At 41.4% G+C, this 113,933-nt stretch overlaps 4 protein-coding genes and 1 long non-coding RNA gene across 6 annotated transcripts; 2 read left to right on the top strand and 3 right to left on the bottom strand.

The window, feature by feature from the left end:
• Positions 1 to 4,904: 4,904 nt before the first annotated feature.
• On the bottom strand, positions 4,905 to 17,081 carry CASP3 (caspase 3). Its single transcript, XM_084285740.1, has 7 exons — positions 17,048 to 17,081; positions 11,895 to 11,987; positions 10,383 to 10,507; positions 9,759 to 9,887; positions 7,706 to 7,881; positions 7,131 to 7,248; positions 4,905 to 6,219 (listed from the first exon to the last, which is right to left on the bottom strand). The coding sequence occupies exons 2-7, from the start codon at positions 11,966 to 11,968 to the stop codon at positions 5,993 to 5,995; spliced, it is 849 nt and encodes a 282-aa protein (XP_084141866.1). The 5' UTR covers positions 11,969 to 11,987; positions 17,048 to 17,081; the 3' UTR covers positions 4,905 to 5,992.
• An 87-nt stretch (positions 17,082 to 17,168) lies between these two features.
• PRIMPOL (primase and DNA directed polymerase) lies at positions 17,169 to 33,846 on the top strand (the record flags this gene model as incomplete). Its single annotated transcript, XM_084286049.1, has 13 exons — positions 17,169 to 17,189; positions 21,738 to 21,919; positions 22,915 to 23,006; positions 23,939 to 24,080; positions 25,498 to 25,645; positions 28,052 to 28,342; positions 30,003 to 30,165; positions 31,266 to 31,357; positions 31,665 to 31,751; positions 31,846 to 31,954; positions 32,327 to 32,409; positions 32,492 to 32,538; positions 33,541 to 33,846. Exons 2-13 carry the CDS (start codon positions 21,743 to 21,745, stop codon positions 33,844 to 33,846), a joined length of 1,737 nt encoding a protein of 578 aa, XP_084142175.1. The 5' UTR covers positions 17,169 to 17,189; positions 21,738 to 21,742.
• Positions 33,847 to 34,275: 429 nt separating this feature from the next.
• Positions 34,276 to 44,641, bottom strand: CENPU (centromere protein U). The gene is made up of 11 exons (XM_084286246.1): positions 44,497 to 44,641; positions 43,415 to 43,532; positions 42,305 to 42,410; positions 41,508 to 41,595; positions 40,351 to 40,426; positions 39,235 to 39,352; positions 38,754 to 38,832; positions 37,987 to 38,034; positions 36,497 to 36,558; positions 35,007 to 35,163; positions 34,276 to 34,490 (listed from the first exon to the last, which is right to left on the bottom strand). Exons 1-11 carry the CDS (start codon positions 44,545 to 44,547, stop codon positions 34,353 to 34,355), a joined length of 1,041 nt encoding a protein of 346 aa, XP_084142372.1. The 5' UTR covers positions 44,548 to 44,641; the 3' UTR covers positions 34,276 to 34,352.
• A 151-nt stretch (positions 44,642 to 44,792) lies between these two features.
• LOC311209460 lies at positions 44,793 to 48,914 on the top strand. Its single transcript, XR_014618415.1, has 2 exons — positions 44,793 to 45,191; positions 46,844 to 48,914. It is a non-coding gene; the product is annotated as an uncharacterized lncRNA (long non-coding RNA).
• A 2,192-nt stretch (positions 48,915 to 51,106) lies between these two features.
• ACSL1 (acyl-CoA synthetase long chain family member 1) lies at positions 51,107 to 88,787 on the bottom strand. 2 transcript variants are annotated; one of them, XM_084285546.1, is made up of 21 exons: positions 88,668 to 88,787; positions 79,812 to 80,039; positions 73,604 to 73,718; positions 73,148 to 73,212; positions 71,794 to 71,895; positions 68,008 to 68,107; positions 67,673 to 67,851; positions 65,160 to 65,192; positions 64,949 to 65,000; positions 64,091 to 64,164; positions 62,910 to 62,987; positions 61,177 to 61,311; positions 59,455 to 59,589; positions 58,435 to 58,530; positions 57,372 to 57,444; positions 56,621 to 56,709; positions 54,546 to 54,662; positions 53,817 to 53,960; positions 53,044 to 53,145; positions 52,897 to 52,968; positions 51,107 to 52,705 (listed from the first exon to the last, which is right to left on the bottom strand). In XM_084285546.1, the coding sequence occupies exons 2-21, from the start codon at positions 80,004 to 80,006 to the stop codon at positions 52,565 to 52,567; spliced, it is 2,097 nt and encodes a 698-aa protein (XP_084141672.1). In that variant the 5' UTR covers positions 80,007 to 80,039; positions 88,668 to 88,787; the 3' UTR covers positions 51,107 to 52,564. The 2 variants fall into 2 exon arrangements, with proteins under 2 accessions (XP_084141672.1, XP_084141673.1); XM_084285547.1 differs by lacking the exon at positions 88,668 to 88,787 and adding an exon at positions 80,226 to 80,245.
• Positions 88,788 to 113,933: the final 25,146 nt, after the last annotated feature.

Genomic DNA, 113,933 nt, shown 5'->3' with positions numbered 1-113,933 from the left:
TCAGTAGCACCAGGCAAGGAAGGTACAGGCCCGCTGAGAGCAGCCTAGTGCTGCTGGAGACTCGGTGAAGCTGCTGCCTTCCCTCACTGCTTCTCTGGTCTTCCGCACACCTCAGAAGACATTTTTCATTATAATAGGGTCACGTAATCTTATGCATACCCAATGGTGGGCAGGCAAAGGCTAGCCAATAATTAGGGTCCTCAGGTGAATGTATGTCTGCATTAAATGTCAGGCCTGAGGCGTGGAGGGGCCGCAGCTCACCTGGGGTTGTTGATTGCCTTCTGAGGTCTTTGTATTAATAAAGGGCACGGAGAGGGCTACACATGTGGGGCCACCAGCCTCACCTGCAGTCTGGCCAGCAGGGCCAGGAGAACCACCATGCTGGGCACAGGAACCAGCTGGGGAGGAGGAGGAGGCGGCACAGAAGGGTTCAGGGCCTTTGCAGTAGGCCTTTACCTCATTAAGGTTTACCTCGTTAAGGTCTGCTGCTAACGAGGCAAGGTTTACCTCCCTTCAGCCGGCCTTCTTGTAGGGTGCCATGCAGGAGAGGTGTGGGCTGTGTATTTGAGGAAGCTGCTTTCAGCTGAAGGGGACTAAAAGGGAACCCAAAGCGTTCTCATTTTGGTACCAGAAGTTGAAAGGGAAAGAGGAAACTCCGGTGTCTGTTAAGAAGGATCCTACAAAACCAAATTCCTCTGTAAGGCAGCTGCCAAAGTTTAGTTTTAACTATGTTTTTTTGCAGAAAAGTGTAAGCTGCACAGTGCTGGTGGTTCCCACTGCTCTCCTTAGATGGTGACAGGGTTATTTCTTAATGACCATGAAGGGCTGTGGCAGTACTCTTCATCCCCAGGCCCACCCTTGCATCAGAGACTCTCAGACCACTCAGCTAATATTGCTATTTTAGCTATACAAAGGAAAACCTGCTACCTGGTCCTTTTCAAGAGTAATTAGACAACTTTGAATGGTCTGTTTCTGCACACAATTTAAATCCAGGTGAACCAATTAATGTAATCTAGGTCGGTCTTCTATACCCCGCGCTACTGAGTTTCACCAGCTGAGCCCACACGAAGCTCAACATCTTCAGCGAGACGGAAACTTTGTGGCCTTGTGTGTGCAGCAAGCAGAGGCAGAGCACCATCGCTGGCCAAAACAAGTCCTCTGAGCTCTCGGGGCAGCAGCTGTGAGTTACTGAGGCCGATTCAGAGTCTTGCCTGCAAGCACTAAACAAAACAAAATACTTTTGGTAAATGAATACTGTGCATCTTTATTACTTCTGAGGCACTTTAATTATGAGACTGACTTAATGACATAACATTTTGGTCTCTAGCAAGGAAAAAAAAATGTTTTATTTGGTTGGAAATGTTAGGTGTTAATTTTAGTTTTATGGTCATCCAGGAAAGTCCCAACTACTGAATTAGATTTTGAAGGCTCACAGACATAAATATAATATTTGAGAGCTTACAAAGCAAGTTTTCCTCTCCATGTGTTTTCAGCAATTGCCTTTCATGATGCAGGCAAAACAAGTTATTGCACCATCCTTCTGTTTAAAGACCATCACCACAGGTATGGCAGGAGGTTTTTTTTGGTGGGATGCATTTTTAAATTATTAAATATTACAACACTCTCCATGCATCGGTGGTCTGGCAGCATCCGCAGTGGGAGATGCTTTGTATTTGGGAGTATCCTCTGAGTGGGTCTAGAGACAGCCCCTTTTGGCCTTAAAACGAGCTGATTCAGTTCTGCTTGAATATGTGATGAGAAAGGCAGGGGGAGGTTTTCTTGGCCATTGGTGATGTGATGTTCCCGTGTTCTTTGTGATGCGAGTCCCTGGCGGCAATAAACACCCAGGCCGACAAAAAGCAGCCACTGGGAGGTGTGAGAGGGTTGCGTCATGCAGGAGGGTTTCGGTTTTGTTTTCAAATTGTCCATTAATGTGAGTTTTGTGGGTTATTGCGCTATCTACAGTGACACCCCGTGGTGATGAAGCAGTAGTTTGGCTCTGAACCTTGGTGGCAAGAGAAAGAGTTGTTCTGCTATGACTGTCCTGCTGCAGACAGTCACCAACAGGAGCAAATATACCACTGAGAGGGAGTTTTTCCTTGGATTAAGTATAATTCCTTACAGGGTATAGGGAGAAAACTCTTCTGCTGTTATCCTCTACTACCCATACTGTTAATATTTCTAGAAGTGATTTTGTATGCCTACTGCCCGGCCTCAGCAGTAAATAAACAAATAATAAGCTGGCATTAACAAATATAAATTTGAATATAAAAAGCTATTTGCTATCAAAAACATTACAGTATATGTGTCCAGAAAAAGTGAGCTAGTGTATTTGGAGTTTTGAATGATTTGAATTCTGCTTTATCAAGATAACTTATTTTTAAGCTATCAAAAATAATACAAAGGAGTGGCTAATGGGAAGCTTTGCTGCATCCTTCAGCTACCTGAAAGGCGTCTACAGCATCAGTGGAACCAAGTCTTTTACAGGTGCCATAGCAAGAGGCAACAGCCACAGATTGCAGCTTGGGAGTGCTGGGATGGATGCTGTGAATGCCATGGGGGCTGTTTTGGTTTTACACACTGTCCCAATTTCACCTGTTTGACTAGATTGTGTTTTTTCCAGTTACCATGAGCTTAGTTTACAAGCTCTATCCAGACCTAAAATCCTCCTTGCCAGATGGTGTTCAAGGATGTTCTCACCTCCACCCTTCTCCACCTGGCTCTTTCTCTGCCCTTAAGCTACACTTGTGGCAACACCAGCTCTTGGCTAGAAGTAACCCCAAAGCCTTCCTGGCTCCGTGGAGCAATTTACTCACCTGGAGTGAAACACAGCTCTTGTACTGAGAGGAAAGGATCAATCGGAACATGTCTCTTGCCCTAAGCCCTACCTATACATCTTCCTAAATATCCTAAATTCATTGCAGCTTAGCTTTGACTTTGTTTTTCTCTGTTTTAGTGAACACTAGAAAAGTTGTAGAATCACTTTTCCTTTAGAGATCTCCTTTAATCCAAAATGGGATTACTGTCTGTAATGACAACTTCAGTAGGCTAAGTCTTGTGAGCCAGGATTATGTAATAGTTCTGATATACAACAGAATCTGAATTACACAAGGTTTCTCGTGAAGGATCCTGAGGCAGTTGCTGGTGGTTTTATTCTAATATTGTAGGGCTGCAAAGGACGGAGTTGGGATTTACCTGGGATTTCACCACAACATAGCAAAGACGAGACTAGAGCCCGTACATCCAGTTTCTGCTTGCAAAAGCTGAGTGCAATTCTGCAATATCCTCAGGACCTGGGGACAGCAGAGCTCCTCCAGTCAAAGCAGCTATTTTGGAGTAGTAGTTGTGGGGCTGAAATACCTCTGCAGTAAAAACAGTGCCCAGATTTCAACAGAATGTCTGACTGATCAAACTAACTGCCAGACTCCTTCTCTTTCTTCGCTTTCCCCTGTGATTGAAATGCTACTGCTTTAGCTGGGACAGAACATGTGATTGTATACAGCTCAGAAAAAACACGGTGCTCTAAGTACTAAGCTTTGTTACTGCTTAGTGAACTTGTTTCTGTTTAAATAAACACAGCTGACTTTGGATGCATAATGCAAGGCTTATGCATTTTGGGACACTTGATTTTTATTGCTGCTAATCATGGCTCAAGAAGTTAACGTGGCGGCTGAGGGTTTGACTTGTTTCTTTATAGCAGACTTGAGGGGAATTCATATTTCTTTTTACATAATAACTCCATATTACTTGTGCTACAGCATTCATATCACCTTTCAGGCTTCCCTACCCCTGCCTTTTTTGGGGGAAGGAGGGGCAGGTGTCAGATGAAACAAAAATGATTCAAGAGTGCAATCTTAGTTAATTATGCAAAAGATGGATGTGCTGCACATTCAATCTGCTATTAATCAGCTATTTTAGGACATGAACACAATACCTGCCAAGCAAATTTAAAGGGAGAACTATATCAAACTTCACAGATGTCAATACTTCATGAGGTAGAGAAAAAAGATAAATGAATACTTCAAGAGAAACACAAGTAATGGAAAAATGGGACTAAAGAGCATGAAGAAGGATCAAGATCAGAAAGATCAAGACCTTTTCAAATCCAAGGGAAGAGCATACTCAGTGACAGGACTTTTTCACAACAAAAATACCCTAAGAATTCAGGGAACATTCCTGTTCCCAGTCACTCTTGAGTAGAGTAACAGAACTATCAGCCACTTCAGGCATCTCACTGTGCAGCTGCTTGTTGCAATTCACAAACTATATGAAGAATCCTACACATGGGTTTTTGTGTTATTTTTTTTAAGTATGTTTGTACAGGTCCTACTTAGTTTTTCCATAGAAGCATGGGTAATAAATCTGCCTGAAACTTAAACTTCAATCAGCTAAGACAGACTATACCTCTCTCACAAAACATTTCTGAAAGAGACATAGATGAGGTTCCTCCTATTCAGCAAGCAGTCAGAGTGCTTATCTACAATGTTTAAAATTGCCTCCTCTATAACTTTTGAACCTGCATTCCCCATGTCTCAGTCACTACACTCACCACCTGGCTATAACATATACAATGCTTTAAAGAAACTTCCCTTCAACTTTACGTGTTAAAGCGGATGGGGAAGAAAAGAGAAAGCAGTGTTTTGAGAAAAACAGATGTAATTCAAAGTTAAAAATAATTTGTAAAAACTATCAGATCCTAAACAAATAATACATATAGAAAAACATTATACAATTGAGATAACAATATTTAATTTAAGTTAAAAAATCCAAATGCCTCTGGAAGCAACTAATTTGCTAACATTGTTTATGCTGCACAATTTCAAGTTTCAAGTTTTGTTTTGTAAGCATCCTATAGTCATTTACCATTGTCTTCCTTTATTCATCATAAGACTGCCACAAGCTGAAACATCACCAAAACATTTTTTTTTTTTTTTTTTTTACAATTTACTAAAAGCCTATTCCACAAAATTCAGTCAAAATCAAGAGATTTCAATTTACTATTTGTTAACATACTTCAGCTAAAGTCTTATAAAAGACATGAATAATTAACCCAATTGATAATAGACAAAGGAAATTTCTCCAGTACCATGTATCTTGGTTTTCATAAAGATTATATGTGGTATGTGCGCAGCAGAAAGCAGACCTACACTAATTTATGCCCCAAAAAAGGAAATCAGACTACTCAGAATGCAGACTTCCTTTTGCACTGAATCTTGTGGCCTCAAATATGACCAAATTGCATTAGGCATCGTTTCCTAGGGAGATAAAAAAAATTTTGGAAGACTGGTCCCGTAGTCACTCTGCTTCAAGTCCAGAAATACAAGATTTATTTTGAAACAGATACTGTGTTGATAAAATTACTTTACCTGATACTTCATACTACAAATCATTAGAAAATAATCAGGACAAAGTTGAATTTATTCTACATATGCTTTCTAATTGTATGTAAAAAATGAAATGACCAATTTCCACAGTTTGTTTCTTAAGTTATAAAATATGTTCAGGCTAGTTTATAACCTAGACTTCAAAAAACATGAGTTTTTAAAAACGAAATGTGTGATGACACTTATCATATTGCCATGATCAGCAAACATACCACATTCAGAATCTTCTTATTGGCAAAGATATGGAACCAAACTATATTTACAAGAACCGTTTCTTTTCTCTGCTCCTTTTTCAAATGAAATGTAGCACCAAGTAGGTCTCATTAAGTGATTTGACCTTTTTTTCCCTGTCTCTTCTTCCTGATTATTCCAGATTATCACATCACTATTTTCAAACTTGCCTGTGCTTCAACTACTCAGTTTTGCATTTCTAACATATCCATACTATGGTTTACTTCTAATATTGGACATATCTAATTTTAAGATAGTTCATTATTCCACACACAGTAGTGAACAGTAATTCAGATTTAAAAGTGGTATTCCATATTAAAACAGTGTATAAATTACAGATAAAAACGTGAACTGAAAAATTGCAAGGTGCAATTCTTCTAGCAACGGAAGTAAAATTCTTTGGTGAGCATAGAGACAATGCACGGAATCTGTTTCTTGGCATTAAAATCCGGCCGATTGGAGTAGGATTCGTATTCCGACACTCTGCGATTTACACGTGTTAAAATCTGCATGAGTTCAAGTTTCCTTGCATGTTCCTTCAGCACCCTACACAGAGACTGAATAAACCAGGAGCCTTCAGCTGCATTCCTCCAGGAGTAATAGCCTGTGGAAGACAGAGAGACCAAAATGATCAGATGTAGCAGCCTCTGACACAGGACAGGATAGCAATTAGCAGAACAACGTAAGGTATCCAATACTAGTTAAGGTTTTAAAATAAACAGATAAAAACCCAAACCACTAATCAACTATTAGATTTAACAGTCTCTTCAAATTTCAACCCAAAAGATTTTTCTAACCATCTCATTCTTTTCTAATCTAAGAAAATGTTAAGTAGGTGGAAAATCAAAACTACCTTCTGCTCCAACAGCCTTGGCCATTAACCATTTATTATTTTATCATGCTATACACATATATGAAGGAACAGACATAGGACAGACAGAGCCAAGATGCAAAATGGATTTCAGCAACACTATCTTCAGGTCTACATGCATGAATTGAAGACTGGAGCTTATTTCTGGTAACTCATGATGTAATGGGCATACTAAGGGCTCCGTCACCACTGCTATGCTTACGATGAAAGTAGAGCTGACAGACAGATAATATGCTGCTGTTTATCACCATTTCTGTATATACATCTTTAGATGTCCAACAGCTCTTTTCTTTCAGAATTAATAATACCATTTGTTTCCTGCTGTTAACTTATTTGCATAACTCAGACTAACTAAATTTACAGCAAATGAATGTTTGAGGGTTTGCCAATGAGGAAGATGTATAATCAGATTATTTTTTGCAGGAACTGAAAGTAACAACTACCTCAAAAAGAAATTAAATCAAGGAGAAGAAAAGATAGAAGGAAGAAAATTTGAATTTTCAAATTTATATTTTCAAACAAATGAAATAATCAGATACCAAATGGACAAAACTGTAAATTGCCATGCTCAGTACAATATATCAATATAAGCTGATATATAGATACAGTTTCAGAAATGAGGATTTTCTTTGCAAGTTTCTCACCTGGAGCAGTAGAATATGCATATAGGAAGTCTGCTTCTACAGGTATTTTCTGACACATCATTTCATCTGGTCCACTGTCTGCCTCAATACCAGAATCTAGTTCTGTCCCTCTACAAGCCTATTTGTTGGAAAGAAGAGTGGAAAATAAAATATAAATGAGAAAAAGGCAGTGATAACAATGATCAGAACAATGATTTATTTTTTTTTTCCAGCTTTGAAGAGTATTAGACTAACCAGATTCAGAAGAAAAGAATCAAGCATTTATTTAAATTAACTGCGCAGTTTGGTTAAAATAGATATTCATTCAAAAGTACATTCAGAAACTCACTAAAATATTCGCTAGCATTGAAAAAGATTTTGCATTACCTTAATTCATAAGAATTTCAGCTATAACAAATGCTGCCTATCTCAGAGGGCGGACTGCATCAATACCAAACCTGAAGAGAATCTTATTCTGCAAGTAATTCCATTTAAAGCAACTTTAGGAATAATTAACTTTTTTGTACTTGTAACTAATGGGAATTTGTTTTGAAGTGTTCTTATGATTCGAAGATCTTTGTTCAGTTTTACATCACCTGAATGAAGAAGAGTTTGGGTTTTCCTGCTAAACTTCTGCACTTGTCACCTCTGAAAAGACTAGTTAGTGCCTTCAGTTCAAGGGGGCCATCTGTACCATAGATGAGTCCTTCTTCACCATGGCTTAGCAACACACAAACAAAACTGCATCGCTTACTGTGATCTTCTTCAGAAACTTGGAAGAAAAGAGAAATATCATAACTTACTGCATTTACCCAAAAGCTTTGAACATTTGGTATTTCCTATATGACAGAACTCATTAAATTAAGAACAACTATTCCTACACGTAGAAACCTCAAACCAGTTTCACTTCTGAACAAAAGGAGCCAGCCCACTTTACTTCAGAAGTTTGAACATAGAAGTCCCTAAATTAAAGGTCTGCCCTACCCATTGTAAAACATGGACACAAAACTAAGCCATGAACACTGTGAGGAGACAACAGTGTCTTGAAGTCCAGATGGTACACCTCACTCATACAGTAATAGTATATGGGATCAGACTGATTGGGAAGTTCCGAGTTTTGGAAAAGGATAGGGAAGCCTTGTCTCTCTTTCCAGTCTGGGACACTAACGGCTTGGATTACATGGGAACTGAACATAGCATGAAAGTTATGCCTGCTGGGGGACCTACGTACTACAATTATATGCTCCTCTCTGCTCTTGCCCTCTAGTAGTAAAGTCTAGCAACATTATTCAGGCCTCTGAGTTCTGTACCTGAAGACCTTTAAGCTTGCTATAGAGCAATTATAGATTTATTTTTTCATCTTGTAGTATGTAAAGAACATGTAACAGATGTTCTATGATGTATTTTGTTGCCTGAATTTGATGACCAAGACAATTATTTTAAATATATGAAAAGATACAAAAAAAAAGGTTTAAATGAAGGGATCCAAAAGGATTTTTTTTAGTTGGAACCTCAAGTAAATAGAGTTTGTAGATGAAAAATATCCCCAAAACGGAAATGTTCTGTTCTAGAGCTTACCAAAATACTGAATTTCTACTTCGGAAAATATGAACTATTTTTTATTTTTCCTCACATGAAACGCACACTTAAGTATTTATATAATCTAAAGACAAGAACTGCATCTAGAAGAGTCAGAAAAGGCTAGTTTGGTGCAATCAGGCTGTATTATTTATTGTACGTTTGGAGGCCTTATACCACAGGTAAGACAGAAGCCTGGAATCAGAGAAGATGACTTTCCACTTCCAGCTACTGTCAACACACAGGCGTCAAATTAACCGTGCCTGGAAGCCTTCTTTGGCACTAAAGGGCCTATATCTGTGTTAGCAAACATGCTAATTTAAAAATGGGGATTGCTGCAGACTAATTGGCTGTTGGGAATAATCCCTGGAACACTTTCACTGCTGAACTGTGACCAGGAACAGCCCAGGAGAGTGCAAACAGGCACAAGCCGCGGTTGTGCCAGAGAACCTTCTGACAGTTAACTAGAGTAGACTGCATTCCAGGGCTATGGAGCACCATTTAATTTGGTGGCCTAGATATAGCCAGCTCCAAACAAAACAGGATTAACACAAACAATAGCATAAAGTTCTTGCCTGAGATAAAGATGTTTTGATTCACAACTCAAACAAAACATGAGTTACTTCTCTTTTAGAGTAATTCAGTCCACACACCATCAGTTTTGGCCCCTTGATCACAATATACCTCCTGGGTCACACCACTAAGCATATAGCACAGAACCCTTCTACCCAATTCTACCCAAAAAACAGGATTCTTTCCAACTCACAGAGGTTCAGTGATCCAAAGGTCGGAAAATAAATCAGCCTGCATTAAAGTTGCAGCATGTTTTTCCATCCCTCTTTAGAAGACAAGAAAGGAAGACGAGACTGAGACAGTCATGGCACAAAAGATGGAGAAACGACAAAGATGAAAAAACATAAAACAATGACGTACACATTATCTTTAGCAATAAATCATGGGGAGATGTGAAATATCATGTAAAAGAACGATAAGAGAAGATATTTGAAGGCTAGAGGTGTTTTTGAAAACAGCGGTGGATTTAACATGCATTCATATCATATGATAACTTACCATTTTTCAAAACTTTAATAATGTCCCTGCATGAAAGATCATTGCTAAGCTTGGTTTTATATCCCAGCTTCATGAAAACTTCTCTGACGCTTGCAGCATCTACATCTGTACCCGAACGAGATGACAGTCCTATACATAAAAGACACGTTATTTTGATATGATATAGATAAAATGCTCTAAGACAGACAAATTATTTTCTCTCTTATACCTGCATCAGTCTAGAATAATATTCCATTATTCCAGATCCACTCTAATAGAAAAAGTGTGTTGTCACACATGCACACCCCTCCCCTCTCTGTATCTGTTTCGTAATTTATCTATCACTTATTTTTATATCTTATATCTATAATAAGACTGAGAAAAAGATTTATATAACAGAAGTCATGACTAAAAGGCAAGACAGACTTCCACTGCCACCCGTTTTTTCTCTCCATTAAAGCCATACCCTAACATGTTCTCCCTGTGCATATTTAGATGAGTACACTGAAATGAATCACGCCCATTCAAACCATTTAATTTTAGAATGCAGTCAAAACTGGACTGCATATTTAATTCTGAAGAATAATACATGCCATCACTTTATCTGAAATATGGAAAAAATAAATAAAAAATTGAAGGTATTACCGGTATCTTTGTGGAAGTTCTTATTGTTTATTATAACACATTCTCCCATCTCTGGATAATCCATTCTGTAGCTGTAGTCTGGCAGAATTCCTGAGTCCATAGACTTGCTAGCAGGTAGATTCATTCTGTACACAAATCAGACAACCTTTAAGTGTTACTTTCTGTTCTCTCCTCACTAATTTCTAATATATATAAGTAAATAAATTATTATTTTAGCAAAAACAGCAGAACTGGTAAGACTTGCTTTTTGATAGAAGTTATGTCTGCGAAATCAGTGAATAGATCTGATGTAAGACAAATGAAGACTGTACGTGCCCAGAGATTGAAATAACCAATAAAACTGCTTTGTATAGCTATGCTCCCAGATAAATAATAATAAAAATGTTTCAAGCTCTGTAAAATCTACACACCCAAAAATAAACAAGAAAAGAGTCATCTGTATTTCTAGTAATCCTCTGTGCAACTTGTAACAAGCTTAAAATTCAAAGAATCAAGGAAGCATTGTAGCTACAATGATAATGCCTTTGCACAGGAGAACATATAACAGTGGAAACCAATGATCATACCAAGAAATCTTTTTAAACTATTGCTTTTAAGCAGCTAGGTACCTGGAGGCAAGATAAATTTAAGACTGTAAGTCTAGAACTGAATTCCAAGCAAGAGCCATATTACCACTGAATTTTCACAGGTAAATATTCAAAAGCTAGAAAATTATGAAGACTCTACATGTAGCTGTAATTTTATCTCAGTGTGCACTCTAGCTACCTCGTGTCTCTGGAGCTGTTTTCAATTTTACTCAGTCAACACATACTGAAGTCAGTATGGCTTTCCTCATTTAAACACATGGGTAAGGGGTTATAAGACTGGGGCCTGTTGTCATACTGTATTTTACAATTAAAGAGTTTGTAATGCTCTTAAATCAACTTTTCACTAAAACACTAAAAAGAATGACTTCACAAACAAATCAACTTCCCAGACAGGCTGTAATTTGATCATACTGCTACACCACTGTAATGACTGTCACCAGGAAGCACAGGACTTCTTTTCTTCCTTTCCACTGCTGTAAATTCCCCTCGCAATATTGCTTCTGCACACATAGATCTACAGCAGCTCAGTTTAAGCAACTGCACTGGCTGCTACGAGTTCAGGTGAGCACTAGAAGGAGTCCAAGAAAAGCTGTGAACATCCAAGCACAGGGTGAGACAGAGAATTCTCTTTTCAAGAACAGCTAACTGCTTGGTAATACTGCTAAGCCAAATCTAACCGCACCTTAAGTGTTTTGTTTTTTAGTTCCTTGTACATACATACGTCCTGTTTTGTCAGAAATGGTATATTTTCAGTGTCAGTACAACAATTTTCATATTTATTTATTTATTTTTTTAAAATGATTATAGTTTAAAAGTAAAGGTGTCAATTATGGTAATAGCATTTCTTCTGCAGTTCTCATCTTCAGTTGCAGCACAAGATTCCTCAACACACATAGTGACTTAAAACAAAAAGAACCTCACTTACCCTTTGGAACCAGGGAAAGATTTTGCATCTGCCAGGTCTTCCCCCAAGCGTAGTCCATCTTTTACGTCTGCCATTCTGGCTCTCAATTATCAACTTGAAAATATAAGAAAACAGAAACATTAACTCCAGATTGCCTAATTTTTGTTAGGTTTCTTTAAGGCTTTGCACAGAGTGATGTTTTTTTTTTTTTTTAGCATTATGGAGAAAACAGGAATGTTATGAAGGGAATATTCACACAGAATAACTTTATGCTATAGACAAAGAAATGGAAAGACATCTTAAAAACATGCGTAAGCATCCCTAAATGCATTAGTAGCATTTTAATACTATGAATATTATATCATATTTGGATCATTCCTTCTCAGTAAGATGGAGAAATTAAAAACCAAGCAATACAAGTTACTTGATGTGTATAAAACCACAACAAATTAGGTTTTGGGTCATAGTATTTTGAGAAATCAATCATTTCTCTGCAATCTGTTTGCACATAAAATATTACTGCATCCCATATTACTGCATCCCATCCTAATCGGTGTAAATGAAGGTAATTGCAACATAAATAACGTAAAAACCTAACAATATAACTGTAAATAGTTGGTGGAATGACTTCTGCACTGTGGACTGCTGTTGACTTTTGATCAGTATGTAGGGCAAAAAAGGATGAATGATACCAAGGCAGGAATCAATATAAAAGCACTACGCCTGCCTCCCAGTTACTCTGTGTATACTCACGAAACACATTACAGCACAGTCCCAGAATGGTTTGGGTTGGGAGGGACATTTGAGATCACCCAGCTCCACCCACTGCCATGGGCAGGGACACATCCCAGCAGCCCAGGCTGCCCAAAGCCCCATCCAGCCCAGCCTTGAAAACCTCCAGGGATGGGGCATCCACAGCTTCTCTGGGCAGCCTGTGCCAGGGCCTCACAACCCTCTGAGAGAAGAATTTCCTCCTGAAATCTAATCTAAATCTTCCCTCTTTTAGTTTAAAGCCATCACCATGTTATCTTTAACTCAGGATGCAGAAAGAGGAGGAAGCTTCATAAAGCTACACCACCAGATCAGACAGAATAATAAATGCTTAGAAGTGAAATAAATGCTCAGACACAAGACAAGGCACTCCAAGGTATGAATTTTAAAGAAATTTGCTGAGCAGGCAGATTTTCGGTAAATAGGGATGTACACGTAACCAGCCCCATATTTATGTACCATAAATATCCCTGGGCCCACATGTTTTCTGTAGAGCAATTACTCATCAGAAGCACTAACTTGGGTATGTACAACCTTCTCTTTCCTGGTTTCTTAGAGGCATTTACCTACATTTTTAGTGGCTTCAGAAGATCTTTGAGGTTATTCTGAATACTATTGCTCTGGAGCACTGATGTAACTAAGAAATTTTGTTCACCGAATTATTCCAGCCTTGAGAACCTTATCGTATAACAATAAAAAGGTCGTCTGACAACCAAGTTACAGAAGCATCACTTAAGCTGGTTATTTTAGAAATAAAGTTTCCGAAATACATTTTCAGTTTATATCTTCGAAATGTACTTTAAATACAACATCATTGGGTGGAAAGTAGGTCTGCGATGCTGATGTTGCCTGCCTAGCACCACGATCTGGGTTCACTCGGCCTAACTACTAAACTTGATCTCTTAGAAGTTCCCTCTGGAAACAGAGGGAGCACGCCCACAGGGAAATTCAACTACCTTTGCACCGTGGCACCACAGCGATCCAGCCCTAAGCCTGACCATTAGGCAAGGAGCACTAGTGTTGACAGGAAACGAGTCTTGAGCAACAACCTGTGCCTCCACAGTCAGATGTAGCTGAAGAGCAGAGCTTCTGATCCCCAGGCATGGGCAGGAAAGGCTTTCATTGACAAGGATGCTACAAGTCCCCCTGGCCCAGCAGAGACCAGATTCCACAAGTTTCTGTGCCTCTTTCACCCTGTCCCTACCACGGTCATCCTTGTCTTCAGTTCCCAGCTTTCTTCATCTCTCTGAGTCTTCTGAGCAACCCAGCCCCTCCACACTGGGAGAGACAGGGAAAAACTCGACTTGTTTGCTTGCGTGTTCTTTGCCTGCCAACAGTAACGAAGACACACACCACACAAAAAGGCACAATATCACACAGCAAGCCCATTATCTAAACCAGCCAGCAGGCATAGCGAGAGCCGTGCTGATAGCCTGGATGACACAGTGCTCACACAGTGCCCAGCTATTCATGCAGCTCTCTGGCATCACGAAGAGCTGTGTTTAAGTATCTGGATCACCGGTGTAAGCCAGCAAATACATGACTACCTGAGCTGTGGTCACACCCTGTCTATCACATAAACCAACATGGGCTTCCAGCAACTCCCTGGAGAAAGACTTGGCTAAAGACTAGGGAAAGCTAAAAACTCTCTGCCCTACAGAGAGTGCAGAAGCATTAGGGAGGGGAAGCAGGTTGTCAGGCTGCTTTGGGTTCACGTCAGATGGGCTCCAACCAAACTGTTGCATCCCAGTAGGGACTGGTTTTGGTACTCAGTGGGTATAACAGTGCTGAACAGCAGCAGGCTTGCTGTCTACTTTTATAACACGAATGTTAACTCACGTTGCAAACAGTAAGAAACAAAGATCTTCAACATTTAAGTGTCCTTAAATCAACACCTATCTCCTTGACTCTTTTGTAACCCTAATTTAAAATTGCTCTCCCTGATCCAGTGCCAAGGAAACAATGAAGCTTGCAGAAGTGGCTAGTAGAAACTACAATTATAGTGAATTACAGTAATTTGCTTCTGAAGCATGTAAGATGCATTTTGCAGCATGATACTATAGAAGTATTTCTAACTAAGAGCAATTGCTCATTATCTACAGCTTCAGCTGTTTAATGAAGCATGAAAGCCTACTGCATTCGGCTGCATCTTGAGAGGAGCTTGTCCGAGCATCTTTACAGAAGCCGGAGAGATAATGAAGAAAACCTGAATATAACACAGTAGGCATTTAAAATATGTATGTTTCATCTTCAGAATAGAGTCTGCAACTCACCTTTAACATCCACGGACTTCTGAGCACACCAAGCTGCCTGCACTTCTTCAAAGAACAAAAGGCATCTACCAAGAGGTACCTGATTTGTTGCTAGGCACAAAACGCCTGCTTTCTGCTCTCAAGCTCCAGTCAGGGTAACAGCAACGCTCTCTGGAGGATGATGCTGACTCTAACAGGCTACTAAGAATTGCCTCATCTCAGCTGAGGTAATGCAGTGATATCATTCTGTCAAGCAGAATTCACATTTCCCTGCAGAGAATGAGCTCATGGTATTTAGGAACGGGGAAAAAATCAGGACAGGGCTTTATGGATTTAATCGAAAATGGTTATTCTGTTCCTTGATATTCTTTCCTCTGAAAGCTTAGGTAGGAAAAGCTTTCACCTGTCAGGAAACTTAAAAATAGAAAGAATAATAATAATAAAAAAAAAAAAAACAAGTAGCAAAAACAAGCAATAGCTTTTCTTTAATCTAGTAGAGTATGTAATGCAAGTTTTAGGAAGCCTACTTTAATGGTCTATTTTTCAGTATTTGAAAAAAAATATAAAAATTAAACAAACAAACCCTATGAGACAGATATAGGATGTGAAGTTGATTCTACGATGATGTTTAGAGGCACTAAGCAGTTAAAGAAAACCACAGTGCTTGACAGAGGTCCAGCACTATGCTCAGCAAGCTATGAGGAATGAACCACAGTCTCCCTGTATAATAACAAAAGCAAAAACTGTATTTTGCCCTATACAAGTAGTTGTTCCAATGCTTTTATTTTGTTAGGAAGATGATAAAACAATGTGTTTACTGCAGTCTGGCCTGGACTGACTTACTCTACCTGGATCTAATGAAATTAAATTCACTTTATCATATATCACACCACTGCCATATGAGAACTATCAAGTCTCTCTTTAGAGCACTCTGTCTGAATTTTGAACCCTACGAGACAAGTTAACAATACAGTGATGAAAATACCAGAGCTTCTCAGACAAGAAAGGGAGCAAATAACTGAGCTGTCTCTAGTTACCGATACTGCCTTGAAATCTGCAAGCCAGAGTGGACAAGACAACACATGTTCACTTCACGTCAGCTGCCACAAAGCACCGCTCGTAACAGTGTTAAAATGCATACCCAAAACAGAAACCAGAATCATAAAACATGCCCTCCAAGGTTACAAGGGGGCACGGTTTTCCTCCTCACGTGACTGCAATATTCTGACTACGTGACTGACAGGGGCTGAAAGCAGATATTTTGTGCACACAGAGCGCTGTGATGCTAATGCAGATATGCGAAACCAGTTATACATTGTAGAATGTACAATTATTGATAATTAGATGGTTAATGACGGAAGGAAGACATAGTGGACTGTTCAAAAAGCTAAACAGATGTGAAATGCAGCGTTATATTTCCTGTGTGGTGTTACACCACCACCAGAAGCTGCTGCCCCCGATGGGAGCGTGCCAGCTTTGTGAGGGCCCTTCCCAGTTACTTCTCCTCTGGATGTGGCCGCTGGAAAGGGCTCGCCCTGGGCCAGCACTCTAATCTTCCAGAGCCAAGCCAAATTTAATTTATCAATCGTTAGGCTGCAAAATGAGTAAGACCTGAATGTATCTGGGGAGTTGACGGAAGCCTCCCTAATTCGCCCGTCCACACCTATCAATCCATCACCACGGCGAGAGATAACGCTGAGGAGCCTGAAGCCTGACAGGGCTGTTGGGGGTACAGGTGTTATATTCCAACCTGACACTACCGGCCAGCAGGGATAACCAGAGAACAGCAACCACGGCGTGCTTTGGGCTGGGAGGGACCTTAAAGCCCAGCCAGCCATGTGCAGGGAGACCTCCCGCCAGCCCAGGCTGCCCGCAGCCCCATCCAGCCTGGCCCTGAGCACCTCCAGGGATGGGGCACCCACAGCTTCTCCGAGGCCGGGCGCACCTTGTGCAGGGCTCCCCATTGCCCCGCCGACACCCTGCGGTCCCTGCCCTGCCGCGGCTCCCCGGGCCGTGCCGGCCCCCAGCGCCTCCCGCAGCGGGGCCGCCGCTGCCCCTCAGGGCGCCATGGCCGCCCCCAGCCCCAGCGCCCTGCCCGGAGCAGGCTCCCCGCCCGCCCAGCCCCTCCAGCCCCCCGGCCCCGCACCTCACCTCGGCCCCGCCGCTGCTGCTTTGTCCGGCCTCGGCCTCCTGCCCTCCTCCTTCCCTCCCTTCTTCCCTCCCTCAGCGCCTCGCTGGCTCCGCCCGGGGAAGGGCGGGCAGGAGGGCGGGCGGCGCGGTGCTGGCTGTGGCGGTGAGTGCTGAGGGGAGGACGGGGGCGGCCCTGAGGGGGTCCCCGCACGGGTGGGAGGTGGGCGGCCAGGCGCTGAGCAGTGCCTGGAGAGCTGGCCCCGGCTCCTGCTGGGTGTGAATTGCGATCGGGCTGCAATTGAAAGCAGTCTGGGCATCAAAAGGGGCCTCCCATGTCCCAGCAGGAACCTTGGAAATCCAGCCCCCAGCGTGGCCTCTTGATGGCCCCACAGAAGTCTCAAAAATAGGGGAGACCCTGGGTTATACATCAGCAGCGCAGAGGGTACCAGTAACTGAAACTCTTCCTCCAGGGTAGGGAGGATTTTGGACCGACCGCTTCCCATTGCCCCTTTGGTAGCTCGGCTGTAACATTAACCCATCAGTTGGGTCAGGTAGCTCATGGGGCCGTCTCCTGTTCTTGCTAAACCACAGCACCTATCTGCGAGGCTGACAACCCACTCTGCAAATACCCACAGGAAGATATGAACAGTGCTCACCAGTCCAGTGACTTCCCATTTATCCCGGTATTTGGTGGATTCCTCAGAGCATTGTACCACTTGCCCCAGGCTTTCAGAGGGTGAACGACAGACCCCAGTAAAATCACTAGGGTGCTCTTGGTCTCTGGCACTGATGCTGACAAGCTGGAAGGAGCAAAACTAATTTGGGAGTCCCAGCTGGGATACCAAAAGCATTACCTGTAGGTTCGTGCCTGGTGTGCCTAGCCAATAGCACACAGTCAGAATCCCCACAAAGGTGAATTGCAATTAAGTAATTAATTATAATTCTGCAGAATCAGGTGCTTTGCTTGGCTATCTTTCACAAAGCAAGCACCCCTCTGACTTGGATCACTGTTATTTATACACAGCTAACTTGTGAAACTATCTTTGGCTACTTTTCAGTGGAGGTTTTAGCTCGCCTAGCTTATCGCTGTTGAGTCTGTGCATTCATGAGGACCAGGGGGTGGGACACACCAAATCCCACATTTACATGCATTAACATTTCAATTAGTGTGGTTTTTAATAAATTAATGACCCTTAAGGAGCAAAAGCTTGCCACAGATCAGTGTGGAATCTTCCTTCAGCTGTTTTTCTCCTTACCTTTTAGCTTTCATCCCTTATCTCCCTTGCTTCTGCTAGCTCAAAGCCATGAGTCTCCTTGTTTTCTCTGAGGTTTCCTTGTTTTCCTCAGCTTAAGACTACGCTGTGGGTCACAATAGCTCTTGGAACCTGCAGACTAGTTTCAGCTTCATCATGAACTTTAAGGTCTATATTTTAGTTCCTTTTTTGTACATTGGCCTCTAGTAGCTGGAGTTGGGGTGTGTTTAAGATTAGAAACTGTGTTTCCTGGCCTCTCAAAATAAGCCCTATCCTACTTTTTGAGGTTTTATCACCAGGTCTAATATCCTGCATTTTGTGCAAAATTCCTAGCTTCTTATCTGTAGAAGGAACTATTTCTCATATTAGGAGTGTGAGATAAAAGTTTTATGTTCCTTGTTACAGTTGAGTGCAGATGCGTAGCATTCATTAGTATGCCACAGTTCAGCTCAGTGTAAAGATAATAAAGCTATTTTTCACTCATCTTAAGAAATTTAGCACTAGGGTGAAAGTTTTCTAATAGATTCACCTAAGGCTGTATGGATTTCTTGGTGTTGAGGGCTATGAATTTCTGCTGTACAGATACGTTGCTTGAGTCGTGCAGGCCAGGAAGCCAATGTAAATATGCTATTTTAAATAGTAGCTGATTTACATGTTTAAGTTTCATTTTGCAGCAGGTGTGGATAGTGTTTTGTCCACAAGCATTACAGTTTTTTGAGTATGTATTTTATTATTTTATTTTTTTTTACAGAAATGTAGGGTTGTATATGATGAAATTATACCTTTGTGTTTGTCTTTTGCCTGTAGCAAGAGAAAATCACCGTGTCTGAAATGGTGAGTTCATTTGTTTACAAAAAACAACAGGTCTAAGGTACAGAAATACAAGATGTGCTGTGTTCTCATCACTAAAAAAGTAGTCTTTCATCAAAGGGGGAAACGAACCAGCACCTTTATGAAGTCATCTCCCACAAGATGTATTTTCCCCAGTGTCTTCTTGCTATCATTCTGCTGAATTGAATGTTGGTGACAAAATTTCTTTCTGGCAAGTGAAATAAAAATAATTCCTTCTTTTGCTTCTGCTGGGCCACAAGTGACCAAAATAAAGTGGGAATTTCCTGATAAGCTCAGGAGTCGTATTAGTCGGTACGTGCAAATTGTACATGCTCTAGATAGATGTGTTATGTTAGGTACGGTTGATACAGGAAGTAAAGTTACTGTGGAAAAAACTGACGCGTTAGACTGCTGGGAAGCCACCAGCTGGTTGGACTGAAGTGACAGTGACAGATCTCAGTTTAAAGTAAGGGCCATCGATCCTCACCCAGGTTCATATCCCCTTCTAGAGTCTGTGTTTTTGCCAGATAATGTACTGCTCTAAATAGGAAGCTTAAAATGTGTTCAGAATTATGGGAATTCTCTTTCACTTCCCTAATTTTAATGGTGACCTGGTGGGAAAGTTCTGATCTAGGGAATGTCTGTTGTGCTTTTGCACCCAGTTAGCTTACGGCACGACTGCCAGCATCAAAAGGAAACTAAAGGTTCTGCTGGCACTTCTGAGAAATCCTGATTGCTGTCTAATTTCACTTTTCATATCCAAAGAAGAAACTAATAGCCTGAGAAGGAAAGGAGTGGAGGAAATTCATAGGTCAGCAGTCTGATAAGATCTGTAGAGATAATATTTGACCCCTACAAAAGGGAAAAAATAAAAAAGCCATTTAAGACTTGACAAAGGCACTAAACGATCAAAACACAGGCAGGCGTAAGTGTACCATGGATGGAAATGTAGGTGTCCAGGAAACTCCTCGGTGGAAAACTTGAAGCGGGATTCAGAGAATTTAAAATCTGGGTTTTGAAATCCACAAGGATATTTAAATATGTAAACTCGCCTTGTGGATCCATCTTGTTACGGCTGGAATACTGTCACGTATCATTGGTTTCATTCTTTTCTTCCATTGCAACGAGATTGCTGTTTTGAGAACGAGGGCTGATGAGCGGTTAAGCCAGGCAGAACAAAAACCGCACCTTTACTCTTTTTTTACTTCTCGCTCCTCTTGCTCTGCTTCACAGTTTCTTAGCAATGCTCTCGGCCATTTGCAGAAGTGTGGACGGGCAATGAAATTTCCCAGAAGATAGTTAATGACACATGAAAATAACGATAGTGTGTTATGCTAATCTGCTTTACTACCTCACTTCGTAGTATTTGGATTACTTTATATGCCTAGGAGTTTAAAGGTCGCGTGATAGGAAGTGCTGCTGCATCACGGGCTATTTCTTGAAAAGGGATAGGATTGCTACTGAAATTTGTGAGGAATTATATAGAAGGTGAGGTTTTAAAACGTGTGAACGTGTTACGGATCAGTAACAAAAGTGGGCAGCAGAGAACAGAGCGCTCATTTTGGATTTCAGATCTTTTGCTTTGAGAATAAAAAAGCTCAGCTAGAATCACTGAAATCTTTAACTCTGTCTGGAACCCATGATGCATTTCCCACACAAATCAATTATCTCATTCATTTCTCCAACAGTAAAGCAGTGTGGTGGTTTCACCCAGCTGGGCAGCTGAGCTCCACCACAACCGCTCTCTCACTCCCCCTCCTCAAAGGAAAAGGTGGGGAACATACAAAGGAAAAGGGCATCATTGCCTATCACTAGCAGACTAGAGCAGTGAGAAATTAAAAACACCTCAACCCCATCTATACTCTGCCACCTCTTCCTGAATGGCACAGGGGAACAGGGAATGGGGGCTGTGGTCAGTCCCTGAGGCTTTGTCTCTGCTGCTCCCTCACAGTCACTCTCTGCCCCTGCTCCCCTTGGGGTCCTTCCCAAACTGAGCCTGTGGGGGCTGCCCACAGGCAGCAGCTCTTCAAGCACTGCTCCCACACGGCTCCGTCCCACGGGGTCCGTCCATCCATCCATCCCCCAGGAGCAAACTGCTCCAGCACGGGTCCCCCACGGGTGGGTGGCAGCTCTCCCCAGACCCCTTGCTCCTGCGTGGGCTCCTCTCCACGGGCTGTAGCTCTGGCCCGGGGCCTGCTCCTGCGGGGGCTCTCCATGGGCCGCAGCCTCCTCCAGGCCACATCCACCTGCTCCACCGGGGGCTCCTCCACCCATGGGGGGGCTGCAGCGTGGAGATCTGCTCCATGTGGAACCCATGGGCTGCAGGGGGACAGCCTGCTCCACCAGGGGCCTCTCCACAGGCCGCAGGGGAACTGCTGCTGCCTGCCTTACTACATCTATTCTGTTGTGTTCATCTCTGATGCTATTAACATGAAAATAAATTACCTTCCAAAACTGCGTGAGAAGATTTGATGTTGAAAGGAGTATCATAGCAAGGTTGGGTGTTGTCTACTCTTAGTTAAATAAAGTATGCTCAACAAAAATGGAATTAAAAGGCAACAATGTGTATAGAATATATTAAAAGTGAACCCCCAAAATTGATATTGATCTATTTGTAATTGCTTTAGGACAAATGAAGAGAAAATGGGAAGAAAGGCTGAGGAAAGTTGAAGAACTAGCGTCTCACTATGAAAGAAACCCACTTCCTGCAGTTTATAGACCAAAGCTGTCCCCCTTTGAGCCATCCCCTGTTTGGAAAATATTTTGTCGGCAGGCCGAAGCTTTCAGCTATGTAAAAACCTGCAAAGAGGTAAATTATGCTAGGTGAATGTCTCTGTGCTTCAAGTGCATTCAAGGATGATCTTGATTTTAAAAGTTGGTTAACAGTAAAGTCTTTTTCAGATTGCAAAATCCCTTTTTTCCAATCATGAGACTTTTTTCTTGCCTTTGTAGATCATGCTATACTGGAGGTAGCTAGCTCTAAGTACTAGTTGTAACATAAGAATTGAGAGGTGGAGTTAACCTCTAACAGTAGAAGTGTTTTTTTTGGCAACATTGTAGTGATTATAATTATATTCCTTCTGAATATAAGGAAGGTGGCAGGAGAATGGGAAGGAAGTGAGTTGGGTAGGAAGAAAGAGGTGGAGAAAATGAAGAAGAGAATGACAGGAGGCAGAGACAAAAAGAGCAATGCAACTCTACTGGCATCAGAGTAGCAACATGCTGAGAAGTAATGATCCAAATAAATACATTATGTAAAATGTATCCTTTGTTTTCAGTTCCCTATATTTAATACTTTTCAAACTGCCGATTTTAAAGAAATATAATGCAACATATCTTTTCCTGAATGTACTTTTACTGGCTTCGTAATGGTGTTTTTAGTTTGTTTTGGTTTTGGATTTCTATTTTTGTTTTTAAATAACATAGAGCCTAAAGACTATCTGCTGTAAAGCCATATGTTGCCATCACACCCATTACAGTGTTTATTTTAGGACATTGTTCTTCCTCCTGTTAGAGGTACTTGCTAGTGTTCAGGAAAAAAAAAGACTACTGAGAAAACAGAATTTACATGAATGCACAGCAAAGAAAAGCTTCACATTTGTTACTCATGTAACAGATGCTACTTAGTTTAAAAAAGGATAAGTGATCTGCTACTTAGTTTCCTAATATTAACTAAACTTTGACCAAAGAAATGAATGGATATAGGAACTTCTGAAGAGTTTAATTAGTTTTCTGAATAGTAATTTAAAAAACAAACAAACAAACAAAAAAACAACCAAACTTTCAATGTTTTTCTTTACAAAGGACGTTCATATATTTGCCTTGGAAAAGAACACAAAAAATGGACAGAGGTTTTACCTCGTGACAACATACAAAGAGCTTTGGTTTTATTATGTGTAAGTATTTGAAAATGTATGCTATACCTTGCTGGGGGATAGGTCAGTCTTGCTCAGAGTAGCACAGCTGTAAAGGGCTGTGCTATGGCCAAGGTTTGATCTTGGCCATAGAGAAAATCTTAATAATGCCAATCCAATCTATTCTACAGTGGTTTTCAACTTTCTTTTGAGCTGCAGACTGCCATTATTTCCTGTGAATTAAGGACCCCATCTACTGAACTTAAATCTAATAGCAGTAGATCTGCTTTTACTGTCAGCTTTCCTCAGGGGATCATGTCAACAAATGATGCAAACATATTTCTGTGATTAGTCATATATCAACTTAAATAGGTATTAATATAAATGTCCAATTACCATTTTATGCCTTTGCATGGTGCAGTTTCAGGTATTGAAAATTTGCTGAATGTTTTTTCCAATTTTTTTTTACAATAAAATACCTGGTTTTGAAGTAAAACAAATGTAACAGTCAAAGTTTGTATGAACTGTAGACTTGATTTTTTTTTCTCGATTTGAAAAGAAGATTAAGCTTTCTTAATTTTTAATTTAGTTGAAAAAAAAAATAAAAATAATTCTATGTAATCTTATTTTTTGTGCTTAAGACTTAGGACTGATAACATTGGTTGGTGTTTTTTTTTTTTTCCATTTTTTTTCCTGTTGTTTACATCATTATTTAAATTCCCCAAACCATTTCTGTTGATATTGTAAGACTTTGGGGGTGGGGATAGAGGGAACACTTTCCAAACTTAAATTTTAGACCAAGCAAATATTAGTTATAATTTTTTCAAAGCACTATGGAGCTGTTACTGGTTTTAATGCGAGTGCCTGACTAAGAGATAAAACATTGTGTAGTACGTGTGAGTTGGTGTTTGCAGTTGATAGGTATGTATAATGCTTATCATGAGAGGTCATAATTTGTTTTTGTTTTTCCTTAGCCAAGGTTATAAAACAAGTCTTATGCATTGCTATGAGGTGATTCCTGAAAAAGATGCTTGCAAACTTTATTTTGATTTGGAGTTTTACAAAGCAGCAAATCCTGGTGCAGACGGCAAGAGTATGGTTGCAAAGTTAATCGAGGTAAAATGGCACAGTCATGTTGTAGACTAATTTGAATTTGTTGTTGGTTTAATATAAAACCAAAGTATTTACCGCCTTATCTTGATTATTGTAGTAAAATTAAAGAGGATTATAGAGTCAGTGGGCATTTTTAACGAAGTGGAAAGTACTGTTTTAATTAAAGCATAAGTTGCCTGCTTTATACAAAAGGAAATACTAGAGCATGATGGTTGTTGGAATGCTTGTATTCACTAGAGGTTTACTGTTATGGTGAGTTTGTTTGCAGATTGTTTTATGTGCTCTGCCACTTCAAAGCTGTCAAACTGAAGGAGTGTTTAGTTATTCTTCAGAATAGTATCAATAAAAGTTTTATTTGAATATTCTGCAAATCATTTCCTTTTCTAACAGATGCAATCATATATCAAGGCTTAGATCAATTCCTCCTAATGTTAAGACACCTTCAGATGGAATTTCATTACAGTTGATATAATTACGATGTAGAGAGCAGGAGGTGACTGTAGTAATCAATTTTGACACCTAAAGTTAAATATGTTTGCTAATAATAAATTTTATTAAGTAGTGCAAATTTCTATCCTATTGCAAATTCAGCTGGAAAACAAGACATTGCAACTGCAATATGTCAGAGATGGAAAATAACACAGGTTTTTAGAAGAATGTCTTCTGTTCCAACAAAATCTCTTTGTCAGTGGCCATTTATTTGTGAGACATCTGGTGTCTCTAACTAGAACAGAAAGAGTAAGATGAATAAGGTTACTTCTACATAAATAATGCTTAGCTGGTAAAGAATCTGGAGGGTTTTACTCTGTTATGGATCAGTTCTCAAATCTAGATACTCCTAGGGTTAGGTAGAGATCTTTGGATTTGCTGGTTGGGGAGGAAATGAGATGCTATAGTCATAAACTTCCAGACCCCCAGGTTCTGAATCCCAGTCCTAAACATGAGTAATGACGTTTAGCTTATAGCAGGTTTTTAGAGCTGGACTTCTGTTGTTTTCTGCTTGTTTACTGTTCATTGGGTCTTCTGATATAAAGTGTTGGTGTGCTAGTTCACTCTTCTATTTAGCCTCTACCTTAGATACTAGGTAAGCTTGCCTTAGAATTAATGGCACTGTGGGTGTGAACCGCTTTGTTGGGGGGGAGAAAGATAGGGATAGAGCCACTACATTAGACCTTGACCTGAAAAGCTGCTTACCCCATCACTGTTACTATATTCAGTGATTTGCTCAATTCAGAAGATACAATATATGTCAATTTTCTTTAAAAATTGGCATATTGTGAGTTAATTTGAATTACTTGTATCAAAATGAAAAAAAAAAAGATTTAAAAAATGTAGACTCTGCATTTGTTTTAGGTTTTATAGACACTACTGTTACAAGTGCTAAAGAAAACAGCCTAATGAATGTTTATATAATTTTCAGCTTGTCAGCCAAAAGTTGAAAGAACTTTATGATGTTAACTGTTCAGCCAAAGACGTCTTGAATTTAGATTCCAGTACTGATGAAAAATTTAGTCGACACTTAATATTCCTACCACACAAGACTGTATTTAAAGATAATATTCATGTTGGTAAGTGTGTTCTTTTCACTTATAAATTAGAAATAAAAGGTGAGGTTTTGACTTTTCACAGTGCCATCTTACATTTGAATATTTGTTTTAATTGAATTACATGTGAAAACAACCACGTATTCCCAGCAAAAATGACTATTTCTATGTAATTAAGCCTCACATTCCTCAACTCATCTTCTACTTCCTTTTTCTATAATTATTCTTTGCATTTCTACAACATAACTTTTTCATGTCTCTGTGGTTTATTTGCGAAACCGCTGGCAAGACTGGTTTTTGGCTGGACGATTTTTGTACAGTAATTGATTAATTTTCAGATTTGTGTAAATCTTAACAATTAAAGTTAAGATTATTGGCTCTAAATACAGCTGGTTTGTGCTCTGCACAGGGTCAGAAAGTCAGGACAAAGAAGGCTTCAAGCCACGAGTACTTGTAAACATGGTTCAGAGAAAGCTGAAAGCAGTTTTAGTTGTTGATGTAAGTTGGGATTTGATGGCATAGAGTAACTCCAGCACAAAAAATTACCAGTTCAGAATTGTCATCACTACGTTTGTAAAATAAGTATAATAATACCTCCATACTTCACAGGTGTTTTAAACATACTTTTGAAATACTGGAAGATGGGCTCTTTGCTTTTAGTTGTGTTCCAGGTTTCTTTCTAGCCCCGCAAAGCATTAAGGAAAATCTTACTCTTTCTTTTGGATTGTGTCTAGTCATTCTGTGTGGATAACACATGTACTGTTGAATCAAAGGGTGTGGGGTCAACATGTATGTGTTCTGAGAAATCATCTATGAAAGGTCTTGTCAACATGAGCAACTGGAGGAGTAAAACAAACTGTAAGGAGAGGCAGGATCTTGTAGGTCTGTGTGCATGTACATTTTTTTCCCCCCATAATATTTGTAATATACAGACAAAGTTCATGGCCTGAACATAAACCCAAGGCAAAATTCAGATCCTTCAACACAAAGACAATGGGATTTCTCAGACCTATTTTTTTAATGTTAAAAAACTATTTTTCATTCTTAGGAGCAGTGCAATCTGTGTCCCTATAACAGAAGTGTTTGTTACATGACACTGTAGCAACAGCTACGAACACAAAAGACTTGTATAGTATCATTCCAATTTGTATTTCAAAAGTATGGTCTTTAACTCCTGTGCCACTAGAAAACTCCCAGGTAATACATGGGTGATAAATAATTCGGTATGACAGCAATTTTAGCCTATGATCCCGATAGCTAAATTGTGTTAGTCAGTTCTTTCAGCAGAAGCTTGAACTATTTATTCTAGTCCATTAGCTAAGTGTTTTGTGTCTCCACTGTTAAGTGAATTTGACATGTTTACTATCAGACTAAAGAATGTCTTTAGATTGTGTATGCATGTTCTGCCTTTGCCTTTTTAACAAACGTTGAAGTCATGGTACAAATCCATTTTATAATTGTGATATGTCAGTTAAATTTGTGTATGATATCAGTAACAAATAATACAGTTGAGACTTTTATTGGGGTGTTTTAGTAACCTGTTTGACACACCTGGCTTTAAGCTTAGCTTTATTCTGTGTGCAAAATACTTTAGTATATATCTAAAAATGCAGACAATTTCATGAAGTAACTTCATAGAATGTTTATGAACTATATATTCTTTGATGTGACATGAAGATTTTTGTCTAATATTTAACTTACAAGCTAATGTATTTTTCAGAAACATTCAATGGTTTTTAAATTCATCATTGTGGTGTTGGTCATTCTGGAAGATCAACAATCACGTCTTCAATAATCTTGTTTCATAAGCATTTTGTCAGCAGTCATGCACAAAATGATGGCTTAAAATTGAGATCTTGTCTGTCAGAGTCTACATGTATAACTGCAATGGTGCAGGTGTCAGGATGGGTAGGAGAAATTGTCTGAAAGCCACAAAAGACTTTTGTTTCATTTTTGGACTTTTAACTGAGATTGAATTTGGTTCAGAAGTTTTGCTAGGGAAACTGCACTGACAGCCTATGCATTTCTGTTTCACTTTTTTACCTGTATTTCTAATGAAGTTATTACCAAACCAACTAATTTCTCAGTTCTCTCTGTTCCCAGTAGTGGAATTGCAGATGGGAAGATTGTGGCCATATGTCACAATTAATACACACAGAATTGTTTATTTTCTTCTGGTTGGAAAAAAAAAAAAAAAAAAAAAAAAAAGGTTTAAATTCTTGCCAAGCATGGGTTTCTTGTTTACTAGCCAGAAAAAGATTGTGTACTGGGCTGGTCTAAAAGGTTTTAAAAAAAAAAAAAATCCCAGAGGGGAAAGAAAACCCAAGCAACTACAACCAGTTCCATCTTGGCTGTTCTGAAAATGTTTGCACAGGAACTATTAAGTTCTTTCTTGACTCATAGAGTTATCTGTTTTGCTTTGTTTTTAAGGTAACTTTGTGAGAACCATTTTGCAGCCTGCCATAAGGCTGATGGAGAGTAATGCTGCTGCTGTGGTTCCAGAAGAAGGAGCAGAACGTGTTTTCCAGTGTTCTTCACCCACAGTTGAAGTAGATGGTTCTCTTACAAACCCCACAGCAGCTGAAGATGCTTCCAAAGGTTGGCCAGCCATTGCTCATCAAACAAAGGAAGTAGAAACATCAAACCATGGAGAAAATTCTGAATTTTCCTTTCTAATAGTAAATGATAAAGAAGGAGACAAGCAACTTTTTGTGGATCTAGGTAAATGCTTTTAAGCTTGTTTAGGATGCAGCAAAAGTTAAGAAATGATATGTTCTTTAATATTTGATTACAGATTGCATGTTGTGCCTACGTTCAGAATTTAATTCAAATACAACACATGCTGAAACAGCGGTCATAAATGCTGTACTTACAGGAGCCTTAGATTCTTTGCCCTTGGAACTTTATATTACTACATTTAATTTTATTCAGAATTTGGAAGAAATTCTTGCCACACAACTCTAATTTCATTCCTAAGGACTTGGTGCACCTATTTTGATTAAAAGAGGACAGCATATATTGCATTCTAATTATTTCAGTTGAATTAGAAGCTGCTTGATTACAGAACAAGTCTTAAAGGTGTGGTCTTTTGTACCAATTCACACATGAACTTGAGGCTTCTTCCACTGTTTGGAATGGCAGTTGTTGGGTTTTGATGATAGAATAATAGAAATTAGGGCTGGGCACTTCATGCCCTTGTTGTTCTTTGCCTATTCATGGAATTAAAATGTTAAAAATCTCACAACACCCTTGGTCAAACTAAAGTTTGAAAGTTCCACCCTCCTCCAACACTATCTGAATTCTCTGCCTTTTGCCCTTAGTGAAGTGAAAATATCTTAGCACACTTTCCTACAGCAGTGATTTATGTACCTGAAGACTGATTATCATGTTTTTCCTTAGATTTCTCTGTAGAACCTGCATTACTTCAAATTCTTCTCGTGGAGTACAGGATCATTTTGATTGCTGACCTCTTGAGTATGTCTGATTTGTGGTAATGTAGTCCCAAAGTTGGCCTTTTATCAGGCTTCTCCATCACTGATTCAGGATTACTTTCTGCATCTACTGTTCAAAATTCCATCAAGCATATTAGTGAATGGAAATTAAAGAAAAACAAACCATTGTTGTCAATTCACCTGTTAGGTATTTGATATTAGTCCCCCCAGATTAAACCATCACTATTTATGCTACCCACATTACCACAAAACTGGAAGTCTAACATCAAAATAGCTGGGGTACTGAGTTACTGAGTAACTGAGGGCGCAGGCACAGACAGCGATGTGACCGTGTTGACTCATTTTAGTTCCTTTATCTTCAAGAAAATTAAGAAATAAATAGAAATAAATAGAAATAAAGTCTAGAAATAAAGCACCCAGTGCTCCAATAAATTCTGGGACAGATTAGGCAATGTTTACTATACTTTTAGTTTGTTTGTTTTTGAGACTGGAATTAAATTTCCCTGATAGGCTTTCCTGCACACTTCAGACAAGCAGTGTCTGCTATGCAGAAAACAGGAAGTTTGATGGATGTGATGTCATTTCGGATTAAAATAACTTTGTAGTTTTTTCAGCTTAGTTGTATTTCACAAAGTTATTGTGAAAGCGCGATATTTTTTTTAATACTGAAGATAAACCTTTAGCAATGCTAACATCAGAGTGATGCTGACCTAGATGTATTGGGTGTTTTAAATCTGTACTATGAAAAATGTCCATGTTTGCACAGCCCTGGCATTTCTTCTGTGGGAGGTGAGCAGAAATCAGTAATAGTTTTTGTCCATTCCCGAGGCCTTTAGTTGGGTCTAAGAAAAATTGTTTAATTTACAAGCACTAAGTACCTTAAATCCTTACCAGTACAGTTATGTTGTGAAATATTTGTTTTTCTCTAGGAGTTTATACAAAGAACAGAAATTTACGGATGTATAAATCATCAAAAGCAGGAAAAAACGTGATTCTGACAATAGCAGAGGATAATAAGTTTGTCCCTACTTGCGAAGAGAATGTGTCCTTGGAAGAAGCATATTTTCTGTCTTCTTTGGTCTGCAATATTAGGTAATGATTTAGTTCCAGCAGAGTTTTAAATATTATTAAATATGTATTTCAGTGATTTTTCTCCCCCAGCAGTTAGGAATAACTGATACCAATAACCAGGTATTAACCTGGTAATGGTTACCAGGTATTCCTGGTAATAACCAGGAACATTGTTACAGTGTAACTTAGGAGTTTCCAGTAGAATTGTTTTGCTTTAGGAGAAAAAAAAAATGGGACTCAATTTTCTTCTTTAACCTACCTTTAAACATGCAAAGTCTGTTAAAAGTAAAAAGGATTTTTGTACGTTTACTTGTGCACCAGATTTCTCATATGTTACAGATACCTCCTCAGGTTAGTGATGGTCTCATAGAATAACCTCAGTTTTCTTATCTCTATACATTTTCCTTTGTACTGACCTGGGGCTTAAGATGTAATTACTGTAATTAGTCATCACTGCAGCAGAAAGGTTAAAATGGTACATCTCTCCATATAGTATTTTTCTTAAGACTTATTTTTTATGACTACAGTTTTTAGAAAATGTTCATTTTCCTGAACTGGTGCTAGTAACCTGATAGCATGCATAACGTAGTGTATTCATATGACAGGTATCAGCTGAGTCTGCCGTAAATGTGGGTGAGAAATTCTGCTGTGTTGAGTTTAGCCTTCTGTAATCAGCTGGCTTGCAGGTAGCAGTATGGAAAGAAAAAGCAGTTCAATGCAGATAGGGAGAAAAAAAAAAAGAAAAAAAAAAAGAGGTTGAAACCTTTCAAAGGGTATATATTGTTTAAATATTGCATCTACAGCAAATACTTTAAGAGTGTGGAGCAGGAGTCTTTAAATGGCTGGCTCCTGGGATTTTTGCCAGGAAAGTTTTGCTTGTTTGCAGGAGGAAATCCTGCCCTCTGCTGCATGGTCAGAGGAAACTGCGAGAAGGCGCTGCGGGGCTGTGAGGTAGCAGCATACTGACTGGATCACAGTGTGGATGAGGCGAGACGGGCTTCTCTGGAGGCTGCTACCCTCAGCTGCTTTGTTGTCGTAGCATGCTGCGTTAGATGTTGTTATGCCATACTGTGCTGTGCTGTAAGAATCACACATCTTCCTTTGCCTTCCCTCTTTTTCAGCTCTGAGGATGACACAAGAGTTCTGTCATCTAGCTTTTCAGAAGAGAGAAGAACGTCTGCTTTTTTAAACAGTAAAACCAGAAGCAGTAGAGGTACTACAAGCCTTTTCTGCTGGATGGGCCGGGGGAAGTGTGTTTAAATTAGATGTGCTGTGACTTACACACCCGATGGCTTGTATGAGGGCTTTTCTCCTGCTGCGCTTCTGCAGGAGGCAGCATAGGGATGTCCCGATGGGTGCTCTGCAGTGCTTCAATGCCACAGATGGTCCCCTCCTGGTCCCAGCTTTTATTTAAGGACCTGGTGTGAATCGTGTCTATGGCCTATATATCACATAACAGCATGTCAGAATTACATTAAAACTACAAAACCAGGATGAATGTGTGGCTTTTGTTTTAACAGAGTCCATGGAAGGTTATCAGGATTCACCATATCCAGAAATTGATTATTTTGTTCGTTCTTTGGTTAATAAAGATGGAGTACAAGGAGGTAAAAACCACGTTACTATTTACAAATAGTCTGCAGCAGTAGTTTTTAACCTTTTTTTTTTTTTTTTTTTTTTTTTTTTTTTTTCCTCACCCAGGGATACGGCAATGGAGTTATTTTTCTCTGGAGGAAATACTTGTGTATGATATTTCTGGTTACCGGTGGTGTGAAAATATTGGAAGAGCCCACAAAAGTAACAACATAATGTATGTTCTGTAACTTTTCAGTATTCACTCGCAGTTCAGTTTAGAACAACTTTGTTTATTTTCCTGCTCAATTGTAATTCTATAAAAACACTGAAAAATTCTTATAGATAGAATCATCACCTGTTATAATTACTGCTATCTTACTCTGGGTGTACAGTGCTTTTTTATTCTATTTTTTCTAAATTTATTGTGATACAAGATCTTGACTTTAGAGATAAGCCTGAAGCATACTGGAAAAATGAGACTATGTATGAAACAATATCCGTAGTTTGGGGACAAACAAAATCTCTTCGTTTAGCATCAGAGTTTCACATTGTACATATTTATTTTCTTCACATACTGTTACTAAAAACAAAAGTATTTCATTCATAGGATTCTGGTAGATCTAAAGAAGGAAGTGTGGTATCAGAAGTGCCACGATCCAGTCTGCAGGGAAAAAAACTTCAGATCACAAAGTATGTATCTTGTTTTCAAAGCAATTATACTTAATACTTTTTTGAATCTTAACTTTAATTAAACACCTTCTCTTTGATTTAGGCTTTCCATTACCACCTGGGATATGTCTGCCTTCTCTCTTCAAAGAGGTATGTGCTTTTGTCTTATCCACATCTTGTCATATCAACAAGTCATTGAAAATCCCTGCTACCTCAGGTAGTTTGTTAAGCTCCATACAGTAATTACACTAGCATAGAGTAGCTCCACACAGCAACTCTGCTGTTGTGGTATCTCCGTATATTCATTTGTAAGTTCTCCAGCAGCAGATCTAACCCAGAGAAAGCTAGATGACTAGAATAGCCTAACTTCACCTGGGACTAAAGATTTTCTTCTGTCTTACTCTGGGACCAGCAGTTCCCAGTGTAAAATCTGCAAGCCCACAATAGGCATAGCATGAAAAAACAGCCTAAGTAAACCTCTGCTGTGCACATTTGACTTCATACTGGGTCAGCTAAAATATAAGTGTTCCTAGAACACTTGTGTCAGTCAAAATTCTCTCAAAGTCAAGTTTAAGTCAGTGACCCTCAAATTTGAGGTTCACTTAAGTGCATTTCAGTGTCTAAAAGCAGTTAGGTTTACCCCTAGGGGCAGAATATTTGAACTGACCTGATGCTGACCTAGATTCTAAGCACTGTACCTAAGTTTTATACCCACTCAGTGGGTATTAAGAGTTGACACTGTTGCAACTGCACTTCTAAATTTCAGACTGTAGAGTGGCACATCAAGCTGTACTTAGGCAAAACATCAATAGCTATTACCTTTATTTCACAGCAAGTGTGATTTAAATGCATTTTCAAGCCATCACACTATCTTTAGATAGACACTAAAATAAGTTTTAACCTTGTATCATTTTAAAAATCTGTGTACACTAGACTATTTTTAGTTTGCTTGCAAAACAGTATGTTCATTTTTCTACTGAAACAGGCTTCCATGGGTAATGTGGCTATAAATTAACTTGCTGGGAAGTCTTGTTAGCCAGCTTTCTATAGTATTCATTATACGTGACAATTGCAAGAGTTCAGCACTAGTTTCACTTAGAAATATGGAAAACATTTTAGTGTGTAATAAATAATATGTTATGTTTCTAAAAGGAAGAAGATTATATGGTTATGGATGAATGTGGGAACACAGAAGAAAAAGTAAAACCCCATTCTAACCCTGCAGATTTGTCAAAAAGCTCGGTATCTCTTGAAGAAAGCATGTCTCAAGACTTCCAGGTAACAGACACAGAGTGGGACAATGCAAGCGATGATGCCTGTTTGGTAGAAGCTACTGAAGATGTGGAGCTAGCAGAAGCTGCAAATGACAGTCTGGATTACAGCATGGAAGACATTCCTGATGAAATTCTTTTGGAAACTTTAAGGACACAAGACATTTGCAACAAAGATGACAGCTAATCAGAAACTTGGCTGACAAACAGACTAGTAGCAACAAAGCTTGCTTTAATACAACATGTGTATCACATGCCTTCTGTGAAAGATACTGTGCTGTAGCTCAAAAGCGCTCTTTGAGAGCTGTTAAACAAAGAACTGACAACTAAAAGCATCCTTATAACCGGATAATCTTAGAGGCATGAAGAGAGGACACAAGGTTACACTGGGGCTGGAGAATACTGGCCTGAACGTTCTTCATGAAGGCTGCTTCAAGGAGTTTAGCACTTCTAAGACTTACTGCTGTGTGGTTTCTATTTTGTTAGCTGTTGGTCCAGCTTTTACTGATATGACAAATAATACATTTCTTCACTTCCAGAAATGGGAGGAAATTATTTATTTCAAATACAAATTTAATAAAAAGTGTTTATCACTAGGTCCATCCAAAGTTCCCGTGTTCTCTTTTTAAACAGTATGTTGTTTTCAAGATCATGTTACTTAAATAACCCAAGATTAAAAATGTTAAAAAGCACTTAATCTTTCTTTGATAACTTCCCTCTTTGTAGGTCCAGAGCATCCTCCAGTTTCCTATTAATATTCTGAAAGTGTCTTTCTGCTCCTAGAATTCTCCGTGATTCCACCAGCAGAGCAGGTAGGCTGGAAGTTCCATACTGTTGTTGTTAAGGAAATAACATTACAGATTAACATTTTTAATTCTTGGAGAAAAAAATAAATACAGATACACATATGACTTATTTATTATTCCTCTGCCTGAAATCGTGCAATGTGACTTGCAAAAGTGAAGAACAGCTAAGTTTAGATAATCTTTAATCGAAGCAATTGAAGTTCATTACTTGGTTCTCACTGTTAATCTTTCTTCAGTTTCTATTTAAAAAGAAAACAAAGCTAGACCTGAGGATAACACTTATGTTTATGTCCTTCAAATTCCTGGACACAGAATCAAGTATCAGAATTTCTCTGAAATAACCTGTTTCCAACATGAGTGAGACGCTGGACTGCAGTTACAGTAGTGATTCTCAAGCTGGTTCCACAAAAACAGGTAACAAAACTCTGCTATTTAATGTCGGCTAATCATTAATAGAAATACTTGTCAGTTCCAGAGAAAAAAAAGGGGGGGAGAGCTGATCCAGAACAGTTTAGAAACACATGCAAAAATGTGTACTCACCACCACTTTTTCTCTTGGGTTTTCTTCTCTGTAATTCAAGTAGTCCTGCTGTAGTTCCTTCAAATCAGTAAGGAATTGAACTGCTTGTGTCAAGGAAGACTTCCTCTCCTGTACCTCAGCGCATTCTCTCTGTAGTTCTACCAGTTGTGATTCGGCTCTGAAAAAGATCAATGCTTTGATGACTACATCAGAATATTTATTTCATGACTGATTGTGAATCTATTTCCTCTGAAGACGACTTAAGGAAAGGTAGGTCAGAAATAAGAAGTATAGGTTAGTAGAACATACTGTAAATAGAAAAAGTAGTATATTATTTAAACTAGACCACAGGTCCAAATCCACAAAAAAAATACAACAACAAAAAACACCTTTTTCCAAGTCTTACTGTCAAGTCTGACAATATAGCCAATCTTCCTTAAGCACTTAAACCCAAAAACCAGTGAAGTTCCATAACTATGCTGTGTGCTTCTGCAGACACCAGCCTGCAGGCTGAGGCATTCGGTGCTTATGCTGAAGCACACTCAGGATCCACAAACTAGATACTCCTCTGCCTAAGCAAGCTGAGGGGCTCCATCTATTAGATGGTGTTCAAAGCATGATTAGCACTCCAAAAACAGAACACAAAATGCCATTTTCATTTAAGCTCCAGAAAACAAACAAACACGCAAACAAAAACAAACTTTTACAGAATGATCAAATGATTAAAACACAAGAAACATGAAGGTAGCTTTCAGTCTGTGTGTGAGGGGGTTAAACCCAGGCTGAGGGATGCCTTTATTTCTTTCAGAGAAGTTTGTCCTCAGTACTGCAAAGATAAAAAGGCTCACGTGACCACAGAGAAAGGGCTTTTCATCTGCCTTTGTGGATCCATGTCTGTGCAGGTCCCTATAGACTTGGCATGCATGGTATATGCAGCTTCAGTATAAATTTTATCCTCCTATCTAATTGGGTTTGGGGAAGTGTAATGATTTTTCTACAGAAAATATTTTTTTTTAGCTTTCTCTGTTTTGTATCTAAATGGTACTTAAGATTAATGCCACCTTGTAGAAGGGGAACTGTGTGGCTCTGTGAGACAGTAGCAATCCATGTATTCGGAGGCATCCATGCTAAAATGCAATGTGATGAATAATTCTCTTACCCTCAAAAACAAACTCTGTACTGCCTCTGTAAGTTTTGCTTCATTACCTTTGCAATTCCAATTATAATGTTAGTGTTTTTCTTATAAACATACTGTCTGAAATAGTGCCCCGGTGACCACAATTACGTAAGAGAACTTTGAAGAAATACTCTAGGCAACTGAACCACGGAAAGGAGAGGTTATCCTGAGCTTTTGTAAGAAGAGAAAGCAATACAGAACAGAATTAGTTTCATCAAAATAACTCTGAAGTGAAAGTAACATTTTTTTCTTTGATTTTTATGAACTACTAGCCTCCTTCAGTTTTTCAGGCTATTATTGCACAAAAACATACCGTATATTATTAGAAACATACCCAATTAGCTCTTCTCTGACTTGCATCAGTCGCTGCCTTTTCTTTTTGATGTCTGCCACTACCTGTAACAAATAGCGAAGAAAGTCTTTGAACCTGTTTCAGTAACTTCACAGGCAAACAACTCAAATGTCATTGACTGTTTTTTTCTTTGAGGTTTCATGTTTCTAGTTCAAGGTGTGGAAGATACCAGACCTTAAATAGCATTACAGTGCTAAACTCTCATCCCCATCCAAAACGTCTCCTGAGGAACACTGGCTTTACAAGTGTAGAAAAGAAGTTGTGAGGATTTGAACTCAAACATGCTGAACTCCAGCAGGTTTCTTTGTTTAAGAATACAGACGAATACAAACATATGTTCAGTATGACTGCCATAACTATGGAATTAAGTATAACTATATCCTTTTTTCTTTTATGTCTCACAAAATATTTCAATTTAGTAACTATAAACCTAAGTTTAAACAAGCGTATAAGATACAAAAAAAGGAAGCTAAGTAGCTGTGAATGCCAGATGCACATTAAAATTTTCATTTTACAAAATAGCGTACTTTTTCATCTCAAATTAACAGGACTTTTAGGACTTCTCATCTTCAGCACATTAATTGCTGCCTGACAGAATAAGCTTTCCATTTACTTCAATTGTTAGAAGCTATTTAGTCATCAAAAAGGTTGCTGAAGAGGTGTGTGCACTGTATGTGGTTGCTAAGTAGGTTAAATTGTTTAATAATTAAAAACAAAGCAATATCAAGAAATAGACAACAAATTTCAATCTTCTGTGCTTGTTCCAATTGCTCTTTCATGCTTCTGATTACCAGGTTTGAAGGCAGAGAGCTTTACAGCCACTTCTCACAAGAGAGATCAAGTGTACCTAAAGTATGTCTCTGGAAGATAGGGCTTAACCTGCTCTTAAATCTCTCTGCTATGGGGCATCACCCTCTCTCCTGAGGAAACCACTCCAGTATTTTCTGCTCCCGCACTAGTTTCTCCTACAGTCTGTATTTCTCTTGCTGCATTTCAAGCCTAAATGAACAGAGGAAATGCCTCCTCTGAATAAAAACTTGCATGTCTTTAGGGAATGCATCTCCCTTAAGACTACTCTCCTTTAAAATAAACAATCTAATTCTGTTTTCACCAATCTTTGCTGTTCTCTTCTGGATTTTATATTCATCTGTGTTTCTTGAAGGTGAACTTCCAATATTTAATTGGTTCCCCAGGGGCCCCACCAGTGCTTGCTCAAAAAAAATAAGAGTAATTCTCATGCATAAATACTTACACATCCTAATGTGTTTTCATTCTTGTTACATCAGTAAATATATGCAGTGTGCAATCCATACGCTGGTGGTGCCCTATCCTCTGTTTGTGCAGTTGGTTCTGTAGAACAGTGCACTTCTTTTTGTGAATTATTTTATTTCTTTCAGTCGGCTTCCTGAAATTTCAACACCCACATCTGTATGCTGTACATTTCAGTGATAGCCTGTCTTTCAGATATTTACCTTAGCATTTTTTTTCTTCACGTTCTTTAATTCTTGGACTTCTGTTATCTGTGGAGGAAAAGAAGCATTACAAATTGATGATGGATATGGATTTCACCTCTATCCTCCTAAAAATATGGTTGCAAGAATTAATTTTAAAAAATTACTTGGTAATAACATAAAAAGCTATTTAATAAAACAACTGCTCAAAGGAATATTACAAGTGTATCAATTCTCTCCCCCCTCTTCATACCAGAGGAAGACTGCTACACAACGTTAGTCATCTTGCACCAGTTAGCCCACGTAATACTGCTGGTACCAATTAGTGTAATGCTACCCATCCCAATTTTTCCATAACTTTTATATAAATGTATAAATTTCCTCATTTTAAAACTTGTTTACGCTAATGAATCACTTAGAACTATAGTTTTAGTATTCATCCATTTTACTTCTCACAACAGAGTTTGAGTTTATTTTACAAGTTGTAATTAGCGAGAAGAATTCTGAGTCTTCCAAGTTAATAATTTTTGACAGTTAGGGTCACACTGTTAACTAAAAAGGATTGTTTTTCATAAGCTATGGTAGAGGCTTCAGTCAGGCTACTACACACCAGGGAGCTGAGACACTGTAAAAATCCGGTCCAGGAGCTCTTAAAACAATGTCTTCCATAATTGTTTGCTTCTTCAAGTTATGCAGCTCTCCAGTTTTACTACGTGATATACAATGTAATGCACAGCTCTAAAATCATTACCACAAATATTTATTTATTTATTTTACTGTATACTTACAAGATCAGTGATTTGGTCCTTGAAAGCAGAACAGAAGCCATTGACAGCTTTTCTGCAAATTCCTGATTCTATGCTTTGTCTGCAGAAGTCAGGGGATAAAACACAACCCACTTGGTTTAGTAAAGGGGAAATCACATCCAAAAGCATTTTTTTGAATACAAATAAAACCCAATGTTAAATAGCTATCAGCACAAGCAACTGTGGGCCTTTCATATTCTAGCAATAACCTAAATTCTACATTGGAAAACAGCTGAGAAGTGTTGCTCTTCTGTTAGGAAAAATATCAAATTCCTGGAGACCACTTCCTTAAGATCGCATATAAATAGTACTTGTATCACAGAAGCCTAACAATCATTAAAATTACATCAGAACGTTAACTAAGCTATACTGCATTACCAAGGGAAAGTCTATTAGCAAAAAAAAGTAGATAATTTGTTTATAAGACTTTGAGTATTCAGCCAAAGAAAAGTAGAATATTTACCTGTAATTTGCCGTTATCTTTTCAAATTCAGCCAGAACAACATCCAGTTCTGTAATATCTCTGGAAGATCTTTTCAGATCTTTGGGACACCAAACCTCTACAGAACATGGGCTATTAACTGAAACAACAGAATAAAGATAAGCATTACACAGTTCAGGTACATGCTCTGAAACAGAAGTTATTATGCCCACATTAAAATAAATTATCAAAGAGTTATGCATATTTTAATATGAATCTTGGAAAAGCAGAAGTATTAATTATTTCATGTTTTAGGCTGAGCAACTATATATATTTATCTGAGTACACTTTAAAATTTGAATGAGCATTCATACACATCTTATTTCTTATTCTTCATCAGTTCAAAGAAGTCCAGGAAAATATCATTACTCCAACTGATAAACTACCCAGTGATGTAGCTGTCTGAGCTGTAAAAACTACGCCTCAGTTTGGGCAACCTGCATTGCTCAGAGAATCATGAATTGTTATATCATATTTGTATTGCTACCATATATGCTTATAAAAGGTATATGCAAATATATTTATTTAAAACTTTGCAGCAATATTAACCACTAATTCCACAGAAACTTCATGCACTCCAAATGTAAATCTAGATTTACCTGAATGTAATGGGGTACAATTTGAAGGAAGCAAGATGACACCTGAGAAACAGTTTCTCCACATACCAAAAAAATGCCACAATCTTGAAGCTCCCTGTCTCAAGGGTCTTCACACTAACAGTTGTGTCTCTGCTGTAAATCAGGGTTACTCCAAGTTGTGCCCCACAATCTGGTGCTCCAGGCACCAAAACCAAGGGACACACTGGAGTATGGACCCAAGCTTCCCCCAGAGGAAGCCAGGCTGCCTGCAAAGGGTGACACACACCTATGCTCCAGTAATAGGCAAGTCCAGGGATGCAACCCAGCAGGATCAGAACTGTGTGGCACACCAGCCCCTCAATTTATCCGTTGCTAATGAGTGTTTAGACCAGCATTAAAATTACAACCTCCCAAAGCAGTATGCCACTACATATCAGAAGTTAGAGACTGCCAAGTTAAGGAAAAATATTAATTTTGAATGAGATACAACTACGCAAGTGTTTTGAAAGGTCTGCTTTACCAGAAGAGTCTGGTGTGCTCTCCTCTGAAGGTAGTTTCTTCTTTTTCAACTGGAGTTGAGCAGTACTCGGAGCTTTCTGTGATACACAAAGCAGATTAATTTTGAAATAGAACTTAGGTGCACTCATTTAAAATTCTGAGAGACAGCAATCAGGTAGAATTCAGGAAAGCATTTTTAGTGATGTTTCAGTCAAGAAATACTAGGTACCGTTTACTGAGGTCTGTGTCACCAGAGTCACAGCACACTGATTACACTGCGCAGGGACAGCAGCTGCTTGGCTGCACTAACCAAGCGACACATCAGACATTGGTCATTTTAAGGAGCCTAAGGTCCCTCAGTTCAGCATAGGCACCAGTATCAACAGTTCTCTGTCCAACGGCTCCTCCTTACCTTCCTTTTCACCTACATCTGTCCCAATTCCTTCTCTACTTACAACTACTGTCATGTCACAGGAAGTATTCAACAACAGTGCTGCTTATGTGCAGTTCACTGATAGAAGACTAACATTATGTCCTGAGATTTACAACACAAATTTCAACAATTCCAATGAACTTCAGTAGGTAAAAAGCTTTTAGACAAACTACTGCATTGCTTCTTCTGTCACAGGCCTACTTTCCCAAAGTAGTTAACTCTTACTCAGTAGACCCAGAAGCTAAGCTGGCCAAAATCATTTTACATTAATTACAGCCTAAGCAAGGAAAAACACTCATTCAATATCAATCGTTTTTGTCTAATTCCAATGTATCTTCAAAATTAATTTTATCAATGAAAAAATAAATTCTCTCATAAATATGTTCTTCTATACTGAACTATACTGATTTGTATACCAAGTAGTATGGCATTCTTTAAAAACACATATTCCAGATGTAAATATACTCATTTAAAAGAAAAAAACAACAACATATTGCCAAACGAGCAAATAAAATGGACTACAGGACCCCAGCCATTACATTCTCCATTGAAATGACCATGTAGGTTTAAGCATTTCACTTAACACTTGGCCATCTCACAGGAATGTTAAAAGGACTAATTATCTGGCATACAGTTAAGTACTAAAAAGCAAATGAAAGGTCTTCCTTCCCCACCATTATCCAATGCAAGCATGGCATCAAGTTAAAAATGATTTGACTGATATACTCATGCAATGCTCTCCATACCATATTCTCCTTAAGGGGCTCATCTGTAGAATCATCTGAGTTGGATTTGTCAACGTCACCCTCAGACAGTTTCAAGTGCATTTGTTTACTAGGGAAAAAAAAAAAATCCACATGTAAGCCAACTACATACTGAGAAAAATGATATTCTATATACAAACAACAAAATCTTAGGGTTTGGGTAACACGTACTGCTGTCCCTTTCAGCTTCCCCTACATAACTACATTAAAATTTCAAGTGGTATATAAAGGGAACAGAATCTTTATCCATCAACAGTGAACCTCGCAACAATTTAGAAACCCATTTCTAACAGATGACTGAGACAAACATGTTGTATCAGGGAGAAACTTTGAAATAGACACAAAATTAATATTTGGTGTATTTTAGCAGGAATAGAAAAATATTCCTTTGGGGGGTCAGAGGGCTGAGGGGAAAAAAAAACAAAAACATGAAGAAATACACAGTCTCATACAAGCACTATTATTGTCTTATTTTTCCCTTCTTAAAGACACCAGGATTTAGAGGACTAATTTACACCTCACAAAGCCATCCTTTCATTAAAAAAAAAAAAAAAAAAAAAAAAAAGAGCTATAGTAACTACTTAAATCAGTGCACTACTTATACAAGGCAGACTCTAGCTCATTCTCCCATTTTTTATGTTCCTGGATATTACTCACTCTTGGTTTCTCATCTGGGAGATTTTAGGTATCTTTTTAATAAGCAGTTAGTGAAACCTGACAAACAAAAGATTTAATCTAAAATAAACAAACAAACGCTGGCAATTATTTTTTCACCAGACCTTCTTCCTGTGTTTTTGGTTTGTGGATCTGAAACATGACTAAGTGACTCGCTTTCCGAACGTTCCTCTCCATAAGCATCCACAGCAGTACTGTGCAAAGGGTGATCTGTGAATAACGGAAAATAAGCTGTATGAAAACTGTTCCCATCTGTTGAGGCAAAGATCACGGGTATATCAGCATTGCCTGCCATTCAGCATTCAGTTAAAATTTTTGTGGCCTGCTCACTTATGCAAATGAAGTCTTGTTAAAAGTATTATACACATTTTTTCTAATCTTCGAATAGTCAAAGCATCAGAGTTTCTATACTCGCCTACCTGCTATTGGTAGGAATTAGAAAACAAGACATGAGGAGCAACTGAAGGAACTGGGGCTATTTAATCTGGAGAAAAGGAAGCTGAGGGGAGACCTCATCATCCTTTGCAAGTACCTGAAAGGAGGCTGCAGCGAGGAGGGCATCAAGTGCGACAAGTGACAGGATACGAGGCAATGGCCTCAGCTTGCACAGGGGAGGTTTAGATCAGATAGCAGGAAGAGTTTCTTCACAGAAAGGGAGGTTAGGCTTTGGAACAGGCTGCCCAGGGAGGCAGTAGAGTTGCTATCCCTGGAGGAATTTAAGAAACGTGGGGACGTGGAGCTTAGGGAAATGATTTAGTGGTGGACTTATGTTTGAAAACAGCAGAACAAGATCCCTGTGAACTTCTGAGCTTGCTGCCATGTATATTCTCTTTAACAATTTCACTTCATAATTTGTGTAATTTAACAAAGAATAACTTAAGAAACTGGACTTACCTTTTAAAATATAAGTTCTTACATGATTGCACCACTATATTGCATGAAATTCTACTATTCACACTATAAAACTTGAATAGCCAGTATTTTACCATCAAATTTTACTTGGCATATATTACTACATTATTCTATTTACTTCCTAAATGACAGAACATAACATCTCCCCCTAAAAACAAACAAACAAACAAAAACCCTCTCTGCCCTGTCTTCTGCCCACAGTTTCTGTTAGCAAAGAAACAGTACCTTTTCCTAGGGAAAAAATATTTCAGTGTTTACATGTGGTTAGTTCATTAAAATCATACGTTTAAATTCATACTAACCAAATGAATCGTCAAGCTCTTCAACCTGATTTGCTCCAGCCACCTTCAATATCCTTGAGACATCTGGTTCCTCGGGTGGAAGTAATTTCCAACGAGGACCGGAGCTGCTTTTGTCTTCCTGGAAGCATATGAAATTAATAGGTAGCTCATCCAAACTTCTTATCATATTGCAGATTGAATATGACAATGAATTTCAAGAACTTTTGACTAAAAGTACATTTAACCAGTAGTGACTTCTAAGCTATGATATAAAGCACTTGAAGCATGCACTTTTTTCCTCAAGATGTTTTATTTTCCCTAAGAGAAGTGATGGTATGAAACTAGCATACACAGCTATTTTATGCTATACCGTAGTTTGTATTTACAAAACCAAGTGTATATGACTTTCATTTTAACTTTCGATTTGGAAATGACTTTCATTTTCACTTTTCAAAGTGTAACTTATTATAAAAGATGGAACATGCAAGCCAAGCACCATACAGACACTTCCGGACAACGGAAAGACAGGAGAGAATGGCATTACTTTAGGAAATATTTTCAAGTGTGCTACTCACACTGTAAATATGGGAGTAAGCTTCCTCGCTAATTTGTGTACCTTGAGAAGGAATTAGAAGAAAACACTGACTTCACAAGCTTCTAAATTTACTGAGCAACACCTCACGGGTTTTATGCTACTGAACACATCAGCTATTTCCTCTTTAAGCTGTTTTTTGTTGTGTTTTTTTTTACGAAGTTGTTTTCAAATTTTTGCCTATTTGAAAGTCAGTGGTTCATTTTGCCTGACAATGTACTACTCCTAAAGAAAAAAACAACAAAAAAAAAACAAAACCAACCAACCAAACAAACAAAAAACAACAACAAACAAAACAAAACAAAACAAAACAAACACAAGACTTTACAGCTTGTACTAAGCCTGCACGACCCGTACTAATTTGTGGTCCCACAGCAAAGCTCCCAACACCTATGCAAGGAAAGTCCTGCGTTAACATACATATACCCGCCTCCGCAATCAGTGACGTAAAAGCACAGTAAAACAACGAATAATTTATTGTTTAATTTAAGTTTAAAACGGAGAAGATTACCTTGAATTCATCTCTGGAGCGATGTCTCTTCAGCTTTTTCTTGGAGGACATTTACTCTGAAGCGTGGTCTCCTAAATCTGCAACCGCAGCTAAGCCCGCCCGCCCCTCAGGCAGCCGCCCCCCGTCCCTCACGGCCTCCAACGGCCGCCGCCGCCTTCCCGCCGCGATTCAAAGGCGGGCCGGGCATGGCCTCCTGCGGAAGGGGGAGGGAGGAGGGGAAGGGATGGGATGGCGGCTGCAGCGCCCCGCTGGGGCTGTGGGGTGCTCGCCCTCCCACCCCTCTGTAGGACCCGGTGGATGCGCTTGTCAACCCGGAACCACTCGGCCATAAAGCGGGGCTCTGGCGGGGTGGATGCGCGCCGTTGGTGGGGCGGAGACTCCGCTGCCGCCCAGCGCTGCTCTGCCTGCCTGGCCGCTTGCTCCAGTGAGTTCTGTTCTGATCAATAGTGCTCTATCGGTGATTGGGGTTTGTCACAGGCACTTGTAACAGCGAGGCGCCGTGACTCGGACACAGGTCCGTTTGGGCTGGGATCCGAGCACGAGGCGGGTGCACCATCTCCGCGTGCTCCTGGGGTGGCTGCTCCCCAGTCCAAATCCCGTACATCTGAACCCTAAATTTGGGTAAGCAGACAGAAGAATCCCGCGGTACCCCCTAATTCTTGTGCACGAAGATCCGAACGAAGACTCGGGACTGAGTAAGTATTGGTAAGCGTTTATTGGTAAGGTTTATGGATAGGATCAGATACCGGGACCCACGTGTTTACCTTAAGGGAGACGAGCTCTAGGAAAAAACTGAGAGTCCCGAGGAGCTCCCTCTATCCCCTCCTCCTTATATCCCCCCCGCCACAGGACCAGATCCTATTCCTCCTCCCCCACCATAGCCCATAGGTTTCTTTTCAGAATTGTTGGACCCAGTGAGTAGAGGTTGGCCCACCTGCTTTCAGGCTACAGTAGCTACGGCCCTCTTAGTCGAGGAAGCTGGAAAAGTCACCCTGGGGGGAGAATTAGAGGTACATACACCTCATACCATCGGAGGGGCGTTACAACAGAAAGCAGAGGAGTGGATTACTGATGTTAGACTATTGAAGTATGAAGGTATATTGATACATTCCCCCAAATTAGAACTCGAAACGACTAGTTTACAGAATCCAGCTCAATTTTTACACGGGGAACCAAGTGAAGAATTGACACACGATTGTATCCGATTAATTGAATCCCAGACCAAAATAAGGGAAGACTTGGAGGAAGAGGAATTACTGAATGGGGAGAAATTATTTGTAGATGGATCTTCGAGGGTAATAAATGGGAAACGAAAATCAGGTTATGCCATAATAGATGGGAACACCTTGGAGGTAAAAGAGGTAGAGAAACTACAACAAATGGGGATTATTGAAAAAGAGGGGAAGTGGGCACGCCCTGATGGGAGGGAGGTTATTCCTGAAGGCATGGCGTGGAGAATAATGAATTCCACAGGCAGACCCACGGGGGAGTACAGGCACTTGTGGACCACTTTGGGACCAAGTATATGCATATTGGGATTTATGAAATTGCTGAAAAGATGGTGGGAGAATGCTTGACATGCCAAAGGGTTAATAAACAACAACTCAGAGAAAAGGTACCAGGAGGACGGGGGCTAGCAAAGAGACCATTTGAAAAGATACGGGTTGATTTCACAGAGCTTCCAAAGGTCGGGAAGTATAAATACCTTTTAGTTTTAGTGGATCATCTCACTCACTTTGGAGAAGCCTTCCTCGTGGCTCGAGCCACAGCACAGACGGTCGTAAAGATATTATTAGAAAACATTGTGCCAAGGTACGGGAATATAGCTGTAATAGACTCAGACAGAGGACCACACTTCACCTCCAAGACTATCAGAGAAGCCTTGGATCCCTTGGGGACGAGATGGGAATATCATACCCCGTGGCACCCACAAAGTTCAGGAAAGGTAGAAAGAATGAATGGGGAACTAAGAAACAATTGACCAAATTGATGATTGAAACTAAGATGAACTGGGTAAAATGTCTTCCAATCGCCTTATTAAATCTGAGGACACAACCCCGGACAGAAACAGGTATTTCCCCTTTTGAAATGTTGTACAGGATGCCTTACGACTTGGAAATACCAGCCGAGCACCCAAAGGTAGAAGAGAAGGTGCTGCAAGAGTACATCATTGAGTTAATGAAGCGAAGATGAGAACTAATAAAGAAGGGATTAGTAGTACAAAGACCACCCTTAGATATAGCAATACACAGGATCAAGCCAGGGGACAGAGTATTGATTAATACCTGAAAAGAGTCCTCCCTGATCCCTCATTGGGAGGGACCCTTTCTTGTGTTGCTTACCACAGACACTGCGGTTCGAACGGCAGAACAAGGTTGGACTCACGCTGGCAGGATAAAAAGGACCTGTTCGAGATCCTCACTGGGAGGCAACTGGGAGCCCTGACAACCTGAAAGTCACCTTTCAGAGGAAGACTGATGAGTGAAGCATGAGTGAAGCCACCACATATAACCCTTTTTGTTCTGTAAGGGAGGGCAGAGGGTTCATTGCTCCTATGGGTATCCCATCTCAGGGGTAAGTGTAAAAAGAGGGAGGTGTCACTGGGAAAGCCGTGAAGCAGGCCCTGCCCAGCGAAGGTTGAGATCCTCTGACCAGGCCACAGATAACAGCGGTTGAGATAAGGTGTGGAACTGGGGGGGAAAAGCATACAAATCAAGTGGGCTAAAAGAGGAAGGAGGTTCCCCTGAAGAATATGGCTGCTGCCGAGAAGACAACACACTCCGTTGCTCTAAGCAAAAGAGTAGACGGAGGAGGCAGAGGCGTAATGCTGTGGGGATCAAGGTTGGTGAGCCACCTCCAGAAGCAGTCCATGAGGCCCTGTGAAATACCACCTCCCCAACATCTCCCACATGCAGCAGGAAGCAACCAGGGTAAGAGACACAGTGCCCACCAAAACCCCTGGGATACCTGTAGTAAAAGCAGGGCCCCTCTGTTTCTCTCGAGTTTAACTTTGTTTGTATGGGTAATGGGACTCCTGATAATCCGGTTAGATGTAACAAAGGGAGAAGAGAGCCCTCACCGGCCTTACAAGTGGACCTTGGGTAGTTGGGATGACTCAAAGATACTCAAAACTAGTGTTACAGCAGGCTCACCTTCTTTCGATATAACCAATTGTGAATTACTCGGGACAATACTAGGATACGGAGGAAATACAGAACACCACCTGTGTAGTCCCCAGAGACAATACTCCTGGGGGGCTTCAAATGCAAAGGCTACCTATTGGTGTCCTAGCTCAAACCCGGGAAAAAGTTACTGTAACCGTACAGAGTACTATTTTTGCCCATACTGGGGCTGTGAAACCATAGCTACTCCAGGATGGTGGAGTCACCCTCCCGACAGGTACCTCAATGTTACTTGGATACCAGATGGTTGCCGTGAGCCCACTTACAGTTATGACGGTAGCGTAAATAATGCTGGAACTTGTAAATCTCTGAGGGTTACAGTATTACAACCTCAAGATCTAGGATGGTTGGTAGGGAGGATCTGGGGTGTAAGGTTCTGGGAACCTGGAGCCGATAGAGGAGGGCTAATTTTTATAAAAAAGGAGAGGGTAGAGAGCCCTCCTCAAGGGGTCGGTCCTAACAGGGTCATTAACGGGCCAAAGATAAAGGCACTACCCCCTTTGGGCCCAACAAACACACCAAGCCGGGCTGAAAATAACATATAAATAGTGCCATAACCCCACCTACAGGTATGGTTGAGGAGAACCCACTTTGGAAAGTAATGCAAGCTACTTATGATACCAAGTGAAAGGAGTCAACAGCAGTCAACACCTAGAGGATGACGAAGTTATTAATAGAGAAACTCCCATCCTCTCCCTAGCCCAGGAAACCATTGCCTGGTTTGATTAACAAAATGGTAAAAACAAGAAGGGGAGGGTTGTAATAAAGGCTTTATAAAGAATTTGTCTATCAAACTGGTGGGGTAACCAGATAAGCTGTTTTAACCTCTGTCACCTTGGATTACTGGCGTATCTGCAACATCCTGCCGAGCAAACAATTGTGGTGACTTCCTGCTGTAAGCTAACAACTGCAGTGACTGGAATGCCCAAAGGAAAGGACGACCCTTGGCACATCCTGCGCGTGCACCAGCCAGCAGGCCCTCAACCTGCAATGCAGAGGAAGACTATGACCTTCATCCCCGCGACCACCAGAGAGCCCGTGACAACCCCCTAGCAACTGGATGAACAATCGCAGAGAGAACCAGGATGTGCTGCACCAACCTGGAACCACTTGCAAGAAAAGGGGGCTCTGGCGGGGGTGAGTGTGTGCTGTTGGTGGAGCGGAGACTCCCCAGCCGCCCAGCACTGTTTTGCCTGCTTGACCAGTTGCTCAAATAAATTCTGTTCTGATAAATAATACTCTGAATTGGTTATTCGTCACAGACACTTGTAACATAGAGCAGCTTCATAAACTGTGACTGTATACATACGCTTATGGGGCCAGGCGTCGTTTGGCTCTAATTTCCTATCTAGAAAAGTGAGCAAATGGGATCATTTCTACAAAGCCTAAAATCTGAGGTGAAAAAATAGCCACAGTCTGCACAAAAATCAATTCCAAACATACAACGATATTGCTTGCTGCCAAGAAAGTAGGATTCAGGCTTAAAACTTGGAATTCCTAATCTCTGCCACACAATTACTGTGTAAGAACCGCAGAATATCCTGAGTTGGAAGGGACCCACAAGGATCATCAAGTCCAACTCCTGGCTCCACACAGGACCACCCAAAAATCAGACCCTGTGTCTGAGAGCATTGTCCAAGCACATCCTGAACTCCATCAGACTCAGTGCCATGCCCATGGCCCTGGGGAGCCTGTCCCAGTGCCTGACCACCCTCTGGGTGCAGAACCTTTCCCTAACCCCCAGCCTGACCCTCCCCTGTCCCAGCTCCATGCCATTCCCTCGGGTCCTGTCGCTGTCCCCAGAGAGCAGAGCTCAGCGCCTGCCCCTCCGCTCCCTGTGAGGGAGCTGCAGGCCGCCATGAGGCCTCCCCTCAGCCGGCTCTGCTTGGGGCTGGACAAACCCAGGGACCTCAGCCCCTCCTCATGTCTTGCTCTCTAGACCTGTCATCATCTTCGTGTCCTTCCTTTGGATACTCTTAATAGTTTTATGTCCTTATATTGTGGTGCACACAGTACTTGAGATGAGGCCACAGCAGCACAGAGCAGAGCAGGACAGTCCTTTCCCTTGACCAGCTAGCACTGCCGTGCCGGGGCACACTGCCTCTTATACAAACTATACAAACTGCTGTTGACCAAAACCCCCCAGATCCCTTTCTGCAGGGCTACTCTCCAGCCTTTCATCCCCCAATCTGCATGGGTATCTGGGATTGCTCTATTCCAGGCACAGAAGCTCACATTTGCTCATTAAACTTCATAACATTGGTGATTGCCCTGACCTCTTAATTAGAGAGGATCTCTCTGCAAGTCCTCTCCACACTCAAGATAGTCAACAGCTCCTCTTAGTGTTATTTGCAAACTCACTTAGTGCACATTGGAGTCCTGCATCCACATCATTTATGAAAACATTGACTAGAACTGTCCCCTAAGTGGAACCCTGCAGAACCACAATAGTGACTAGCCCCCAGCCCAATGTAATCACATTTAGCCTATGTTTAGATGGCATAACAGAGGTTTAGCTATCTGTCAACAAAACAAAACCCTTTTAGTTTTCAAAAGGTTGGGGATGGGTTCTTTTAATTCCTCAACTCCTCATCTGCAGGTTTGGGTATTCTTCCTTAGGGTATTCTGAAAACTTACTGCTGTCTGCCCCAACTCCCCCCCCCCCCCCATTCAAGAGGATAAGCTAAGGTGACTTCTTTGTATTATTGCTTGTTACCTGAGGTTTATGGACAGTCCTTCAAGCAAATTATAGACTCTAGTATTGTCTTGGCTGTTCTGATCAACAGCTTCTACAGAAAACTTTTTGATAGGATGTGTCAAGAACAGGCCTTAGATGCAGTTCAAGCATCTTTTAGCCTTTTTTTCCCATTGAGACATGCAGTAGAGTATCACATTCTACAATTCTCATCATGCTCTACAATTACCTTAAGGGAGGCTATAGCAAGGTGGTGGCTGGTCTAAGTAGGCACTAAGTAGGAGACAAGAAGTTGGAACAGGCTGCCTAGGAACATAATTGAGTCACTATCTAGAGTGAGTGATAGATCTTCATATCATATCAAGGCCAGAGGCACAGTGTGGGGGGAACAATTATACACAGAGGAACAGTAACCACCCAAAAGCAGTACTATCAGTAAAGCTACAGCTTATCATAACATAAGAGGGAAAGAACACCAAACTATACTGACAAAGATAGATTTATGCTATTACACAGTAGCATCCCTTTCTTGAAGATATTGGTCAAAAACCTACACATAAGTATCAGATCAAAGCAGTTACCTTCTAAACAAAGCATCAACAAGCAGCACTGATCCTGTGCTAGGTAACATGGTTGTAGCACTGGAGTTTTACAGCTTGTCAGAATTACCGTATTATGCTTCTACTTGCTAGTCAGTAGCATCATCCCTTGATTAAACAAATACTTCACTGAGTTGAAATGCAGAAATATTTATTTTGGTTTCCTTCATTGGTTTTGAAAATTGTTTTGGTTTTATAAAACATAGAAATAGCCAACACTAAGCAAACATTTGAATTCCAATGTAACAAACTACTGCTCTAACAGTTGACTTGGATTTGTGTACCTTAATTGCACACATGTATGAAATTATGCTACAGAGTAGTGCATTACAATCACACACAAATCTTAGTGCAAACCTTGTTGTGCTTGTATTTTACATATATCCATGTTTTCAAAAAACAGCAATGAATGCTAATGCAAAACCAGCTCTGTTAAGAATAGCAAGAGACTTATGCCATAAGGCTTATTTTTGCTGATTTCTGAAACAGAAGGTAAATAGTTTTGTAGTTTATCTGGGAATTACTTTCTCATCCCTGAACAAATACCTATACAGTGCCAACACAGTTCTGTTGGCATATCTGAATGCTTCCAATTACTGCAAAGCATCAGGCAAAAAACATTCTACCTGACCTATTTTGCTATTCAGTGAAGAATACTCAGTGGCTCATACACAAAGCACAGAAAACAGAGGTTATGGCAGAAGCTATTCTGCTTACAGGGGACCTGGCACTTTTTAAAGTGCATTTTAAATACACGTTCATTACAAGGAAACAAGTGGCTAGTACAGGTGCAATGTTTACCTGCCTGTCAGCATAGCCTACCCTCCTGAATGGTTTTTGTTTCTGGATCTCTAGTGTTCTTGCCAGAGTTAGTGTCTGTTCTCTTACAGGACTGGCACCGCTCTGGAATTACATTAATGTAGCAGAGGCTACAACTTGCCAAATTTACTGCATCTACACTGCTAGTGCAGAACCACCAAATCCAGACTTACTCTGAACCTGTATTAATCAGTCTCCTTTGGGTGGAGTTCTGACTTCTACCTTACAAAAGTAAGCCTCAGAACTGGCTGTAGACAGAAGGGAAGAAACTCAGATGCCTTGCCCAAATTAATATTAGGACCAATGCAAGATGTGATACCAGCTATACAACTGTAAGGTTTTTTTTTGCACAGGTTAGTGTAATCCTTCTGAGGATGCAAGATTCTTAAGAGGCATTTCAAACCTGCCAAATCCCTTTTTGAATTGACAACTGGAAAATATACTGCAGACAGCAAACATGCTGGCAATAAGAAAACCTTAGCTCCTTGTTCAAGGAGAGTCCATTTTTGGCTGATGAAGTCTTAAATAACTTATATATAGTTACCATTTATAGTTAAGGCTCTTTTTGGAAATTGTAGGTCACCATAAAAACAGTATGCAACACGACTTGACAGTAAGGCAGTGTTCCATTTCTTCAATGTTCCTATGGCAAGTACCCATTTTTGTACAAGTTAATGATTGCACAGTTTCCTTCCCTATATTTGCTGTAGTCAAATTACAGATATGAAGGCTAACAGTAGACAGACGTGTGACACTTTCCTCAATCCACTCAGTTACATTTTGGTATTAGCATAGAGTTCATCTATCTGTGACTGGAAATATTTTCGTAGTTCCGGTCTCTTCGCCTTCAGTGTTGGTGTCAGCAGGCCATTTTCAATAGAGAACATTTCAGTGTGCATGATAATGTCTTTAACCTGGAAGAGAAACAGATAATAGCTAAGCTACATTCCTTGGAATACACAAGGCTATTAACAAAAAATTGCCTAAACATAACAAAGCCCATCACTTAAGAAATGCAGATACAAATTACATCTGGACACCTAATTCTTTAAACATCTCAGTAATGATCATAGTATCCAGGAACTGGTTTTAATTTGTATCTTACCTGTTCAAATGACTTCAAACCAGATTCTTTACCAATCCTCACCATGTCTTCCAGAATGTGTTTTTTGACATCCTGTGGATACAAGAACACTTTTAGCTTGAAAGAGTTGATGCAGAACAGCTAACTGTTTAATTAGGTATCACTCACCTTGTTTTTGCAGAGCTCTTCATATGAGCCTTCAAGTCCTCTTTTCTTGGCCCATTTGCGCAAAGTCTCAGGATCAGGTACCACAACAGCTATTAAGAAGGCCTAAAATGAAATTTGAAGGGTTTTGTTTTTATTTTGAATCTAAGGCAACACTAGTTCCTACATGCTACCTACTAGTCAGTGTCTGCTTTTGGGTGGTAGTTCTGATTCTACTAGAAATTCAGCAGCTTTCTGCTGCTTTAAGACAGGAGTGCAGTTCATAAACCTGCTCATAAAAGAATCTCTTGAAATACTCTTCAGGTTTTTGTAAATGTAAATTGAAAATCTTGGCAGGTACACTGTTTCCATGCATGCTGTTAGCAGTTTATTTACCGTGCCTAATAATCAATTAAGTTAATCCAGCTCTACTATGTGGTCTGAAACCAGATCCAGAAGCATGTTATAACTGGTGGAACCTGAAGTGGATTCAAAACTACCATGTCTAATACTAAACAGACATTGGAACAGGTTGCCCAGAGAAACCATGGATACACCCCATCCCTGACAGTGCTAAACTCAGGTTGGATGGGGCTTTGAACAACCTGATCTAGTGAAAGATGTCCCCAACCCATGGCAGGGGGATTGGGCTAGCTGATCTTTCCTACTCAATTTTGATTCTACAAAATGTGTTAAGACTTCAGATGCAAAAGTTAAGGATGGGGAAAAATGAGGAAAGACTTCTCCACCTTTCATCTCTTCCTTGCATTGTTTTTAATTACCCAAAGAATGCCTACCTGCAAGCTCTCTCCATGGACAAACACTTGAGCAAGTGCTTCACTTCTCAGATACACATTTTCAATCTTCTCTGGTGCTATGTACTCTCCCTGGGCTAGTTTAAATATGTGTTTTTTCCGGTCAATGATCTTCAACGTACCATTCTGTTGACAGAAATAAAATTTCCCACTCAGAAGAGGCACTTCAAGTGATAATCAGTCTACACAGACTAAGTGTGTCACAGCAAGTCACATAATACACCAAAATTAAGTGTATGAACAACAGTTTGCATTTCTGCTTCAGAAGATACTCTGGACCCTCTGTTAAGCTTTACAACAGACCAGAAGCACTACTGCCTAAGTTCTGGTTTAATATGAATTTAAGTTTTGTGTATGATCCAAGACAGTTTGCTATAAGTTAAATTTTGGCAACACAGTAGAATACTGCTAGGGTACTGTTAAACTAGTGTTGAAAAAACATGCTCTGCACTCATCTAACCTGAATTTCTGCACCCATCTAACCTGAACTAAGGACAACCTCAGAATTTGTACCACCTTTTCTTTTTAACCTCAAGCATACAGATTTGTATATGTACATAATTCTTCCTTCTCCTAAAGGGACTCTTCTTTCACTTAATTCATTCTTAATACCAAGTTTTTGTGTTTTTTTTTTTTTTTTTTTTTTAAATAATTTCTAATAGCTATAGAAGTACGTTTCATTATATATATATATAAAATATGTTAACTTACTGGTAACCATTTCCCAATATCTCCTGTATGAAGCCAGCCATCTTTGTCTATAGCTTCTGCTGTTTTTTCTGGATCTTTCAAATAGCCATGGAATACATTTGGCCCTTTCACACACACCTGAAAAAGAGTTGCTTATTAGTGTGTATTAACTTGCCTTCATAGCAGCAATCACTATTTGCAAGTAATGCTTTCTCCAAAAGCTCTCAATAACCACCACTAAAAAGACAAAATTTACACATCGGTAGAAAAATCTCTATTCATTGAGGTCCTCTTTAAGACTTAAGATTTTCCACTAGTATGAAGTGTAATAAAAAGCAGTCACACATGTTTGTTCTTTCAGTTTAACTGCAGTACTCCTGCTTGTTATTTGAATAATCTGAATTTATCAGAGTAAGCTTATCTTTATCTGAGGAAATTCATGTCTGGATCTGGCAATCACCTCTCAGCTTGAGAATGTTAGTTTTAGGTTTGGTAAAACTGAAACATCACAAAAAATAGTTACAGGTCTGACCCTACAATCCACTACAACAATTAGTACAATGTCTGTCAATAAAACAGTACATAATAGAGCAACTAGTCAGGAACATGGGGTAGAACTCAAAGTGTCCAGAGGTGATCCAAGACTTAAGTATTTTCTTCTCAATAGTCAAAGCTATAGAAGCGTTGTTTCTTGTGGGAGATGAAAGAGCTCTTATTATTGTCCTGCTGATCCTTAAATAAAATACCTCCTTAGAAAAGAGAGGTCTAGAAGAATAGGGTAGAGAATCTAGTTCTAAGTTACAGTCAAATCAGTAATAAATGCTAATAGGGACTGAATTACCTAGAATAGGGACTAATCACCTAGACAAATACAGTTGACCTGGCTAGATAACCACAGGGAAGTTTTAATTAATTTATTAATTATTTTCAATTAAGTGGGCAAGGAACTGGCTAAAGAATTTTTAGAGACTGACAGTAACTTCCTGTAGTCTGAGAATTGCTAATACGGTTCAGAGGCCAATTCCTAGAAAAAAATAATTCCAAGCATTTAGTGTTTACCTTAAGATGAAATGTAGACATACAGGTGAACTCCTGTACAATGAACAGATGTCATCAATATAAGAGGTCAAAATATTAGCAGGGATTCTGATAGCCTTGAAAGGACAGTGCCAAACTCATGACCAAACCAAGGCCATGTTTTAAAACCTCAGTCATTTCTGCTACAAAAGAGCTCATCTGGAAGGATGTATAGAGAACTCTGCATGTCCTAGTTAAGTCAAAGGCTGACTGATCAAACTTCTCATGACTCCTGTAATTACTGGATAACAGTAGGTGACAACTCTTCCCAGTTTAGACAAGCCATTTATCTATATCCTGCTAACTGGCACTAAGACCTCATCTGCATATAAACATAATTCTACTTGCAAGTTTATCTTTTTTGAACATGGATAACTGGCAAGAGTGAAAAAGAAAGGCTGACAGAGCTGAGACTAACAGAAGCTTATTCTCAGAAAGGAAGACTGGGAGTGCTGAATCCAGCTGAAGATAAGAGCTAAAGAACAGGCAGACAAGGAGGAAGATGACCTCTTTTAGGCAAAGCAAGTTTACAGCTATAGGCATCAGTACTGTGAAACAAGTTACACCATTTGACAAATCCAGAAGAATTTGACTGAGTAAGTTAAAACTGAGACTAAGATGATACCTGATAATTTTAAGGTACTACTATATTTAAGTCCAAACTCACTCCTAATTCAGCAAAATTTTCACAGCAAGTGCAAGAGAAGCATAACAAGATTAAGACTCATTAACCATTTTTCATTAAGACAATATGTACTCAGTTCCCTTAGCAACTAAATTTTAAAACCATATTTAAAGACAAGACGATTTTGAAGGAAACTAGAGATAAGGTCACATGCACAACATGGAAGAATCTTAACGCTGCTCTTTCCTTAAGCATTTCTGGTAAGCATAGCCCAGTGATTTGTCACTAGCAAATAACCACAATTATGTATTGCTTGCAGTCACAAGCCAGTTACTTGCTTAAGCTACACTCCCCCGCCTTATCCAAGTAAGCTTGACATTTTGAAGTTACTCACCTCACCCTCTCCTTTAGCAGCCAAATAATTCATTTCTTGTACATCAACAAGCTTTATGATATTGCATGACATTGGTGCTCCAACATGACCTATTAAACAGAAAAGCTTCAGTAGCCTGAATGGGTTTAATCAGGTTTTTAAAGTAATAAGTTATCTAAATACTAGAGTAATGGAAGAGATGAACATCAGTTTCTGGCAACTTAGCACATTAATACCATTACACTGATAGCTTTTAGTTTGTAGGGACTGAAGCATTCAGTTCAGATATCCCTTGAACTTTAAAAACTGAACCATCTATTCAGGCTTGCTTTCTTTTTAGTATAATCAGGATCTTTGCTCTGTGGATGTACTAGAGTAGCAAAAGTCTTACTGTAACTGCAAGTATCAGAATTACAGTTACAGAGCTAGAGATGAAATGGCTGACAAATGCAGATTGTTCCAAATACACCAGAAATGCCACTTAAACTTCTAGCACTGTTTATACACAGATTTCTATTCTGTAAGGCTATACATTTTAGTATAACTTCTCTCCTACATCTACTTGAACTAGAAGGGCAAAGCCTGTTAACAACTTCACTCACTGAACATTCCTACCTATTTAGGAACTTCAAGATCCTTTCAAAGCTTTCTTACTTGACTTGAAAAATAAAGTCTAGTTCTTTAAAGCAGGTGTTAACAGGCTAAGTAACATGACTGTGGCTTCTATAGCAACCTGAAGTTTAACAGACAAGCAGACCATTAAACACTGTACCTGCTGTCCAGTCACCAGGCATTGACAGTGAGCATCCAGCTGTGCATTCAGTCTGTCCATAACCTTCATAGAACTAGGAAATAAAACCAAGAGCTTAAGATTCTTGTTTTTTCAAAGTTTCTTCATTAAGAATAAGATTTTGCTTTTTTTCTAATCCAGTTTAAATTTGAATTTAGCATAACCCTCAGCATCTTTAAGAATTAAAAAGAGCTTTACTGCAATAAAGACTTAAGTAATGATATTCCATCATCAGTTAATATTTACTCAAGATTTCATAGTTTCACATGCTGTGTGACACCTATCTAGGTCACAATGTTACCCATATTCTTAAGTCAGAAAGCAGTACAGTGCAACAGGAAGAAACAGATGTACTAGAAGTGACTTCATGCATGATACTGAAGGACAGGTTTGTCCAAGACGACCAGGAATTGACGCCCTGTATCTCATCCCAGCACTGTGGGTATTGTATGTAAGACAGAACTGCCTCTTCTGTTTAGAGCTCACTGCTATACTAGCATACCACTGAAGGTATTCAAGTCACAGAAACCTCATAAGTTTTAGCGTTTCAATGTTTTCCATCCTTGAAATCTATTTTATATTTGTTCCATCAGAATCTGTTATTCAGATTTTACCTCAAGTGGCATATACTTTGCTCAAAAACGTCTTTTGCCTTTGAAGTTTGTCTGATTCTACCTAGAATTATCTTCAAACCAATACTACATAACTTTGAGACACTCTATAGTACAGTTATGAATGTTTCTGTAGACAAGGCAAGTCCAGAAACTTAATCCAAAAACATTAATCATTGAATACAGCTGCCAGTGAGAAAGTTTTTCCCTTAGGAAGGCTTAGATGGTTATTGAAATTACCATAGAGACTTTGGATGAATACAGAAGGTTTGGAGGTCTGAGAGAAACTCTGGAAAGGAATATGTACTTGTACAGCTCCAAAAAGAATGCTAACAAGTTATCCATATAATCAGACCACTACAAGTGTTCTTCTATCAAAGTTTAAATCAGGTACTAAAATGTTTATGGTTTTGGATCAAGAGCAACGAACTCACCTGACAGCCAAGAGCTGTCCTCAGGAAGGTCAGTACACTTGCAGATATAGGTGCTGCTCCTGTGATCATCAGCCTTACTCTTCCTCCCAAACTTGCCTACAACAGACACAAGGTAATGTGGACACCAAAAGCATTTTAGAAAGATTTCTAGAGTCTTTATCTTTTCTGCCCTCAGTCACTATCTGACTACATGCACAACCTACAAATGTTAAAAGCTGAAGTTCAGTCTCCTATGCAAGCTGTCCGTCATGGAATGTTTTAGCATTTTAATCTCTTTAATGGCTGGAAGAAACAGTATCTCAAATACACAGCATCTACAAAGACTATACTTTTGTGCCACTGAAATATAGACTCAGCCAGAAGTCTAAAGAACTTAAGTTGAGGGTTTTTACTTTTAACCTGCCTTCTGTTGGTTTCTCATATAACCTGAATACTATAAAAGCAGCCACATGAGGGTGTTGTGCAACCAGGATACAGGCCATTGCAAGCCACCCAACATAATACCAGGCAAGTTTGCTAGTTATGGACAGTGAGGAAACTGTAAGGGCTACATGTAGCAACTGGGCAACATTCTGCATTCCTCCTTCAGAAGGCGGGTGTTTGCTTCTTTTAAAGTCTGCTACTTTTTGCTACTTTTAAAGTTCTTTTAAAGAAACAGACTTCTAGAGCAACTTCCCAAATGCAGTTAACTGATACCACCAGAACAGGAAGAATTGGAAAGTAGTAGGAAAAAGGTTTTGAATTTTACTCTGAGTAACCAGATGATCTTTAATAAGTGATAAACAGCATACCAGATTATAACCACCCATATCAAATTCAGTAATTGCAAACTGATGCCTATAAGCCACAAAAAAACATGTAGTGTTTTCAAATACTGGAAATGTAAAGCATCACATCATACTGCTGTTCTGTAATTAAGTAAGCACATCTGGAACTTTCCCAAAAATAATCATGAAAAAATAAGTGATGCAATAAAAGAGGTCCAATATCCATAATACAAAGACTCAATTTCAAGCATACCTGTATTTTGCGGAAGATGACTTTATCCCAGAAACTGTTGTTTCTGACTATACCGCTTCTAAGTTCTGCTTCTTTCCTCTTGGAAGCAAAATCCAGCATCCACCTCTTTAATGATGTATCTGCCTGCCCAAAAATCTATTAAGGAAAATGATTTACAATTAGTAGTCTCAGACTGTCATTCACTTTTTTTTTTTTTACAGTAGTACACAAAGATTCTTACAGTGAAAAACAAGCAAGTCAGACACCTACTGGTAAGCATCATATTTCTGGTAAGAAGTATTTCTGGATTTGGCCACTCTACCTCTTGTATACACCAAAAACTAGTGCTTAATCCTTTCTTCCCATCCAACTGGGGACAACTTTATGTTTAGTTTCTTCATTTAAGTATGAATGAAAATTGACATTTTGCTTGCTTTTTCTATTCCAGTTTGGTTAAAATACGAGTTGAGCATAATCTTCAGTATAGTCTAGAGTACATATCACCATAACATGTTAAAGTAATACAAATCAATAAAAGCATAAATAGCATTTTAGAAAACACTGATATTTGACATTTCTGAAGGGGTCTGCAATCTCTTACATATATAAGCTTGCTTTTTAGATTACTTTTTAAGGCTTCCTTCTGGTCATTCCCAGGAAGCCACAGAGCAGACTTAACAGAACCACAGATAGTATATTCCCTTGGAGAGACAAAGACCCAGCAGCAATTCAGCATTATGGGGCTTGTCACCTATTTCCCACTTGGAACTTCACATGCCAGATTACTACAAGGCTGAGAGGTTGAAACTGCCACAGAAATGAGATTTTCATGGCACTAGGAACACGTAGTAAGAGATCATGAAAGGAGAATGGAGTTCTAAGCTTCAGCCCTGTTTCTGTAATTCCAACACATACAGACCTTCATTCTTCTCTGGTATTTTAAGTTTTAAGCACTACAGGCAGTTGGCCTCAGTATTTCCTCCCCTCCAGATGAAGTTGCTGTGACCAAACAGAATGTTGCATCACTTGCTGCTGCTCAAGTCTCATGAGAGGAGTACTGTCCCAACTGAGGCAACATAGACAGGTCTGCCATTTCTTCAGCAGCCAGACTGCATCCTGTATCCTCCAACTCCTCTGGCTATATTCTCATAGGGGTCAGCTATTTGTATTAAAAACAATGATTTAATATCTTCTGTAGAAAGGCCAAGAAACTACTTCTGAATACCCATCTCAGATGACCCTGAGAAGGTTAGTAGCAAGCACAGGAGAGAATAGGGTTACTGACACACCCTCTCTCCAGCACTTCGGACTGGCTGGTTTATAGTTCTTCCTGCTAGAACATGCTGGCTGCTGTGTAGGAAACTTGTACTTGACCATGCAAACATAGGCAGACACCTGACCTTGATTTGCAAATCCCCTTCCATGAGTCAGATGCTAAAAATGTGCCCTGTGGACACTAAGCCTCATGTTCATGGTGCAGACCGGACTTGAACTTATTATTTTGCTTTAAGTTAAACGCTGGAGAGAACCAAGTCTAGTCAGACTGTTCTGTGCAAGTATTGGCTGCCTGAAAACACTTTAATACAGCCAGTACTTCTCCCTGTACATTCATCACTTTTAGAGAGATGCAACAATTTGTGAGCACTGTCTTAACATCAGAGCACAACAGTTACTTTTGCCCTAATCAGACTTCAGGAAGTCTTTCAAAGCTCATCACAGGTTTAGTCTCAACTTTAGACTTACCTTGTCAAACATTCTGTTCAGCAGTCGTGGTACTACAGGGAATACAGTTGGCTGTAGTGTTTTTAGGTCATCCATAAGTAGTCTGATATCCCCTTGAAAGAATCCTATCCGAGCTCCATGGCACAGAATCACACACTGTTAGAAAAGAGCAAAGTGTCTGAAGACAGCATGTATAAAGCATAGCAGGACATGTTTGTTGTATGTGGGGCAAAGACCAACAGAAATAAATACTGTACAGAAGTCCCTAACCAAAGAAGCAGTTGGTCAAATAAGGTACAGCTCAGAGGTAGCTAAATATTGAAGTCCCCTATTTTAAACGTCTAACAAGCTTAAATACTAGAACTTTGTTCCCTGCTACAGACTAGCAAATTCTGCATTTGAAGTCAACATATACCACGTACTGATCCAGCAGGGATCTCTGCTGTGTGCTAATTGTGTACTATTCTCTTGTACTCTGGTTTTCCTTACTGTTTACCAACAAGATTGAACAAACAAGGATTAACAAACAAGGATTTTTTTTGTCAGGTGTTCAGAATACTCTCTGGAAGATTCTAGCATAGCCACTGCTTATTTCTGTACCACTTCAGACCTACACCATGGAAGGCAGACAATCCCGCAGTGTTCTGTGTTCTCTATTAGTCTAGAAGCTCTCTACCCACCACACCTATACAGCCTATTTATTCTTTTTAATAGCAGCCCTACTTTTCTGTGTTTCTCCATACCTACTAGTTTTTATTTCTTCCCCCTTCCCCTGCACACCTCTTCCTTCAAGCCTAAGGACACTCAAATCTTGGGGTGCATCTACTCTCTTCATAATATACAATTACACACATACATAAGCATATATATTTACACATACTACATAGACATATAGACTTAACCCCTTCAGTAGAAAGCTCAGGGCTCCAAACTGAAACCGTGGGACTGCTTCCAGCCCTATGCATCTTTTCACACTTGCATGGAGGCTGTTATTCCCTTGTATATTGAATCTGGCTGTACCCCAATTCAAATTGGTTTTCTATCTCACCTACAGGAGCTGAGTTAAACTTCAAGTACAAGACTGCCATGCCTTTACTATACATGCAACTAGAATGATGCTATTTCCTCAGACATCTTATGCATCACCTACTAAGGGCCTTTCAGCCCATAATTAAGACTACTGGTTATTAAGACAGCCCAGAGCTCCCTCATTCTCAAAAAATGAGGCTCTAGATTCTACCCTACAGAAAAAAGCCATCCAAGATAGTGTAATTTAGTGACAAATTCTGAAGTTAAAAGCCATTTTCATTTCCTGGAAGAGAACAGCATTCAAACAAAATCCACCTCCCCCCCATTTCTTGAAAGCAATGGTAAATATAAACAACTTAAAAATAGTTTTGTGTAAGTGAGCAGGTGGCCACATTACACAATAAGTCTTTATTACAGCTTTTACAGACTAAAGCAGGGCATGCATTTTTAGTACTGCACTGATTAGATGGAATTTCTAGGCAGTAAGTATACCAAAGGATTGTGTCCTGTTCAACTAGACCAGTTTCTTATTAATCCTAGCCCTAAGGCTGATGTTTCAGCATGAAAGTTAGTTGTCTAGTACTCACTATTGTGGGATGTTTTCTTGAACCTTACCTCAAGCTTTTATACATGTGTAAAAGGCAAAAACAAATACTGTTTATCAGTGAGACTCAGGAATCACGTGTTCTGTAAGAAAATACAGTAGTTTTGAAGAACATGCCTACCTCAACAATTCTCTCAAACATATGGGCCAAGGGCAGGAATGATATCAGAACATCCTCAGGGGTAGGTATAAATGTTTTCTGAAAAGTGTTAAGCAAAACAGAGGAAGAATTATTTTTAAGCTAAACAATACAAATAGATATCAGAACTTTAGAGCACAGCCCTTACTTCAGCTTTGTTTGAAACACAGCTGTGTTGTCTTTCACTCATTAACAAGACTACTAGAAATCATTGCTTTGAGCACATTGCAGAAATTGTCATCTTCCGTAACAGCCAAGTACAGTAACTTATTTTTACAGCTTATTATATAATTATGAATAGAAACAAGTTCTGAGAGAAGCCACATGAAGTTCCAATATACATAACGTAGAGGATGGTGTGAAGATTGTATTTTTATTTTTATTTTTTTAGCCCCCAAGACATACTACTGCATACATTCATTGTAGGTCAGAAAGTTCATTTACCCAATTTAACATAAGGTCAATATCAAAGTACCTCACATGATCTAATCATGAGACCAGTTGCTTAATTTAGAAACAATCCTATATGCAGGGCACTTGGCAAAGTAGGTATGCCAAACTCTCCCATGAGAATTTTGCTTTTTTGCATGCCAAACTTTTGACACATCCACACAACAAGTACAGTTACAAGTTCCCAAGCTGTGGTGGACCAATGATTATTAATACAGCAGTATCAGTTTGGCAGGAGTGGGGGGGGGAGAGGAAGACAAACACCCAGCATCACCAAAAAAAACACCTCTACCAACATCCCCAAAACATCCAACAGATCTGCATTAATATCAGTACTGTGTTGCTATTCTATTTCTGGTCCCCACATTACATGCAAAGAAATTAAGGAGAAACTGAAAGAAGAAACAACTAAGATAAATGCAACCAAATCTATTCCTTATAGTTTAATCTACTTTGCCTACTATTCTACATAGAAAGCAAATCAGAAAAAAAAACTATTAAGTTTCACATGAATTATGTGATATACTACAAAGTAAAAGAAAGGCACCTTAGGTATATGTTGACTCCTAAAGTAGTAATTTGACAGCAGTCTGCCCACACATTTTTCAATTGCTGAAATCTCACCCATTTTAGACTTAACATACTAAGATCCATTTTCACTCCTGAGATACTCCCCTTCATGCAAATAAACCTACATCAACCTTGATGTTTACCTCTGTATTTTTCAGAAAAGCTGAAGCATTGCTGACTATATTTCCATGACTGAGCATAGCTCCCTTGGGGTTTCCTAAGGAAGAAGCACATCAAGATGCAACAGTGAAATTCTTCAATCTTTTAAGTTTCCAAGCAAAGGTAAAATTAAACTAGTAGCATTTCAGTCAAACCCTTCGCAGGCATTAAGATACAATGAAGGGTATTAAAGGCAGAGAAGTGGCTGACATTTAAGAAAACTATTACCAGCTAAAGTACTAAGTTTGTGTGGAAGCCTTCAAATTTATTAAGTACAGCAACTCCTCTAGAAACAGTCATGTTTCTTGGATAAGCTTCTCATTCAAAATTCAGTATTTCTGTGAAGATGAAGCTATCAAACTCAGACAACTTATCTAAAAACTGCTTTAAAAGTATAATTAATAACATTGTACACTTCCCTTTTACTCCCTACCAATGTTGGTTATTGTCACATGCTTGACATTTGTCAGTTATCTAGGCAGTTGGCTTTCTGCTTTGGTCCTACAGCAAGGGTATGCTGTGCATAAGAGCCAAGAAGCAAGTCCTGCTAGTATAAAAACAGAACTGAGTCAGAAGTCAGAGCCAGAGCTGTAATTATAATGGAAGCACAAGTTCAGTACCTATTTCCAAGCCCCAAAACATAAGACCTCTACCCCCCTTAACTGCAGCTCTGTATTAGTCAACAGGAAAAGTCAGTGAGCCTCACCACAAAACCTCCCCAGATACTATTTGCCAAAAAGATGCAGCAGCAGGGGAGAGTCTTGGAAAAGACAGTAGGAGGGCTTCTGAATTAGTTTTGCACATATAAGATAATGAATTCTGCATAATGTAATGAGGTGTACCTGTTGTTCCACTGGTGAAACAGATGACTGCTAGATCTTCTGGCTTTGGAGGCTATGAGAGTTAAGAAAGTATTAGTATAGTTCTCTAGAAAGAGATTACCTGGATAAAACAGTGAAATACTCATGTTACTTTTGAACTATGGGAGATAGTAACATTTGCTAGTTTGATCTATGGAATACGTTAGATTAGATCAGTTGAATTCATACTTACTAGAGGTTTTTGCCTGTGTGCTCTTCCCAGTTCCTACAGGAAGTGAAGAAAGGAGAGACGGTTAAGTTAGAGCACATTACTTTGTGTTAAATTTACCAGACAAAACCTTACTAAACGTTATAACATTCCATCCTTTAGAATGCCTGTTAAAGCATTTGTAACTTACAAAAGCATGAAGTATCTTTAATAAAGGCTCTAAGGGACATTTAGAAGATCTAGTATATTCTACAAATACAAGAGCAATACCTAAAACTCTTTTCAACTAGTAAATCAGAAGTCATTCATAAGACAAGCTCAAGGTTAAGTAGTATACTAACAAGCCACAGCAGACAGTCCAACAGCTCATACAGACGTGTTCCTGATAACTGCTGACCATGTAGAGCAGTATTCATGTCACGAAGCACCCTGCATCTACATCACTGCTTTGAGACAGAAGACTGAAGTTTCCCCATGAAGGCTCATTGGTGGTTTGTCGTCCTTTTAATACTGATGAATGGTGTGCAGCGAGTTCTGTCCACTAGAACCTTTTCTTCCTCATTACAATTATTTATGCCTGAACATTAATGATGCCATAGATCTTTAGGCTGAAGGGAATGTATATCAAGATCCCTTTACCATCAATGATATAATGATTAATATGAAATTGTAGAAAGCTTATGTTCAATACCCATGAGCTCAGAAGTTTCAAATCCAGACTTATTCCTGTCACATCTATTTAAGACTAAAAGCAGCTATAGTTGTTTTGTTTAAGGGCTTCAATAAGTTAAAAATGGACTTTTTGTTAAATATAGGTTTGCCTCTTTTAGGGCAGGTACATCCTCATTGCCTTTAAATTCTAAGTACACCAGAGTATTTGAGATTATTATACACTCATTTATTAGCACTAGCCTTTGTGTACAGATAGTTTTTACATCTTTAGATTACCCATAAACAAAGAAGTTTAACTGTTTACAGATGTTCCTTTTTCCCTAATCTGTAAGTTTGCCCTTCTGAAAGTGTCATTACATCAAGAAAATTGACAGTATATTACTGTCTACTCAAAACAGCATCTGCATTTCAAGTGCCATCAGCAGTTCAATACAGCCTGTTTTGAGTAAGACCTGGTATTTACTTAATACACAGCTAAGATCCCTACACAATTCTGTTGATCTAGAAGAGAAGGCCAACATCTCTTCCTCTCAAATAGCCATTTATTCACAGCTAATCAGCTCTAAATCATCACAGCATAAGTACAGACATTAAGCATCAGAAACCAAGATTGTTATCTGGTCACACTGAGTACAGGAAACAGTAAGTTCGTGCCAGAAACCTAGAAAACAAGCTTGAAATAATCATTCTAATCTAAGCTTCTAAACAGCGCAGAGTTGTCTTTTAAGAGACTAAAAGCTCTTACCCCTTAAAAAGATTAAAACTTATTCTTGTTCACTGAGACACTATTAGGAATAGTCAAGTTTGTCTTACTTCTTAGACTTAGAGAAAGGAGCACTCATTACTACATTAATCCCAACATGTTGTTACAATAGCATGGCAAAGACCTAACACAGTACTGGAAGTAGCTACTTGAGCAGATATGCTCTAAATGTTCACTTTTTTCCCTGTAGCTAGAAGATCCCGTGGACAATACCTAATAAAAACTAGAGTTCAACACAAAGAAGCTGATTTTAGTGTACCATCCTATCCCTGCAGGTTTTTTCCTTATTTAACCCAACCATTTTCTCAGTCAGCTATATCACTGTACAGATCATGTACAACTCTGCATGTCTTTAGCACCATTTCAACTTGACAGCCTAGCTGAGACTAGTTAACTGTGTTGTAAAGGATAACATGCAGGCAGTTTTGCATCTGTACCAGAAGGTGGCCCTATTAACATAGCACATAAGCCTGCTATGAGAACAAGTTCAGTGAAATTATGTTTTTAATTACTAGTTACCACACACCTCTGCAGAAGATGAGCACAGTTACTGTGAGATATGCAGATCCTAATAAGCCAAGCCTTTACCAGCACTACAGCTGGAACCAGACTAAATCCCATTTCATAATATCGCAGTTAAGATGCCATTTATGCAATTTGTACTCAGGACAAATTTCTCCTAATAACTTGCACAAGAGATCCAAGCAGAAAAAATGACTACAAGCAAAAGGACTAAGACTAACATCAGGAGGCTAAAGTCAGTTTCCAGAAAAAGGATTCTGTTCACTGTACTGTATTCTGAAGTATTTTTCACAGCATATGACTTATTGTTTCATGTGAATAAGCCTCAATGTTCAGATCTGATGTTATACCTGTACCATGTTTTTCCCATTATCTTGACATACATTTTTATATCTTGCACATTGTAAAATGCCACTAGCAAGTTGATTTCTCTTTGTATGAGCTTCAACCCAAGAGACAGTAAAGTAGTTTGAAACTAACCCACCACACTGTTCAGTCCTGAGATCTGTGCAATTGACACTATCTTATTCTTCTGCAAGTAAATAAGATGAAAGCACTAGAACAGATTAAGCACACTTACCTCTATTTCTTTCATGCTGAAGATTTCTACCCCACACTTCTTGCCACGTTCTACAAGATCTGTGCCAAAAGGTTCCATGATAACGATGGTGTTGAGGATCGGAGTCTCCCCCTTTTCCACATTAGTTAACAGAAGCTTAGCCTTGTCAGGTGTATCACAGAAAACCAGTGATAAGTCAGCTGATGAAAGAGAACAACATTATCAATACAACAAGTGTGGACTACATTCACACTCCAGATCTTGTGAAAGGAAAACATCTGAAGGCAGCTACAGTTCTGTTCTTAGTCAGCTCTGCCATCATATATTCAGTTGCTGAACTACTGAAAATACCCTACCTTTGTTCACAATGTAGGTAATTGCTTCAGTTCCTAGTGTATCATAGAGTGGCACCACTACCATGGAGTATGCATAGCATCCCTGTTCGATGATGACCCACTGCACAAAGAAATGAGATGCAAGTCAGTGTTTACCTGAAACAGACCTTTGAGAAGTAATCCCAATGTGAGCCTAATAAGGACACTATTAGGACAGAGCTCTTTTGGACAAATTTTAACGAAAAAGTCTAATTTCTATCACTTGTTTACCTTGAAAGCCTATTTTTAAATCTGTCAGAGGAAGAAAAAAAGTCAGTAAGAAGGTAGCTATGAGAAGGCATGCAACCCAATAAAATTCAACTGTTCTTAGTTAATGTGTACCGACTTCTTCTAAAACTATTTAAAATAACTCTATCTCCATCTCCTTAGTCTACCTATGACGGGGAAAGAGGTTTTGAATAGGAGTTAATAGGAGTACAGTACTGTTTCTTATCTTTAGGTCATCACAGAAGCCATTGAAGCTTTCAATATTTTATATCATCGTAGTATGAATCAATGAAGGACTTGCACATGTCTTGACACACTGGTATATTTATCTATTGTATAAATAACATCTATACACAGCCTGTTCTCATCTCTGTATTACCCACATCTCATCAGGGCCAGACACGCAACATACAGTTACCACAGAGTTCAGAGTTCTCCGGAAAGCCAGCTCCATGAAGTCTGTCATCATGTCTTAAGACTAACTACTCCCCTTTAATTGGGTTTAATCTGAAGATGCGGTTGTACATGTATGTGTACCAATTCTGTGTTTTCACAGAAGAGGACAGCCTTGCAAGCTGCAATTAAGAGGATTCACCTGCTAAGATGTATAGTAATCAAACCCCTGTAGCCTTATTTTGTGATACCATCTGAATTCTTTACAGAAAGATTTCATCTGAAGTACTGTGAAGGTAAGATCCTCACAATTCTTTTTCTGTAGAGTAGCTATTGAGAATGGTTTGTAAATAACCAGCTACACCAAAACAGAGTTGCATGCAACTCCTTAAGTGTGAGCCTCTGGACAAGTGAGGCAGCCGGTGGAACTGGAACAACTCCGTTTTTCCCCTCAAGAGTGAGGAACTCAGAACCTTTAGCTAGTTCCAGATAGCTAAATAAAACATACATCTTAAAAAGATGAAGAAACTTGCAATTCAACAAGGATTTCATTAATAAAGAGCATTTCCCTTCACCATTCCCCCCCCCAACTATCGTGTTTTCCAGTGTTTTTGCAGGACACTAGCCAATTGCCTCACCCCTGTAATGACAACAAGTTTAAACATCATTCAGCTGATTATTCCATAGGAGATCTAACAGAAGCTATGCTAAAGTTGCTAAATGTCAGTTTTACGAGCTGTTAATTTAGGAAACTTGCCCATAATAAGTTTTCTACTGATTGAGAGTCTTTAACAGAGAGGGTTTTTCTGAAGGCACCTATACAACATGCCTGTTGTTTATGTCTTATCCCAAAAGAAGTCATCTAGTACAACACTAGTGAAGAGGGAACTTACTGGTATAGCTAGGGTCTGCATGAAGAAGTCTAAGCACGCATACCTATACCAGCTGTAACAGGGTCCCCTGATGATTTTTCATAGACAGCATCCACCTATACATCTAACAAGAATGGGGCACCTGCATTGGTGTTGAGCAGCTTTAAGTTTAGGACTTGTTTTATTGGAGATAAGCCTATACAGCAGACTTCAGAAGCTGCAGACAACTGAGCTTCCCATTATAGCCTCCAACTATTCTTGCACACTGACTGTTGTATTGACAATCTTTATTTTCTGGACCAGTGATATTTCTTTTCTTTTTAGCATCTCAATTTAAAACAATATTTAAACAAACAGCAAACCTCAACACTGGAGTCCTCTAAAAGCCCAAGCAAGCAGCTAGTACTGAATTGAGGCAGTCTGAAAGTTTCCATTTTTCTGATGTGGCTATGATCTATTAAGGGAAACCACATATTTCACTGTGCTTTTCCCCCTCAACTTAAAATACAAGTTCCCTACTTGTAGAAGAGATCTGTTTTTCAGTTACTCAGAGGGAAAGTAGTTTTTATTAACTAAAGTTTATTTTTCTGGTGAACGTTTAAACAAGTAATTTGCTAGGATTCCCCCCCAGGGGATTTTCCCAGCAGTTCCCCAGACTGACAAATGTGAATCACTAACAAAAACCTTCACATAATCTCCTGTCTGGATTAGTGATTTTATTCTGGATGTCACAACACTCATCCAGTAGTTTTCAGTAGGGAAAACCCCAGAATTGAAGTTGTTGGCTTAAACAGGTCTTTCCAGCTCATTTCTGATCCAGCTCAAAGCCTGCTGGAATGAAGTAATTCAAGCACATTTTGTTTTTGTCATCCATAAGCAGACCACACTGCCATGCCCTCCTTCAGAAAATCCACTGACCTAACAGTCATAGATTCTTCTTTCCATATCAACAAAACCCCTGGAAAACAGATGGCCAGTTTCTTTGCACTCAAAGGTCTACCTAGATAACATCTGGCTCCCTGTTTTATTCATTTCTACTTGATGTTGTAAGTACACTCATTTAACAGATTCCCAGTTGGAGCCATCCCAGCCATAATAGGAAAAACATAGCTGTTAGAACCAGAATTCCAGCAGAAGAATCCAAGCAAGTTACCAGATTTAAGAGTCTGAAAAGTTTTTTCTTGCACAATGCTAGAGTTAGGTTTTCTGTTAGGAAAGAAGGAAGTTGGGGGTGTAAAGTCACTTGTCACACTTTAATGATAGAAGGAAAGGCTTTGTGACAAACTGGAAATCAGAAAAGATCCAACAGCAGAGTGCTGTCCAGGACCAGTGACAGTGGTACAACTTCTAGCCACGTCAACACAATAGGTGGCTCTCAGAGAGAGAATCCAGCTGCCAGAGTTTATTTAAGATGGACAGAATATTTTAGACAAGTTAAGAATCATCCTCTTGCCTTGATACAGGCTTGGATTAAACTAGTTTAACACAGCAAGCACCAGCTGAAGCTCTAAGCACAAACATAAGTTAGAAGTTCACCCCTATTAAATAGATTTAATAGGCAGAATATGCAAGCATTTACTCAACAGTTCATACTACTTTTAGTAACAGCAATCTAGAACCACTCCTGGATTAAGATGAATAGACACCAGCTAATCAAAACATCCCCACAGTTGCCAAAGGTTTGTGACATTTTGCATTATCAGATGATCTTTGGTTGTATCACTTTTAGTCTTTCTGCCTCCTTATTAAGTTAAGGAATTTTCCATTTTTGCCTTTATCGGGAGTTTTCCCACCCAGCATCTTGGTGTCCAGGGCCTCTTTCAGAGAGAACTATCACCTTTAGCCATCTTTTATTTGTCCAAATATTTCATCACTAAAGGTCTTGAGTTTTGAATATCTTGTGACTTCCAAATACTTTGAGTCACCTAGTACTCCTTTGTCACTTTAAGAGAAAGCAAATGGTGATAACATTAAATCAAATAAGCACTATATTAGCTTCCCATTAAGCCTATGAACTAGAAAGAAGAGAGAAGTTACTTTGGATTCCCTGCTCCCGAGCATAAGAGACTAACAGTTGTGTCAGCTATCAGTTTTGGCTCTTAGCTCTAGATGCCATGTCTGTAGCTTGTGGGTCTGCAGTGTCAGCTATGAGCCCTTTCCCAACTCCAAAAAACTCATAGTAAGGAAGCTTGGTACACTGCAAAAAAATCAATAGATTTAGAAGTGTGCCATTTCAGAAACAACCAGATCGCTAATAGAAACACTGTCAAATTACCTCAGGTCTGTTTTGTGCAAAGATTCCTATGTATTGGATTTGAGATGGTTTGAAGCCTCGGTGGAGTAACGCAGAGCCCACATATTCTGCTCTGTCTGAAACCTGGGGGAAAATAAAGAGAAGCCAAATGAAGAGATGAGACAAGCTTAACAGTACAACCCCCATAGAACATTTTCCTTTAACCTTACAAGAAGATTAACTAATGTGAAGTAGACAGTGGTTTTCCAGGATATTTTGGATGCCCTCTGACCTTGATAAACTGAAGACTGAATATAGACACCATACTCACACACAAAACACAGAAGAGTACTTAATCCAGCTGGACTTTAACTGTTAAAGTCTAAATTTAGATTTAATGCTCACATGCAGAAGAGGCTATTTTGTTGTGTTTGTATCAACCCCCGAGAAGTGACCCTGGAGTGATGCAGCTTTATACTTCTCAATGACACACATCACATATGCCATCCTTCTGCTGCTTTCAGAAGACTGCTGAACGACTGAATTCCTGGTGCCTACATGAATACCACTCTACTCTTCAAGAAGTATGAGAATAAAGGAGACAAAACAGTTCAATAAAGCTTTTGGGAAAGTAATTTTCTAATTCCTCCTTCCATATAGCATGACTTGAATCTACATGTCTTGACCAAAAAAGTTTTGTTAATGAGAGGGTGTACCTAATAAATACCCAGCAAAATCACCTTGGGAAGTGACCTCTGCTACATACAAAAGGTCTGTACTGACCCTAGCCCTACATACTACACAAGGCTTATGCAAAGTTTAAGATATCACTTACTAAATCAGGAGCAACCTGAAAATGCAGAGCTGTCCAGAAGAAGATTTGCATAAAGATATTTTTAGCAATCATGAAGCAGTGTGCTACTAGGTAGAAGTGTATCTATTAACACTCTGTGCAAGCATTATTCAGCACTATTGAGACAAATAACCACAAAGCACGGATAAGATCTGTACAGTAAAACTAGCCTCTTAAATGAGTGACTATAATAGTAGTATTCTGAGCCTCCAAATACTGCCTCTGAAAGGCTGCAGCTTTGTAGTAGTGTCCAAGTTCTACGCAATTCAGCAATAAAATGCTGAGAGCTGCAAAGATAATCCAAAATGCATTCAGAAATAAAACAGTGAATAAACAAAGTGCGGGAGGTATTCTTCCCCTTGGACATATTTTTGGGGCCGTTCATTTAGGATTTTAAAAGAATTAGAATCTTTCTGCAATATGTTGATGCTACTTTAAAACACCATGAATAATCAAGTCTTTTCGTATCACACCACTAGATGTTGTGTGAATGGTCTCAGTACGCAGAAGCAGATCTAGCACAAAGCTAGAAAGGCTACTTACCTCTTTATAGGAGATCCACTCATATGGCTGGTTTTGTTTTCTAACACCTAGGCATGGACCATTATCTAAAAAACAGCAATAAAAAGTTTCTTAAAATTTAACCCCTGCTTCCTGTCTTAACAGCACACTAACTGCACACCCAGCAGCATTAAGCTGACAGCCTGTAATTCTTTGGAGATACCTTCAGAATACAAACCCCATTTTGGAGCTGGGGAGGGGAGCAGGCAGGGAATGAAGCTGGGGAAGGCTGGCTTAGGCTGAGGAAGACAGCACTGACGTAGTTCACACAATGCTGCTTCAGAAGAGATTGTAATTGGATTTGCCTTCAAGATGCTCACATTTAATGAATTCATCTTATTGATGGGTAGACATCCCCCACCCACAACTGGGCTTCAGGAGCCCAGACCTTCAGTTCTTGACACCATTGAAAAGAGTAACTTTAAAAGTTAAACTTACTTGATACATGCAACCCCCTTTGGAAGATATCATAAACTGTTCTCACATCATCATAGTAATGAGTTAACAATTCATCACTCTTAAGGAGAGAGGACCTTCGAGCATGCTCACCACCCTAAAAAACAGTTAAAAAGGTTGGACACTTGTTAGTTACAAATTAACAGGAAATTCCTCAAGGAATAAAAACATCTCATCCATTTTAAACATTATGAGTCTTAATAAATTCTGCTTGAGAGAACTTCATTTCTGTTTCCCAGGACATCAGCATTTAAAGAGATGCAATTTCTCCCTGCATTACTGAAAGTACAAGGCAAAAACCTAACCTCAGCTACATGAGAGCACAGAGCAAATATGTAAGAACCACAAAATGCCCTTTGACACCCCTCACTAGACAAAGATCTTCTTTAGAAGCATTTTATCCCATTATATCAGCAGTTAAGCTTTCTAAATCCCTCCAACCTCAACTGGAGCATTCTAGATGTTAACACTGAGATCCTAATTTACTTTTCCAATTAGGAAATAGTAAACAACCACATTCAGACTCAGGTTTCAAAACCTAAATGATTTTAAGCATGGTCAGTTTTAATGTGCTACTATAAAATAGGCTATGTCAAATAATCTCATTTTACACCCATTAAAGTTTCAGGAATTGCAGTTGTGCAAGTACTATTGGGTCACACTTATTAGTTCTGTTCAGGTGACAGACACTTACCAAGCAGATTCTTAACACGGAGACAGTACAGCTGGTTAAGCAGTTTCAAGTAAATATTACCTAAAATCCTCTTTATCAGTGGTTGTAGACAATTTGTGGCCCTTTCAAAGAAATCCTGGTCTACCTAAGTCTATGCATGTATTGTACCATCACCCATGATGTCAAAAACCTGTTCAGATGCAATTCCGTGCTTCCCAGGCTATTGGTCTGGTTTTGATTTCAGTGTACCCTGGAAGATCAGAGAGCACCTGTTACAGATAACTGGACAGATACAGGTTTATGAAGGTTTAACTGCAGATGTCATATCACACGTGTCCATGGAAAGGAGCTAGCACATTAGTGATTCATCAGAGAAGGAAAAACATTTTAAAACTGAAACAAGTTGGACTTGTTTCAGCAAAACTATGTGTAATGCTTGCCACTCCTTTGACTGTAAGCAGAAGCATACACTGTGAACATGGCCCAGAACAATTTAATGACTAGCTTACCTCCAAACACTCATAACATTAGAAATTCAAGAGCATACTTGCCCTCAGACCAACATCTACTCTATAGGAAATGAACTGATCACTTGGACACATCTCTGCCTGGAACAAAAAGCCAAACTGCCAGTTTTATTGCATTTGTTTCACAGACATTGGATAAGCAGGGTCAGCTTTTAGATTTCCCAGTTTTACCACCTCTGGAGCTAACCAGAGACAGATGAAGCCACACAGTTTGTAACCACAGTCATAGGAAACATCTATACATAATGTTTTGGCACCATGTTTGATGCGCTCCAGTTTCTGTGCAGGTGAGTATCACACCTTAAGTCACTCCTTGGGCAACTGCCAAGAAGTTGGTTTTCTTCTCAGCTGAGCTGGTACTATTTTGTTTACATGCCCCACTGCTCAGAACTACAAAGCAGCTTTCAGAGGGCCTGAAGCACTACCTGAACCCGAGGACGAGGCTCATCAGGCAGAGAGCACACTGCTTAGATTCAGGGCTGACTGCACTCCCCTTCTTCACAAGGGAATTAAGAAACTATTACAGACTGCTATTGCAGAAACCCATTGGTTGTTTTATTAGTAAAAGAAAGCATAACCAGCTTATCCTGCTTACTTAATTCCTCTTCTCAACACAAAGTGAAGCTAGCTCTTACTCTAGGGCTGTTAGAAATTCACTTCCCACTGAAGAACACAGCTTCTTGTGTGAGGACCATCAGGAGTTCAATGTTATTCTTCAGAGATGTGGTAAAAGGCACCTTGATATGCTGAAGATCATTCAGACCTCACCTCATGCTGCCACTTTTAAGTCATCTATTAGGTGGCATTATGGTATTGGTCTAATTTTGCTTTGGAGTATAAAGGACTAGAATTACACTATTTTAAGAGCCTGTACAAAGGGTCCTTACCAGAATATTTGTGCAACCATCAGGCATAGCTTTGTAGCAGAAGTGCTTTTTAGTTTGACTAGTAATGAGCAGTGTTGTTCACAGCAGACATCTCAGCCTCAGGACTGGATGTTTGGCTGATTCCATACAGGTTACCTGAATGGGCTCCAACAGGCAGGCCCAGTACAGAAGCAAGCACTCAGAAGGGTTGTCAGTTTTAAAGTGTCCTTAAGGAGCCAAGAAATAAAGTTTTTTTTTGTTTTTTTTTTTTTAATGCTAAGAACAGCCTTGGGTTACTTGTTTAAGACAGCCATTGCAGCATTTTAGGTTGTCACAAGAAGATGAGCAATTATGCAGCAGCTTGTAGACATTAAGAGTAAGACCTTAGATTGGTTTGTAATAGCTGCATCTTAAGGAAAGAAATTTATTCTATAAAAGAGGCATATTACATAACCCAGAGAGGCACTGATTGTAACACAAGACAGCCACTTTAAGACACAGGCTTACTTCGTGTTGATACAGGGTGGTTAGGATGAGCAGCACTGTCAAAACATATTGCTGTCTCAACCATGCCTCAGAGGCAAGAGGTCTCATTTCCATGTTCCTAAGGGAAAGTAAACTGCCAAGCAACGATTGGGTCACTAACATGCATGTTCTGAGCAGCAAGAAGTGCAAGCTAGGATTTCAAGCTAGCCATGTAGTTTTAAGAACGTTAATCCCCAGGTGAGCACACAACAGCTACAAATCAATCCCTTAATATGGAGAGAAGCACAGGTCTAATCAAGCAGTTACTGCAAGACAAGACAAGGCAGAGTTCCTGTACCATCAGGAAAGTGCATGGAGGTTTAAAAGTCTTCATGAGTGGAATACCACTCTCCATATTTGAATGTCTTTCCAAGGAAGAAAGCTGAAGTCCAACCGAAACCCTTACTACAAGGCAATATTCACATCCTTACTGTTTACACACCCTATTTCTACATACTCTGGGAGAACTTGACCCAAGAGAAGTACTTGCATTTTTAAAGCATGACATAATGTATTTGACAGCCACACATCCTGCACTCTTCAATCAATAGTTCAGGTTCTTTAAATATGCATCACCAACTAAAAGCAATCCATAAGCAGACAGATCCAAATGCACCTAAAGAGTCACAAATATGATTTAGCAAGAACTCACACTCTTACAATATTAAGGCCTTATTGCAGCGCTGAAATCTTTGGTATAGTGCACAACTGAGTACAGCAGGAGTCTCAGCAATAGTCTCAAGCTTATTTATGATCATTCTTAATCTTGTTTTCCCTTCCACAGACAGCAGATTCAAGTGGATCCTGAGAGGCTTTCACTTAGGCCTCAGATTCTCACAAAATTCATGTTGTGTTTACAGCTTTGAAAACAGTTTTTTTTTTTCCCTGTGAAATGGAACTGTGGCATGTACATTTCAAAGACTGCAGTCCATGTATTTTGTGGCACCTACTCTAAAAGAAAGCAGATACTTCCAGTAACTTGGAGCCCATTTAACTCAGCATACGATCTCTGTGCTTACTCAGTGTTGGTTAGAATAGGTCACTGGGTGCTGACCTACTAAATTCATGGCTCTGAAAAGCTGTAAGTGACCTTGAACAGCAGTAAATAGGGTATTTTTCCTCCTTTAAGGAAGCTATGAAGGCTTATCAGAAGGCATAGAAATCCTATGCCAGTCACTGGCTTCATTTAGCTTCATTAGATACCAAGAGAATGTCATGAGCAAGACTTAAGCAGAAGCATATTTATAACTCAAAGTTATAACCATTAACAAACAGGTAGATTTGATATTCACAACTGTGTAGAATTGTGTTCTGCTACATCTCTTTTGGAGCATGTTGCTGATTCTCTAAACCTCTGAACGTCTCTTCTGATTAAACAAGAAGAAATTAAGGCATAATCTGAGAGCAGTGGTTTACATTTTTCTCCTGTGGAAGTGACAATCCATCTTAACACAGCTAAGAGAATGGAGTACATGAAGTGAAGTTCTGAGCAAACATAGCAAGAGATGGGATTTCAAGCACTGCATTACGCTTGGTACCATCATTAAAAGTACCACTAACAGATGTGAAACTCATTTCAACATACATTCTCATTTGATTACAGTTTGAGATGGCTTGCAGCATCATATTGATGAGGGCTTTATCTGAACTGTCAAACAGACCTGGGCAGATCTCAGTCATTTCAAGATATTAAAGTTTGAGCTCTTCATCCTCAAGACAAAACATTCAGCTGCTCTTCATTTAACACTAGCCTTTCTTTCTAGAAATGTTTTCTGAATGGGCAATGAAAAGTAATCCCACTACCTATTCTGCTCTGCTCAGAGCTGATGTTAATGTTCAATTGATCCATATTGTACTAATTAAGTATTTTTAGTGAGGTTTCATGCTACAGAACAATTTTAATCATGGAATCCATAAGTGATGAGCTATTTAACTTGAAGAGGTAAAAGGTAGTGAGCTGAGACTGCTGTCTAGTCTCAAGCACATAAACATTTGTCACATTACGGCCTTTAAAAGCTGCAGTTCCACCATCTTCCAGTACAAAGCCCCCCCAGCCTGCACTGGGTAGTGAGGCACTCCACAGCTGGAAGGCTTCACAGCTGGTTTATTGCAGCCACTAAAACATGTAGTTCTACAAGAATATTCTATATACTGTCTAAATAGCTGCTGTCCAGATTGGGAAAGCTCACCAGAAGTGAGATCTAGCCTCTGAATCCTTAAAATATATGTGCTTCTTGCAGAGAGATGTTTTTGTAGCTACCACATTGCCAGAACACATTTGTCTCCTTTCAGCAATTCTAACAGTGGACCATTACTTGCTTTGTTTTCATGACAGTAACACAAAGTGTAGGCAAGCTTACCAGTATACCATACTGGAAAAGAGACTAAGAAACTAAGCTGCTGAATGGAGGGGCCAACTGATGCTTCATTCTTCAGCTCCACTATCATGAAACATACAGAGAAAGAAATGTGTGATCTGAGGCTATGATAAGAGTGTTTTGCTAAAGCTCATGAAAGGTTATGTTACCTACTGTAAACTTCAAACTGCTCTGCCACATTTGTTTATATCAGTTTACTGTCACATCTACTCTTAAGCTCAAGATGTCACATAAACCACCTGTGACACAGGACACCCAAATGGGGTCTTCCACACAAAAGCATCTCATGTAAAGGGATTCTTTGGTTGCAAAGATGTATGAAGAAATCCATAGATGTCATTTCTGACTATCAAGAGTAATGCTGTAAACTGTCACCCTTATTTTCCTATATTTTGTAAAAACCTCACCTGAAGATCATAAGCATCCAAAGCTATCTCCTTCCTTCAGGAAAGGAAATACTTTGTCTACTCTGAGGAAATAGAGAGAATGAAATCCATCATAAAACAGTGACTCTGTAGTAAACAGGGAAATTGATAAAAACTGCTGCTCAGGAAACCAACCATGTAATCAGTTGTCTGTATTTCCTTCTAAACAAGAGTTCTTTCCAGTCAGTTTCTGTATTTGACTTCAGTATTAAAACCACCTAACTGCAACGTTGCACCTCTGAAATCAAGAGGAAAAACTAAGCCAGCATATCCAGAGTTTGGTACATGGCTGCTTTAATTTCAACTTACTCTATGGCTGGGCTGTCTTGGCAGGACTCATATCTTTCCGCAGATCATTTCAGGACAGTTAGTACCCTCTTCATGCTTGTAACGTAACATAAAGTCTCATCTGTCAGCTATTATAAGCTAGATATTGTAACAGAATAGTATTAGTCTCATCAGTACACCCCACCGTACACACTCAGACCAAGACTTAGTTTAATAAGTCATCGCCTAAACAGTTTTGAAGTAGGAAACTGCGCTGTGCCAGCTCTAACATTCACAAGTTTCCTCCCACCACTCAGATCAGAAGCTCTTCTCACCAGTCTCTCCCCCATGCTAGTTATCATCAGTGACCTGAAACCTCAACTTGGTTTTCAAATTCAGCAAGCCAAAAAAAGAGCCCAAGCCACACTCCAGAGCAGTGTTTGCCCCTCTCCAGTTCAGAAACACTGCATAAGCAGTGACTGCTGTAGGCTCCAAAGTTCAGTGAATGACAGCATAAAGGGACACTTACCTCTACTTCCACAGACTGCATTGCTAAATCACATGGTGGTTTTAATGCTTTCGGTCTTGTCGCATACCAGTAGGTTGTGAGAGCTGCAAAAGCACCAAAACCCATCAACGTGTTGGTTGGGAGGGTGCGCACATACTGCCTGACATCCCCAAGTTCTGGCATCCGTAGATGTCTGAACAACTCATGTGCTTGCATTGTAGTTTAGTGCAGTTGTCCCAGAGCTGGAATCTGTTGACAGGAAAAGAATTAGACAGATTTGAAATTCTGCTTCAATGCAGCATTGTTATGGGAGAGCAATGTATGCTTTGTCCTACCAGCTTCTCACTATCAAAACGACTTTATCTGCCACTAAGCAAGCAATATCTTTAGATTCCTGTAATGCAGTTACGTAAATAAGCAATTACTAGTTCATACTCTGGAAAAACAGGTGTGGCTGACAGGAAGAAATTTCTCCAGGGTTTTGATATCACTCAAGACGCTGCATTTTAACAAAACATGATTGTATGCTTTGTTTTTTGTCTGAAGGATAGTATTGCAGAAGTGCTAGACCTTTACTGGCAGAACAGCTACAGCACAAGGCTGTTTAAAGAGCCAGTGTCACATGGGACTCGGGGGAGAGAGGGCAGGGCTATGCTGGCTTACTTTCCGGCACTAACCCAACAGAGAGCAACCTAATCCCGCGGGAGCATAGGAGTTTTCACCTCCTGTTCCCTGCTCTCCCCTCAGCCGTGCACAGAAAGCTCTGCAGAGCCTTGCAGGAAGGCTCTCCCTGCAGCCCACCGTGCTAGCTGCCTTCCCATTTCTCCCGGCGTCACACCAACAATTCGTCTTCGGACACGAGGCAGAACAAAGCAGCATCTGTGGGGCCGCGGTATAAACAAGCACAGGAAGCACGTTTTACCCGTCACGTCCATGCAGAGAGCTGAGGAAAGGCGACTCCTCGCCCCTGCCTCCCCGCGAGCTGACGCGGGTGTTCCGCAGTGAGAAGCGGCCGCGGAAAAAAGCCTCGCCGGCAGCTCAGCTGGTGCCCTCCTCCCCTGCCAAGGTCCTTGGGGACGTTTGTCACATGCCAGAGCCAGGGGTTCCTGCCCACTGGGTTAGAGGTGACAGCAGCAGGCAGACAGCGGGCCCGCAGCACTGAAGGACGGCCGCTGCCTCCTGCCACCCAGGGACGTGGCCAGAGCCTCATCTTCCTGCCTTCAGCCCCACGGCGTGCTCCTTCGGGTCCCTGCAGCTCAGCCACTGGCAAGAGACGACACAGCAAGAGACCTAGGGAGTGTCAGATGTGTTTGGATGGCTAGGACGTGCTGTGGAGCAATACACTACTGCACGGCGGTGGTATATGAGACGCTGAAATCCAAGCAGCCAGAATTAGAGGTGCATTCATTTCTGAAACCAAGCATACCAGGCTAACATCTCACTTCTACAGGGAAAAAATCTCAAGTTTACAGTCCGCTGCTGAAATCTTTGTTGCTGCCATCGGTTATTCAGCTAGACAGGGGAGTGAGTCGTCTAGTCCCTAAGGAGACTAACCAGTATTTGAGAAGGATTTGCTAGAGACAGCAAGAACACCTTACGATGGTTCAAAGGGCCCACCGTTTCACAACGCTGCACAGCGCGGCTGAGGCTGGACGGGGCCTCTGGGATCACCGAGTCCACCCCCTGCTCCAGCAGGGTCCCCTAGAGCACGTCAGCAGGAGGACAGTCTGAAATAAGGTCACGGACAGGGGTGCCAGGTCCATCTCTGGACAGGTCCCAGCCCCACCAAGCCCAGGGGCACTGCCTTTCCCTGTTTTTGTGTCTCCAGGTAGCTGACTGCATGGCCTAGGGCCACTACGGAAGCGCTTTTTGGTTATTTGCAGTGCAACACACAGCAGACTGCGCCACAAATCCGTGGCACCTCAAGCTGTAGTAGTGAAAGGTAGAGAAGAACTGAGTGTATCAAGAAGTCTCTTCATCTTTTCTTAGCATAAAAAAACTACTGACTCAATTAGGATCACTATGGCATCGCTTTTTATACATAAACTACTTTTCTGCGTTGCAGGCATGAAAAACTGATGTTTTAACTTTCCATAGATGAACACTAAGAACAAACCAATTCCAACAAGAAAGGCTTGGCTTACAAATCAGTTTTAGATATCCTCTTAGACACCATGCTATCAGATTAGCAAAAGGGGAGGTAAAGTATATGTAAGGGAAAGAGCAAGCTGAGCTCTTTCTTCCTCAAGCCTCACAATAAGCAGCTCTGACTTAAATACTTGCTTCCCTCTCTGTGTTAGTCAGGATATATCCTGCTCACATACTGTATAATTCAGGAATGCAGGGTAATTAGAGAATTATTCTTTCAGAGGGCTGGTGTGCTATTACAGCTGACAAGAACTGCAGTAAACACCTTCATTTAGTTCACATAGAAGTCCTATTGTAGTCAAGAAGCTGGGATGATTTAGGACGAGGTAAAGAAAAATGAGTATTGCCACTCTTTGTTTCTTTGACCAGTTGTTTGTAGAGCAATTTATAACAAAACATTCTTGAATTTTGGTTACATAACTGAAACCACTGCTTATGCTTGTGTTGAGGGAGGCTCGTTTATTACACCTCCTGCCTCATCAGCACAGAGAGACAAGATCAGGACAAAGTTCTCCGCAGAATGAAGCAATTCCTAGCTTTAACACTATCAGCTGGGTCGTACCAACTCTTTCTGCAGTTAAGATGAAGTCAGATGCAACAAGAACTCACATTCATGAACGTACAGGAATGTGCCCCCCAAAAAGAGATGAGGTTTCAATACCCTTCAGCCTTCTTTGATCCATCCCAGTAATTACTTGGCTTATGCTCCAACCATATCAGGCATCCAAGGTCTTCCCCATGATTAAGGGGAACAGTTTGAAGTCCACAAAGGTCTTTTTAATGCAACTAGACCTGGCCTTCAGTCCTTTTCCTTGAGTAAGGGCCCAGCTAAGCCTACTTACTCAAGACAAGCAAGACAGCCTAGCAAGGCTCCACACACTCCACTCACCTCTGTTACTTCCACTCCCCAGCACCAACTTACCCTTCAGATTGTGGAGCTCACCCACACCTGGGCACTCCATAGCTGCTACCTATGGACCTCCCCATCTAAGCTTCACTGAAGTTTGGCCCCCATCTTTCACCTCAGCCACCAGAAGAGTGATCAGTAAGCTATGAACTCCAACTGCAGTCAGCATGAGCCACCTGCTTGGAAAAGAGCACTTTGAACTACTTGGTGGTAGGACACTCAACACGGAGGCAGTTGTGCAAGGCCAACAAGATTCAACAAGACCAGTGGTTGTAGCTCTGTGTTCTTTTCCAAAAACTTGGGTATTGAAGTCACTTCTTACCCAGATAGGGTCTGGGCTGCAGGCAGTGGACTGTGGAACGAGGTCCTACCATGAGGTGGTACGTGGTGACTGACTGCAGGCCATGGCTGGCGACTCCAAGAGGCAGATCCCAGGTGAGAAGCACCAGCCCTTGACACTCAGCTTGCTGCTTGGGGCACAAGGGACAGTGTCTGAGCAGGTCAAAACCCACTTTCCTCAAAGCAGCCAATAGACCTCGGCTGGTTTGGTTTTAGTTAAGCTAAACCAGGCAGATACAGGAAAGGGGTTCTAGTAGCAGGGCAGAAGAACCAAGCCAAAGGTAATTAATTACAGAAACAGCAGTTTCCAACCCCAGCTCCTGAACGCATCCCTCTACACTCATCGCATCAGTTCAGAGGTCTGCACAGCTCAGACAAAGCCAGCTCTCTGCGTGCACACACCCCCCCCGCAGCACCCAGGGCTCATTCCTCACAGCAGAGCCAGTATCTCGAGGCAGCAGCCCAAGTTGGCAGCACTCGGCCGTTCTTTGCTGCTCCTACTCCGGGCGCACAATGGGCTATTTACAGAGGGCAGCAGCCTGCCCATTGTCCGGCCGTGGCCAGACGTGGTCCGAGAGCGACGGAAGAGAACGGGAGAGCAGCCGTCAGCTCCTTCACTGCAGGGAAAACAGCCCCAGGAGCCAACAGCCTCTCTTCCCCCCTGCCCTAACACTGAGGGCAGCAGGATGCTGGTGAGAAAGGCCAGCTCCCCACACGGCCTAGGAGCAGCCACCCTATTTCTGTGCTCCTACAGAAAGGAGGGCAGCTTCTCCTGCAGTTCCTCTCGCTGTGAGCTGTGTGGCCCCAGGATGTTTTCACTGGGGAAGGCTGGAAGAGGTTACCAGCCACCCACCTACCTTTGGGTTCGCCTGAGCTGTTGAGCAATTAGTTTGTTTTTTTTCTTACTGCTACAGGTTACACCCCCCAGCTCCCAGTGTCTCCCTAATGCCCAAGCCTTTCTCCACTCCTCCTTTAAAGAGGAGCCAAGTGCGGAATCACATCCTAGCTTTAATGCAGAGTACAAGAGGGTGCAACTAACAGCTTTGGCTACCGACAAAAGAAATCCTTGCCTGAATAGATACCTAATCCTAATCTCATGGTGCAATTTACAATCAGCTTAAGTTTCAACCAGCCCAATCCTTCCCAGATGCACATTCCTGCAAGCCTCTGCTGGCCGGGGACTCAGCTGGTGGGTGGTGCACGCACACTGGAGAGGTGGTCTAGCACAGCCAGCCTTCCTGGGTTAGTTCTGATGCCAGTTCCCAGCTAGATGAGCAGATAGCCACTAGCTCCCAGAAGGACACAAGACAGCACAGCTGCCCCTCGGTTCCTCCAGCTGCAGTTACACCTCAAGCACGTAACCCCAGACACCACACGTAAAACCTCCCGGGACTCTCTGCCCCGCAGCCAAGGCAGTAACTTCACTGAGGTCCTGCATCCACCCGTGTCAGAGCCAGCTGTACCCAGCAGGGAAACCACAAGCACCCTGAAGACACGGAGGAGCAGAGGTCATTAAAACCTGAAGCAGATTTCTCAGATTAAGCCTCCTTTGACAGAAAGGCTGCAGCAGGATGCGTTGCACGGTGCTCAGCATGGCACATATAACATGCGAGTGGCCAGAAGGGGCTCTCCCAAACAAACCCAATACTGTTGAAATGTAGCAGGGTCCCATCAGCTGCTCCAGCCTCCTCCTCCATCCCCCTTTCTCCAATTTAAAGGAACCTAAATATCTTACCTTACCCAGAACCCCCCAACCAGATTTCAGAGCTAGAAACCCTGCTTCTGAAGCAGTTAGCTGCCAAATTCGCTTTCCTGCAACAGTGATGAAGAAAGAATCAAAAGGCTCTTAATGAGGAACCCATCCCACAGGGACCTACTTGTCCATATTCACCCCCCAACAATTTGAGCCTCCCAGCTGCCTGCAGCCCCCCAGCCTGGCTCCGAGCAAGCACAGGGCACCGTGCAGTGGTTCGGGTTGCCTCTGAGGGCTGTGTCCCTTCATTTAGGGACAGACAGATGGCTGGAGGGAAGCAGCCTGCCAGCTCGATTCAGCCCCACCAGGCAGGACACGGTGACTCAATGAGCTGCAGCAGTGAAGGCTTGTTGCAACCTTGGAGCACTGCATCTGACAGGGATGTGTCAAGGCCCCATCGCACACTGACAGGCAAAGTCACAGCCCTGTCCTCAGACACTTGGCCGCGACCCTCCTACAATAGATGGAACAACACCTGGATTCCTGCCTCTTGACGAGGCCCGGCAAGTAATCTGAGCGCGCACCAGCGAGGTCACTGGGGTTCACTGCGGTTCAGACGCCAAGTGGATTCCTGTCATGTGGCTCGATCGATGTCTTTCGTGCAGCCTGCACCCTTCAGCAGCGCTTGGTAACACCACCACGCTGAAGAAATCAGTACCTCCCACTAACGCCTGAGACCATGACCAACTGAAGTGCTCCCATTGATCGGCACCTACACACACACAGCAGCCGCTGGAAGTCTTACCAGTCTCTCCTCTTCAAGGAGGAACAAAAATGCTCAAACACCTATTTTGAAGCCTAAGTTGCTTTCCCCTTTAGAACTGCATCCCTACAACTCTGTCCAGCACTGTGACACTCCCCTGTTGATTTATCTCAGCCCAAACACAGCACAGATGACAGTCACCCCACAGAGGGGACTGCCCTGAGCTGGCGGCTTCCTGGTGGCACTAACAGCTTGAGTAGCTCGTGCCAACTTATTCGTGCTGCTTTTTCCAGGAAAGCCCTGCGTGTACCTCAAGTTAACATATGCCTCAAGTACTCACCTGAGACCACGCAACAATGAGTTTCTTACTCATGCTTTGCTCACCTGACAGCCACAGCAAAGGGTAACCTGGGTCAGGCATACTTCAGCCATGCTGTATCAGTGATGTTTACATTCAGAAGAAAGCTTAAAAGCGTGTAACCCACAGCACTGAGGCCAGGCAGATCAGTGAGTACTTCCTAGGAGCAACTGGTTCACCAGAGTGCTCTCCCAACACTAGCACCACAGGAAAGCTATGACAAACCAAGCAGCCCCCCTTGGCACCAGGTATTAAGGTGCCCCTTTATCTCCTCCAAAGGGACCTTTCTTCTCCAGGAAGCTCACCCCTCCTCACTGGCCTATTAATGCAGCCCAACTGCAGAGAGCAAGTTGTCAAAAACACAGCACATGCAGCATCAGGCTAAAAAAGCTTAGTTCTTTAAGAACTGCAATTCATATAAAGCCAGAAGTCCTTTTCTGGAAACAGCTTGCTGCCACAGGACATCATGCATTTCTGCTATAAGCCTTAAATAAAGAAGTCCAGCAATAAGAGAAAGCTTTTTTCCCCATTCTCTATCAAACCATAGAAGCTGTTTTCAGTCAATGTTGGACAAACTACCAGAACTAAGGCTCAATCCTTAACCAAAATAAGTGTTTCACTACTGTATTTTGCCCTCTGTAGAGGACTAACTCCAAAGACAGAAGGAGAGCAGAAGCCTGTGTGTTACCAGGAGTCAGGCAGGACCTGCAGAAGAGCGAGCCCCCCACCTGCAGGCAGGGTTCAGGCTGCTGCCTGCAAAGGTCAGCACTGTTCAGCAGCCCTTCCCTCAGCCACATAGCACGGTGAACTCCCACACAAAGTCCTGTACCTATGGACAAGCCATCTCCCCTCCTACTTGTGAGTATTTCTGGGGAGTTACCACTGGTTATATTTTAACAAAATATTTTGTGTATTTTCCACTTGCAGTTTAGCCCAGCACAGAAGCAGAATGAGGCAGCCAATCTTCACATCACACTACCAGAAGCCCAATTTACCAAGCAATGTACTCCCTTGGGCCAGAACCTCTCCCTCTGCTGCACATTTGAAAGGTCTGGTGCCATTAGCCTTTGAGTCTACCCATTCCAGTCATCTGCATTATCATGACTTGTACAAAATAAATAGAAAGACCAAAACAAACAACACCACTATTGTATTCTATTGCTCACACTAGCTAAAATGTCTTCTTGTAGAGGAAATAGAAAGAGTTTACGCCTCCCCACTGGAGATTAACACACTCAGGTCTGAAAAGGGTATGATCTACCTCCTCCAAAAATCCAATGCAGCATTAATTTGCAGTGGAGCGATCAGGTAGGAGAGTCAGTTACAGAGGCTTTACTCAAAGAAACAGGAGAGTTACTTACCCAGATAACTATTTTGAAGAGTTTTCTTTCCTTCCATGTGAATTGCTGGTTTTATTTTTCCACTGATACAGATACCAACCTTGTACTTGCCCTTGACGCGAAAGGCTACTCAGGGGCAGGCTTCTCAAGAACTGATGACCTACTTCCAACCTCAAGCTGGGAGATTTGTGGTTGTAAAACAGTATCTACCAAATTTAGAAGCAGCCTTTTGATTCAACATAATCACGGCAGCCCCCAGAATAGGCTAAGGCCAGTTGCTCAGGACCTTGAATTGAGTACTATACAGAACAGATACTTGTAACTACAAGCTGTTAATCCAACCCCCTGGTAGTTTCTGTATTCCAGTATAAACACACTTGATATCTTTCAGTTTCAAGGAATCAGCTCCATGAGGAGCTCTGTGTTTCCTTTTTCTACATTAGGTGTTACTGGTGATAGGAGAAGAGAAAGGTGTTTTTCCCCTCAGCTCAACACATTCTCGATCTGAGCTGAATCTCTCGATCTGCAAAGCCTCAGCCCCACGCCAGAGCACACTCCCCAGCACAGGGGTGCAGATACAAAAGCTCCCAAGCAGGCTGAGGAGACAGCACTGCTCCCTGCAAGGCGGCATGGCCAAGAAGCCTGCTTACACCTCGCAGAGTGGTTTCACCCGGCACAAGTGCAGCAGCACGGGGCTCCAGGAGCAGCTGGTGCAGATGTCAGTGCCTCCCGTCACAGGACAGCACCAGCACGTCCCTGCCACCGGCACAACGCAGGCAAGCCTTCAGACGGCTTGCTGTGTCCAGAAGCGTTTCGGTAATACCCCAGACAGCTCACGGGCTTGCCCTTTAGAAATTTAGGAGGCTTCCAGGGTTGCAATTCCTGTTGAACAGGAACAACAAACGCGCGCACCTCGGAACAAAAGCATCGCTGCGCTCGGGCGAACCCCCTGGCTCCGTATCCCCACCTCGCAGGGGGCAGGCGGCCTAAGGGCTGCCAGCCCCTCAGCTTCCATTTTAGGCCGGGTCACCTCACAGCACACTCCAAAAAAAATAAATAGATAAAAACAAAGAGACGCTGCTCCAACAGCACGCCGTATCCCACGGCAGCCCCCTCGGGTCCGGCACCCAGCCCAGCGGGCGGCCAGCACTGCGCCACGGCTGGCGGGGGGCCGGGCAGCGCTGCCGTGCCCGCCGCAGCCCGGCTGACAGCCGGCCAAGCAGGCCGCCCGCAGCAGGCCCCAGCCCGGCCCTGACAGCCCCCCTGGCCTCCTCCTCGCCCCCGTCCCCCCGGTGGTGATGGTGGCGGATCCCCCCGAGCCCCGCTCACCTCCCGGCGGCGGCACGGCGGAGCAGGGCTGTGCGCGGCTTCCCCCGGCGCCGCCCTATTTAAGCGGAGCACGGCGGGAGCGGCGGGTGCGTGTGGCAAGCCCGCCTCCTCCGCCCTCACCGCCCCCTGCCGCCGCCGCACGGAGGGACAGAGGGCCCGCACCGCCTCCTGCACGGGGCCTGGGGCTGTCCCGGCCCCTCACGGCCAGCCCCGGCTTCTCAGGGGCGGCCCCGGCCCCTCAGGGACGGCTCCGACCCCTCACGGCCAGCCCCAGACCCCGCAGGCAGCGGGGACAGGCCGGCAGTCAGTCGCCCCGTCCCTCTCTCCGTGTGGGGTTCAGCCCTCTCACTTCATCCCCCTGAATTCAAGGAGCCCCGATGAGCCTCCTCGTCCCTCCTTTGCCTGCTCGCTCGCAGGGTTTGGAGTGCAGGGTGCAGCCCTTTACACCTTACAAAGCCAAGGTGACAGCTTGTGAGGGCAGCTTTTCCTTCCAGCTGTACACAAGCCGTCTGCATCCAGTACAAGGATGCTAAAAAGATGCACGTTTCATGATGAAAGGGGATACAGAACTCATTGCAACCCCAAGACCCATATGTAACCCACCGCTAAATTCTGCTTGTGAGGGGACTGCAGGTTTGTGGTGTGCTGTGACAAAACAGAGGAACTTGGAGTCATTTCAGCGACCTCTGAAAGTCAAGTTACCTTGCCGTGGCTTGGCTGTGTGCTTCGCTGGCCCATTTCATTTGTAAATCATCAACCCCGATCTCAGAGTCCTGCCATATCGTACACATGGAGTAGTGCTATGGTTTTCAGCCTCCTGTGTTTCACAGGTTGTTTGAGTTACCTTCAGTGTGAGCCAAGACTATACACATTCCAACACATGTATAATATTTTGTAAAATATAGAAGGTACTTCTATTGTACATAAAGACAACCAACCTCTCTTGGTTTCTACTGGAGTATACCAGGTGTAGGACTAAATCTAAATACTGCCCAAGGCCCAGAGCTTGTACTCCCTTCTCATCGCAAAGGAGGAGCACACTTGCGCATGTACTGATAGTCCCCGCTTAACTGTATTCCGGTCGCATTGTGGATGGTCTCACAAATGCAAAACGGATTCCTTTCTCCTGAAAGGAAATGGGGACATGTCCTCCAGGAGTGCATCTAAGTCACTGTAGCTGCTAATAGCCATGGAGTCCACAGCACAACTAAAGCGATCCGAATAAAGCCCCAAGGCACAGAGAGGGCGGACATCAGCTATCTGGAACAGCTGCACTCTGCTCGTTTGTCCCTGTTGCACCACACTTCTTGCTCGTGTAGACAGAGCCAGCCTCTGCCATGTGATTTTTTGCATCATGTCCATAGTTTTGGGTGAAGGCAACAATCAAGTGATGTAGAAATAGACCATCTCAGGCACTGGTGACTTTTTTGCCCCCTGAATGCCTCTATCTGCCAACCAGCAAAACTCAGATTTTAAATACTATGCAAATTAATCCTTTCTATCACATTCTTCTCCATGTCCGGGTCTCAAAAAGACACAAACCACATTTTTAGCCCTCTTAGAGAAACTTAAGTGAGCCTACTTTTGCCTTGTCTCCCACTGAAAAGAGGGTTTCTAGGAGGTGTGTGTCTGTGTGTCTGTCTCTCTATCACTTGCAAGTACCCTTTTGTGATTCCTGTCATCAACATGGAAGTGCAAAACTGCCAGCAATTTGAGTATGTGTCTCAGTAATTTGACACTCACCAGATTATCCATCCAGGGACCCTGTTACTCTCTGAAATTGGCTTTTTCCAAACCTAGTCTTAACCAAATTACTTAGAAAAACATGTAAAGAAATCAGGGAAGCTGTATGTAAATAAAATACATAATAAAATGTTGGGCTATCTCATACAGCAGAGCTCCAAAACTGGCTCCTGTGGATGAGAGTATTCCAGTTTGTGCCCATTGCCTCTTGTTCTTTCACTGAGCACCACTGGGAGGAATCTGCCTCCATCTTCTTGCCATGCCTGCTATAAATATTTATGCACACTGATGTGTCCTCATCCCAAACTTTCCCTTCTTGAGATTAAGCACTTCAATTTGCTCAGCCTCTCCCTGCACAACAAACATCTCTCTTGCACTGGGGAGCCCAGGCTGGACCCAGCACTCCAGCTGTGGCCTCACCAGTACTGATATAATAATATTGATAACAAAGTGCTGCTCTTACATACATCTATTAGCTATCATTGATGAAGTAAATTAAGCGCCTGACTCAAAAATCACTTAGCTGCATTCTTTTCAATTTGATTTACAGGGTATGCACATCACTGTACTGAATCAGCCTCTCCTCTTTGAGAGCCATCCCAAGTGCATCATTTATATACAACATAAACTGTCTAGCCCTCTACTGTACTCTATCTGCATCTGCTTACACTTGTTTGGAATATCAAGAGAAGAAAAAATAAAGTTATGTCTTGTAAATAAGCACTTCAAGATGTCTAGCACATGTATCAGTTAAAAGCCATGAGCTACTGGATCTTCAGAACAGGCATAGCTCCTTACATCTTTTCAGCTCTCTCCATAGTGGGGAATGGAATAATTTTCATTTTGCATTTGTAACTGTTTTATACACTTGGAAAGAGATTATAAATTCTGATGGCAATTGCCAGGGAACAGGAAGGAGGAGTGAGGTCCCTCCATGATAGAAAATGAGTGAGGAGCCAAGGGGAACTCCAGCAGAGGCAATGCCCCCCGTGCAGTCCCTGAGCAGCAGGGCAGGTGGCAATGATCAGTTCTTCCAAGAGCTCTGGGACAAGGATTGGTGGGGCTCTGGGTAAAGGTCTGCGTGGACCCAGCCCAAACTGTGCTTCAGTCCCACTCGCTCCTTAACCTCACATAGGCACTCATCAGCTTAGGAACACGGGTGTAAGGAAGTCATGAATTTAATGAGTTCTGTGAAATACCAGTCTTCTGAACAATTAGATGCCAAACCAGGAAAACAAGGTGTTTCTGAAATCCCCTGTACAAAAGCAGAGAAAAATAACTGCAAAACTTCTATGGTGTACCAGAAAAGAGAATTGATATATATGTGCATGCATGCATACTCAACTATGTGGAGAGAGGATATTTAGGGAAACAAACTAGAAACAAAGCTAGAAAGCCAGCTTAAAATGGCAAACACATGTTTTTAAATATGTAATTACTTTGTTGGGTTTCGAGGTTTTTGTGTTTTCCTTTTCAAATACAGAACGGATTTTTCAGCTACTACGCCTTCCACTTTCTGTTACTATCTTTGTTTATCAAATGTTTCTCCTTCTCCTGCCCCTCTTACCCCTATGAATAAAAATATATAGCTTATGAGTTGGGATCTTCTGATGGCCAGCTGCTGGCACGAGTTGCCAAAGCTCCCCCTCAGAACGCAGGACCTGCTCTTTCCACGGCAGTAGAGTCAGTGGGAATCCCCAAAATAGGAAGGAGACAGCAAGCTCTTGTGGAAATGGCATTCTGTCACGTAAAAAGAAGACGACATGGCCATAACCGATTCAGCTTGCTTATGTCAGGCTACCAAAAATGTTATTTCCTCAAATGACAAGGTGTGATGTAATGGCATAGGACTGGAAAAAATAGCTTAAACAGCAGCAGATTCAACTGTGCCAAAGCCGGTTCATTTGCCACCAGTTCTTCTTCTCTGAGCTTTTGCTCACACGCTGCATTTTCCCCCTCCCTCCTCTAAGCTGTATGTAATCCCAAATTTACTACTTGCCTTATCGGAACTATCAACACAAAGCCTTTCAAATCTGAGTTTTTTACATGAAACCTCAAACATAAGAAAGATGTTCTGCTGCTTGCTTATGGCAGGGTAATACAAACAAGCCAAGTGTGCCTGTTAACTTTTCCTCTTACAAAATTTATTTCCCAATGACTCTTCCTCTGTGTACCTCTTTGAGGGTCGAAGGCACCACACAAAGGAGATAGAAGTTTGCATTCTTTACTTCTAAAATCTTCTTGAGAACAGAAGTTACAACGTATAAAGGTAAATTACCAAAGCACATAAACTGATAATAATGCAGTCTGCTTCACTGAATATAAAGTAAAATATTACACAGAGATAAACAGAGCAAGAAAGTGTAGAAGTTAAATATTTATTACGTCTAAACTCCAGCTGAAAAAATGAAGTGTCTGTGTCAAAAAATAAAAGACCGTCTGAGGAATATATCCTGAACACAATCATTTCTGGCTGTCAAAAACAGTGAATTGTTTTATTTGGTACAGTTTACGGATCGCCAGAATATGTTTAGCACAAAAAGGAACAGCAATGCCCAAAGCAGTGCAAGACTACAGCATGCTCAAAGTCCCTTGCCAGAGCTGACCTCGAAGCGCCCAGTGTGTTTTCACATCCTTCCCACACCCGCAGTAACTGTTGCAAGGAGCCCTGGAGCACAAATGCAAGTTCAGCCCCAAAAGCAAGCAAGAAACATCTGCTTGTAAAGAATGTCTGGGGCGAGGTGAGTCCCCATCCCCTAGTCTGCCAGCTCAGTGGTGCACCCCATCAGGGCAAGGGCTCGTTCGGACCCCTTCAACTCCATGCTAGTACCTATGGGGTCCTAAAGGGGAATATACAAAGAATTAATGCCCTTTCTAAAAGCCAAAGAGCTGGTATATACTGATTGTGACATTTAGTTTTTTAAATTAGTGCCTATTATTCAAAAAAAGTCTCAGCAAGCCTGCAGACACCAGTGGGAGACAATGGGAGAGCGGGGCTGATGGATCCCCAGCTGCACAGCTCCAGCAAAGCGAAACAACTCACAGGAGCCACCTGCGTGAGCCACCACCTATAAAAAGGCACTGAAACACCAGTTTCCAAATACATCTTGTGACCCGTGTGGGAAGTAAGCCATGCTGAGCCCCATGGCAGCACACTGCAGAAACTCTGCCTGCCCTATGTGGGTGCCTGGGAGCTGGGGACACAGCTGGAGCAGCTCAGGCTTTATCTCCTTGGCCACAGGGCCGAGGTTGCATACTCCTTCACACTTTGCAAGGTTGTGTTGAGAAAGGGTGATGGCAAGAGCCAACTCACAGGTTAATATCATGGGGAAGAGGAGCCTTGGGAATATTTTTAATAAAAGATGTGGATAAGATCAGCACAGCCAACATACACCCCACTAAAGTATTCCACAACCAGGTGCGTAAGTAAACTACATCTTCAGTTGGGATAAAAGCCAACCCAGGGATTAAAGCAGCATCTTGTCAAGGCTCTTCATCATAAATTACCTGTATTGTCTCTTGCAATGGGTGGAAACAATTCCACCCTCTCTCTGTGATGATGTGAGTCACTGAGTTATGCTGTGCAGTAAAACAAATAGGTCTGGCTTTGGATAACAAACCTTTCTCTCCAAGCTCCCTTTTAAAGGAAATGGACATGGAAAACAGGCTAAATATGCCTCTCCCAGGTAAAACATTATTAATAAGCAGAAAATAAGTGTTGTATCCAATCAGGAAAACATTGTAATCAGATGGCACTTTGAGCATATACCCAGTTTTCCACAGAAAAGAGCTACTGGGTATTGGCACAGTTTCCCAGATGGTGAGCACTGGATAGCATGCAGCCTGGCATCATGAATGGACCCAAGCTTTAGAGACAGGACACTGAGTAGCTCTTCAAAATTGTTTCCTTACCCTGTTCCTAAACAGCAAAAGTGGGTCAAACCTTCCCTTCCGACCTGATGTTTTCCCATCCCATCCTGTCCCATCCCAATGCTGACACCTACAACCCCAGCTACCCACCTCAGAGACCTCACTTTACCATACCCTGATCTTCTGTGGCTCCAACCATGTCCTGTTGTCAGCCTCCCCCTGCATCGTTTCATGCAGCATCCCAGAGGGGGCCTTGTTATGGGATTGTTTGAAGCCTTGTTTGAAGTGTTTAATTTTATTTTCTTTTAAGGTAACATTTGTGGACACCTGCACATTGGTCCTTAAAAAAATGATTTTCCAGAATGTCTGTCTAGAAATATGTACTAGCAACAAACCTTAATAAAGACAAAGAAACAAATTCCTCTGTGTCTAAAATAAGTTATTTCCTTATCTTTTCTGCTACGCAATGGTGGCAGATCTTATTTCAAGGTTGTTTAACCTCTGTGTGAAGACACAAATTTTGCATGACTGTATCTCTTACATACTTCTGAGGTTTTAATTCAAATAGTCTCCAAAAAAATCACTTGAACAAACAGGTGCTTGAAAGGAGGATAACAGCTACACAGCTTATCTGAAAGAAGAAAAAAAGTAGTGCTTCAGTGGCTGGAGCCAGGTTGGGCCCAGAAGGACTGATGTGGGGCTGAAACAGGTAGGATGGGCTGGAAATGAGCTACCTTTGCACAGGACCACATGGGGTCTTAGTGCTAACTGGCCCAGGAGGACCCATTTCACAGCCCAGAATTTCCCTTCTTTTGGTTCTCTGATAGATGAGGGACAGCAAAAGGCAAAATCTGTTGGTAGCGTGGAACCACCATGCTGCTTGTCTGGGTGGCTTTCCTAAAGCCAAGGCTCCACGTTCTCCCTCAGCATTAAACCTACCTGACCATGTATCTCTTTGTGAGGCTGAATGGCCTTTTCAGCAGGAAAATATGAGTGAATAAGATTTAAAGTTCATCATCCATTTGGATATTTCTTCCACATCCAGTTTCTTTTACTACAGAGTTCAACGCATACTACAAGCCTCAAGAGCCAACTTGTCACATATCTCACCCAGCAGTGTCACCTATCACAGAATATTCAATATTTGTCAATAAATACTCTTGTCCTCTTCTAACAAAAGGAAAACGGTATGGCTCAGCAACACACACACAAGTTTCCCTTGCAAGGGTCCACGTTTCACCCTGAACGTGCCATCCTGTAGGAGCTAGGTCAGGATCTCTGCACTGTGCTCCCCTGTGCCCCACAGGGTGAAGTCCCGTACTTGCTCCAACCGAGAGTAACATTTCTAATGATTTCAACAGGACTACTCCTGGGGTGCATGACCTATAGCAAGATCCATTATCAGTGAGTCACTAGCAAAACAGGGACAAGCACCCAAGCATGTGCCATAAGAAGTGCTTAATTCTAAGTTGCCACTTCTGTTCCAGGCACAAAGAAAGGTTGATGTGCATTTTTCCATTTTTCCAGCTAGAACAGTTTTTCTAAGAAAAATGTCTATCCTTTTTGGGAATTAGGGGGATATTTAGCCAGATTTTTTTTTTTTTTTTTTTTAAATCAGAAGCAGTTTTGGTATAACATGAGTTCACTTGTCTTCCAGCAGTAAGCACTGCAGTGCTCCATATCAATGGCTTATTTTAAACTGTTTGGCTGATCCTTGTTCTTACCCATGCAGTATTCATTCACACCGACATTTCACAGTGCCCATCATGTCTTCCTATTTCCTCTTCTCTCATTCCTAAACTTATTTCCTTGTGTTTCTTGACACACTTAACTCTCTTAGTCACCTGATAATAAGGTGACCTGAAAAGAGGTATCCAGCCTTACTGCATACTTCCTACTGTTTTTGTCCTTTATTTGGCCCGTATTAAACTACAAGAAGAGACATTTACTTGGTTATCTTACTTGTTCCTTTATTCTTCAGCATCCATTTGCTTCATCTCTGCTTCTCTACATTTTCTGTTGAGTGATCTTTTATTCCCCTTCATTAGTTTGCCTAGCAGCACCTCAAAATCCTACCCAGGCTTCCTCGGCATTAGTTTTTCTTCAATGCTTTTATGACATTTGAGTCTTGCTTTTTGTTGTAAGAATTGATAAAGATGATGGTCCATGCCCCTCTTGAGCTTCTAGGTGTCATTTAAGGAAACAGAACCAGAGTAAATTAATATTATAAATATGTTTGAAGAGAAATCATACAACTGATGAATGTTAAAGGGTAATTCAGCCTCTGCTCCCTGTGCTGCCTGCAGTGTCAGCTTGGGGTAAGGGTATTTCGGGATGCAAGTACCTTGGGGTGGCACTTGCAAGGCCAGCAGGCGAGGGCTGGTGGTAGAAATGACAATAGGTGACAAACGGGGTTCTCGTGCCAGTCACAAGCATTTCTTATACTCCAAAACTGCCACCAGGCTCTATTTGCTTCTCCAGGGAGAGGTCAGCACTGGCTCTTGCATGCTGGCACACGCTGCTTTTGTGTAAAAAGGGCAACAGGTGGCAATGCTCGCCCCAAGGTCACAGGGAAATGCGTCTGCTGGTCACGTAGGTGGCCAAACATAAAACCCTGTTCGCATTCTCATCTCACCTGTGTGACAGGCAGCAGGTACTGTGCTAGGTGGAGTTGTGGTTCTCACAATATGAGGATTTGATGACAGAATTTCAAAAAACACACAGTTGGGGAAGATTTTTTTTAGCTTTTATTCACTCGAAGTGACCATGGAGAATAAGGACCCAGGGACATTAGTGTGCAGTGCTGACAACATTAGGAAAAAAAAAAAAAAAAAAAGAAAAGCAAGATTAAAATAGACTTGCAGCTGAAATTGCTCGTGGTTGAAACATATGATTTGGCACAAATCGTTGAGGAATGCAGCAGAAAGCAGCTTGGCTTGACTGAGCTGTGATGAACTGAAAATTACCTAATCAGCACAGATAGGGCAGCTTTTGCTCTCTTGTTTTTGTGCTTGTGTTACCAACTGCACACCTACCAGGTTAAATAGGGGTACTGCTCTTTTTACTAAAACCAGTGTGTGTTGGCTAGGTGCCAGCACTCCCTCGAGCTAACCCCCAAACTTCCCAGTTGTTTAGAGCATCACAGCTGTGCTGAAAGGCTCCACATCCTACTGCTTCTCCTTGGGGACCTGACATTAAAATACTGCAAATGTGCTCTTTCACTTTACAGGAGTGCATATGCAAACTTCCCTCTGCCCTCTCTGCATAATGCACCTCAACCGGCATTATCATACGGAGGTAACCTTTAGATAACAGTTTAGAGATTAGCTGATAACAAAACAGATAACAGAAAAAAAACAACCCAAGAGCTAGCAACCTGTCCAGAAAGTGGGATAATATGTCCTTCCTTGTATCAATTGCTTTATTCTCTGTGTGGACACAGCTCCATGCTGCCTTCAGCTGCAGCGCCCACCCTGCACAGCCTCACGCTGTGCACATCCTTCGAATGGGAGTGGAAAGGAGAGCAATGTCACAGTGCCTGCATCCTCTGGCAAGTCCCTCTGACTGAGCACAGGCTGGTCTTGAACTGTCAGTGGGAACTGCTGAAGCCAAAACATAACTATGTTTAATATTTAAAAAATGTGAGTTCATTCATTTTCATTCAGTTTACTCAATATTCTCTTTTTTTCTGTTCAAAGGCTTGGAGAATGCAACTTCCTCTCCATTCTTATCTAAGCACAGAAGAAAATCCTTTCAAGGCCCAGGCTATAAAGCCCAGAGCAGCCCTTCACAAACTCTGCTGAGTTATCAGAGGCCTGGCTCTCATAGGGATGAAAGGACCTTTATCACATTCCCAGAAAGCAGTGTCGGGCATGGTTTTGACCCATGCAGAAAGTTTTTCCTCTCACTCTGATCTCCTAGAGAATGCCACAAAAATCTGCCAGTATCCAGCAGCCTCATGCAGTCATTTATAACGTGGAGTAAAAACTACAACTTCCTAAACTTTAGGAAATTCTGCCCAGCCAAAGCAAGGCAACAGATGTTTCCTGAAATTTGTCATCACCTACTCTAGCATAGGGTTGCTACCCTGAGGACATTTCTGACGTTAATTTGATGAGAATTGTGAAATGGAAGTAAAATGATGGAATAAAAACACAGAGATCACCTTCAGCCTTTTTCAACAAGACCACACCAGGCCACATACAGCAATGGGCTCCTCATTATCACTACAGGAACTAGTAACAACTCGTTTTTTTTTCATGTGACAACGCACATGAATACTGGTGCTAGCTAATAGGTTCAGCTTCTTCTGGAGGTGATGAAAATCTCTCCCTTAGCTTCAACAGAGACTAGATTAGGATATAAATAATTCACAGTGGGTGCAGTGTATTGCTTGGAAGATCTATTGCTGCTTAGTGGGGTTTTATCTAAAGTAAGATGGCACTCATTTTCCACGCTGGTAGTTATATGTACTCTTTGTACAATCAGATACTAAATGCACCTATAACTTAAGAACATTTATGTCTTAACAGGAAAGTTCTCCAAGTGAAAAAATCACTGCCACATCCATAAACGATTCCCACAGTTTTACAATGCCAATGCAAATGAGTGTAAACAAAGTTTCTCTGACAATTTAAAAACTTCAGGTATCCATACTCTTCGTCACAAAAGCAATTTCTCAAGGAGGAGTTATTATTGAGCTTTTCTGGTGATAGAGCACATATAACTTTATGTTCTTCCCACATCAAACCTATGTGTCCGAATGTTCCTCACATAGACAAGTGCATGCATGCACACACACACACACACACACATACACAGAAACTTGTCTGCACCCCAGCAGAAACAGTGCAGAAGAAGCAGACTTAAGAAGACCGGCCAAGCAGGGACTTTGCGACAGGACATGTGGATGGGAAAGGGCCTCCTCACCAACCTGGGCAGTCTATGGCCAGAAAATGAGCACTCTAACTCCTGGGAGGCAAAACGCTAGACACTTCCATGGGTTGGGTGGTTCTGACTCATGTGAGACCACAACTGTAAATGTAATTAAATAGTTAATTATCCTTAAGACAGAAAAACATGACATGAATTTAAAGCAAAGGTCAAAAACACTGTTTCAAAGTAATAAGAAGTTACCTGTATCTTTCAGAAAACACTCTGATTTTAAAATGCATTTAATTATTGCTGTGTATGGAAATATTTCACAAATGATTCCTGGTTGAACAGACACAAGCTAAGTTTTGGTGCTCAGGACCTCAGTGAGCCTGACATTCTCAGCCCTACTTCCACTGAAACCCCAAACGACTTTTCCCTGGCTTTCAACACAGCAAGGTTTGGTAAAAAGACGGGCCATCTCCAACCTGCTTAATATTTCCTCTTTGAGCCAGCAACCCCAAATCTTAAAGCCCTAACAAAAAAAGAGTTCATTCTTCCTCCTTCCTTTTGGACACCCTCATTAGCTTAATGTACATTTGCTCATTCTGCCAGTAACTTTCTGGCACAAAATTGTTCCAGCTTCTTAGTTAGGGAAAGTTTTTGTTTGGTTGTTTTTTTGTTTGTTTTCAATAAAACCTCATATTGGGGTCTGGTTTTTTATTGGAAAGTGGGAAGAGGGCCAAGAGTGAGAAGATGTGGTCAGCAGGGAAAATGGAGGGGGATTTGCAGCCCTGTTAAATTCCCCTTTCTTCCCCAGCAGTTAAATTTCTGTCCAGCTTCCTTCTACACAGAAAAATAGATTCTTTTCCAAAGCAAGCAAATGGATTTTTTTTCAGTCCTTCAGGTCATAGCAAGCACTTTCTTGGGTAGGTTAGTCAGGATTAGTAATTCTCCTCCCTGTTTGCAAGTACTAGAAATAAGTTTAGCACTCATATGCTCTGTTTCAGGACTGTTGTGAAACTTTCATTTTCAATATGATTCCAGCTTCTAGACCGTCATGTTCCTTTATCTGCTTTATTCATTCACAACTTGTGTGCCTGCACTTGAAGCAGACTTATTTAGAAAGCAGTGTGTATTTAACAATATTAAGCTTTCTACAAATTTCACAAGTGACAAGAATAGTTGGGTTGAGTGGAAAGAAACAAAATGTTAAACCAATATCCAAGTTTGTCAAATAACCCCAAAAGTGGGGAATATTCTCGTTTATAAGGACGCCACCTGAAAGTACATAGTGCAAATGAAATTCAGAAAGATTAAGGAGTGATGTTTAATCAAAAGGTCTCTGCACAACTCAGAAGTGTTATAAGTTGCCCCCTTAATTAATTTTCAGAGAGCATTGCATTAATAATAGAAAGGAATTTATCGAGTAAGCAACAGCAAGCAAAACAGCGCTGGGCGGCTGGGGAGACTCAGCTCCGCCAACGGCGTGCACCTCACCCCCGCCAGGGTCCCTTTTTATATCTTGGTAATTCCGGGATTACGCAGCACATCCTGGTATGTTCTGTGACTGCGTGCACTGTTGCTAGGGGGTCGTCTCTGTCCCTCTGGTGGTCGTGAAGATGAAGGCCGTAGTCTTCCTCGGCGTTGTGGTTCAACTTCTTTTTTTTTTTTTATTTGGTCATGTTGGCCCAGCGTGAGACAGGAATGCAGGATATTGATACACTAGTTTAGCAACTTATCAGGAGATGGTTACATGAGCTTTGCAGCAGTGTTTTTGAACAAAAGAGGTAACTGAGATGCAGAAGGAGAGAAGGGGAGGGGGTTCTCTTTTTTGTTACATTAAGCAAAAGAATTTTCATAGTGTCTAGCCAAGCCTTATACAGCTCCTTACTTCAGCAGGGAGCTTTCACAACTCCCGCTCCTCAAACGGAACTCCTTGTTTTTATAATACAAAAGACAATGAACAAACATTTACTGTGTATTACAAGAAGCATGCTGTTGGCAATGTTACTCTGACTGAACAGGCTCGCAAATAAGCACAGTACATAGAGACTATGCAGCTTAACAGTGTTTTAACATCATAACTAAAGCACCAGGCACCTAAGGGTACACCTATCCCAAACTTCTGCAAGCTATTTGTCATTGTAATACCGGAGTACTTTCCAGGCAACAGCAAAACCTTCAGATTGTGAATAGGAAGATCTTGGCAGGGCAGACACAAACACTTAATGAGCATTTGCTTTAATGTCTTAATCGTTGCTTACTAATTTGTTTTTTGTTCCAGTAGGGGTCTGTGCATTGGCACCCTGCGCACTGCTGTCACACCACAGCCACGCTTCCCAGGAGGAGCCCGCTCCCCAGGACAGCTATGCCACATGTCCCACACCAGCACAACGGGGCAGTCCCCAAGTTAGTATTCGTCCTATAGCATTAGAAAAGATCAGGGCTATACATTTCCCAGTAGTACCTTGGTAAACTGTGGACCAAGCTGAAAGAGGCAGCATATAAAATAACATTTAATGCAGGCTCCTGTAGGGGGCTATGTTAGGTAACCAGTAAGAGGGCAGATCTGACACTGGCACTGCCGGGTAACCCCAGGCTGAATAAAAGCAAGCCAGCAAGGACTTTTGACACCAACACATTGGGTTACTTAAAAGCATCCACTTACTCTGCAACAGGGCAGCAGGGTCCCCTGGAGGGCCACTATCACGTCTGGACTGGGAAGCTCTACCACAGCAGCTCTCAGGATCATGGCTGCCAGCCAGGAGAGAGAAATCAGAAATGACAGCTCTCAAGTGCAGCTGCTGGGCTAAGCCAGGTTATAAGGAAAGAAAACCAAGGACTTTCTACAAGGCAGGGAAAGCCATCATTCTCGTGACAAAGCCTCCATCCCAAACCTTAGGATGGAGGTTGGAGGATGAACCCCAGCCCAAGGAAACTTCCCAGAAACTTTCAATTCAGGCTGCCCAAACCCTGCAGGCAGCTCACATCCATACTCACATGGTGCAGTAAAACACAGGAAACGTAGGTATGAAGTGAGTAAAAACTACCCACATGAGTAAGCACTACAGAGGTATCCCTGGGCTGGTGCTATCAGTGGTACTGGGCGATAAGAGGGTTGCCAAGCGTAGCCTGGAGCTGACACTCCACTTAAACAGACAAACCTGTCCAGATGGCCTTGAATAGCTGCCTATCCAGCTTTGTTGCACAGAACAAGCACGACCTGAGGAGCCCAGCAGACGCAGCTCCCTCTCTGCAGTCGCTAGGAGCTGGAGAGGTAGCACGGCTCAGCCTCCAGTGGCCATTTGTCACTTTGTCACAGCAGGACACGGCTCAGCTCTTCAGGCAACGTTGCTGATCCGTTCCTGTGCCCTCTTCCCTGCAGTTCCCAGCCTCACTTGCACATCAGTTTAATTTCTGAAGCCTCATACGTGCACAGGCATGCCATGCTGCTTGCACATATCACTTGTTGCAAGGCCAAGTGGCTGTGCACTATTTTGCTGGAAATGCTGTAGTATTAGCTCACTGGACATTATATTTTGGTGCCTCAAATTCCTCAGATCTGTGGAAGGCCAGATTCTATCTGCACATCCAAAACCAGCATTGACTTCTATTAAACAACACAAGGCTCAACAATCTCTGGACAAGTACAGTTCACTGGCAAGCTTCCTTATTCCTTTTATGCTCCCTTACCAGTTATGCTGCCATTTTGCAGGAAATTTCCTTCCATTTTCATTAGTAAAAGACCAGTGCAAAATATCTTGGTGACTGATAAATTTTGAGTATATTGCTTTTATCCGTATCTCACATACCTGGAGTCTTTTACCATCAAAATGTTTTAAAACCATCAGTAATAAACCCCCGGTGAGACAGGAGTGAGTAATAGAGCGCTAGGTCAGTGCTGAACAGAGGTGGCCCCAAATGCCTTCTGACTGATAGGAAGCGATGTTCTGGCAGCCGTACATTTAAGCAAGCAATCAACAACCATAACAATTATTTATGACCTCCGTTCTATGGTAGGTCCCAGCAGGTTAAAATGCAAGCCTGGATTTTATTATGAAGGCTTTATCGCTTTTAAACAAAGCAAAACAAAACTCTCAAGCACACAGGAAGAAGGGTGCTTAGTGCTTGGGTAAGATGGATGAGAAACAAAGCTGTGCTGATTTTCAGCTGGTTGTGGCATTTTGAACAGCACTGCAAAACTAGAAAAACCTAGAGGGAATAGCCACAATGAGATAGGGGGGCAATGTTTTAAGAGCTCTGGTACAGTCCATCACACACAATTAGCCAGAGCAGGAGAAGAGAGGGGATCAGGGCAGCCACAGGTACATCTCCCAGCAAACTTGCAGCCTCCACAGGTAGCACCCACCACCCTGCTCTGCCCCTCTACGAGCCCAGCTAGCAGGAAAACCTCCATGACTACCCAAACAAAATGTTAGTTACAGCAAAGTGTTGGAAGAAGGTATTTGAGTCACCCCTACCCCCCCGGCAAGCTTTGTAAGCTCATTCAGTGAGGATTTCTGGTGCTTCCTTTGTATCATTACCCACTTACACCAGGCACATGGGTTTGGGAATGTACAGAGCTGGGAATGTACAAGCCCTACAAAGTAATTTGACAGCGGGTGGGAAGTTACTTTCCATTTTACCACTACCTGGTAATTAGGTACCTGTTGCCCCCTTTCTCACTGACACAGATGCACGTAGTGGGAGGAGTTTACCAGTGGCTCAGCCCCACTCCCCCAAGCCCACCCCGTCCACACGCAGCTCTCACCTTTCTGCACCAGCAACCACAGCCACCACAGGTGGAACATCTTCTGCACTGACCCGACAGCACTGGGAAAAGTCCACTGAACCCCTGGTGCTTGCCCTCTCCTTTGGGTAAAAAATCTACTTCGGGGTCAGTTCAAGGATTTTATTTGTTAGTAAGATGGGAAAGGGAAAATGCTTAGGGTTAATTTGTTTCCAGGCTGTCTCTTCCCTCCTCTTCCTGGCTGGAGAGAGGATCTAGGCACAGAAAGCCTTGTTTATATAGGTGTGTTTGCTCCAAGATGCAGCAAAGAAACAAGGAGCCCTGAGCCGTCCTCTGCAGCACAAAGACAGCCTGGTGCTAAAACCACCTGTAAAAAGGAATTCCTTTTGCTTCAGAGAAGTCTCGTGGTGTGAGGCTGGGCTGTGAGCTGTGACTGCCTTACCTTGAAACCAAGCTGCCCTGCCAGGGCTTTAAGTACTCAGATAAGCTCATCTGATTTACAGATGAGTTTGGGAGGAAAACAAAAAGCTTTCACCTCCATCTGAGAAACATGGAGAGAGTAAGAAGAGAAAGCCCCCCATGTACTGCAGTAAGGGCAGCAAAAGTTTGGACACACCTGAAAAACCAGGCCACAAGCACTGCGCTTTAAAGGATGAGCAGCAGTTCTGAAAGAGGAGCAGATGTAACGCCTGATGCCAAAGTCAGGAATTTGGGAGATGGGGCAGCACCCGACCCTTGTACAGATCTAGATTAGACAGCACGGTCAATGACTTTACTGATAATTTGTTTTAAATATGAATATTTAGTTTGGCCAATGGCCAGGTAGCAGCAAATATATAGTCCAGCTTTTCCTTCAGACCTACTCTCAGTCAGCAGAGGGTTTCTCACCCCCTTACTCCCAGAAGCAGTTTTCCTGCTTGCCCTGTACCTCCAGGCATCAACCCCCTGCTCACATCCTAACCTCTTTCTTTACCCACACCAAACTTGTCCCAAGCTCAGCACCAGCATGTTTCACACACCCCAGATTTCAGCCCTCATATCTGCCATTGCCCTTTTGTCCCCTGCTCTGAGCAGCAGTCTGGACATATGGAGGGGAAAAAACACATGGAGAAAAAGATCCCTAATTCCCTCCCGCTTCAGATCAAAGTTTGAACAACAAGCTTCTGGGACAGAGGGCAACATCAGTGTGATGCACTTCAGCAGCAGCTCTTTCAGGGACAGGGCACGCAGCATTCGAGGTACTGAGGGCATCCTGGGGTGAAACCAGGCTCTGATTCACACCGAGGTACCATCCCGGGACTGAGTCCCCGAGACAGACCCGCAGTGGCTGCCTGCACAAGGCGGGGGCTCCCCATGCGTGGTGCAAGGGATTACCAGCCTGTTACGCATGTGATGGATGTAGTAACAGAGAAGAGGAAGCCCTGACCCAGCCTGTGTCAGCACAGGCTTCTGATATGAACAAATGAGAAGAGCACCCCAGTGCTGCCCAGGGGGCAAGCCTGGCTCTGCCCGAGGAGGTGGATGTGGTGTGACTGAGCCAGCCTTGCAGCGGCTCTCTTTGAAGTCAGATATATCTTATTCCAAATCTTTGAAGAAAGTCACTTTTTTTCATTTCCTCCCTCCCCCTGTGGAAAAGAAGGTAGTCAGCTCCTAGTGCTCTGCTCAACATTTTTTTTTTCTTTCACAACCGCATTTCCTAATTTCCTCTCAGATCTTTAGCCACCACAGGAACAACCCGAAGGCACGTACATCTTTGATTACATCAAGAGCACGGCTCCTTCAGCAGCGCAGATCTTTGCTGGTATTTCACTGTGTTACCACCACTGGTAGAAAAGTCACAGTTTCAGAGTTACCCTCCTGAGGCCAGCTTTTTGCTGACACACACATGGGCCAAGCCAGGCCTGTTCCCAACTAAGTCACAGTGGTGCTGACTCCTCCGGGTTCCTGAAACTGCCCCGGGATTTAGCCCCTAATGGCACTGCCCAGACATCTCAAACAACACAGTATCTGTGCATTTCACTGATTGGGAAAGAGGGGCAAAGAGAAGTGCGTGGATCTGCCTGCACAGCAAATGAATGGCAAGGATGTGAACAAAACCCAACAACGTTTACGCCTCTGTGCCAGCTACTGAGACTCACTGCTTCAATGAGAAGTGGCAAGATAAAAGTATCCACTTGTTTAATTTTACAAATTCAACAGATCAGACCTATGTTTCAAACCTTCCCCCATGTAATTCAGGGAAAGGTGGCACAATCCTATATCAACACAGTTTGTCTTGGGTCACTCGTGTCAATACGATAACACTCAAAAGAGGTGGCCCAGCTTATTTTGCCCAGAAAATTAAGGAGTTGTGCCACATCCAGGCTGATAAATGTGTTCCCTGGAATACTTTATTACCCCTCTACTAATATTAGAGAACACACACACAAAAAAACAAACAAACAAACAAACAAACAAAACAAAAAAAAACGATAAAAGAGATTCAAAGCAGAATAATGTCAGTTCTCTAATTTGCTTAACAATTGTCAGCTTTGACCTTTTTCACTATAAAATGTGTGTAACTTCTGAGAGTATTGCAACAGTAGTCTGAATAAAAAGTAGCCTTCCTGTTACAGCTATAGCAATGACTTCTTTTTACTCCATTGTTGCTCACAGTTTGACGAATGCCCAAATTTCTTTTCTTGCATACATTGTTAGAAATGATGTAGTGACATGACCCATCATCAAGGCTAGCAGGTCTCACAGCAAAATCATGAGCTTGACCCTTGCCTTTCCCTATTTATTAATCAGTCATCATTAAGACTTATTACTTCTAAAGTTGTACTCAGACCCCTGCGTCCTCCATAACCTTGCAGGATTGCCACTGTAATTGGAGCTGGAGCACAAAATGTGCTCCTGCACCTACGGTATGGTGATTATAACTACAGGAAGCAAAAAAAGGATTCTCTTATAATTGCCAAGAAAAATGTCTACAACATCCATGTTCAAGCAAAACCCAGTGTCAGGACAGGAGACAGTGCACTGCTGAGGATTTTTGGTTTCTTTACACAGAGTTATGTGATGAAGCTGATGTTTTATATGATGTTTCTCTGTGAAAAAATAAATAAAAATTAAACATCTGAAGGCATGAAGCTAAGGCTGAATGTCCAGTGGCTAATGTCATCAACACTGAGCTAATGCATGACTGTGCTTTGCCTTACGTCAAACCGTAACACAAAGCCCTTCTGTGTCCTCTTCCTCATGCAGCTCACCAGCAGCGCTTGCTCTTCCCAGGGTTAGCCTGAAGTAGGTCAGAGTTTATCTGGAGTGGGGAGGGACCACCTTTTCTGCTTTCTGTTTGCACGCTGCCAAGAACAAGAAGATCCCTATCTGCAATCAGGGGCTCTTCAAAGCTGTAAAAACACAAGGCAGTGTAGGAACCTGTCAGACATGCTTGCATAAATCCAGAAAATCTCCCTGTAGTTAACGATGATTGAATGATGAGATGCAAATTTTGGTATTTGGGATAAAGAAAACAAACTTAGACTGCCCCTTGCATCTACAGACCCCCAGGATAACAATACTGAGCTCCAGGAACTACTCTGCCTTCACACCAATCAGCACAAATCTGGGTCTAGCCTGGATTTGCAGCAGTGATGTTTGGGTTTTATCTCTTCATAAATGATTTTTTTTTTTTTTGGTAAATTTGGGAAAGGCAGGTGTGTCACTTGTGCTGGAAAATTTAATTAAAAAAAAAAAAAAAGGAAAAGAAAAAAGTGAATTCAAACTCATTTGAATACTCTGATATATTTTGGAAGCTTGTTCAAATTATTATTTGCCAGGGTAAAGCCTCCATACAATACTGATCCACTATGGACAGACCTCCTGGCCAACACGAAAACCTTCTGGAGTCTCAGGAAGAGAAAATGGCAGGACGAGGCAGAGCTCAATGTGAAGCAGCACTTGCCTTCAGTGACCCACTGACAATGACACGGTGCCACAAGCTGATGTAGCTGAGGCCACACAAAGCTCAGGTGAAGACAGCAGCAAAAGGATTCCTAGAGCGAGGTTTGGGTAAAAATGGGAAAGGATGGGCACTTGTGCAATAACACAACCTTCAGGTGGTATTCTCTGGCCAGTTGTCCCACCACAGAAGCAGGTTTGGGGCGCCACCGAGCTGAGCACAGGACAAGCAGCAGATATTACTACCGGAACAGGATTCTGGGGAAAATGTGTAAGAGCCTGCTCTTAGACTTGAGTTGTACCTGAAAAAAACTGGGGAGGGTGGGCAGGAAAGAGGGAAAGGAAGCCAAATGCAGCCCCACAGGATGTAAAGGAAAAGTAAGTAAACGTAAACTTACTTTATGCATACAGCATCGTTTCCTGACCTGATTTGCTCACAGGCAGAATATGAGTCATGTTCATTTTGAACAGAAATATTTTCTTAAAGCAAACAAACAACAAAGCCACACAAAATTCCTAATAAATAAAAAGAGCATAATAAACTGGAAATCTGCATTCTTCAGAAGATCTTACAAATCCCTCCAGGTTACTAATAAAGCAAGTGAGGCCAGTTCCTTGCATACTTGATGTTCAGTGGTGTTTACAAAAATCTGCAAAGTGACAGCACTGGTTAACGGGAGGTGCAAAAATGTCACGGAGTCAAGTGCACACTGTGTGCACTTTCCTGTCATTTGAAAGCCAGCAGCCCTCTTTTGGGTGTGACCACGTCATGGCCAGGTGGAAAAAAAATAATAATAAAAAAAAGAAAAAAAGAAAAAAAAAAAAAAGAAAAAGAGAGAGGTAAAATAAAAAGCTGCATGTTTTGAATGCCACCAAAGGGTCATTTTGGTACAACTCATCGGGGGGCAGAAGTGCAAGCGTAAAATAATTCTAGGATTATAACACAGGTAGTGTTGTAGCCCAGAGGAATTTTGGACACAAACACATTTCTATTTTTCTGCTTTGCAGAAAATAATGCCACCATGCTAAAGACATCCTTTCAAGCCTGTCACTTAGACAGATACTATATGGGAATTTATACAATGAAGTAGCTGCCAACAGAAGTTGGTGTAGATGTCTGTAATCCACACCACCACAACTACTTGGTTATTACTGCTTTACATGAGCAACATGCATTGATGACTAAAACAAAAGACCTAGCAAAACAATCAGTGGACAAAACTCACACCAAAGCTATCTGAGATTCTGAGCAGTGCAGTTACAGGAAAGGGTAAAACCTCTATCCAGAAAAAGTCATGCATAAAGTGATTTCAAATCCTTTCTTACTACTGTTTGTTTCAGTGACATGAGCTCCGCTCCAGCCACCACCCATCAAAAAAAAAAAAAAATCAATAAAAGATTAGGTAATCTCTGTTTTTATGGCAGGTGGGTGATGTCTGCACCATACTCTGCTCTCCAAAGAAGGTGCTGCAGTACGCAGCTGCAGCCCCCCGGGCCCTCAGCCCTGCCTTGGTGAGGCTGCGCTCAGCAAACTGTCTCCTCTCCAGCTTTTAGTGATGACAAGCAAGGAAGCTGAGCTCAGAGTCCAAAAACATGTTAAGAAAACCCAAATAAATTCAAAACGTACTTGCTGATACCTTACGATCCTACCAAGCTGCAGTGAGAGGCCTTACCTTCTGGTTTTGTTCCTCTATAATTGCAGGGTACGTGAATCCTGCTCTCACAAACAATATACCTGAAGGGGAATAAACCTGTTGCCTGCAGTCAGATTACTTTCATGAATAAGGGTTTCTGGATCATGCCCTTAATCAGAAAATTACTGAAGACACATACAGACTTGACCAGAAAGTGAGGGAGTTACAGTTCAACCTCATTTCACATGGATCACCATCACATGGCTTTTCTTCCCATGGATACAAAGACACATTATTATTGCTTACAAAAAAAGGTGTACAACAATCTATGGCTTAATAAAGTGGAATTTTTAAAAATTACTTGGCTCAGGAAGAGGGACTCTACAAGGAAGAGTCTCCCTACCCACTGCCTACATAAATTTATATAAATATTAGTCACCCACTATTTTTAGGTAGATTTTATCACCAGTTCATTATACACCTATTAAGTCACATATATACACATAAATATATGATATAAATAATACATATTGTCATGTATGGTATGCAATCTATGAAGTCATATATACGTGCATATACATAAAAATCGGACTGATGTTTTTGTAGTATCCATTAGCGGTCTACAAAAACGACAGATTCACCAAGGTCAAGCGTTCATTTTCCTACAGCACTCCTTCCTAAGGAAAAGTCATCTCAGATGGTAAAGCTGAACTGGGGATTATCTTTATGCAGCCAGATCTTGGCTGCGTGACAGAAAAAATTAAAGGAGCCTGCTGATCAGCTAAAATACTACGGCTCAAAGTATGCCTGGATGACAGCCAAAGTCTTGGAATTGTTTTGCCATGAAATCTCCTTTAAGACAGGAAGAACAGGAAAGTTTTCAGACTGGAAGAGGTTCCGTGATGAAAAGCTTGGAAATCAAGCCCATTATTCACATCCAATCAAGCCTGCCCCTCCCTGCCCCTCGCTCCCCCTCCATCCCCAGCACGGGCATGCCCATGCATACAAGTGCACCCCACACGCCACGCATGCTCCGTTCCTCTTGCACACTTTTGGAAGTTGTTTTCGACCTGCTGTGCAATATTTAATTCAAAGCTATGCTGTGGGTTTGCTGTTTGGGTGAGCTACGCTTCATTCACACATTACAGGTCTTACAGATGGCCATCTCCCACAGTAAGTTCTCTGCCACCACAAGCCTCCTGACTCCTCAGGGTGCCACAGAGAAGCTCAGCTTGCCTTTTTCCTTCGCTTCCCACATGTCAGCCTTGGTGTCCAGTTACATTTCCAACACCACAGGCTTACCTCACCCTTGGTTTCTGTGCAGTCAGTACAGCACAGATACGTGTTTACAATGCCGATGCCATACAGAACTGTACTACCTCGTGGCCACCGAGCGTACCGCGGGGAACTTCCCGTGGCTGCTGGTGGTGGTGAATTACTGCAGTCACGCTCTCACTGAAGCCCAAGTAAGAACACAGCCCAGGGTCTGATCCTAGGAATTGCAGGCAACTAAAAAGCAAAGCCTGCACCGCTGCAAAATGCCCCCTGGAGCAGAGTATTTAACTGGCTTTCCTCACCTGGGACACCCAAGGAGTTCCCCCCATCCCCACCCAGATCTGTGTTTAGCCATGCACATGCCCTTTGTGCCCAGCAAGGGCAGGACGGTGCAGAGGCAGCCCCAGTGCTTGCAGGAACACTCGCTGATCCCATCTTTGCTTCCACACAAAATGTTTGAGAGGTTTTCACAAGACCAGCTTGTCACCACCCTAGATATTAGACTGGTTTCACAATACAATAAACCTAGTTTCAGGGCTCCTGTTATTGAATTAAAACTACCTTGCATCAGATGGCAGCGGTGTTAGCTCTGCTATGTCAGATTTCTTTCTGGGGTTACGACAAGCTACCACCGCAGCGGCAGTCTTTAGGACAGCTCAGGTATGCTCCCCACACCCTTCTCACTGGCTCCAAAGAGCAAGGATACCACAAGCTCCATGCCAGCTGCTCTAGCTCATTTGAGGGACATGCAGTTGTATGTCCTCAGCTGATCTGGGCTGACATTGCTGCAGCAGCTGCTTTCATCTCTGTGAGCCACGCTGAGCACAGGTCTCCTGAGACCACTCTGCAAGCCCATGGCCACTGACACTGCCACAAATGCTCCAGCACTGCTACCTGATTTGAATCCCTGTCTCATCAAGCCTGTCTCACACCCTACTTTCCCTCCTGCCTCCCACATAATCACCAACTACTTACACTGGATCTTAACTCTAAATTTCAAGCAAGCCATTCTTTCCCCACCTCCCCAGAAGTGTTGTAATCACCACCTGTAGAAAATAAACTTCATTAAAGGTTTCCTTGGTGCATTGCACAGGATTGACATACAGCTTTTAGACCAACAGATGTGGATAAAATAATTTCAAATGAATATGTAGAGACCATTTGCCTCTGAGTTATTTTTGTTCCAAGCTTGAGAGGTCACAACAATTTTCATACATGCACATGGCAGGGAACATGGCAGGGGACTTGGCCACCAAAGGTTAAGTGCGATGGAGGGAAATTTAGCAACTGCTTTAAAGCCTTGGGTCTGCGCTACGTCCATACTGAGCAACATATAGGCAATTTCATAATTACGGTTTTATCCAACCATCCTAGGAATACTTGCAGCCACTACAGAAATGCTGAAGCCATCACCCAGCTCCTCATGGCTCTGAGAACTGAGGAGCTTGCTAGGAGCCCAACCAAAGGTAACTCACAGCCCTGGAAAGCCGTGGGAGGCAAAGCGTACCTGCCCAGGCTCACAGCAAGCCATATCTCTTTACTGCCATCAGCTGCTTGATCTCACCTTGTCCCTTCAGCCATGAAGAAGGAAGGGAGTCTGCAGAAAAGGTAAGACAGCACTTGCAGCTCTGAAAGAGAGCTGGATGAGGAACAAGCTATGTATTCCTCCTTGACCTGAACCCTCTCAATACTCCTTCCCCTGCTGCCCAGGCAGCATATTCTTGCCAACAGCCAGACCTGATCTTGTGAAGAACATCATACAGGCTTTGACAAGACTTTCTTATGAAAGTCCTTGAGCATACTTTGCTACCTGTTTTATTTTCAGGCAACTCTGTCGCATTGCAGAATCATCAGAATCCATTGATTTTATGAACATACATCCTACAATATATTTCATCATCATACAGATCATATGCACAAAACCAAACAGCCACCAACTCATCAGAACAAACCCAACCAAAATGTACAGAAACAGACAAACAGAAAAATTCAGAAACATAATCACTAGCAAACAAAAAACAAAAAACAACAACAACAAAAAAATATCGCAGAACTCACCTACATCTGGGTTCACCAGCCTAACCTTCTAAAAAGGCCTACAGAAGACCTTCAAAAATGACTGTACAAACGAAATTTAATAACTCTGATAGCTACTAAATATGCCAGACCGAGAGAGACAGTGGTTTCACAGCACATCACTTTTCCGTCTACTGCCACAGATGATGTCTCTCCAATCCCTACTACTCTACATGAACTCATGATGTTACCACTTCTGTTAAGTCTTCTGTGTTCTAAAGTTTTGTTTGTTTGTTTTTTAAAAATAATATTTAATTGATTAATCTGATTGTTAGCTCAGAGTAATACTTCCTGAGCTGTAATATTTGAGGTTTGCAGCTTGTGCTTTATGCACAAAGAATGTATGTGCCTGAGAGTTTACCTTCTTTTTCCAGTAATACCAGTTGGCTCAAGAAAAGACATCTAGCTCTTACAACAGCTCTTGCTTCTCTCCTATATTTATCAAATTCAACATCACATTTTCAGATAGATTTTTAACAGTAAGCAGTATTTTATATATATATATCGTTACATATATATATATATATATATATATCTCGTTACAACAACATGGAAGTCCTTACATATTGCTAGACCACACTGTGCAGAATTTCCTAAAGTCTGATTTGAATATATAATGCTGGTATAGTTGAGGATCAGTGATCTTGAATGCTCTCCCTCAGTTTTCTTTATCTTCTAGTTCTTGGAAAGGTAACAGACTGCTTTAGTACATGGACAATATTCAGCAACATTCAGTGGGAGGTTTGAGAAAGGTAAGCATTTGACCATCTTTGCAGTTTCTTCTTACAAGTCTCTAAATGCATTCATATTCCAAATAATGCCAGAGCACAGGTGAACTGGGTGGTAACTTCCAGTCATGTCACTGCTGTAGTATTTGAAAGTGATCTTCCAAGACAAGTGCATTTAATACCCTAGACTTGCAGGGAAATCAGTGAAGCCTCAAGGAATAAAAAGTGCTAAGGACTCCCTTTGACTCACTGGAGTGTGTCGACTGACTGGGAGTACTTTTTCTGAAGCATGCAAGTTATGTTTCCTGCTAAGGCACAATACCCTGCAACAAACTTTTGCTCCACTGGGAAGAAATCCCAGCTAGCGTAACAC

Source organism: Netta rufina (assembly GCF_964035555.1).
Source record: "Netta rufina genome assembly, chromosome: 4".
Lineage (NCBI taxonomy): Eukaryota > Metazoa > Chordata > Aves > Anseriformes > Anatidae > Netta > Netta rufina.
The sequence above is the reverse complement of the archived record's forward strand: the minus strand, read 5'-3'. Positions and strand labels throughout refer to the sequence as shown.

Coding starts and splice junctions, on each gene's coding strand:
- CASP3 (XM_084285740.1), bottom strand. CDS start 11,968: ATGGCAGACGTAAAAGATGGACTACGCTTGGGGGAAGACCTGGCAGAT. Junction 9,888..10,382: donor GAACTTCCACAAAGATACCG/GTAATACCTTCA, acceptor TTTTATGTATAG/GACTGTCATCTCGTTCGGGT. Junction 7,249..7,705: donor CCAAACTCTTCTTCATTCAG/GTGATGTAAAAC, acceptor TCCAACAAATAG/GCTTGTAGAGGGACAGAACT.
- CENPU (XM_084286246.1), bottom strand. CDS start 44,547: ATGTCCTCCAAGAAAAAGCTGAAGAGACATCGCTCCAGAGATGAATTC. Junction 39,353..40,350: donor GAGCACACCAGACTCTTCTG/GTAAAGCAGACC, acceptor CTGTTGTTTCAG/TTAATAGCCCATGTTCTGTA. Junction 36,559..37,986: donor TGAAGAAAAAAAATGCTAAG/GTAAATATCTGA, acceptor TATTTGTTACAG/GTAGTGGCAGACATCAAAAA.
- ACSL1 (XM_084285546.1), bottom strand. CDS start 80,006: ATGCAAGCACATGAGTTGTTCAGACATCTACGGATGCCAGAACTTGGG. Junction 67,852..68,007: donor TACCTACATTGTGAACAAAG/GTAGGGTATTTT, acceptor CTCTTTCATCAG/CTGACTTATCACTGGTTTTC. Junction 59,590..61,176: donor TGAACAGAATGTTTGACAAG/GTAAGTCTAAAG, acceptor TTTCCTTAATAG/ATTTTTGGGCAGGCAGATAC.